At 26.9% G+C, this 116,121-nt stretch overlaps 16 protein-coding genes across 21 annotated transcripts; 9 read left to right on the forward strand and 7 right to left on the reverse strand.

Annotated features, from left to right (window-relative positions):
• The first annotated feature begins 201 nt into the window (after window positions 1-201).
• On the forward strand, window positions 202-3,433 carry LOC112689232 (ATP synthase lipid-binding protein, mitochondrial). Of its 2 annotated transcripts, none has more exons than XM_025562826.1 (5): window positions 202-309; window positions 746-838; window positions 1,646-1,768; window positions 1,842-1,947; window positions 3,018-3,433. In XM_025562826.1, exons 2-5 carry the CDS (start codon window positions 794-796, stop codon window positions 3,179-3,181), a joined length of 438 nt encoding a protein of 145 aa, XP_025418611.1. In that variant the 5' UTR covers window positions 202-309; window positions 746-793; the 3' UTR covers window positions 3,182-3,433. The 2 variants fall into 2 exon arrangements, with proteins under 2 accessions (XP_025418611.1, XP_025418612.1); XM_025562827.1 differs by lacking the exon at window positions 3,018-3,433 and adding an exon at window positions 2,154-2,332.
• A 1,982-nt stretch (window positions 3,434-5,415) lies between these two features.
• On the reverse strand, window positions 5,416-9,768 carry LOC112689233 (bifunctional purine biosynthesis protein PURH). Its single transcript, XM_025562828.1, has 9 exons — window positions 9,438-9,768; window positions 7,947-8,153; window positions 7,079-7,537; window positions 6,809-6,969; window positions 6,591-6,749; window positions 6,315-6,533; window positions 6,073-6,239; window positions 5,736-6,000; window positions 5,416-5,672 (listed from the first exon to the last, which is right to left on the reverse strand). Exons 1-9 carry the CDS (start codon window positions 9,457-9,459, stop codon window positions 5,553-5,555), a joined length of 1,779 nt encoding a protein of 592 aa, XP_025418613.1. The 5' UTR covers window positions 9,460-9,768; the 3' UTR covers window positions 5,416-5,552.
• A 176-nt stretch (window positions 9,769-9,944) lies between these two features.
• LOC112689234 (putative methyltransferase C9orf114) lies at window positions 9,945-11,877 on the forward strand. The gene is made up of 3 exons (XM_025562829.1): window positions 9,945-10,522; window positions 10,585-10,817; window positions 11,226-11,877. The coding sequence occupies exons 1-3, from the start codon at window positions 10,046-10,048 to the stop codon at window positions 11,776-11,778; spliced, it is 1,263 nt and encodes a 420-aa protein (XP_025418614.1). The 5' UTR covers window positions 9,945-10,045; the 3' UTR covers window positions 11,779-11,877.
• A 2,281-nt stretch (window positions 11,878-14,158) lies between these two features.
• On the forward strand, window positions 14,159-15,190 carry LOC112689226 (succinate dehydrogenase assembly factor 2, mitochondrial-like). Its single transcript, XM_025562819.1, has 2 exons — window positions 14,159-14,393; window positions 14,467-15,190. The coding sequence occupies exons 1-2, from the start codon at window positions 14,352-14,354 to the stop codon at window positions 14,815-14,817; spliced, it is 393 nt and encodes a 130-aa protein (XP_025418604.1). The 5' UTR covers window positions 14,159-14,351; the 3' UTR covers window positions 14,818-15,190.
• A 3,000-nt stretch (window positions 15,191-18,190) lies between these two features.
• On the forward strand, window positions 18,191-18,867 carry LOC112689228 (NADH dehydrogenase [ubiquinone] 1 beta subcomplex subunit 4). Its single transcript, XM_025562820.1, has 3 exons — window positions 18,191-18,397; window positions 18,458-18,601; window positions 18,686-18,867. Exons 1-3 carry the CDS (start codon window positions 18,254-18,256, stop codon window positions 18,752-18,754), a joined length of 357 nt encoding a protein of 118 aa, XP_025418605.1. The 5' UTR covers window positions 18,191-18,253; the 3' UTR covers window positions 18,755-18,867.
• A 1,816-nt stretch (window positions 18,868-20,683) lies between these two features.
• LOC112689223 (transcription initiation factor TFIID subunit 6) lies at window positions 20,684-24,857 on the forward strand. Its single transcript, XM_025562817.1, has 11 exons — window positions 20,684-20,986; window positions 21,198-21,284; window positions 22,110-22,263; window positions 22,324-22,474; window positions 22,531-22,666; window positions 23,583-23,762; window positions 23,866-24,100; window positions 24,180-24,322; window positions 24,389-24,554; window positions 24,618-24,724; window positions 24,786-24,857. The coding sequence occupies exons 1-11, from the start codon at window positions 20,837-20,839 to the stop codon at window positions 24,855-24,857; spliced, it is 1,581 nt and encodes a 526-aa protein (XP_025418602.1). The 5' UTR covers window positions 20,684-20,836.
• Window positions 24,858-26,290: 1,433 nt separating this feature from the next.
• Window positions 26,291-27,275, reverse strand: LOC112689160 (protein seele). Its single transcript, XM_025562714.1, has one exon. The coding sequence runs from the start codon at window positions 26,899-26,901 to the stop codon at window positions 26,353-26,355; it is 549 nt and encodes a 182-aa protein (XP_025418499.1). The 5' UTR covers window positions 26,902-27,275; the 3' UTR covers window positions 26,291-26,352.
• Window positions 27,276-28,887: 1,612 nt separating this feature from the next.
• LOC112689153 (syntaxin-5) lies at window positions 28,888-31,532 on the reverse strand. Of its 2 annotated transcripts, XM_025562700.1 has the most exons (6): window positions 31,405-31,532; window positions 30,954-31,278; window positions 30,184-30,440; window positions 29,526-29,732; window positions 29,269-29,390; window positions 29,004-29,163 (listed from the first exon to the last, which is right to left on the reverse strand). In XM_025562700.1, the coding sequence occupies exons 2-6, from the start codon at window positions 31,252-31,254 to the stop codon at window positions 29,004-29,006; spliced, it is 1,047 nt and encodes a 348-aa protein (XP_025418485.1). In that variant the 5' UTR covers window positions 31,255-31,278; window positions 31,405-31,532. The 2 variants fall into 2 exon arrangements, with proteins under 2 accessions (XP_025418486.1, XP_025418485.1); XM_025562701.1 differs by lacking the exon at window positions 31,405-31,532 and having other exon boundaries at window positions 28,888-29,163; window positions 30,954-31,254.
• A 5,034-nt stretch (window positions 31,533-36,566) lies between these two features.
• On the forward strand, window positions 36,567-41,883 carry LOC112689085 (putative E3 ubiquitin-protein ligase UBR7). Its single transcript, XM_025562597.1, has 11 exons — window positions 36,567-36,954; window positions 37,020-37,153; window positions 37,514-37,571; window positions 39,117-39,266; window positions 39,327-39,429; window positions 40,134-40,180; window positions 40,865-40,901; window positions 40,958-40,998; window positions 41,130-41,267; window positions 41,329-41,500; window positions 41,573-41,883. The coding sequence occupies exons 1-11, from the start codon at window positions 36,805-36,807 to the stop codon at window positions 41,728-41,730; spliced, it is 1,188 nt and encodes a 395-aa protein (XP_025418382.1). The 5' UTR covers window positions 36,567-36,804; the 3' UTR covers window positions 41,731-41,883.
• LOC112689084 (translocation protein SEC63 homolog) lies at window positions 40,183-50,486 on the reverse strand. The gene is made up of 16 exons (XM_025562596.1): window positions 50,116-50,486; window positions 49,936-50,038; window positions 49,668-49,782; window positions 49,504-49,609; window positions 49,221-49,351; window positions 48,255-48,347; window positions 48,025-48,186; window positions 47,682-47,913; window positions 47,463-47,608; window positions 47,242-47,389; window positions 46,783-47,177; window positions 46,056-46,244; window positions 44,126-44,254; window positions 43,860-44,063; window positions 43,242-43,447; window positions 40,183-40,272 (listed from the first exon to the last, which is right to left on the reverse strand). Exons 1-15 carry the CDS (start codon window positions 50,237-50,239, stop codon window positions 43,307-43,309), a joined length of 2,418 nt encoding a protein of 805 aa, XP_025418381.1. The 5' UTR covers window positions 50,240-50,486; the 3' UTR covers window positions 40,183-40,272; window positions 43,242-43,306.
• Window positions 50,487-50,801: 315 nt separating this feature from the next.
• LOC112689086 (akirin) lies at window positions 50,802-54,151 on the forward strand. Its single transcript, XM_025562598.1, has 4 exons — window positions 50,802-51,207; window positions 52,761-52,930; window positions 53,433-53,595; window positions 53,984-54,151. The coding sequence occupies exons 1-4, from the start codon at window positions 51,030-51,032 to the stop codon at window positions 53,992-53,994; spliced, it is 522 nt and encodes a 173-aa protein (XP_025418383.1). The 5' UTR covers window positions 50,802-51,029; the 3' UTR covers window positions 53,995-54,151.
• A 2,372-nt stretch (window positions 54,152-56,523) lies between these two features.
• LOC112689146 (peptide deformylase, mitochondrial-like) lies at window positions 56,524-58,406 on the forward strand. Its single transcript, XM_025562690.1, has 5 exons — window positions 56,524-57,041; window positions 57,417-57,583; window positions 57,674-57,841; window positions 57,904-58,024; window positions 58,088-58,406. The coding sequence occupies exons 2-5, from the start codon at window positions 57,422-57,424 to the stop codon at window positions 58,276-58,278; spliced, it is 642 nt and encodes a 213-aa protein (XP_025418475.1). The 5' UTR covers window positions 56,524-57,041; window positions 57,417-57,421; the 3' UTR covers window positions 58,279-58,406.
• A 1,525-nt stretch (window positions 58,407-59,931) lies between these two features.
• LOC112689186 (arrestin domain-containing protein 17) lies at window positions 59,932-67,297 on the reverse strand. Of its 2 annotated transcripts, none has more exons than XM_025562761.1 (6): window positions 66,780-67,297; window positions 62,269-62,385; window positions 61,373-61,593; window positions 61,123-61,308; window positions 60,811-60,996; window positions 59,932-60,180 (listed from the first exon to the last, which is right to left on the reverse strand). In XM_025562761.1, exons 1-6 carry the CDS (start codon window positions 66,898-66,900, stop codon window positions 60,007-60,009), a joined length of 1,005 nt encoding a protein of 334 aa, XP_025418546.1. In that variant the 5' UTR covers window positions 66,901-67,297; the 3' UTR covers window positions 59,932-60,006. The 2 variants fall into 2 exon arrangements, with proteins under 2 accessions (XP_025418546.1, XP_025418547.1); XM_025562762.1 differs by having other exon boundaries at window positions 60,007-60,180; window positions 61,376-61,593; window positions 66,780-66,900.
• Window positions 67,298-73,256: 5,959 nt separating this feature from the next.
• Window positions 73,257-77,962, reverse strand: LOC112689150 (alpha/beta hydrolase domain-containing protein 17B). Its single transcript, XM_025562696.1, has 3 exons — window positions 76,891-77,962; window positions 73,702-73,834; window positions 73,257-73,617 (listed from the first exon to the last, which is right to left on the reverse strand). Exons 1-3 carry the CDS (start codon window positions 77,538-77,540, stop codon window positions 73,534-73,536), a joined length of 867 nt encoding a protein of 288 aa, XP_025418481.1. The 5' UTR covers window positions 77,541-77,962; the 3' UTR covers window positions 73,257-73,533.
• A 431-nt stretch (window positions 77,963-78,393) lies between these two features.
• LOC112689149 (major facilitator superfamily domain-containing protein 12-like) lies at window positions 78,394-105,498 on the forward strand. 2 transcript variants are annotated; one of them, XM_025562694.1, is made up of 10 exons: window positions 78,394-78,542; window positions 101,309-101,587; window positions 103,130-103,340; window positions 103,421-103,535; window positions 104,128-104,352; window positions 104,423-104,560; window positions 104,632-104,743; window positions 104,813-104,963; window positions 105,032-105,150; window positions 105,279-105,498. In XM_025562694.1, exons 2-10 carry the CDS (start codon window positions 101,323-101,325, stop codon window positions 105,383-105,385), a joined length of 1,443 nt encoding a protein of 480 aa, XP_025418479.1. In that variant the 5' UTR covers window positions 78,394-78,542; window positions 101,309-101,322; the 3' UTR covers window positions 105,386-105,498. The 2 variants fall into 2 exon arrangements, with proteins under 2 accessions (XP_025418479.1, XP_025418478.1); XM_025562693.1 differs by lacking the exon at window positions 78,394-78,542 and adding an exon at window positions 89,216-89,574.
• A 2,742-nt stretch (window positions 105,499-108,240) lies between these two features.
• LOC112689154 (52 kDa repressor of the inhibitor of the protein kinase-like) lies at window positions 108,241-109,547 on the reverse strand. 2 transcript variants are annotated; one of them, XM_025562702.1, is made up of 5 exons: window positions 109,054-109,547; window positions 108,824-108,970; window positions 108,662-108,759; window positions 108,513-108,593; window positions 108,241-108,464 (listed from the first exon to the last, which is right to left on the reverse strand). In XM_025562702.1, the coding sequence occupies exons 1-5, from the start codon at window positions 109,149-109,151 to the stop codon at window positions 108,430-108,432; spliced, it is 459 nt and encodes a 152-aa protein (XP_025418487.1). In that variant the 5' UTR covers window positions 109,152-109,547; the 3' UTR covers window positions 108,241-108,429. The 2 variants fall into 2 exon arrangements, with proteins under 2 accessions (XP_025418487.1, XP_025418488.1); XM_025562703.1 differs by having other exon boundaries at window positions 108,241-108,449; window positions 109,054-109,546.
• Window positions 109,548-116,121: the final 6,574 nt, after the last annotated feature.

The raw sequence follows: 116,121 nt of genomic DNA on the forward strand, positions 1-116,121 counted from the left end.
TAAATGTAATCGAAAATATTTGAAAACGAAATGGTTTTGGAGGGATTATTGGCACTAGCCGGCCGGCCTGTCACCACGGTTACTCGGTAACCACTGTCATCAGCTGTTTGCTCGCTGATGGAATTTTGACCAGTGCGGTGGCAACGTTGCCGCGCTCATATGCACTGACGGTTCCTATTGGTTGGTGAGTGAGCGGCACTCCGGGCCGCCGCAACGCCGCACAACCCGGTCGGTCATAGTCGTGTCCGTCTTGTCTCGTTTGTCTGTCATTCTTTCTCACCGTCGCTTGTCTGTACGGCTTCACATTCGGTAAGTACAACATCGGAATTAAAACTTTAATTGTTTATTTTTTATCTTCAACTCCCGTTGTTAACATTCCGAATATATTTAGGTACTTTTCCCTTTTAGCATACGCACAACCACACGATGCTTGTTCATCGGTCTGCAGAAATTTCTCCCGATAAATTCTACGTTTCACTCCTCCACGTCCGCCATCTTGTAACTTTCGGGTCACGCCTAAAACGTCAAATTTTTTTCCGTGTTTTGTTACCACTCAGTTTTACATGGGTGAAATTTCTTACCGCTTTTTTTGTTCTCCAGAACTTAACGCTCCATTTCACACTCAAACTACCCCCTCGTGTTTGCCCTTGCCAAAGGTTAAAAATCGGTCAGCACGAGGTTAATCGATTTTTTTCTTCGTTTTTTTTTGTACGATGTTCATCGTCAATTATTTTTTTGTTTTCAGTTTTCAACACTCCAGTTAGCCCACAACAAATTAACAACCACATAAATCATGTATTCCTTAGCCAAAGCCGTCGCCCCAGCTGTACGCTCCGCCGTAAGTATATTATATCATATCTTGTGTGTAGTAGTTACGAGTAATTGAATACTAGAGCGGCTCATGTATTTGGAAAAAGATTATTTGTGCCAAATTTGTATTCGTTTCGGAGTGTGAATTACATCCGCGTCTATTAAAAGTTTTTTATTGAGGTTAAAGAGCATTGGTGGCCAATGAAGGTGAACACAAGGTTGCTGGTTTTTCAAAAAGTGTAGGCTGATTGATCTAACTTCCAAATAACAGCATATATTTATATACAGAGATATTCCGTTTTTTAACTTAATATGGTTCTTAATTTTATTCTGATTTAAAAAATAAATAGTTAAATATTATAAATAAATATAATTTAAAATTTATTTGTTGTATTAGTTTTTAAATTAAATAAGTTTAAATTTCAAATAAGTGAAGTGGTGTTGTGTTTCTATGTATTCAATCTGAGAAATTGTATAGATTACTCAAGAATTTATCAGATGAAGTATTTTAATAATTTATCAAAAAGAGGAATACTTATTATTAACATGCTAAGTGTATTATATTTAATTCTTTACTGTAACTATTCCTTTTTAGAATTTTAATGTTATGTTAAAAATTAATTTATACATTACTGCATTTTTTATACTAATTTTACATAGTTGTGATTAAAATATATTTTTAAAAAATCTTTTATCAAGATAAATATTTTAATACTTGTGTATTAAATCTGAAATTTTTGTATATAATAAATAGTACTCTTTTTTAATTGCATTTTCTTGAGAGATTTTGAATCAAATTAACACATTTCTAAATATTTTTTAAATGTATTTACAGATCCTCTCCAACTCCAGAGCTTATGTCAGGCCTATTAGCAGCATTGTTTCAAATGGACCAAACACCCAATTGCAACATCAAAACCAACAAACTCCCAGTGCCATTGTTTCCAATGGAAGCTTGGTATACTTACTTCATACATATAGCCATTCGAACTATTAATATTTATGTTTATATTTAATATGTAATAAATCAGGTGAACGCTGTCAGGGGATTCCAAACCTCTGCTGTATCCAGAGATATTGATTCTGCTGCCAAATTTATTGGTGCTGGTGCAGCCACTGTAGGAATTGCTGGATCAGGTATTTAAAGCTAAATTAAATTTGAAGTATGAGAATGTGATGATATAAATGCCTTTTTGTGCTTTTTATACTATATTTGTTTTTTGCTTGCTTGTTTTTATATTCAAGGTATAAACATTTTTTAAAAATAATAATTGTAATTGAAGTTTTTTTTTTTTATTATTTTTGTATTTTGTGTATGCTTGTTTGCTTTTTTCACTCTATAGGTGCTGGAATTGGAATGGTTTTTGGTTGCTTATTGTTAGCTTATGCACGAAATCCATCATTAAAACAACAGCTTTTTTCCTATGCAATTTTAGGATTTGCTCTTGCAGAAGCAATGGGCCTCATGTGTATTATGGTTGCATTTATGTTGTTATTTGGGTTTTAATGGGGAAATTAATATTTTTCATTGTTAAGTTTAAAAGGTTGATCATTGATCTACTATAAATTTTACTTTGAAAATTTATTTAGTATTTACAGTCAAGAGACAAATGCAACCAGTTATTATAAATCTCAAGTTTAAAAATCTTTTAAAAATTTTAAGTAATTTTTATAATTCCTAATTTTACTGAAATTAATCTATTGTATTAATTTTATTTATTTGAATATAATTAAATTTGCATTCATACTCTGAAATATTTTTACTTATTTTTGATTATATGGATAAAATATATGAATGCGTTGCTAATTGGTTTTAGTGCATTTTATTGTTAATAGATTAGCTTTCATAATTTAATTGCTATGCAAATAACTAGCTTTAGCATGGTGTTTGAATTTTGGAAGGTTATTTTTTTGGAAGAATTTTTTTCAAATGAAGCATGCTGAAAATGTAAGTTAAAACAAATTTTTTTTAATTAATTGCTTTATTGGCAAATTATTAAATATTTTATGAACTTATTTCGTTTTTGTTCTTTACTACTCAAAATCCATTAATATTTAGTTTTTTATTGTCTATCAATACTGAATTACCAAATATTCTGTTAAATTTTGCTTGGTTGCTTGATGTAAACTATTAAATTTATATTTTTAATGGAGTTTATTTTATACAAATTCTATTTACATTTTGATTTTATTATTTTTTTTTCCAGGAGCTGGAATTGGAACAGTATTTGGTTCCCTGATTATTGGTTATGCACGTAACCCATCACTCAAACAACAGCTTTTCTCTTATGCCATTTTGGGATTTGCTTTGTCTGAAGCTATGGGTCTCTTCTGTCTTATGATGGCTTTCTTATTGTTGTTTGCTTTCTAAGTCGTCTCACGATGTCTTTCGTCATTCATTAACCAAAAATAAAAACATCCCAAAATATTAAACCAACTTGGAATTTTTAATTCTATTCAAAATTGGCACGACCGGAAGAATTACGAAAGACTGTTGTCTGTGAAATACATCTTGATAGGGAATTTACCTGTTATAAAATAGATAATAACTATAAGACAGCACTTAGGTGTTTATGTAAAACTGCCTCATATTGTAGACGTATTAAACGCCTAGGTCGGAACACTGTTTTTTTTTTTTTTTTTTGGTTTTTCCTATTTTGTATATTTCACAGATATATAAATAGAATAAATACTTATTGTAGAATCCATTTATTTATTCCTTTTTTATTATGCAATTTTTAGAATCTGTTGGTAAATTTGTCTCAATTTAATGTTTTTTGCTGTTATCAGTTATGGCTTCAGTACCAATGTTACATGTTTTCTATAAAACGTAATAAATGAAGATATTTAAAAAAAAAATAAGACTTATCCTTTTCATAAATTATATAATGACTAGTTAAATATAATTTTTTAACTTGCATATATTGTTATTGTCCCTCTACAAATTATTTAAAGTTAGAATAATTATTTCATTATAATATACTTCAATAAAACTAAATATTATCAAGTATAAATCTTCAAAATTCTGTTGTGGAAATTACCTTGAACTATTAAGGCAAATATTGGGTTTCTTTTATCCAGTTAGGAATTTGATATTCATAAATATTTCATCTATGTGTATTGAAACATCAACCCTTAAGGATCCAGTTATTTTAACTTGAAAAACATTTTTCTCCTTGTTATTCATATTGATTGGAATTAAATTGTAAAAAATTAAAGATGATTATGAGCATCTAGGCTGTAAATAAAAGTGTATTGGGCATAAAATGGAATGTACATTATGATGTCCCATTAGTATTGATAAAATATTTCTAAGATTACCATAAAAAAATATGGTTTAACTATCTCACTAAAATTAATAAAATATGTCGTTTATTTAATTCAAATATGTAATCATCGTTAGAGATCAACTCATTAGGTCATAAACCTCTGGCTATGATAAATGCTTAAATATACTCAACTACTTAAAATTTAATTATTTATAAATCAAAAAATTTTTGAATAAATTTGTACTAAGTAGTAAAGTATCTAAAAAAAAAAAAAAAAAAAACAATTGTAAATGTTACTATTAAAATAAATGCTGTGATAGAAGCAATTAAAAATGTGAGAAATTAAAAAATAATTTGTCATATAGAATAATATGTTACAGATTGTTGATGTTTCGCTTAATGCATCTAGTTAGTAATAAAGATGTGCTAATTTAATATTCTCATGTAGTATGATTCATGTTATGTATACAAAATTATAATATGAAATGTACAAAATATAATTTATGGTCATTGAATTGTTATGACTTTGTTTAGGTATAATTGTATCTAAAAAAAATATGTTATACTTAAAAGTTTCCATGTTTTTGTTACAACCGGTGTTGAAGGAAATTACATCTATAATAACCAAGGTTATAATAAAAAAAATTACATTAAATATTCTTTTCATACATATTATGCTATATTGAATGCAATTCTAAGTCTCCGAGTTGTTTTCAAAAGAGGTTTAGAGTTAGCCAATTCTATAGACAATTTCATTAAATTAAATTTAAATAAAAGCATGGTGTTTATTGATCATAACCAAGTAATTCGATATTAATTTATATATATATATATATAAATGTTTAATATAATGATAATCAGTAATTTCAAAACTGAAGTAAAAATATTTTCATTATAAATTTACTGTTATCATTGATAAAGTAGTCCCACTAATTCTTAATGCAATTAATTCCGAACTAAAATGGCCTTTTTAAATTTAATGTGATGCTTAGCATATTTTCAATATTCTGAAGGAACTGAATCCAATTAGGCATTTTTTTTTTTTTGAATAACAGTTTTGAGCACAAGTTTTTCCTTCAAGTCTTATCTATTGTAAAACCCCATATTTTTTAAATAACTTTAAAAGGTAAGAATATTAAACTAAATGTCATAGAATCAATGTAAAAACATTATAACCGTAGCATATTAATTACTCTTATATTTTTATAATTTGAAATTATTTAATTTATTAATATTAGTTCTCATCATTGTTAATAGTAAGAAAAAGCTATAGAGAATATTAAGGGAAAGTTCTTTTTTGTGTAGTAATTCTGTTTGTATGGATAAAACATTAAAATATGCTAGAAACAGTCCAATGTATTTAAACTACTCAGTATTAATCACATATGCAACCAATGAACATATAGTTTAATTAAAATTACATTGTTTAATTTTTAGTAAAAAATTTAAAATTTAAAGAAACTTGTCACCAATTCAATGATGGAATAATCTTAAATTAGTGTGGGCCAATATAATATTTTGTTCATTGCAGTAGTCTATCACTTCTTGATCATTTGTTGAGCCAGATGGACAAGCAATAAACTCAACTCCACTCTAAAAAATACATTAATATTTAGTTACATAAACATATTTTTTTTATATAATTGTGTTACTTACCTGAACAGCTCTTTCAATATTATCACTAAATGGGAAAAATGCATCAGATGATAAAGCGACACCTTTCAATTTTTTAGACCAGGAACGTCTTTCTTCTGAAGTTAATTCAGCAGGAACTACTTCAAACATACTTTCCCATCTCGCACGAGACAGGCCAATACCAATAGTGTTACCAATATAATCATCAATGGCATTTGATATTTGAGCTCTTTTAATAGATTTTTTAAATTGCATACCTAAGACCAATGGATGTTGTCTGAGCCACCTATAAAATAACCAAGCAAATAAATCAATATTATTTTTTAATTAATTAATGAAATAGAATAAATGTACTCACCAATTATCAGCTTTATCACCAGCTAATCTAGTGCAGTGAATTCTAGATTGTTGTCCAGCTCCAATTCCAATGGCTTGCCCTTTATAAGCATAACATACTGAATTACTCTGTGTGTATTTTAATGTTACTGTAGCAAGAATTAAATCACGGATAGCTGCTTCAGTTATCTACATCAAAATATATTTATTTGTATTTAATTAATAGTTGAATAAATTATATTTTATTAATATAAGGTAGCTTACGTCTTGTCTTTTCGTTACAACATTATTAAAAAGATTCTCATTGATTTTTGCATCATTACGTTTTTGTTCTAGTGTCATTCCAAACAAAACTTTACGCTCAACAGATTTAGGTGAGTAGGCTGGATCTATTTGTAAAACACAATAATTTCCAGTTTTCTTTTTCTTTAGCAAATTTAAAGCTTCATCACTATATCCAGGAGCAATTATACCATCAGAGACCTTAATATTATTTAAAATTAATTGAGTATAAAATTATAATTAAATAAAATAACTTACTTCTCTAGAAATTATTTTAGCTGTAACTAAATCACAAGGGTGTGATAAAGCAATGAAATCTCCATATGAAGACATACGATCAGCACCTCTAGCACGAGCATATGCTGATCCAAGTGGAGTCATTATTTCAAGTAGATCACTAACCATACATAATTGTGCCTAAAATCCATCATTCATTAATCTTACAGAATAGTTAAAGACTATTTCAATAGTTTTACTTCAATCTTATTTAATGGTATGCCTAAAGCTACTCCTGCTGGACTGACATGTTTAAATGAAGTAGCAGCTGGAAGACCAGTAACTTCTTTGAGTTCCTTAACTAGTTGCCAACTATTAAAAGCATCACATAAATTAATGTATCCCGGTGAACCATTAATTACTACAAAAATCAATTAAATATTAATTATAATTTTTTTATAAACAGTTATAGTAAATTATAATAGATAAAAATGTATAAAGAATAATTTTCTAATAAACAATTTACAAACCTTTAAGTGGTAATTTTGTTTCCGTTATAAAAAGCTGTGCTGGAGATTGATGAGGATTCATCCCATATCTTAAACTCATTTGGCTTTCTCCACAGGCAAATTTCTTCCGGAAATAATCTGATATGCAATCATCATATATGGCAGTATGTGTAAATGCTTTTAAAGCTAATTTTTTACGTGTTTCTAAAAGTGTATCTTTGGTCAATGATATTTCTTTAGCTATTTCCAAATAATCAGCAGGATCACAAAGAACAGTAACACGTTCATGATTTTTTGCAGCAGCCCGCAAAAGTGTTACACCTCCAATATCAATATTTTCAACAGCATCTTCAATTTTAGTATCTGATAGAGTAACAACTTTTTCAAATGGATATAGGTTACATACTACTATCTTTATAAAACTGAAATTATTTTTCTTCAAATCATTTTGGTCAGCTGGTGTTAAACGAGCCAGTATTCCTAAAATTAAAGTATATTTTAGTATATTAAATTACATTAACAATACATTTTTTTAAAATATCTAAAAATATTCCATAAAAACAAAAAAAAATAAATAAAATAATTTCATATTCAAATTATCATAAATTTAAATGAAGTATTTTTTTTCCATATTTTCATAATTTAGGTACCTACATTATTTTACTTAAGTTAGATATTAAAACTTTATTTTATAATATAAATATAATAAATATTTTATATTAATTATAATTATATTTACCTTTATAATTAATTATAAATTAATATTTTTTTATTTAAAAAAATTAATTATTAATAATTAGTAATAATTAATAATCATCTATATTTTAAAATTATCATGAATTAAAAAAATACAATCATATAAGATTTTATAATTAACATGTATAATTACCTCCATGAATGGCAGGATGTAAAGTTTTTACTCGTCCTCCAAGTATTTCTGGTGCACCAGTGAATTCAGAAACACTTGTAACTTGTAATTTTCCGTCATTCTCAATAAAAGATGCAGTTCCACCACTTGCTAACAATTTGAAACCAGCATCTACCAAACTTTTTGCCAAATCCAACAATCCTGTTTTATCTGATACACTGATGAGAGCTGAAAAAAAAGCATTTTATACTGTAAGATTAAGAGGATATTCTTAAATAGTTATCAGTCAAGTTAAAAAGTTCTAATTTTAAGGATAATAATAAAAACTTTTTTTATTATATATTTAAGAATCACTTACTTATTTTTATAAATAGGACCTTTATAAAATGTATTAGGTATATGTTACTTTAATTTTAAGACTTATACTGTATTATAACCAATATTTATTATTTATACATATATTTTTAAAATGGTAAGTAAATTTGAATGCCCTAAAAATGGTTTTTATTCATTAAAAATATAAATGTTGTACACGTTCTATTTGATAAAGTGAGGGACATTCGAATATCATTTACAAAATTTGAATGTGTACATACGTTTACTAATCCAGCGGTTCCTAAACTTTTACAATCACGGAACCCTTAAAAAATAGTTTGTATTTCGCAGAACCATTTCAGTTCAATTCTAATTTTTCTAAAAAAATGTTTGTAATGATTACTCTTTATTAAAATTAGTTTAAAACACAATTTTTTTAAAATGATATAAAATAATACTTTTTCCAAATATAATATAAAATAAGTTTCTCAATAATCACATATGTCTGGTAGAACCCTGAAAACTGTCCCACGGAACCTTAGGGTTTGGGAAACTTTGAGAAATGTTGCACTAACCACATTCTTTCTAAACACTGCTTCCTAATAATCTCCATGCCATATTATGCTTAACTGGCCAAAGGATCTCCTCAACTTTAAAAAAAAATTAAAATTAATTTAATAAAAAAAAAGTCAAGAATTGTAAGCAATGTTATATTTGGTCACACCCTTTAATCAAACCGTCCAGCCTTGTAATCAATTACCTTTAATAATTATCATATAAATGAATACAGATTAAATTTATTAAAATATTTTTGTTTAACCTTAATAAGAAAAAATTTATTCTCAAAAAAAAAAAAATTTCTGTCACATTATTTTTTAAAGAATTTAAAATTATATTAAACGTATAGTTAAAAAAATAGAGTTTATCGTCCTATAAAACTGCAATAAAATATTTCTACTGGATTAGACAAGTACTTATCCAATGTATAATTGAGTCATAAATAGTAAAACATATAAATAATAATCTCTAACAACTTATATTTAAGATTAATGTCAACCTCTGTTATAAGAAATTTTAAATTACATTCCTGGTTCATTCTATTAATTCAGGTAAAGGGATTATGCAATTATAATCCAAGTAATAAATTAATATCTGAAATGTTGACTTATACAAATATATAATAAAAATAAAAATTACCCAAGTTATCAGTAAACGCCATTGTGAGAAAAATATATTATAAAATAATGGATAATCGAGATTATTGGATTAATCAAGAATTAAATAATACATTAAGTTGAAATAGTGAAAATATGTTAAAACCACGTGTTGAATCACTAAAATAAAAAATTGACCATTGGAAGAATTATATTATCAGCAAAAAAAATACAATTCAACAACTAGTCCGAAGATTACATCTCCATTTAATCTGTAGTTTAACCCTAAACAATTGATAACCTTAAGAAAAAAATTACTGAAATAATTGTTTTCAATACTACAGTTAATTTGGGAATGTATTTTATGAGGATGATCTTTTGGCTGGTCGATTACGAAACCGCTATTTTAAAATAATAATAATAGTTTTATGGTATTAATTTTATATCAACGATTTGAAACTTCATGAACCAAGATTTTAACAACACTGTTTTGTGATAACATCACAGAATAGATTAGTGTAATGTGATAGCATCATGTTTATTGTTTATATACCGTATTATCAATTATCATAACTTCAACAATACACGTGACAATTGCAATAACTTAATTGTATCTATATTATTTTTAAAAATTCTGTTTGTAGTCCAACCATGGCATTGTTTGAAGACGAAAATCATGTTACTTTTAATGAAAAAGATAAAAAACGTAAAAACATTGAAGCTGTAGAAAAAGTTGAAAAAAAAAAAAAAAAAAAGAATACATTCGAAAACAAAGAAGAAGCAAACGAGGTGATTGAAACGATTAAAAAGAAAACAAAAAAACAAGAAGAAATAAAAAAAGAACCACAATCTGTTGAATTATTAATGGAGAAAGTAAAGAAAAAGAAGAAAAATAAAAATCAAGTTACAGAGGTGGTTAATGCTAACACTGATGAGCCTATAGAAAATAACAGTTTCAATTCCATTGAAGGTACAAAAAGTAAACCAAAATCGACAAAAGTAGCAGTTCTGCCTACTGTAACTATAGCAGTGCCAGGATCCATTTTAGATAATGCTCAGTCTCCAGAATTCAGAACTTACTTAGCTGGTCAAATAGCAAGAGCTGCTTGCATCTACAAAATAGATGAGGTTTGTTTTGTTGAATTCTTAATAAAATACAAAAATATTTCTTTTAATTGCTTTTTCATTAGATTGTAGTATTTGATGATGTTGGTGAGCAGACAAATGTAATGATAGCCAACAAAAAAACTGAAGGAGGTTCTAAGACATGTAAACAATTAGCAATAATTTTACAATACTTGGAATGCCCACAATACTTGAGGAGGATATTATTTCCAATGCATAACTTTTTAAAATACACAGGAGTGTTAAATCCACTTGATGCACCTCATCATTTTAGACAAGAAGACAATGTTCCATTTAGGTGAATTAGTTGCTATATATGGTTTTTAATTATAATTTTATCATTAAAAAAACCTTTAAATTTATAAAGCTTTATAATTTGTTGACATAACTGCACATAAATTATTAGATAAAAATAGTTGCAATTGCTATAAAATAAAATGTTTGAATTATGGATTTACATGTTTAATAATTAAAATTCAATTAATTTTTTTTTTTTTTTTTTAATTTACCTTTTTTCGCAGATTACATAAATTCAATCAATTATTGTGACTTTAAAATTGAGAAATTGGCTCTTAGTTTTATTTTTAATATTTATTTTAAAATATTTAATACTATTAATGCTAAAATATCAAATTATTTGCCAAGTATAAAATAATAAAAATACATTATTATAATTATTTAATTTGAATGATATTTTCATTTGTAGAGAAGGTGTTGTATCAACACTTCCACCAAAAAAAGGGAAAGGCTGTAATGTTGATGTTGGTCTTCGAAAACATGTCTTAGTTGACAAATGTATCCAGCCATTTGTACGAGTTACTGTCAAGCTTATTCCTAACTCAAGCGATTCTAAACGACAAAAAGGTATTGTTGTTGCTCCGAGTACTCCTAAAAATGAACTGGGAATTTACTGGGGTTACACTGTTAGAAATGCTGAATCAATCAATGAAGTATTTACTAAATGTCCCTATCCTGGTGGTTATGATTTAAAAATCGGAACATCTGATAAAGGAGTTGATGTAGATCAAGCCGATCAGAAACAACTTGAAATTTTCAAACACGCATTAATATGTTTTGGAGGGGTTCATGGACTTGAAGCTGCATTAGAAGCTGATCAAAATATTAATGAAGAAAACCCATCAACATTATTTGATGTTTATTTAAACACTTGTCCAAATCAAGGTTCAAGAACTATTAGAACCGAAGAAGCTATTTTTATCACGTTAGCTGAATTGCGTTCAAAAATGAAACTGAAGTAGATAAAGTGATTTAATAATAATTTCATTAAATTGTTTATATATTCAATAAATGTAATGTTTTTTGAAATTTTGAATAATGATATATTGTTATGGATGTTATGTTTCTTAAATTAATGTTGTTGTTCATATTAAAACTATAGACTCGTAAGTATTTAATTTAGTAATGCTTTTATGCTGTTGGTATTTTTGCATAATGAGAAATAGTAATTAGTAGTATAACTCTTATGATAAATTATTGAAAAAGTAAGTTATATTTTCTACAATTTAATTTTACTATAGTAGAGTCTTTTTTTACAGTTAAACCAATCATGGTATCTTTGCTGAAAAATAATGTATTGTTCAGTTCAATATACAATATATTCAGTTATGTATTAATTGTATATAAATAGATTATATATATATATATATATATATATATATATATACATATATCTTTCATGTTTATCTACTTTAGAATTAATATATTTTGCTATTTTAGCAGGATTGTAAAATGTACCAACTTGAATTAGATTTCTAATAATTCTTGTTATATTATACCCAACAGTCTTCTTCTTATCGTGGCCAGTGCTGGACTTGATAAATACTAATTGCATTAAATTATAAATGACATTAAGATATAAAATATAAAAGTGCTAAGTATTTTGCTTCAGCCAGTAGGTGGCTATTATTATAGCGTTTTCATTGTCAATCGCCAAATCGTCAGTTGTGCATCCTGACCGGGCAAGGGCACATTTTAGTAGGTGTTCATCGGATTGCCTCTCGCCACATTCACAAATGTCAAGTCCTTCTTGGTATCCCCATTTCACCATGTTGACTATTGTCTTAGCTATTTCGGCTCTTAGCCTATTCATTGTATAATAATATAAACTAAGTTTTGAGTATAAAAAAATTACCTTTATTATTAAAGATGATAGACAATTCATTTAATGACAGATATTGTTCATATATATACAATATTTTTAATAAAATGCGTGGTATACTTACGATTGAATTACAATACTAAAGTTATGAAATGTATTTTACATTAATTAACCTTATGGACTTTTAGTATTGGGCCACCTAGGAGAGGTAGCAGGGTTGTGGTTTATAGAAAACATTGAAATGTACTTGGTAATCATCTTGATGCTTAGAAAACAATTTGCTTCCTAATATAATCTCATCGAAAGATTCGCGGACGTTTCGTCCCCGTCAAAAAAGAAGAGTCCACGGACGTTTCGTCCCTCTTCATTATTAAGATAGGACATTTGGCCCCCGGGAATTATAGAGATTTTAATTATACAAAATTATTTATATTAGATCACTTATTTTTCTTTTTAAAAAATATTAAATATCATTATCATTACTACATTTAAATTTAATACAATGTTGTTTTATTTTATCTTAGTATTGATTTTTTTTTGGCAAATTAATAATTTCATTATTTTCGTGGTCAACTCCATTATTCACTGACGTACACAATTACACTGACAATCTAGTACTACGTAGTGTACTCTGTGCAGTATACTATTATAGTATCCAGAGCAGGTATAAAATATTATTTAGTCTCTACCACATTTATTTACATCAATAATTTACGTAAATAACCGTAGTCTTTACAATACAAATTGAAAAAGTTAACATTGCTTGACAAATAATAGTCGAGCAATATCATTTGTCGATAAGAAGACCTTCGATTAAGATAAATATATCTATCGATAATGTCATAAAGGTAAAATGGTGTTCGTAAAATTGTTAACTTGTTAGTTTACTCACCTATATTATTATTTTTATTAGATAATTAATTTAGAACGTAATAACCTAACCTAACGAGTGGCTAAACTTTCTGTAGGTAGGTATAAATAAATCTATATAAATCCCGGGGGCCAAATTCAGGGGCGGATCTGGGGGGGTCAGGGGTCAGCTGAACCACAGTTAATATGTGTTGACAAAATTGGACTCTTGGAAATTTTTTTTTCTTTTTAGACCTTGATTTGGACTCTTGGACAGTTGGCCCATCGGAGTTACTTGAAAAATGAATGTCATTTATATTTAAAATTTTTCAATTCATAATTTATATTTTAAATTATATCGTTTTAGTAGAAAGTTAAGTAAATCATATTTGCGCTGATAAAATAAGTTTATATTTATTAATTGTAAATAAGTTATTATCGGTGGTATTATTACTAATTCTAAAATTTAATATAAATATACTTATACATTTTTATGAGCATTTTTTTTTTTTTTTGCAAGGTATTAATTTTTAATTCAGTTTCATCCCTAATAAATGGCCTCTTGAAATGGCATGACCTACAATTCCCCGATTCTGGATCCGCCCCTCGCCAAATGTCCTATCTTAATAATAGACGAGGACGAAACGTCTGTGGACTCGTTTTTTTGATGTTGACGAAACGGCAGGAGCGAAACGTTTATGTCATGCTTATGTTATGGTGTGATAAGTGATTACTTATATTTTATTATCAGATAAAAACAAACTTAATCAAATTTAGTAATTTCACAATAACTCGTAATACAATTTCATATTCTGATCAATAAACCTTAAAGTTCAATATTTCACCAAACTGAGAGAGATCGACATGCTGAACCAAACCGTTTATTTTTGTAGAAACTCTATAATGGTTTGTATATAGTTGACCGTTTGTAATAATTAACAAAAACAAAATAACACTTATGTTTTCTCAATTATTTCAGAGAAATACACATTTACTTATTTCCAAAACTCGCAATTATGCTCAAGTCAGTAATACTAAAAATGTTCCAGATTCTAATATAAATTTAATGAGAAACCGTCTGATATATCAATCTAGGAAAAGAGGCACATTAGAAAATTGTATAATATTTACTACATTTGCCGATAGGTATTTGAAGACATTTGATCAAGCTCAATTACAAAAATATGATGCACTGATCAATAGCAGGTTCGATGAATGGGAGTTATATGCTTGGGCTATTGGATCTAAACCTGCACCACAAGAATTTGACAATGAAATAATGAGTCTTTTGAAAAACCACATTAATAGAAATTATAGTAATAAAAAATAATATATAATTTATAATATTATGTTAAATTATGTTAATTATGTAAACTAGTATTAAATCTGTTGTGTGGTCATAACAGTATATTTTAAGGCATCCCTAAACTATATAAATCATAATTATATTTTATTAAAGTATTAGATATGTTCAGATGCAAATACAAGGGGATACTATGGGGGCTGAAGTCCCCCTTAGATAATAGATAGAACCATATCAGACATAAGAGATACTTTGTTCAAATTGACATGCACAACAAATTATGGCACTAATTCACTTTACTAGCTCTCCCCTTTTTTAATTTCTAGATCCTCCCTGGGCTTGTACATTAGTTATATTGTTTTGTTTATGAATTAATTAAATGTTTATACATATATATTAATTAGTTTTCGATCTATTAAAGTTAAATTTTATAAAGGTTAAGCACTTTAAGTATCAGGATTACACTGTACAATAATAATTTTGCTGATATTTTCAAATTTGAAAGACCTACGACAATCTAACAAGAAGTATTTGTAGACTGAAAATAACACAATTAATGATAATGATTGATAATTTATAATAATATCGACAATTTTTAATATTATGCTTATAATTTATATAAAATATAAAATATATGCTCCTGTATCTAGAAATAATCGATATATACTCAAATATGCAAATATATGCAAAATAAGTTTGCATATTTACAATCAAGGTTTCATGAATCAAATTTATATCATATTAGGGTATAATTTTGGTTGCGCGAAAAAAAATATGCCAAGTTATAAACATCCGAGCTCTATTCATAACTATTAAAATAAAACAAAATATGATATAATATTCAATATTATTCAAGAAAAGAATAATATACTTAATATATATATATATATATATATATATATACATTGAGTAGAAAAAGTTTCTGTACAACTATAATTAATTTATGACATAACTCAATTTATACAAATTTTTTCCATCTCAATACTTTTTTTATCTGTTATTCATATTATCCACTGAGACTTATGCTATTATTTTCCTAAAATATAAATTTACAGGTAAATAATAAATAAATTAATGTGTATGCTTCATTTTTCTAAAAACAAAATGTTGTTGTTTCTGAATACATATTTGTTAAAAATATACAGTGCTTCAACTTTTAAAAACTGTCATTACCTATATGTTATTGAAAAAATCTAACATTAGTGTATGGAAACTTTTTGATCCACCGTATATATGTATATATATTTATATATTTTTGACAAAAATGTGTTAGTAAAATTGTTAATAGGTGGAATTTATTAATTAGTGAATTCTAATGTCTTATTATGGTACCCAATAAACACTATTTTAATCACTGTTTTTTCTCTTGATTATTTTGAAAGCTATTTAACTAATAAAAGTTAAAATCTTAAGCAGATTAAATGTAAGTTATAAATTGATACATATAAAAATATATATATATATATATATATATATAATAAGCATATATAGTGTAAGGCTGAACAATTGGACCATAATGCATATATATATTATCAATAACAATTTATTTTCAAAAGAAAATAATGAGTTACATTCAAAGTCCTATCAAATTTCTTACTGCATATTAGAAATATTGAACAAATTGTATTCAAATAAATCTGATTTATATTCTTATTAAGATTTTTTCCAATGAGTAGTTATGCTAGTTTTGAAAAATTTCTAGATTACGAGAAATCCTAAATTGTGTCAATTTTTTAGGAGGGCTTAGTCATATTTTGGGTGAAAAAAATGATGGTGAAATTAGAATTTGGCTCAAGAACTTAGTTTTTCAGTAATAGTTAGTTAAAGTTTATAACTTTATACTAAAATTCTTAAATACTCGTTATGTATCTTCAAAAATGTTTAAAAGTGTTGCTCAAGGGTAGCAGTATCTATTATTTACCCACGTAATCAAGTCCGACCCCCGCACAAGCAGAATAAAATGTGCATTTTTTTTTTTTTTTTTGAACGATAATTTTGTATTTGGTTAGATGGTTATCTCTTATCGTAATGAAAATTGTTTGCATTTTTTTTCGAAAAATCGGAAATTTAATTTTAAAAATTATAGGACTTCGCTCATTACGCCTGCCAGCTTCACTCACAAGCTCGAGTGCCACTGCGTTTAGGGCTTATTTGTGTTGTAGCCACGGGGGGAGGGGTGAAACTTATTTTTCTTTATTACAAACTTTAAAATAATTTACAGTTACCTATAGCTCATGTTCCTGTTATAATGATAACATATTATAATGATAGACGAGAAATTTATATTCTTAATTATTTATACATTACATTTTTAAATAAATCAATGTACTATATTCAAAAAAAATACGAGCAATGGGGAGGCGATTGCTCCCTTCATCTCCCTCAAATACGCCCTAGACTGCGTGGAGTTTTTTGGTGGGGATGATGGGGTTTCGCCCCAAGAGGAATTATAGTCTAAACCTAACCTAGTTTTTGTACAAACCTCGATATTGTTGTAAATGGGATTATGCTCTGTATAGTGGCGTATTTACGGAGGGGAGGGGAGTCCAGGGGTACTGGACCCCCCCACAGAGCCTCCAAAAAATAAAAATAAACTAAAATTCTTACATATTTGCAGAATTGGCTATATTAAACATTCGCAGGGAAGTTGAAATTACTGTTGATGAAGTATTAGAGGAGTTGGCCAAAAAATCGAAACAACTGAAATTTATTTTATAACAACACTTTATAATATATAATGCAGTTGCATACCCTGCATACCCCCTGGACATGTTTGTAGCATTTATATAACCTTATTATAAAATAATTATTATACCGATTACAAAAAAAAGTGGAAAAAAAAATGCAAAAAGTATTTTTCCTTGCTACGGTATACGGTAATTCGTATCATCATCATCATCACTGGGTTTTATAACTATTAGAGTTTTTGCTGCCAACACTATATCCCTCCATTTCTCTAGATCTTGTATAATTTCCTTCCATTCTTTTACTCCCACAGTTTTCAGGTCCTCTTCTATTATGTCAAACCACTGTAATCTTTGATAACTCGTGTCCCTCTATTAAATGGTGGTCCCATTTGCACCTTGACAACATTGAAAATAATTTTAGAAAAAAGATTATTTAATCAAAACTATCAGATTTCAATAAATTTCAATTGTAATTTCCTAACTAATCGTTTGCGCCAATTTTCGTTTGCATCATAGTTTTCAGCGTTAAAAAATACATAAGTTGGCATTAGACAAAATCTGAAATTTTAGGTGCCCCGTAAAAAAGAAACATACCCATAGTTTTATAAGAAGATGACAACAAGGTTCTTACACCTGTTCAAATATGTTTTTACTTATTCGATAGATTGTGTTGGTCACGCTGTTTTAAAGGTGATATTGATAAAAAATGAGAAGACTTGAAGATAGATGATTAAAAGAATAAAAATTTATTTTAACTTTATTATTCGTAATTTAAAATGGCTTCCGCATCTCCTTTTAAAACAATTACTGATCCCGAAATAATTAAGAAAAAAAATGCATTACGAAAGGCTGTATCTGAAGAATATATAAAGAATTGTTCAAATCCATATCGAAACGTAAAAATGGAAGGTGGCACTCTGGTATGTAAACAGAAAGCTATGCAATTTATTGAATGTCTAAAATTTTAAGTATTTTTATAGTTTGATGTTGGTGTTCAAAGATACATGTCACTAAAAAGTACACAGTATGAATTTTTCAAGCCAACTCCTAAGACATCATTGCTCGGTATTCTGTTACTCGTGGTGCCTTACTGCACTTTGACATATGTCATTAAAAAAGAACGTGTATGTTTATTACAAGTGCCAGATATTAAATATCTGTTTAATATTCTAAATACTTCTAATACAAATTTAATATATTTTTTTTAGGATCGCCGTGAAAATTTAATTCGTACTGGACAAGTAGCTTATAGAGATAGAGGATTTAAATTTGCATAACTTTATATTATAAAAGTTTTTAGAATTTTTTGGTTCAATCACCATTATAACCATAATTGTCTAGGTTACTTATGTTAGAAATGCTGATTGAGTTTAATTTTCAACTATTGTATACATTTGCTTACTTATCAAATTATTTTAAATTATATTAATTTGTTAAAAATGTATTTGAAATATACAGATTTAATATCAAAAGATAGTGTTATTTGAAAAAATGTGGTTAATTTATGTTATTACAAATTGATCAATATTTAATTAATAATATTTGTGTATAATATTCATTATTAAATGTTGATGATACAGAGTGTGATCTACTGATATTTTACTTGTAATTTAAGAAAATACCATATTTAAATATGAATAGAAACATATTGTTATAACATTGAAATATTGCAATAGTTTATTACATATATAAGTTTTTTATTGATTCAAATTAAATTTAGCCTTTATTTATTATAGAATATAAAGAAAAGAGGAAATTAATAGTAATTAGTATATATAAAAGTAATATAGGTAAGTTTATCATGTATGTCATAGAAAAAACTAATATGATATTCAATCTGTTGTCTAGAAATTAATTTACATGTATAAACCTTAAAAAGTAATTTAAAATGGTTTAATGTTTTATGTTTTAAAAAATGTATAACACTTACATATTTATTACATTATAAATTTTTAATTAATTTGAAATTCTATACAAAAAAATTTATCAGAAACTAGTTTAATTTTAGTAAACAAATAGAAAAATATTCTACTTTAAAAATTATATAACTATTTCAATAATTTTATAGAAATTAAAATCATTTAGCTCAGGAAAAAAAAAAAAATGAAAATAATTTAACTGTGCTCAAAAGAACTTAGATTTACGTAAGATAAATATTTTATTTAAAAGAATTATAAAGAAAAATATTTACATTGGAAAAATATATGAATAAATGTGCAAACATCTAAAAGACTTATACATGGTCAGTTTTAAACATGATTATAGATTATATCCATATTTTATAGATTGTATCTGTAACCGTGGTTGGGCCCCTTAATTAATAATTATTAAATTATTTTCATAGACCAAGGGTTGCCATATGTCCGAGAAAATTGGGATTGTCACCAGTTTTGGACTTCGTGTACCGAAAAATATTTTCGTGATATCCATATGTTCCGGCTTAGACGTTTAGAGAAAATTTAGTATTGTTTAATTACTAATTTCGAGCATTTTATCTCAAAATAAATTTTTAATCATAATCGATTAACAATGTATAATAAATATATAATTTGTAATTCATGCATAAATATACAATATATTTTATTTTTAAATATTATATAGCCAGCCATTAATGGTACTCTTTAGTGGCGTATACCTAACTTTTATAAGGGTGGGTATCATTTGCAATCAAATCGTTTTTTTTATTTTATCATTATATATATTTTTTTTTTACGTTTCTAACGTTCTCACATAGAAAATTATTTTATAACATTTAAACAAAAACCTTGGGGGGATCTGACCACCTCCTAACCATGTATACGCCACTAGTCCTCTCAATATATTAAAAGTTAATAAAAACATTACTCAATATTGTTTGTTTTGTCCCTGTTTCGCCTTATAAATTTATGGCAACCCTACATAGACCTATAAATCTATAGATTTATCTATATTATCTCTATTATCTATCGACCTTGGATATCTAGCATCCTCTATAGCGTTTATGTATACGTATAACATGGACCTATAAACTATATTGTATTAATATATTCAATATAAACTTAAATAACTTAGTAAATAGGTTTATGGCATATAACAATGGATAATAGAAGAATTCTATATAATAACAAATCTGTATAATATTGATGTGTTATTCTGTGGTATTTAATAAAATGGTGGTTAATACCAGATCTACCAGATACTATATACCTATCTTACCTACAGTGATTTGATATATACTAACAAAACTATACATCCGACTAAATAATTTGTTAATGGTTGGGTATTTTAAGCATTTAGGTTTTATTTATTGTGTTTGATTTCGTTTAATTCATCAATTTCCAGTTCTTGTTAATTTATTTATTTCACTCGTTAACACCAGTATGGGAGAAATTGAAATAAACTATGGCTCAACAATACCCACTGAATCATTAAAGGTGATCGCCGAAAGTGTTGGTATTGGCAATTTGTCTGATGATGCGGCCAAAGAAATATCTGATTCTGCTACTTATCGCCTAAAATTAGTATTACAAGTAAATAATAATAGTATTTTATAATTGTATTTAAATTTATTATTTCTTGTATGGTGGTGTATTTAAATGTATTTGTCTTAATGTTATGTATTAAGTATATTGTTGTATTTGTATTAAAACCTGTGTATCATTTTGTATTCATACCATATCACTGTATTATAATTGTATTACATAATATTAATATTATTGAAAATACTGACATTATTTTTAGGAGAGCAAAAAGTTTATGGTGCATTCCAATAGATGTAAATTATTACCTTCAGATATTGATAATGCTTTAAAAGTATTTGGCATTGAAGTAAGTATCATTAGTAAAATGAATATTTATTTTTATGATCAGTATAATAAATATCAGATTTTGTGTTATTTTATTGAAAACTGTTGACTTTCGATTACATACTGATAATAATAAAAAATAACAAAAGCTGATTTTTATTATACTGGTCATTAAAACAAAAGCATTCAATATTTTTGAAAATGAAAATCGGCCAAGATATTTTATTTTTATGGTTTAAAAATATAATTTGCTGGCACTCTATGGTAACTTGTATATATTCTAAATGAGGTAGTGATGATAAATAACTTATTAGTTAAAAATTAAAAAAAATGTTGAATTTACCGAATAATTATTCAGTATTGGTTGATGCTTTAATTAGTGTTACTAACAATAGTCACTATTATTTATATCATAATATATAGATGAAAATAAAATGCATTCCAGTAGTTTTAGTACATCTTTTGTTTCATGCATCACCCAATGTTCATATTAGCACCCTAGATTCATTACATTACTAAATTATCTTTTTATATATATATAATGTTGATGATAGTTTAAAATATAGCATTAACTATGAACATAGCAAATAATTTTATATTGCAAAATAGAAATAATTTTTATGTTTTGTTAATAAAATATAATTTTTTTCAAAATTTATGAAATATATTCTGAACTTTTTCTTTAATATTTTAAGGAAAACAATAATGTAAAACAAGTAAAAATAAAATATAAATTAATTTTTAGCGAGAAAAAAATATTATACTTGGTTGAATTACATTGTGTATTATGATTTGTTGTATATAATTATAGTATATTTAGATAAAATTTAACTATTTTATTTTTTAGCCTATATATGGGTTCCATTCAAAAGATCATATACCATTTAGATATGCATCTGGTGGTGGACGAGAATTGCATTTCATTGATGACAAAGATATTGATCTTATTGAATTTGTAAATGCTCCTTTAGCTAAACTACCTTTAGAAATTAGTATTCGATGTTCGTACTAAATCTTTTTGCAAGGTGTTGAAAAAGTATTAATTTTTATTATATTATTAGGCCACTGGCTCGCTATTGATGGTGTCCAGCCAACTGTACCAGAAAATCCTCCATCAGTATCTAAAGATATGCAAAAACTTGAATGTGTGGATCCTTTAGGCAAATTAAAAAAACCTATAGATAAAGAAGTTTCAGGCCGACCATCTACAGGGTAAAATTCTATAACAAGTTAAAAAAATGTCTTGTAAACATATTTATTTTAATCAGGAAAGCACAAAAATTACGCAATGTTGAAACTGTCCATGTTAAACAATTAGCAACACATGAGTTATCGGTTGAGCAGCAATTATATTATAAAGAAATTACAGAAGCTTGTGTTGGATCTGATGAAGCTAGACGTGCAGTAAGTATTTTAATCCTTCTAAATTGATTGAGAAAATAATAATAACTTTTACTATTATAAAATAAACGCTTTAACCTGCATTCTGTTTGAAATTCTTAAGTTATTCAGTTAAGTATGGTAATGTACAATCAAATACAATTTTCAATTGTTTCAAAAAAGCTAAATTTTACTTTAATGAAGAGCATTGTGGTGGTGATATATGATTAAAAAACAATGTCAATGATAGTGGATATGATTGGCAAATTGTAACAGATGACTTAATATGAATCAACATATTGCATTTTAATCGTATGCTACAATAATTTTGTAGTCAGTGGACTCTTAACTGATAATGAAGTCATGGGTATAAATATATCAAATAGTGATTCCTGAAGAGCCTGAAAGAACTTTAAATATGATTATGGCAAACCAAGTAATGTCATCATTACAAACTATTAAGCAATTGTTGAATCTGTTGAAGTCGTGGATACTATACTCGAAACTATAGGAAAATTAGAATATTTTGTTATAACATTAATCTACATTTAATTATCATAAAATTTTATTATTTAAAAAAAATAAAATTATTAATTATATTTCAAAGTGATTTTTTTATTCCCCTTTTACTTCAAGTTATCATTACTTGACTGTATAACTAAATAAAGTGTTTTACAAAATTTTCTAACTGCAGTACTCTTTTTGAAATAAGATTTTGTCATGGTACCTACATCAAATCAGGATGTATTGCTTACTTTGGGATTTGTTTATCTAATAAATTTAAACTGATTTTGATTTGTAAGTATTATGATTTTTCGGGGTCCTCTTTATTGTAAATTGTTACACCATCTTATCTAATTTACTACTCTCTTATATTTTAATGTCGATTTCTTCATGTGGATAGATAGTAAATGTTGAAATACATTTTTGATTTTTATAGGAAGCTCTACAAAGTTTAGCATCCGACCCAGGTCTTCATGAAATGTTACCTCGCATGTGTACTTTTATTGCTGAAGGAGTTAAAGTAAATGTCGTTCAAAATAATTTAGCACTACTCATTTATTTAATGAGAATGGTCAAAGCATTATTAGACAACCCAGCACTCTATTTAGAAAAATATGTAAGTTTTATGATATATATTATTTATGTACTGATAATTATTAAAATATTATGTATTTATAAATGTTATTAAACAATATATTAATTATAAATTTATAATTTAGCTACATGAAATTATTCCTTCTGTTGTTACTTGTGTTGTAAGTAAACAATTATGTATGAGACCAGAAATTGACAATCACTGGGCCTTAAGAGACTTTGCATCTCGCCTCATGGCACAAATTTGTAAAATGTTCAATACTCCAACAAACAATGTACAAACACGTATTACTAGAGTATTCACTAATGCTACTAATTCAGACAAAACTGCTCTTCCATCTGTGTATGGCGCTTTAGAAGGTAATTAAAAATAAATAATTAATTGTGATTTAAAATGAACAATGTATGTATATGTATGTAATAACTTATAATGTTTAAGGACTTGCCGAGTTAGGAACAGAAACAATAAAAGTCTTTGTCATTCCAAGAGTACGCATGATATCTGATAGGCTGGACTCACCAGAAGTAACACAAAACAATGTTGATAGAATATCTGGAAATCAAATAAAACATTTACTTTGTGTAATTTTTTTAACTTAACCTTTTTATTTTTACTTACAATTGTTTAATCAATTTTTTATATTTTAGAAAATATTAACTCCAGTGTTGAAAATAACACACCAGCCTCCAGACAATATAGAAGAATACAAAAAAGAATTTGGGTCTGTTGGTGTACAATTGCATGCTGCTGTATGTAAAGCTCGTGTGATAGTTACTTCTCAAAATTCAAACAACCAAACTACTACACAAACTAGTAAATTTTGGCCTGATAAAATAAATCGTATTCCTATTTAATTTTTAATTTGATTTTATGAAGGTACACAATCTAGAACAGCTGTTGGTCGGCCAATTTCCGCTACACCAGGTAACTCAGGAGCTCCACAAAAATATGTTCTTATGTCTCAGCGACCTATTGTTTCTCAAGTAAATTTTATTTAATTTATGTAATATTAATATTTTACTAAATATTTTTTTCTTTTTTTAGACTCCACCAAATAAAACTGTTTATATTTCTCAGCAAAATATTAAAACTGAATTTCAAGATCCTAGTAATTAATATTATACTGAATATATATAAAATATAAGTTAATTTAACAATTATCAACTTCATATTACTTGTATTTTTATTTTTATTTTAATTATTGTAAAGTTGTATGATGATTTAATTCTAAAAGCATCATTAATTGATCGTTTATTGGTGAGAAAATTAGAATTTGTAAATTCTTCAATTTCATTTTATTTTATTTTTAATTACAATTTTGGGGGGAGGAATGCTCCAAAAGTATCATATAATATAAGTATTTTTTATATACTTTTCTAAGTTGAATAATTTACAAAAATATTGAAAATTGGTAAATTTTTTATTTTCAAATATTAATTAGATATTTAAGAATAAATCTAATAAGTTAACAACCAATAAGTTAGTAGTTATTTGTAAATAATTTTTCGACTATTAAATATTTTTATTTTTATAAATTAATAATATTAATATCGATGTTCTATAATTTTATAAAATTATTTAAAATTTAAATTATTTAATATTAATTTTAAATTACAACTATTAGTTGTGTACATTTTGTAATGTTGTAGCATATATATATATATATTACTTGTCATTACCTTACACTGTAGGGAATATTATATTTATGTATAAAAATTAAAGTAATTTATTATAACATTCAATCTATATAATTATTAGATAAGTAATTTATTTATTTTGTTTTATTAACAAATGGATATTATATTATATTACTTTTACAACCTTAACAATCAGATGTTTTTATTTCAACTGTACAAATGTTTACAATATTGATTATTCAAATTGTTAAAGATCTCAAAACAATGATACATAATCTTCTTGCTCAAAAAATATCTATTCATTGTCAATCAATCTATATACATAACATTGGATGAATTTTAGTAATTTATGAAGTAAAATATTTATTAACAAAATAGTTTTTCATCGTCTATGAAATTAAATCAAAATAGTGTTTAGGATAGTTATAATGGATCCAATCAAAAATTGTTTTATGAATAACAAGACGTCTCTTCTGAGATGCAAAATTTATAAATAAAACATCTTATTGTTGATAAAAAAGTAACAATCAATTATTTATTTATTTACGTTTATCTATAATAAAAACTGATTCTAGAAAAATTATAACGATAAATTAAGTATTAATTTAAAAATAAATAAATAAAATAAAATTTACTTTAGTTATAAACCTGTTATCTTTATACAGTTACACTGAGGATAACCAATTCATTTTTTTTAAAATGGGTATACTTACTATGGTTATTTAAATGTGTTAAAATTTAATTAACTTTAAAAATAAGGTACATTATTTCCTTATAGTCCTTATAGTCTTACAGAATAATTAATATACCACTACCCTTTAAATATAACCAATGTATTCAATTTTATAAGCGAATAAATAATATAGTATTTTTTATCTTAAAGAAAAAGGTAGGATAGGAATCTTACAAAAATGATTCACAATATAAAATTTTAATAACATTTAAGAACATATTAATATAGAAAATGTATTGAACTACAATTCTTCTTTATTCTTTTTGTTTGGGCATAATTGTGATACTTCAGTACAAATGGAATGAACAACATTATCGTCGTCAGACTTCATTATACTTATAAGATCATCTTCGATATCACTGACAATTTCCTCACAATAGTACTGTAAACTTTTGTTTAAGTCTGAATCTTGCACAACATCTACTTCATTCATCAATGGATTCATTGTGCCTTCCAAGACTAATGGTATAACTGTCAGTGAACCATTATTCTTGAAAGTAGCACGTACATAATCATTCATCTTTTCACACACAGATTCCATTACCTCGGTTAAGTATATTTGTGAACGACCCAATGGGACAGTACGTTTCTGTTGATCGCCATTGACATCCAAACGAAAATTGTCCACTTGCACAACGCGGGAAAGATCCACAGAACTAACATTTCGTTGAATTTCCTCGACTAGACGACAACACACCTGACATTTGAGAAGCGAAGAGTCAATGGCAATACTCGGCACCAACAGTATGAAAAACAAATAAATATAAGGGAAAGTAATTTTTACAAACATTTCTTTTAAAATATCTATTGATTTTTTTTACAGATTAACAAATGTATTAATAACGGTGACCAATGCTTAAAAATAAAAAATAACGAACATAGAGAATCAGATAGTATACGGTAAATTACTCGATCGCACAAAATTATTTCGTTATTAAATAATATTATCAACTGGGCTATTGGCGAGTGTGTATACCCACAATCGACCGAATTAATGCGATAAAGTCAACACTAATGTATATTATCTAATATCAACTACACGGTGTTCATCAAAATTTCAAGTTTTCCACCTCCCAAACTTACTACTAACAAAGGTGAAGAAACTATGAAACTATATTTGTTATCGTGATGGAAAGTTGAATTGAAATTTCTAACAAGGATACAACTGTACGAGCATTATCTCAGTCTGTGACCCCACTTTGTGCATTGCACAATTACAGCTTATCACCAGAGTTGATAAAAAATCCTTATATACAGATGTCCCATAAATCCCGTATCATCCTTATTATCTCCACGGGAAATCAATATATATAAACCCAGTTTTTTTTACAATACTTAGTATGGAAATTCTGAATGGCATAAGATTCAATTTTTTTTTTTAAAAAAATTCAAAAATTAAAAAAAAAATTTTTTATGCATATAAAAAATTTCAATTTTTAAGATGACTAACCATTTTTTTAAGCATATTTTTTAAAACCGTTCAAAAAAAATAAATAAATATTAAAATTGAATAAAAATAGACGAAGTTAGAGCAATTATTTTGTCTTTTCTGTATTCTCTCTTCACTTGTGCTTATTTTAAACCTTACTTTACAGGTTGTACAATTCTCTTGATTAAAAAAAAAAAAAATTAATGCAAGTTTTGTTTTTGAATAATTATAATAACAGTTGTTACCTACCTAACAAAACACGAATTGCTCGATTTAATCAATCTCGATTGGAACGCTGATTTTTTATGACTATCTGTAAATATCTAATTATTAGTGGAGCTTTTAGGAAATATTAAAATTAATATAATGTCTTTAAACTTGATTGTTAATAGAAAGAAAAAAAATTTATTACAAAAAAACGAAAATAATGCATTACATTTTTTTTATAAATGTTCGAAGTGACCTCCATTATTTGTAACACAAAGCTGAAGTTTTTGGACTCAAGCATTTTTAAATAAATTCCTAATTTTTAAATAGCATTTCTAAATTGAGTTTAAAAAAAGGCACAGTGGAAAAAAGTTTGGGAACCGCTGCTCTACTGTTCTATTTAAATTTTTTTCTGTACCTACCACAGCTATATTTTTTCACCGGAACGTGGGGGACGTCATTTTCACCCTAACTAATGTCCAAAATAACTTTTATTAAAATGTGGATTTTAATTTACGTTAATTTTATAACAAATGATTTATAATATCAAAACTAATTTTTGATATTCGTTTATTAACACGTTGAACTCCGCTAGTATTATCACTTATCACTGCCCAACCTATGTTAGTCGAAATTACATTAGGTCAACTAAAGTGACTATGCAGCAGCTAGCTAATGCAACATGCAGTACGGGTCGATCTGACAAATCGCACTTAGCAACATACAAAATATATAATTGGTTGAAAATTGATTCGAATAAAGTATAAGAAATTACGTTTTCTGCATAATACATTTTAAGAAAAATTATCCTTCCTCCGAATGAAGGACTATATACATTCCTGTAAAGTTCTCATTATAAAGTAGAAGTAATTATTATATTACCTATTTATTTGAGACCAAACACCTTAGTATCCAATATTGTACTTAGGAAACATGTATAACGAAGTAGATTCTTCCCAGATTTAAAATTAAGATTCTAAATACATCTATAATGCACCATAAATTAAGATTGTATGTTATTTATAGGGTATAATAATTATACGATTTTAAAAATTATATACATACATACATTTAAAGAATTTATTAAAAATTTAAAATACTTTTAAAGATTAAAGCAATACAATAAAAAAAATTAACAAATTTATAATAAGAAATTTAAATATAGTATTTATTTATTTGACAGATAACTGTATAATTGGATAACAATGAAATTATTCATAATTTGTTGTCTAAATGTAAACCAATGGATATGTGAGTTAAGAAAGAAATACAACAAAAAAAATAAAAAAAAATATTAAAATACCAAATATTTTTATCATTAACCAACGATTTGAAGTCACAGATTGGAAGTAGCGTAAAATTTGGCTGTGAGCTGCTTCAATACTTAATTCAGCATCTTGAACATTGGTATCAATTCTGATAATAAAAATTTGCAAAATGTTTTAAGTAAAATTGTACAAACACTTTATAATATATTATGATACTAAATATTTATTTGTACAATTTAATAATATTTCATACCTCTCAACCATTTCTTCTTGTTCTTTGACCATATGCGCCAGTTGTTGAAATATTCCACCTAATTCTACAATAGTTGATTCAATATTTTGCATGGTTTCCGCTCTACTATATAAATATTGATCCTAAGAAAAACATGTAATAAATATTAATTATCAGCGTTTGAGATAAATACAAAAATACAGGTTACTATTGTATATTATTATTGCTTTGAAATCTAAACTCAACTATATACATATAAATTATTAAAATGTTCATACCGTATTATCATAAACTGCCATTGCTTGTGTTTGTTGAGTTACTTGTAAACGATCTTGATTGTCATTATTATCCATATTAATTGCACATTGATTACTTGACATTAAAATAGAATTGTGTCTAGGTACTAATGCTGATGAATCAGATAATGTAACCAAATTATTGTCTGGAGAAAATTGATCTCTTCTCGATTTTGCATGTTTTAAGTTCTAAATAAAATAATTAATTATATATAATATTTATTTTTAAAAAAATAGAGTAAATAAACTAAATATTACCTTTAACATTTAAATAAGGAAAATTAATCTAACCTTAAAACTTAATATTAAATAAATTATTTTATAGTGGATTACACATATAACTATACTGTGCATTTTCAATAATTTATTTATTTTGTATTTAATTGTATATATAATAATATGGCAACATAAAATTATGCACAAATTATGTGAATAATACAATATTTGTAATCTTTTTTTTATTGATAAATAATCCACAAGATTCAAATGTTTTGAATTCATATTTTTTCTACGGGGCTTGTTATTTAGATATAAAAAGTACTTCAAACTATTTTCTATTTCCACTACGAACAGGTATATAATGGTCATTTCTTAACAAAAATAATGTATAGGAGAAAATTCAAATTTATTAAAAACTTACCTTAGTCCTTATTTCAAGAACTTGTTTAAATTCATTTGATATATTAGCTAACTTTGATTGTAATGATAATACAACAGTCGATTCATGTGACAATAAATGTTTCCGTCCAACATTATTCTGAGTAGCTTTTTGTAATTTTGCAACTTCTTGTAATTTTGCGATTTGTTGGTTTAAACTATTCAAATCTTCTTTGATTATGTAAGTTAATTCTTGAATTTCTTGTGGTTTATCATTAAATAATGATTTACGTTTTGCAACTAAAAATTAAATTTATTCAAATACAATTTTATAATATATATTCAATATTGTTTATTTAATGATAATTTAAAATGTACAAATGAAAAATTATTAAATCATTTTACAAATTTTACTTTTGTTATCAATGCAGATTTAATACAATGACTTTCAAATAAATATTCAAAATTGCAAGTAAATAAATATGATTATAAAAAAATTTAAATTAATTAATTAGCAATATTATATTATAACAAAGCATACTTATTATATTATAATTTATCAAACTAGAAAATAAAAAATGATATTTTCATTTAAAAAAAAATCAGACTTTAGAGAACATTACTTTAGAGTATAAAAAAAAATAAAATTTAAATACAGTACGAATAGAATAATATATGTAAACAATTAAATACATTTAAAATAAGATAGTCTATAGTTAAAAAATTTAGAATTAAAATTAATACATTCAAACACAAATATTTTCAAATAAAATAAGTATAATAATAAGTGTATAAGAATATTTCTCAACTTACGTAATGTCAATTTCTCTAATTTAGCATAAGTGTTACTAATATTATAGCCAACACTTTTGGCTACCATCATAAATTCTCCATAGCTTTGGAGAGCTTTGACTTTTTTTACATCTCTATCTTGAACAGCTTTTGCAATTTGTCGGCCTTGCAAAGATCTGACTGCACTGTTAAATTCGGCAGTACGATCTCGTGGCATTATTTTATTAATCTTTCTTTCAACCGTTGATTCTTGAGTTAAATAACTAGAAGAATAAGAAGCTTGGTCTGAATCAGAATTTCCTCTTCTTCTTCGAGTAGTCATTTAAGTATAAAATAATAAAATATCCTGTAGAAAAAAATAACACATATTATAGCAGGTAATATGTTAAACACAAAGATCACTTAACTATAAAAATGCACTTTCTATTTGTTATCATACCAAATAAATGATTTTCGTAATTTTTATTTTTACCTGTAAGCGAATTTCATTCAAACAACTATCCGTATAAATTTGATACACGATGGGTAAAATAAATATTTGTGACAATTAAATAAATAATTTCAACACTAATACCGAGATAAAATATAGATACTATTAGTCAAAATTAATTGATATTTCTTGCTATTTTAATTGTTATTATTATTATTGTAATTGTGAAAATCTTATCAGAAACACGTATTTTTTTAACCGTGGTTAAAGTGTAGGTCATATGGTATGTCACAGGTTACTGATTACATATGAATGACTATTAGCAGGAAAACATTTTATGAATATAGTTAAATTCATGAGGTTATGGCCCATGACACTATAATCCCAACAAAAACACTTTGTCGAACTCCGTGTAAAAAATTGCTAAGTGTGATATCATGAATAAATGCTAAGTAAATTAAATTTTCAATAAATTTATTCTATCTCAATCATTTATTTAATTTGCGAGAATTAATTTTCTTTATAAATTAATATTTAAGACTTTTTATAAAACAAATTTAGTAACATTTGTCATGGAAATTTGTTAAATAGTCCAGTTATAAACAGACATGTTTATTTGTCGAAATAAATAAATTCTCGCCAAGGTTGTATTTGAAAGTACAAATATTCATTAGTATTTACTATATTTATTATCTGCGTATGATCTGTAATAGTATTACAGGCACTGCAATTAACGCCTTCTATTAACACTTCTCTCAATAAATAATCTAACGTTGTATTAAAAGTTACCGTTTCATTTTCATTAGGTACGTTAAGCTGAATAATATAGTTTTGAGTTATTTGTATTCTCTTATTATGGCACGCAGAACAAACTAATTCTATCTGTAATTTATGAGATAACGCATTTTTTAGTGGATCGTAAATGTTTATAAAAGCACTAATAAATTCAGCATACACATTGTATTTGTGGTTTTTTTCTAAATTATTTCTCCTTTTTCTTAATTTCTGTTTATATGTTTTAGAAATAGCAAATAACAAATTATAATATAATTATAATTATGTTATAAATAGTACGGCCTACTACAATTACAACAAATAAAACGTGGTTTTTCTATTATATACTGGCGCGGCGTCCAGGGGCGTATTTAGACTTACTTCTAGAGGGGAGGTGACTCAAATTTTTCCTTTAATTCAGGCTCAAAATTTACAAGTAAAATTTTTGGTAATATTTATACCAGGTGAATCCTTACAATTTTTTTTTTTTTTTTTTAATCTTATGCCAGATCCACTTTGAATGGTCTTTTGTGTAATTCTTTTTTAACACCTCTCCGTGTTTTGAAAGTTTCGCTTGTGTTTTATCTAATTTTTCACTAAGTATGGACTGGGTCTTCAATCAAAATAATATAGGTATATTATTTATCGTTATGGGACATATAAACGTTATAAGCAATTGAGCATTTAACGCTATAAATAATTTAAACGTTATTCAATTTAAGCGTTTAAACGTTATAAAAATTTAAACGTTTAAAAAATTTTCCGTTTACCATTATGGTCAATTAAAACGTTAAGAAAAATTTAACGTTTTGTGTTATTTAAATTGGTGTAAAATTTGAAAAGTTTTCAAATGTAGTAATACTATAAAATAAATCATAATTTTTGGTTCTTAGTAAAATACCCATTACTTATATTAAATTTGTCTTGGTCTAAAAATTCTCGGGGAAGGCGATTTCCCCCATCGCTCCCCTCAAATACGCCACTGGCAAATAAACACATCTACATCGAATGTCACCAGAAACATGAATATCGATAACAGAAATAACGAATACGATAAGCGAAGATGCCAGCAACGGCGGGAACCGCAAGTCGCAACCGCTACCCAGTGTACGACCACGACGAAAACGTATACGGAATAGAGGGGGTAATACGGTCTTGTGCGCTGCTACGTGAAACGTAATAACTAAAAACGGTTGAGCACAATATCTTTTTGCTTCAAAAATACTTGACTTTCTTGTTAATATATTCGTTATTATTCAACCAATTTTTTCGAAAATGACAAAGGTATAATCTACAAATCATGTCCGATTTATTGATACCACAAAAAGACCAATCTGTTCATTCATTAGGTCAGTAGCCCTGGCTATAGAAAACGAGCAAATTTACACACATTCAATGGGCAAACTCTGGCTCGTGTAATATACTACGGTAGTGACCACTTCGCTTTTTTTTTTTTTACTTAGCTTCGCGCCACTACTGTCGCGCTGGATAATAATGATGACTAGGATATCAAATATTTATTTTTTTTAAATTTGAATTTAAAATTAATTACAGAGTTTTAAACACAGATATGTAATAACATGTTATTATATATCTGTGGTTTTAAAGTTTATTTCAGTATGTTTTCCTGTCAAGTTTGCAAGGCAACGGTTTTTTTCTTTTTATTTTTTTATTAAAATATGATCCATTACTTCTATTACCATTGGACGTTACCAGGCCCGTATTTAAAAATTTGGTGCTCCCAGGCATATAATTTAAGCCCCGCCAAAAAAAAAATAAATAATAATAATATAATACTTATTATTTTGTCTATAATCGAGATTCTTTAATATTAAAATATAATTATAAATGAAAATCGTTTAATACTTTTTTTAATTAACAAATTTAACATAATAAAACATACAATTTCCTTTTTTTTTGTTTTATTTTTTATTCATTAGGTATATAATTTTTAAAATTAATTTTGATAAAATATTTTGCCGCCCCTGAGACGACGCTCCCGGACATGTGCCTACCCTCCCCTAAATACGGGCCTGGACATTAGATTGTAAGCCTAGTAGCTTAATGTACAAATAATATGGGAATAATAAAAATTTAAATACATAAGTTCATAAATTCATAAAAAAGATAAATGATAAATATAATATGGTGGATTTGTATATTTGTGGGTTTTCATCGAAGTGTTTTTTTTTTTTTTTTTTTTGATGAAAGGTTAGTGACAAGGTTGGTTACAAGAGGTCGATGAGGGGTGTTTCTGTTAGAAATTTACTAAGCTTGACGATATTATCTGGTTCAGAACTTACATTACAACCAGGTGATAGGACATCTGCAGTTTAACTCTCTCCGTATTACATACGCTACATTCAGTTAGTATATGCTTGACGGTAAGAGGGACCCCACAGCATATGCAAGTTGGGGGGTCCTCTTTCTTCATTAAATGTACATGTGTAAAACGTGTTGTGACCTATTCTAAAACGGATAAGAGCTAACTCATATTTTCTTGGAGTGTTGCTGGGGAAGGTCCAGGGTAGTATTGATCTTCTAATTTCATTAAGTTTCGTGATCATTTTATTCCATTGTGCTTCCCATTGGTTAAGTGTGCCCTTTACAATGACATTTTTTATGTCACTGTATAAGAAGAGGTAGAAGGAGAGAATATTAGTAGATATATGAGCTTGTTTTGCGACCTTGTCGCATGTTCATTATCATAGATGTTACAGTGACTGGGAATACAAGAGTATGACATATTTTTGCTTAATAACTGTTCTCTATAGTGAGCGTTATGACTTTTCCTGACAATATCGGTAGGGTTGTGAACATTTTATAGACTAGTAAGAGTAGATAATGAATCACTATAAATCGTGATATTGTTATAGTTGATTTCTGGAATCATATATTCAATGGATTTAAGAATGGCAAGAGCTTCGGCTATATATTTGGAGTATTTGTTCGAAAGTCTCCGTTGAATTTGATTGTTATCGTTTTTTTTTTCTATTTCGGGTTTCACCAAGTATTTAAGAAATATACACAAGGACATAAAAAAAGCTAAATTTCTTAAACGTAACTTGTATACATCTCACCATTGTAGTGATAGGCGTAACTTGGAAATTTATTGGGAGGGGGGCAAATATGTAGGTATATACATATCTAACGAAAAGTGGATCCGCGGCTAAACGTCACTTTACTACCTACTTATTATTTTATAAAATTATTCATTTTCTAACATTATTTTAGATAATCGAAAATTGAAAATTAAGATTTAAAAAAAAAATTGTACTTATAGTAATAGCTATAACCAGCTGCTTTGTATTAAACAAGTTATGTTAAATATCAGAGGGGGCTCTGCCCCTCCTGGTTTTCTCTAGGGGCAGTGAACCTCCTTGCCTCGTCAGTTTACGCCTATGATTGTAGTGAATATTTTGATTTAAAAAAAGACATTGATTCAGCATGCCCAAAGCCATTTGATAAAAAATGTACAGCATTAGTCATTGTGTTCGTTATGTTCAAAGTAATTTTCGTCTACATTAATAGGTCATTTACAGAGTATACATAATTCAAATATTGAGTGGAATGTTGTGTGTTTCAGTTGTGTGCGTAGTTTTTTGTTACTTTTTGTTCGCTTCGATCTGATTCGGTTTCTCAATTTCGTTTTTCACTGATAAACGGGTGCCTACATTAAAACTAATAAAGAAAACTAATATTCAAGTACCTACGCTATGAAAATTTAAGTCATAAAATTCTACTGTACATTTTTTCTAATATATACATTATGAACTAAAATTCTAAGAAATGGAATCTGTAAAAATTAAAATATTTAATATACGTACATAGAAAAAGATGATTAACATTGTATTCGTTGCGATGTACCGCCAACAAATACTATTTAAATTTAAATGTTTTTTATTTATAACAATTTATTTGAATAACATAAATAAATAAATAATGATCGATGAAATACGAAGATCTGTTGTAGATTTAGTGGTTTTTATTCAAGCTCGTAATGGTCCACCAGGCAACCGGAAGTTTTCTCAATGCTCCTTATGAGTGTACACTCTTGTATTATATAGTTAAGTCACACAATATTTATAAAATAAATTATATTACAATTCTGAGTAAAGTTAGCTAGTTTAAAACGTTGTGGAGACAACCGTGTTGGAAACCGTCAGTTAAGTCTACCATCAGCTAAACGCAATTGTAAAACCGTATTTTTTGTCGATCAAATCGCATGGAATGTTTTGCAACAGCTTTTCTTTTATATTATTAATTATTTATAAATTTACATTGTTGTAATTCAAAAACCCAACAAGACGTCCTTACCATACCTACGATTTACTTACCAGTCATGGCACAAATATAGTATATATTTATGCCATGATAATCTCCCCCTCCCCATCAGTGAACAGTTTATCTTTGTTAGCATTCGGCGGTAACGACTTATGAGCGCGGAGCAAACTGTAACGTTAACCTAACGATTAGTGATTGTGGAATAGGTGACCTGAGCATAAGAAAATTCGTCTGATTGTTCAGCGGTGCTCGATTAGTTGGTATATGTTGAATGTCATTAACAAGTTTACTTTTTAACTAGTGAATTAGCTAATATTTCAACCTCTTTTTCTTTTGAAACAATCTTCATAACGATATTTTAAATTTGTCAATCCAATCGAAATCATGTCAGAATCCGAAGGTAATTCATTCAATGAAAACGAAGATGATCATGTTGTAGGATTAGTGGAATACATTAACGGTCAAAACGCTGAAATAGAACAAGCCAATTTGATACTCGAGGCATCTGAAGGCGACAGTTGTACTTATTCAATGGTTCGTAAAAGAACATCCTATTCGTTGATGAATTGTGTATATATTTTAATTATGTTGTGTTCTAGGGTTATATGAAACGACAAGCATTATATGCTTGTTTGACTTGTACAGAAAAGGACAAAGAACCAGGTGCAATTTGTTTGCCTTGCATGTACCAATGTCATGATAACCATGATTTGGTCGAATTATGGACAAAAAGGTAAATTCAAATACAAATTCTATTAAGGTGTTGGAATCATTTATTTTTAAATCATTAATATTTTTATCCTTGGTTCAATTTGCAGTAGATTATTTTAGTATATTTTTAATCAAAGAAAAGTAATTTAAATTTCAAATAACTAAAATATATGTACCTATAAAATATACTATTGAGTATATCGGGAATTTTAATTATTACTTTTTAATTTAAAATATCAATGTTAAATATTACCAATAATTTACTAATATTTTGATCATTCAAAAATATTTTCGATATTTTTTTAAAAATTTGTTTATTATGTTTATTATTTTAAGGTAAAAATATGAATTTACTAATTAGTTTTAATTTAATCACTTTTAGAAATTATCGTTGCGACTGTGGAAATGATAAGTTTACATCTCAATGTCAACTAGAACCAGTAAGCAAATAATTTGGTACATGATATATAATAAATATAATTAAGATAAACTTGTTCGAAAATTGATCTGTAAGTGTAGTGAGATATATACTAAAGATAAGCTTAATTGAGTAAAAATAATCGAGGTACTTGATTGATGAAAATAAGATATCTCGATTTTTGAAATAATAATAATAATATGTTATAGAATGATTTTTACTCTAACTATAATAACTTCAGTACTTGTCATTCGACTTAGACGAGTTGGTATCTTATTTAAACATTATTTTTAAAATCTAAAGTACACAATTCTGATCAATGTAAATAATTCATTGAATAATATTATTAATAAATTTTTAATTTATTATTTCTTATTTAGAATATTTTAATTAGCAAATTAATTTATAAAAATCTTATTCTTCTCCTTTTGTCTTTCCCACAACTATTTGGGGTAAGCCGCCCTTGTCCTAAAAATCTAAATTACATAATGTCTTTAAATAGTAACATAATTTTTTTTTTAATAATTAAAATTGTTAAATTTATTAATAACTATTAATAAATATGTGTAGAATAATTTTAATATTGATTCTTATTATGTTAATAATTTATCAATCTTAAGTTAAAATAAAGAAAAACAAAATAAAATGTAATTATGATTTATGGACAATTTTATTTAATTTTATTATTTCATGTAACAATTTATAACTTATATTATTCGGTGTCATTACATTAATAAAAATGTTGCATGATTAATTCAAGTAATGACTTGATTATGAAAATATATTGATTACTATTAAAGTAATATCCTATACTATATCAACCGAAAATTTTGAGTGCTATCTTGGTTATAAGAATATATAAATTACTAATAACTTGTTTATGTTCACCACTAATAAATACCTCGAATTTGAAAGTGTTTTATTTTATGTTAGTTAATAAAAATGTGCTTATTCCATACATAGGTAACAAATAGTTGCATAACATAAATGTTGATAGGTATTGCCAGTTGTTTATTTTTTTCTCTTAATAAGTTACATTATTAAAAATTATCACTTATTGTTATAGTATACTAATTTACATCATGCTGACCAATTTAAAACAAAAAATTTAATATTTAAAAAATCAAAACATATCTTAGTGTGAAACAATATGTCAATAATAATAAAAAACTGGTAGTAACCTTTCATAATTTGTTATAATTTTATATTGTTCTATGGAATATGTTTCTTTTTTAATCTAAACAATATAATATATTGTATATTATGTAGAGCATTTTATTTTTTGCAACTTTAGAAACATTAATAAATACTTATGAAGTAGCAGCATGTGGCAACTGTAAAGATTTCCATGTGTTTCTGCTCTTCTAGTGTGGATCAAATTTAATATTTCTTAGTAATTAATAGAAAGTTTCATTATGTTGATGATAATAATAATAATATTGTTTCGTGTTATGTATAGATTTAAGTTATTATTTAAATTATCTTTAAATTTATTGGATTTTTATTAATTTAATCTTCAATAAATTATTCGAGAACAAATATATAAATTGATATTTATTTTTTCTAGGTTAAACTTGAAACAAATGATCTAAATATTTACAACCAAAATTTTAAAGGTTTATACTGCATTTGTCAACGCCCTTATCCTGATCCTGATTCTGAAAATACTGATGAGATGATACAATGTATTGTTTGTGAGGATTGGTTCCATAGCAAGGTACTTACATTTTAAATTAAGATACTTAATTTAAATAATTTATATTCTAATATTTTTTAGCATTTGGGCACTAAAGATATGAACCCAGATGATTATTCTGAAATGATATGTTCTGATTGTACGTCCAAATTAAGTTTTTTACCAGCCTATAAACATTTGATAGGTAAGGTATTATTTATTTTTCATACTACAAAGAAATTGCTTTTTTAGTTTAAGGATTAACAAGTTATTTTTAATGTAGACTGAATAGTTTTAAAACATTGAATTAAAGATAATTTACATTAAAATTTGTATTTGATGAAAAAATGTATAAAACATTTTTATTCAACTTTATTAAACTACTTTTCATTAGATTCTTAATTTAATTATTAATAATTAAATATTAAAATCAATAAAATTTACTGTACAGTAACTATTAATAACAAAATGTATTCTAAAACATTTTATTGCTTTATTAGAACTCTATCTTATTTAAAAATATGATTGACTTATATTGATAAATAATGAGCAATATGTTTAAGATGTCTAAACATTAGTTGAATTTCTTCTTTCAGTTCTAACCCTGTATGTAAAAACAATATAAATTAGGTTTTTATTGACCATATATCAAAAGTATATGCTGCTATTATTATTCAAATTAAAAATAATGAAGTTAATGATTATTATAATAAGTAATTGATAAATAATTGATTTTTAGACTAACGATCTTAGTACTAGATAAATTAGTAATAACACTTAATTTATTTATTTATTTCAGTACCAAAATTCATATAATATATAAAATAAGCAACTGTTTATGCAATTCACAACATCCTTAATAACTTAATATTTACATTTTAAGAAATAATTAATTATATTATTTTGCAGTTACTGATGATCCAATAGAGAATATTGAAAAAGGTGATGAGACTGAGGTAATTGTTTTATATATATATTTTATAAAATAAGGTTATTATCTGTTGATCTGACATAGTTCATATCTGAGCATTGACATAATACTTGACACCTAGAAAACAATTATACAACATTTATATAAATATTTAATTGTATTACATCTATAATTTGTACCAATTTCATACCAAAAAGAAATTTAAAATTTTCTAAAAAATGGATATTATATGATGTACAAATTATATGTTCATTTTTTTTTAATGAACTTTATTGGTAAAGTAATCAGATTACAAGCATAGTATATTTACAAAAACTTTTTTTTTTGTCATATAAAAAAGTATACTTATTGACTTAAATAATTAATTGTACTATTTTATAGTTTTTATCTAGTCTCAAAATAAAATAACACACACATATATATATTTATATAATTATATATATATAATTTTGTTTATTTCATTAAGAAATAAATCTGTAATTGTTTTTGATCCATACTCTATATTAATATATTCTAGAATAGAATCAAGTAGTTCTTATTATTAAGCAATTTATTACAAAAATCCTTAATGAGTTAAGAATAGGTATATTTTGAGTTTTTGAATCCTAAAAATGAATATGGAAATTGGTCATTTAGAATTATTTATTAATTCTTATTGGCATTTGAAAGTTATTTTAATTCAATTAATATGTAAATATGTTTGACATAGGATGTTGATATAGTGGATACAAAAAAGGATATAAAAGGTAAATTAAATTGACCATGTAATAATGTTTTTATTAATAATAATATTTATTTTTAGAGGATAAAGACAAATTGAAAAATGTTGAATCAAATAAAATGGTATGTTTCAATAAAAAAAAATAATTTATATATATAATTATTATTAAATTAATTTGAAGCTTTATACTTTAACTATTTTTTTTCTTTTTCTTCACCTTTTTCATAACTATTTAAGGTTAACTTTTTTTTAGATATCTAACAATGTTGCTAGCACATCAAAAGGTCAAACGTGTAAGTTAATAAATGCCAAAGACTTAAAAAAAATTACCGGTAGTTCCTTTTGGGTTGAAGGTTGGCGACAAGAACTTTGTACATGTTCTGCTTGTAATGTATGATACTGATAACTACATTTTATCGTACCATAATTTATTTTTGATATTTTGGATATAGAAATTATATGAAGCAGAAGGTGTTGCATTTATAACTGATCAACAAGATACATTGCAAGCATATGAAAATAAAAGCCGCGAGAGAATGACAGCTAAAGAAAAACAAAGTGAAGAAGGTCTTTCCAAAGCCTTATCATCAATGGATAGAGTTGCAGCCGTGGAATTGGCTCATCGTTAGTATTAGTTATAACTTAAATAATGTATTGTATTAGTTATCTACTATAAGATTCTATTTCACTTTTTAGAGTACAATCAGTTTAAAGAAGATCTGGGAGAATGGCTTGGAAGCTTTAAAGGAGATAAAGTAGTAAAAGTAGAAGATGTCCAAGAATTCTTTTCTGGTATGCAAGCAAGAAAGCGTGCTAGAACAGATGATGGAATTCCACCAAGTTTTTGTCGTTAGGATCAATAAATACTTAAATTTAAATTTAAATTATAATTTTAGATTCAGTCATCAATAAGACATTATTTTAAGGTAAACAGGATAATAATTATTTCTTTTATATTGTTTTTTTTTTTTAAAAATTAAATTTAAACTTACATTTTCTATTATATACTCATATTTCCTATTCATTATAATAATATGTATTTTATGTTTTGCTTTAATAAATACTATGGTTATGGTTTTGACTATTTATTAATTAATGAAAATTAATTTAACTATTTATTTTAATCTAAAAAGAAGAGTATAGTTATTGTTTAATTAAGTAGATAAATGACAGCACTCTTGAATTTAATTTAATTTTAATTTTAAAGTGATATTAACATGTAATTTAAGTACAGTTCAATTAAATATGAATTCATAATTAGTAAGACAACATTAAAGGAAGAAAAACATGAGCGTTGAATTGGAGGCCTCATAAAATAGTTGTTTTTTAAAAAAAAAAAAATTGTGACTTAATACAATCATCAATACCTAAGACAAACACAATATTAAAATACTCTTAATCAGGCCACCATATACTTGTGAAATCTTAATTTTATTTTATTATGACCTAAATATTTACTATTTCATATGTACCATCTTTAGTTGTGTGTTGATATTTCATACCAATTGGTTCTAACAACACATTTTCAGTTATTAACATAATATTTTATTGTATATATATTCAGTTTCACTATTCTTGGTAAAAAAATCAACTTTGAAGATGTAACTAGGAAATAATTTATATTGTTAAAGATATGGATATAGTCTCATAAAAGAAATTTTTTTTTTTATTAATCCATGAACTCAAAAAAAAAAAAAAAAAACATATGATGTAAAGATATATAATATTATTAGTTATTAAAATATGGTGGTTCCAATTATACTATATATCTGTAAAATTTAAGTAAATATAATGTTACATAATTAATTATAACATCAATTTACTTACAAAAATAATGTGTTACAATTTTTATTTTCAAATAATGGTTTTATTACACCTGTATATAATATTTGATACTTATAGGAAATTGAATAGCAAATTCCTTAAACATAAATTACAATTACAATTAATAATTATAAGCTAACAATCTTGTGGGAAAGAAAGAAAAATTGATTTTTAAAACAAAAGAAGAGTTAAATGTAACTATTGGTTTTTACTTTAAATTAAATAAATGTAATTAAGACATAATAAATGAATATTGTAAACATATGAAAATTATTTTTTATATAAATATAATAATATAGGTTGAAAAATGCAGACAAAATACTAAATATATTAAAAAATTTTATACTTATCACTGATTTAAACAAAATATAATTTTTCAGTCAATAAAAAAGCGATTCATTGCTAAAATTTAATTTAACATTTAATGTGTTATGAATAATAAAATAACATTGCATAAATACCAATTACACTTATTTGTATATTAATGCATAATTATGTAAAACCTATAATCAATATTACCATAAAATATAAATTTACTTACTTTAAATTCTACTTATTGTTTTGAACTTCTTTATTGGTCAGGTCTCCTAAAGCTTGTATTTTTTTTTAATCCTCAACATCATCATCAGTTGTGAATTCAGATATATCACTTTGTTTGTCTTCTTCTTGTTTGTAATCTTCCTCATCAGATCCCATATCCCATTGAGGATGTTCTGTTAAAGGTTCTGGTGCTTCTTTTACATCCAACTGAAAAATTATTATATTTATATGGAAATGTACATAGGTTTTTATTTTTTTGGAAGTAAATAAAAATAAACTAAATGATTCAATAAATAATTTACTCTTATAGGTAAAAAGTATTTCAACAAAGTTAAACAAAACATTTAACTAAAATGTTATAAAAATAAAGGAGACCTTAAATTATTTCATCACTAAACATCTCAAACTTCATTTTAAGCTTTTTTTTTTTAAAAAAAATTTCATTTAAAAATAAATTGTTAAATATATAAGAATAGAAAATAAGGAAATATCAGATTTATTCATAATTAAACAAGCATTAAGCATTATAGGAACATTTTATTGATTTTTTTATTAAGAACTACTCAATATCATGTAATTAATACTTCTTAAAGTCTAGATTATTATTTATGACACTCACTTTGATATCATGCATTTGATCAAAGCCAAAGTATGAATCAGACCTCAGACAAACAGCAAATACATAAACTCCTGGCCATCTAGGAGCAGTAAATTTTAATTGAATTTCTTCTTCGTCAACTAATTCTGTCACATGATATGGAACAGTCAATAAAGTACGACTTTTTCTATCACTTAAATAAACCCACCAATATTCATGTTTTTCCTATAAATATATTATAAGTAACACATATAATAAGAAAAATTTAAATTATTTTATTTTAATACTTCAGGAAAGTAAGGACAATGAACCAAATGTGATTGTTTAGTTCTTCCCTCAAGTACTCGATCTTTTTTATTAGCTCCAGATTGAAATTTATCCCAATCATCATCATCATCATCATTATTTGCTGAAACCTAGAATTTAAATTTTTTAATTTATCATGCAGTTTATTTTAAACCTGTAGAGAATTTCACTAATAATACTTTTTTTTAAATATTTGACTTTATTTTGAAGAATTACAATCTATACATTTAGTACAATAAGTAATATAAATAATGTATAGACCAGAGTTTTCAATCTTTGTATTATTGGGACACACTATTAAAATATTTCATACTTTGTGACACAGAGTTATAAAAATAGGAATCATAGGTAATAAATATTTAAAATTAATTGATAATGTAAATTTAAAAATAACAAAGAAAAATATAACATAACAGTATTTTAATGAGAAATTTGTGTTTGATATTTCTTACATAATGTATCAATTTGTGGTAAAATCTTTGACAAGGCTACTCTTAACTCTTCTTTGACATTAATTAATCTTTCTCTTTTTTTTTGTTTTTAATTTCGTTCAACGCAGAAAAAGTTATCTCGCACAAATATGATGTTGAAAATGGTAATAATACGGAAAGTACCAATTTTTTAAAACTCTGATATTCTTTTTTTGAGTAAATCCAAAATTCGCCTAGCCCAAGCTCATTAAATTTAATTTGAACAGTGCGATCGTTTATTAAATCTGCAAGTTCTTCTTTTCCTTTTAATAAAATATGTGAGGTTTCTAAACTAGTATTAAATGGATTCCTCACCCAATCAAACATTTTAAAATTCCAGCGATGAAAAGTTATCAATTAATAAGATTTTTTTTTTTGAGCTATCAATTGGGCAATAAAAAAAACTAGCTTCTTGTGCCTAATCTAAAATGTTCACTGATTTCACAAATTGATTTGATTGTAGTTTTTTAGAATCTCAAAGCCAACTTTTATTAATTAGAGTTACGATAATGATAAAATTGATTTAATGTCAATAGCTGATGATCTATTTTTATTCATCAAAGAAATTATATCTAATATCTTTTAATTTTTGTAATCAGTGTCAATAATGTTTGTACATTTTGTGTCATTAAATATTAGTACTTCACGCGACACATTTGACTTACCCGGCAACACACCGGTTGAGAAACACTGTTATAGACAATTGACAGGTTTTATACACATGAGGAGGAAACAATTTCAAACAAATCTATAAAAAACTTGTCTTACTAGGATATAATAATTGATAATTATAACAATTCATATTTTTAATTTGGATTTTTAAATTTTTATCTTGGTAATATATCATTGAAAAATAAAAATTACTATGGAAGAAACTCAAGAATCTGAGCAATATACATGAACATTTAATAATTTTTTGTTTTAAAAACTAACGGATATTATATTAATAAATTACATTTCTTTACGTAAGAAATATGTATATATACAACCATATAAATTTTGTATAAAAAATGATCACCTATATACAATTTAATGATATCTGGTTTATTATGATTTATCTAGATAAAGAATGAGCTATATAAAAATGTTCACAATGGTTGCCAATTAAATATGGAACATAATATTTCATGTTTGTTTATTTATATTGAATAACATGTAGGTAAATAATTGTCAAAACTTAATTTATACTATGACCATGATAATTCATTCAAAAGAAAAAATAAATTTTAATAAGATGTTTTATGTTATGATAGTTTCATAAATGTTCTAACGCATTCATTGAGGTATAAATGTTATGTTACAATTTATAATTGTAACTATAATAATTTCTAAGTAAAAAAAAAAAAAAATTAAAGATATTATTTAAACAAATAACAATAAATTATTTAAATGTTAATAAATTATCTATGGTACTCAATACCTAAATTTATAATATAAATACCTTTTTTTTATTATCTGTTGTTTCTTCAGCATCTGATTTATCTGACTCATCAGGAGAAGCATCACTAGAACTATCGTTATCAGAATCTGAATCATCTTCAGATGATAAACTACCATCTTTTTCTTCTTTGAGTAGTTCTTTCTCTTTACTTTTATCATCTTCGTTTTCTTTGGTATCAGGCTCTTCCAGCTTATGAAAAAATAAAATATAAAATAATGACTTTATATAGTGAGGAGTTGTTGATGTGAAATTTTTTTAATCAAAAAAACTAAAAAAAAAAGTATGTTATAAAATATAAATATGTCTTTAACTTTATACTTGACTAATTAAATTTTAATATTAAAATTTACTGATTAACGATAGGCATGAATAATTCAAATAAAAAGAAAATAGAAGATTAATAAATAGAGATAATTCAAGAATGGATATAAAGGGGAAATATAAGTGTTGAATAATACAATTTACCCTAAACAGACAATAATATTATAATTAGGGCCCAGATTTAAATGCACTTAAAACCATACAAAAAAAAACGTCAAAATATGCAAAAAAATGCAAAATTAAATTTATAGTTTTGAAGCCCTCGTTACATAAAACGAATTATGTTCTTAGAGAACATTGTGCATGATCAACCAAAAAAATATGCACTTTGCATTGAAATCTAGGCCCTAATTATATTATAATCACCACTGTTAAATGTAATAGCAATTTATAAATTAATACATACTTTGGCTTTTTCTAATTTTTCTTTCTTTTTGATTTTTTTCTTGGCTGATGCAGATAAAGTAGTTTTTGGTTTTTTGATATTTCCACTCTTTTTACCTTTACCTGATTGACGCTTTTGTTGCCAAATACCTTTGGTTATTTTTTTTTCTTTTTCATTATTTTTTCCTTCTTTATTTTCAGAATCAACATTATTTTCTACTACATTCCCATTTGATATAGGTTTATCTTGTTTTTCTATTTTATCTGTTTCTTTAGTGGTATTTTTTTCTAATTCAATATGTTTATCTGCATATGATTCATCTCCAAACAATACTTTCATATCTCTTCTCTTCAATTGTACAGTTACAGTTACAATAGCTCCAGCAGTATAAACTGTAGTAGCTTCATCATCAATAACTAAAAATAGTGTTTAAATATTTATATTAAATTCTAATAAACATATAAATTATTTTCAACATACCTTCACAACGAACTTTAAAATCTAAATAGGGCATTCTACCTAATACTTTAACTAAATCTTCATACTGACTATCAGACAAAAATTTTAAAGTACTTCGTCTTTCATCATTTTTCAACTGAGCAAGATGCTGAATACTTCTAACACGTTTCTATAATATATACACACACAAATAAATATAAAAAAACAACAGTACAATTAAGTATGTAATATTCTATATTAACCTTTTTATTATCAAAATGTTTCAGATGATCATCTGTTATGTATGGTAGCTGCATAAAAGGACTTTTATACTCCCATAATGCTTGAACTATCATGGGACAAAGCTTCATACAGTTTTCTATTGTTTCAATATTAAGTAAACGAGGCACTGACAAAAAAATAAAACATTTTTAATCTACAAACTATTATATATGTACTTCCATATTATTTATTAAACAAACCTCTTTGAGCGTATGCTAACAAAATTAATTGAGAAACAACACCAACCATTTCTTGTATTAAATATGGACATTTTTTCACGATATACATACGATCTAAATCTAATGTATCTGCTTTCAGTGTTAAACGAGATAAATGTGCATGTATTAAAGCTCTAGCTTTTATAGAATAATTATAAGACAAAGGTGGTTCTTTTTGTGCTTTTTCTGCAAAATTGTAAAGTTGCTTAATAAGCTAAAAAAGATAAATTGTAATTATCATTTAAAATGTAGAAAATACATATAGTTCAATAAATAAATATTAAATTAATTAAGAGGAATATAAATTCTAATTTGATATTTTTACCTGGGGCATTTCATATTCATCTGAAGATCTTTCAACAATTTCACTATTGTATTTTTTTTCAAACTCCAATGAGGCACTTAAAATCATTATTACTCGTTTAAGTGGTATTGAATTTGATTTATGTAAAAAATAATAATACATACGAGATGTCTCTAACAAAACCTGTGAAGAGAAAATATTTTAAATAAAATAATAATGAATATTTATATTATAAGTGCTGAATTTCATACTTTATCTCCAGAATATCTGATAGATTTATACCACCACATACCAACTGTTGTAGGAAGAGCAATCATAAATACTAAAGCATAAAGACCCAAGACCTAAAATAAAATATTAATATATATTAATAATGATAATTTGAATTTAATTTATTTCAAACTAATTTAAATTAGATTTTATAATTTATATTAGGTATAATTTTGTATTAAATAATGTTAAGGCATACTATGATATTTGCTGAATAGATTTATCAGAATAAAAATTTATCCTCATTCTTGACTTAAGTAATAAATATAACATTTAATTAAAAACATTTGTATCTCGTAAAATTAAAATTAAATAAAAATAATTTTTTTGGTTAGATATTTAGTTTTAAACTACAGTAAGAAAAAAAACATAGGAAAAATATATTGTAAAATAGGTTGGGCCGAACATTTGTAGTTGATGGACCAATTTACACTTTCATAAAACCTGCAGTCAATAATTGCTGCCTAATAATGATAATAATGGTTTCCAAAATCTCCTACCACAAGAAATCAGTTTTGCTGTAGCTGCACGATACCTATACAAAAGGCCGTAACTGGGTGGTCCAGGGGTCCGGACCCACCCGAAATTTTCAAAAGTAGAAACATTTTAGTGGTGAATATAGTTTATTAACTATAAATTGTATTAAATAATAATGTTAGACCCCCCACTCGAAATTTTTTCCAGTTATGGCCTTATTTATACAAATACATAATGAGCTGAATTTAATCATAGTTTTGGATATTACTTGTTGCACATATAATTACGTTTTACAGTAAAAAACATAGAAAGTATAAAATCATTAAAAAATTTTGTTATTATATTATTATGACTTTTTTTCGTATAAAATTCTATAAAAAAAAAACTTCAAGGGCCATCCTGTTGTAGAACACACAGTATAGCAAGAAAACTTTTTTGATATCAACAATTATAAAATAAACATATTTTACCCAAACTGAATTTTCTTTTTCTACAATCCATGATGGTAAAGCAATTCCAAAACTCATTGCACCAGGTCCATCAGGATTTCCATATTTTTCCCAGTTTCTTCTTGATTCATCATCAGTTAATGCTTGATAAGCTGAAATTGTTTTTTTTTTATTAAAAGTTACTTATTGAACTGTACATAATTATTAAGAACTACTGAATTCTTATTTTTGTGTAACCTCTTAGATTTGAATTAAGAATCATATATATTGGATATTAAACTAATAAAGTATAAAGGAATGTTACCTTTTGTAAGTTTCATGAATTTTTTTTCATCTCCAGTTTCCTTGTCTGGATGATAAATTAATGATAATTTACGATATGCTTTTTTAATTACTTTTTCATTTGCTCCCTAACAAATTTTAAATGATTTAGAAAAAAGTAAAATAAATTATATTAGCTATACTTACAATTGCAACATTAAGAATATCATATGGATCAAAACTTGCACTTTCATAATCAAACTGAGACACTTTATAAGCAAGGAAAGCTAATAATACCCATCCAGCAATAATGACGCCTTTTCTGAAATAGACATAACATTATTTCATATAATAGTAAATTATTATATTTATAATCTAATTATTAACTAAATAAATACTAAAATGTGGAAATGTGTAATACTATAAATACTAAAACATTCAATCTGTAACTTAATATTAAACTAAATATACTCACATTAATGTCCTTTTCATTAATTCCCATGGTTTTGTAGATTGCAGAATAAGTTTTTTTTTTCGACAACCCGGACAATAACATTCTGAGGCTAATGCTTTTGGATCTAAAGTTTAAAAAATATATAAGAATAGATTTTTGACTAGCCAATAAAAGTTACAAAAAGAAAATATTAATTCATACCCTCTTTTTGTTTTCTGGGCCACCAGTAATAAGTGCCAGGAATTAATAAGAGAGCTAAAAATGACAATATAAAATAAAAAAATGTAGCTCCACTTTCGTCGTATTGAAACTTTTGGCCGGCCATTATTTCGAGTTAATAAAATTATAAAAATATTTACTTTATGAACATGACTCAGTTAATTTACATACTTTTAAATATTTAAAAAAAAAAATAATATTCCATAGTACGACAAGGAATGACCGATACCGCTATATTTCTTAACACGTCACATAAACTCTTCTGCGATAAAATAAATAACCATCCATCAGGTGTAAAGGTGGTATGCATTGATGCTACAATGCCGCCGATGGTGACGTCCTATGTCTCCAAATGGCTTGTTCTTATCTTGAATGATTCTTCTTATCAACGAGCATACAAAATGGAAAGAAGAAAATTGATAGCATGTCGTTAAAAATCCTTAGAACACAATCTAGTGAATGTTGTTCTTCCATGAGATATTGCATCTTCTATTGCATTTATGGCTTCAATGCACCTAGATGATCGCGCCGTAAGCTAATCGTCAGCCGGATAAGAGGATCATTGTTTACAACGCATTACGTTGTATAACGATCCACGATGCAATGATTGCTGTTGGTCACACTGTTCTTTACGTAGTTATTTAAATGGATATTCGTGCAGTTTCGACCGTCATTTCTGTTTTCGTTTTCGTGGCTCGCCGTCCGGTCCTATCTGTGACGTGCGTTCTCTGTTTCTGTGATTCAAGAGAAGCCATTTTGTTGTTACGAAAACCACTCAGTGTTTGAACTAAAAGCTTTGTTTTTTTTTTTTTTTAATACTTCTAATACCAATTTAATACCATTTTACCATCAATTGATCTAGTTTTTATACTATTATTTGTACATCAACGCGGAATATGGCTTGCGCTACGTTAAAACGGTCACTGGATTTCGAACCCCCTATGTGCAGACCAACGAAAAGACAAAGGTGCACGCCTATGAGCATATCGCCTTCTAGCTCTCCACCAAACAGCTCCAGATCTGAATATGTTTCACCCCATTTTGGTGGTGATGTAGTGCCAAAAATCACAGCAGGTAAATCGAATAGTCGTTTACCATAATATTTTACGTAAATTGGACTAATATGTTTACATAGTGTTTAATAATTAAAAGTCCTACCGACATTGACAGATACTTGCTTGGAACTGCTCGATGTCAATTGATCGATTTTAGTTACACATTAACTTGTGAATCAATAAACTGGTAGTTATTTTACTTGCCAACAAATGTATTGGCCAGTATCATATTTCAATAGGAATAAGTGTAGTATGTTAAATGTGTTGGTGGGTATACTGTTGTATAATAATGGTTTTTAGTAACTGGTTATTATCTCGGCACTTAAAATTGTTTTAATCTGATCTTGAATAGATACAATTAAGTTTATTTGGGAATGCATATTAGTATCAAATTTATGCAGTCACTAATTTTGATAGATTCCAAGTAAAATTTATCCTTTTTTTGATTTTACCACTTGCCGATTATTAGTTATTGTGATCACTGTTCATGATGTTTAAATTTGATTGATACATAAATACCATTACATTTTACTATGATCATTGTATTCTAACTAATTCTATCAATGTTTAGTTTTTCTAATAAACATAATAGTTGGTTCAAAACATAGTAATTTAAATTTAAATGCTTACTAATTTATATAATATCAATCGATAAAAGTTTTATGATTATGACCTAATTGGTTTCACTTAAATTTAATTTATTAAAATGAACCCTATTCATTTGTTTATCTGGAATATTTTGTATTATTACATTTGTTTTAAACTTAATTCTTTTAAATTTAACAATATGAAATATAATTTTAAGTTCTTAATGTAATTGCAGTATTTGATATGATATAAATGTTATTTTTATATTTTGAATATGTTTGTTATTAATATTTTCAGGAATGTATGTTAGAATAATAATTTTTTTTTTATAATTTTAATGTTATAGTATAAGAGTATTGCAGATTTAAGTTTATTATTAAATGATGACATTTAATCTAACCTAAACAATTGTTTAATATATCTAAGTGAAGAATTATGTTACATTTCATATGCTATTGTTATTTATGGGGTTAAGTAATCATTTAAAACAATTTCATAATTTATTATCATTACTGTAATTGTATAAAAAAATTTTATTGGTAGAGCTGCCGTAATATTATTGATTGCAAGTTACAGCTAATCTTAAGAACGACAGTTTTACCTATAGTATAGTAAAGTTTAGTAATATAATAAATTTATATTGGATACTTAAATTTACATAATATTTTATACATTTAGTAGTTATTTTCAAAATAGTGTTTAGGCCAAAACTTTATTTCATATATACTATTTAACTGGAAGTTACATTATATATATATATTATAAATTATATAATAAATGATTTATATAAGTTCATACTTATTGTGACTTAGTACTTATATATGTTATTTGTTAGTATTCATTATTAAAAATTATAGTAGTTTCTAAACTTCAAAAATTATAAATGTATATTATTTTCATTATTAAATATTTAAATACATATATGAATTAGGTAATTTAACTTAAATTGTTTGATACATTTTTTTGTTTATTTTTTTTTATTAGAAATGTTGTCTGCTAGTTTAACTGAAGAAGTTCAAAGGATGCGTCGCAAACGTCAGCTTAATATGGAATTATCTGAAAATCGTAATTTGGATGACAGTTCTTCAGACAGTTCATCTGAGAACACATTTCCATCCTCAGCCAAAGATAAACCGCTCTTCACTTTTCGTCAAGTAAATATATTAATCTAATAATACATATATATAATTAATATATAATAATTAATTTGTAGTTTATTTAATTGAATCATCAACCAATCATTATGAGTTTGTACTATTATAATGGTTTCTAGTTAATATTTATTCACTAAAATTAAATTGTATTTATAAAATATCCTTTAATAGTGAATGTAATCTACCTGATTCTTTTTTAATTTTAGATAATCATATTCAACTTAAATGTAATATTATTATAATAATCAAAATGAATATATTATTTTTCCTTTATAAGATATGACTTGTTTAAACTTGTTTTAAACAGAAATAATATTTAATCTTATTTAGGTATCTTATATTTTAGGTATATTTATTAAATTGGTTCGGTGTAATTGTTTCTATTATAATAATCTTTAGTAGCTTCTTTTAATTCAAATTAAATATTTTTTTTATTAAATGCTAAAATTATTATTTTTCAGAAAATTATTTTACAGTTAAAACAGAATAATTTTATTTTTAGGTAGGAATGATTTGTGAACGTATGTTAAATGAACGCGAAAGTCAATTACGTGAAGAATATGATAAGATCTTAAACATGAAATTATCTGAACAGTATGAAGCTTTTGTTAAGTTTTCGAATGATCAGTTGCACAGACGTTTTGAAGCAGCCGAGGATCCAAGCTGTAAGTTAAAGATATAATTATTGATTATAATTTATAAACTTTTTTTGAAAATATCTTTTGATGTTTAAATTAGTGCTGTATATTGTCTTTGTTCTAGCCATTTTACTTATTAAAATTTATTATCTATACTGTTAAAAATCTTATTGGTATACATTTTATTTAATTCTATTTGATTTTCTTCTATATTGCCAGTTAAAAATTTAAAGTCTAATTAAAATATATTTTACTTCATATACTATTAATTTTTCCTTTTCAGATATTTTTAAAACCTTTTTAAAATTCCTTTTGTGTTTAGCTTTAATTATTTTAGTATGTTTATTGAATGTTTTAATATTTATAGAAGATAGTGTAGTGTTTTATTTAATAATTTGTTTTTTTATAATTTTAGATCTGTCTTAACTCTTCAGCAATTACAAGCGATGGTTTTGAATTTACAACAAAATTTTAGACGCACTTAATAGATAAAATAATTATTCAGCCTTAAGTCAACAATCGACTGACTAACAATGTTTTTTATGTATTATACATTTTTGTAAACTCAATATTATTAAATTAATTTAAAATATATGAATTTCATGATAATAGTAAAAGAGTAATAATTAATTTAAGTAATCATTAAGCTAAGATTGTTTTGTTTTGTTTTATTAATTTTTATATTGCGTAACTGAAAAATGTTGGATATTGGCTCAAAATCATATTAAAAACTGGCTTAAAACATTTTCTTACTTTCATTGTTACAAATTCTTAAATTTGTGACATATTTCAGTTTAATTATTATTTTAAAATGATTTATTTATGTGAACAAATATTTATTTTTTTTTCAAATTCAAATTAAATTTCATTTAGTGGCTTAACACTACTTATTATTAGAGCTTATCATTCTGGTTAATATGACTGAATTTGATGACATATATAATTCAAAAGTCACCAAATTTTATAAGAATGAACATTTTGGTTACGCCACTTCCAAAATACTAATGTATAAGTTAATTTAAAGCGAGTTGTATGAGCAAGAAAAATGGAACAGTTCACTTTACACTGTAGCTTGTTCATTCAAATGGATCTCGCACTTATTTCTTATAATATGATAATGATAATAATTATTAAAACATAAATAAAGATATATATATATATATATAGATTTTTTTTTTTTTTGTAACTGATAAGTAAAAATTATTTTTTCTATTAGGTAAACATGTAAAGTATTTTATCGGGAAAAATACTTGTATTGTTTAGTTTATAATACAAATTGATAATAAAAAAAAATTTAAATTTACTAATTAGTTATATTTTTATGATATAATGAACTCCTTCTTTCTTAAATTATTATATGATTAATACTTTTTTCCATTTCAGTTCCAAGATTTCCTTATTCTTCAGAAGTAAGGTCTGGTCTATGAATATTTAAAGTACTTAACTATAGTGAGATAAAAAGGTCCTTATAGGTAATTTAAATTTATTGTTCACCAACAATTTTATCATGATGAATTATGATAGTAAAGTTCTTCACTTTTAATAAATGTGTTATACATTTCAGATATAATGGAAATATGTATATATATATATTAGCCATATATATTATATATGGCTAATTTATTATTTATGTGTATATTTATAAATCAATAATATTGTAGTGCTATAAATTTTATAGTATAAATATTTGGACACAAAATATTAGTGTGGAATTACCATTTATTTTTTAGATTAATATAAATTGAATTTGTAACTTTTTAGGTAATATTGTATTGTATTAAAGTTAATATCTTCAAATATTTTTTCCATTATTTTCACTAGATTTCCTCACTCTTATTATCCAGTTTTCAGTGATTATTACTAATAAAATTGTTGGAAGTACTGGCCATCCACTGATAATAATTTAAGCATAAAATCATCTACCCTTTCAACACTAAATTACCATTTAATGAGGTATACAATAATTTTAAGATTTAGTATGTTAGGGTTAGTATGTACCATTTCAATTTTATTTAATTTGAAATGTTATAACTAAGAAACGGATTTATGTGAAATAAAAAAACAGAAATATGTACACATATATGTAAGTATAATTTATAAAATATGTGCTAAAAACATCCAAATATGAGGGGAAAAAAAATGATTATTATTATTAAAATGATTTGTTGCATTGAATTATTACAATATCTTTTAAATTATGAAATGTTAAATGTCGCCTATTAGGTATCAAAATACTTTTAAAATTGCTAAATTATCGTTTCACATCAACCAATGTATTAAAAGCAAATTTCAAGTGCATACTATCAGAAGGCCATAATTCCAAATTTTTAAAAGGACGTCTTCCACTCATTGTGTTATTGATTGTTTTAAAATCAATATATCCTGGAATTTTTGTCTGTAACAGCATGAATTTTCTTTTTTACAACATCTATTGGTCTGTTTACGTGTTTTAATCGCTGATTCAACAATTTGCATACTATCATTTGGGGACATATTTTTTATTAATAATTTTGTTAAATTATTTTTAATTAAAATTAAATTATTTTCAATGTCTCATTTTGCATAATATTTTGAGCTTTTCCAATAACGATAGAAGTTTCTGTAACTAATTTTGAAATAATTGTATTTTCATACGAAGAATGATGAAATGATAAAAATATTTATAAATTAATGAAATATGTAACTATGCCAAAATATGTAAAATTATGTAAAATAAAAGTATCATCATTTTAATAGGAGTGATTTATATCAAAAATTTCTTATCGAATCTTAAATATCTCGTTTTAATAAAAATATGCATTTACATACAAATCCGTTCCCTAGTTATAACTAGAGCTTGGCAGTTTATGCATTTTCTTTTTCGAACTTTTTAGATGATGATCTTTTGATCACAAATGTGATTCATTAGTATGTGAATTCAAATAACTTATTTTTATTTTGCATTTTTGGTGTTTATTACTTTTTTTAAGTCATTTTTAGCCCATTTTCCCATATTATTAGTCATTGTTACGGATTTCACACTAATTCACTTCTTATCGTTTCTTGTTGACCTTTATGCTTAAACTTAAGACTTGTCCGATTTTATCTCACTAATTACATTCGTCGCTGTAATGAATACTATACCTACATTTTATTAATTTATCAATTTTGACTTATAACATAATTTTAAAAAAATCTATTATATTCCGCAATAATGGTACATTTTTTTGAATTTGAGTGTTATTATTTGAGCGACAAATTGTCATAATATTCTGGTGCCATCATGCCATCAGTATTTTTCTTATCATTAAGGAATTTTGAGATTCTATATCATTGACATTTATGTGAACATAAGCCGCCATTCGAACTAGTTTTTCACCAAATTAAAACCAACTATAGTTATAGTTATTTTTCAAAATTATTTGTATTCATTTAGTTTGGAAGTTCTGAAATTCATCGTGTACTTTGTTCGTGGTCGAGTTTTTGCTGTAGAGGTAAGAAAAAATATTCTTGTTCAAAACAGTTTATCTCAATTAAAACCAATAATTTTAACGTGAATGAAGACCAACTTAAATTACCTATAAACTAATATTAAGACGAATGTATCATTATCAAAATATCTTAAACTAAAGATTAATAATAACAATTGTAATTTATAATTAGTACGTAATCAAACTTGTAAAAGCATATAATATTCTGAAACATTTTAATTCTAATAAACAAAAAAATTAAATAAACGTGAATTCAGTAGCGGTATTACGTGAGCAACGTATAGTGCGAATGTATGCCATTTATTCCTTCTTGTATCGACATCCGATTGTAACTATGATAAAACCATGATTGGCTGTCAAATTAATATTATATTTCAGTTGTAATGGCTTGGCGATTTTTAAAACGGACTATCAATCGAATGTTCCTTACAAAAAATCCCATACCTCCATATAAGAATCATGTGGTTCAAATTGGCGATCCAATATTACGAAATAAATCATCACCTATTCCAGTTGACGTCATAAAATCTGAAGAAGTACAAAATGTAAGAATTTTGGGTAAGCATTTTTTGATTAAAATTTTGTTTTGATATTTGGTTCCTTGTATTGAATTGAATACAATTTCTTTTGTTTAGGTTATTCATTTAATGAGATCACGGATACAAATGTCAAATCTTATTGGCTTATCTGCACCACAAATTGGTGTACCATTTCAAATATTCGTTGTTCATTTTCCTCATCCTTCCAAGTTTTTCAGTAAAGAAGAAATAGCTAAGAAAGAAATGGAATATATTGAAAATCAGGTAAGCAAAAATTAATATTATGCTTATAAAATAGTATAGTTATTAGTGATTTGATACTGTAGGTTTGGATAAATCCTAAACTAACAGTAACTGACCATACATGTATTACGTTTAGTGAGGCTTGTGCAAGTTTTAAGGGTTACTCTGCTGAAGTTCCTAGATTCAAACGAGTGCTTTTAACAGGTAATATGAAATTATACTGGTTAAAGTTTAATTTTTATGTTTAATTGTTTAAATTTGATTTAGGAGTAAACGAAAATGGAGAAAAAAAAACGTTGGATGCCAAAGGATGGACATCTCGAATAATACAGCATGAAATGGATCATTTGAATGGAATAATGTTCAGTGACCGAATGATTCCTAGTAGTCTCTGTTGTACAGGATGGCATTCTATAAATAAATTTCAAGGGCTTGTAGAACTTAGGTATGACAACTGAGTACATGCCAGATTATTTGACATTTGTCTCTTTGTATGATAAAAAATACCATAACTGTTTGATTATAGATTTTCTGTATAATGTTACTTGTATCTTAAAAAATAAATTTTATTTTTAAGAAGATGATATTCACGTGTTAATTTTCAAAATCAATTTTTCCTTCTTTGAAATGATTAATTGTCCGAACACAACAAAATTAATTAAAAATTATTTTATTATACAATACTACCTTTAATTAATATATTTGTTTCATAAATATAATTATTGCAGTGCTTTAAACTGTCATCACTAATAATCATTGAGCTAGGATATACTCTTTAGGTTAATATGATGTTGATTCCTTGAAAATTTCAACATTAAATTTGTCAAAACAGACAAACCTAGCAAAGGTATTTAGTAAAGGTCTTAATTAAAAATATGATTTAATAGTATGAAACATTGTGGAATTTTAGGTCACCTATTAATGCTATAAACAATTCTGGTTTTACCTCTATATCAGTCATCACACATTCAACTGTGGTGAGATACCTTACTGCCGATACACAATGGCGGCTGCTGTTGTACATTAGTGGTTTACACTGCGATATGAGAGTAGCAATGTTATAGGTCCTTCAACTCAATATTATATTGTTCAGTTGTTTTTTTTTTTTTTTTTTAAATGATATTTTGTTTAAATATATTTAACATAATTTGTTTACTAACTAAACACTAAGTATATATTTTATTTAATACCTTTCCAATCCAACAAGGATGTTAGAGAAGTACAAACATATTTATCAACAATATTAAATCAACCTGTGAACACGGCCCTGGTTGAGCCACTTTAGTAGTCAACCCCCAGCAACAATTGTTAATTATCATCAGTCATCCAACCTTTTTTATTATTAATATAATATTATGAATATACCCATTCTATATGGTAAAGCCTGTGAGTTCTTTCATTGAAACAAGACAGCTTAACTAACAGGTCATCGGCTAAATATTTCCTTTAGCCCAGTGGCACAAAATTGTTTGCAACATCTAACATTTTCTCATAGACCACTAACATTTTATCGCGGACCACTGGTTGATGATTGCTGCTTTAGCTGATGGGTGTGGAGAAAGTCCTTATAAAAGACCAAAACATCACAAGTAGGTATTTTTAGTTCATTATTATAAAAACGTGATCTATGTATATTTGAATAAAAAGTGTGTATCTATAAATTTATTATTCAAATACATGAGTTTTAGTGTTATTCATATAAATTAAAACGCTAGACTACAAGAATATACATATTCATATGAATAATTTATATTATACTGTAATAGAATCAAATGTTTATTTAAAGTGGAAGCATGTGCATGTGAAATTGAGAGATCTATTACTTAGAATGTTCGTTATCTAGACATTAAAACATTTAAATTTAGCTGTTTTTTATTGATATAAGACAACCAAATTTTATTATTAAAAACACAGGTCTTACAGTGTGAAAAAACAAAATATATTTTATTTGTTAGGTATTAACGCATTAATTTACAATATTTTTTAACTTCATTACTGTTGTGATATCAACTTTCTAAGATAAAAAAAGTTTGTTTTAAAATAATTGAAGTAATGTATGTATAGATATTTATTTAAAAATATACATGCATTAAATATTAATTATTATAATATATATATATATATATATATAAATAAAATTGGTTAGTCTACTATAATAAATATAGATTTATAAACGATTAATTCAATCATTTAAAAGTCTTTTCTTCCAACCAGGGTCTTAGTATTGGCAATGTTGATGGATAGTGAGTACCGAGTTTTCCATCAAATGATCCATTTTCTGTTCTAAATGGGTAAGTACCCATCATAATAGGAAGTTGTAATTTAACATCCTTTTCCATGTTATTTGGTGATATAATGAACTGAAAATAAATAAATCAAAATAATTATTTCTAATATAATAAATTGAAAAAATTAACTGTACTGAATTTAGACATTATCAAAATAAATGTATAATATAGATATAAAAGTATTTTGGGTAAACAACAGATCAACGAGTAATCAGAATTATTTTATTATAAGTAGAGTTTTTTTCTCCATAATTTATTTTTGCTTTTTAATGATAATATCTATAATTTTCAACATATGTGATATATGGTACCTAGTTAGTTAATTATTGAATACTACTATTATGTAGATATTATCCTCATAAGTACAGTGGTACAAACCATTATATTTTAACTTAATTAAGAAATGTTAAACGAACAGTTGCAAATAGTCACTACTAAACCAAAATAAACAATACCCTTACTATAAGTTTCATAGATATCACTGATCAACTATGAATTACCCATCAGACAACATTTATACACCCATTTCCAAAAAATTTAGGGGAAACTAATCAACCAAACGTGACTGTGGATCACTGTAGATATTTAGTTATGAATACTCATTAACATTGACATTATTGTAAATGGGTACGTAACTTATACTTTCACTGATTGTATAAAAAAAAAAATCGCAACCTTGAATAAATAATTGTTTAGACTTACGTAAATATCATATTGGATGTTTATTAGATGACACCCACGAAGGTTAGTAGGTGGCAACGGTGGGACGTAGAGCTGTTCGTTGTGCCATTGGTCCATCTCATTGGGCCTGATCTTGTCTCTTTTCAACGAAGCCAACTCCCTGGTTTCGGATTGAATTATCTTGCTCTTGGCGAAATACTGGATGGTCTGAACGCAACAGATTAATGTACAATCGTTATGCAGTCGGAACGGAAAAAATACACAAAACACCCGAACCCCAAAATTCGAACGCCTTCGTTGCTACTTCATATGTCGTTTGGGACGATTTCTTACCTCGGTCAGCGTGGCCCTGGTCGATTTAATAGTCACTTTGCTGTTGTTGATGATCGTCGCCGTGATCTCGATTGTTTCGCCGGGCACGTAAGCTCCCTTGTCCAGACATACCTGACACTCGACCATACCGGAGCCCAGGCACATGGCTCTCGACAGCTTGTGATCGATATCACAGCGAAATGGTTCCTGTAACGCAACATACGCGATGTTAATGCAAATCGTGTCCGGACCAAAACAAAAAGCGTTTTACTACAGTTAAGACGGACGGCTCCATGTTGAGATCGATCGGATTCATGACGATGAACACCTGTTGGTTCTTGTGCGTGAGCGAGTTGGGCTCCCGTAGCGCTGCCTTGCAGTAGTACTGCACCCAGCCGGACTTTCCTAGGAACGTGGACGGCAATCCCGGTGGTAGGCCGAGCTTGAACGGAAAACTGTGGATCCCCGGCGACAACGTGACCGGGGGTTGTCCTGCACAAACATACCGTACAATAATGAAATCGTTAGAAAATATTGTACTTCACGGCTGTATAATATATTGGGAAAGGCTGACTAATCTTACTCGGTCTTGTAACACTTCGAGTAAAGTTAACTCAGGAAAATGTAAATTAAATAAATTGAAGTTTTAAAGTTAAAGATTACTTCATTCTTAATTAACTTGTAAAAGTTACAAATCTAAAATAAGTCGCTTATTTTTTCTTATTTTTTTTTAATTTAATAACTTATAATATTAATTTATAGAGAGAGCTACATATCTTGATATTGTGTTCGTTAATTTTATTCCTATTGAAATCCAGAATAGAACATTCAACACTCCCACAATTGTAATTCCCATTATTTGTATTGAAAAAAACAATGTTTACAATATATATATATATATTTATATATATGTATTAGTATTTTTAATTATAGGAATTTAAATTTAAAAAAAATAACTTAACATGTTTGTAAAATGAATTAATCATGACATGGAAAATAATTTAATTAGTTTAGTTCGACATTTAAATGTTACTTTAGTAAAAAAAAACTTGTTTGTTACTTGGTTAAAAGTTGTTTGAATTTTTAACTTATCTGTATATTTTTAACTCGTAAATATACTGTCTAGATTAATGGTACACACATTATAATATTATATATTGTACAGACCTGGTTCTCCGAGCAGTCTCATCCGAAAATCTATATAGTTTTCCTTGTCGTAAACCCTCTCGCGCCGTTTACTTTTCAGTCGCACTACGCCTTCACCGATCACGTGAAAATGTAAACCTAGAACCATCCAAAGAAAATAATCATTACATTACATGATTCTACGTTCTGATATTCAAAATTAATATCCAATAATGAAAGATTTATAGCTTTTAAAAGTTAAAAATCACAACTATTGCAATATAATATACTTATATTTAAATTATTTATCTCGTGATCAAAACTTCAACAGCAAATATTAATACAATAACATCACTGTTATAATACGTAACTGTAATACTAAAATAATTTGATCAATGAGCATAAACATACAAAATAAGACATTTTCATCGAAAAAAAAATCGCAATCTTTGTTTACTTTGAATAATAGTAAATCAAAATTATGATTTCAAACTATATCTTATATGTTTTTAACGTATAATTAATTGGTGCGATAAATTATAATTGGAAAAAAATAATAATACTGTAGGTACATAGCACATAGAACCAGTAAAAAAATCAAAATGTATCAAAACTTGTGAAATAATGATATTATTAACTTCGGATCTTTATTAACTTTGTGTCAATATAGAAGTTTTACCATGGTAAATTTATTGAACTGTATGCTTGTCTATATAAATAATATTAACTATAAAAATGTTTTGTATTAAACTCATAGAATTAATTAATCTTATATACGTTAAACCTAATATCAGTATTTAACATAGTTAAAAATATCAAATCAGTTGTTAATAATTACAAAAATTATACCCCCTAACATTTTACGTCCGGGGATGAATCACCGTCTTCCGTCCTCTAGTTCCGTCCCTACAACTATATCTGAAAGTATCTTTTAATTTCAGTCACATCCAATAAGTTTTATAACGGTGCAACACGATTACGCAATTTTTCCTTTTTTTACCCGACTAATTAATAAAAACCTCAAGCCTCGCTACTGATGATTATTGAAATGAGCATAGAAATTAGTTCAAGTATTTGATTCCATATACTTTTTAAACAATTTTACTGTATTTCTAGACTAATTTTGACACTTTCTACAAAAAGCAATGAATAGTGTGATTTAATAATATTACGAGAATACCGAAATAGATCAATACGGGATATTATTATGAGCGATGGCTGTTTTTTTAATTATTTTCTGGGAGGGGTCATTTTATATTATCTTATATATGAGTATTATAAAACGCTGTAATTTCAAGGAAAATATAAATACCTAAATAAGTACTACTGTAACAAACATTCAAACATACGGACATACACGTGTGACCTGGTGGGTCCAGAACTTCTAGACCCCCCCTGTAAAACTACCATTGATTACGAGTACCTACCTATGTCAATAATTGCCAGTCAAAGTTTGTAGTCCAACTGTAAACCATATAATTTTACTTATGGATTCAATTGTGTTGATTTAGAAGACTTATTTTCAGAGTCTACTCGACCTTCATTATAAGTATACCTTTAGGAGATTTTATTATTTCTTTTTATTGTAATTATTTTTTTAAAATTACGAATAAAAATAAATAATATTAAATAATAATAAAAATTATTGTCATTTTTGAAACGGACATATCAATATAAATTAGTTATTTTGTGGTTAAAGTAATTAAACATATACAAGGTTAGATTATAGAGCTAAAAATAATATTGTCATACAATAATTAAAAATATTAATAATACCATAGGGATTAAAGTATTTGCATTATATATCGGGTGATTTGTGGTCATCAAATTACGAAGGTCGAAGGAAAGGCAGACGACAAAGTAAGTACGAATGTAAGTACGATTTCTATAACCACACCTTATTATTTGAGTTCAGAGTTACACAATAAATACATTTAACGGAATAAAATGGTAAAACACAAATGTGAGATTTAATGAAAAATACTTATGCACACACACACTCACATATTTGTGTACCAATTATACACGGAATATTTGGAAATATTTAAATTTATTTGATTCTTTCATAAAATATTGTACACGACAAGGTATTGGTAGATATATTAATATAAGCCATTAAACGTATTTATACATCATCAGGGTTTGATTAAATCATATTTTTATTATTTCAAGCCAACCGTTATTTTCCATGGGTGCAAAACAAATCAATAGCACGGATTAGTAAAAATTGGAAGTGAGGCGTGGATACATAAAAGAGGACATATATGGGAGCAATGTTCACCAAAGACTTCGCTAAAATTTGATTTTCTTACGTTTTTGTAACTTTTGTTCTTTTGCTAATTCCTAATAATTTTTGTTTTTTGTTGAATACAAATTATTTGTGAAAAATATTGTATTTAATTTTCAAGCTTTGAATATTCATATTAAAAGTTGTACATATTTTACTCCACAACGATGATGAAGATTTTTGTGATTTTTAATGGATTTTCTCAACATTCAAATGGTTTTATAAAAAGTTACAATTTTTAGTATTCGATTTTTTCTACACGAGTAAGAAAATTGTACAAGGATCTTTAAATAAAAAAATGGTTAAACATTTTTTTATCGAACCAAAGTAACATTTTAAATTGAAATTTATAAACAGTACAAATAATTATATTTTTTATCTTCTCTGAAGTTTATTGAATACTATTATTTAGTGAGGTGTCATAATTCATATTTAATATAATTAGCAACACAAGATTGTTAAAATAAATGTTTTAATGTGCGAGTGATATACTCCTTTTAGTCAGAGATCGGTAACCTTTTCAAAGAAAAGATAAATTTTTATCTTTAAAATAACTTGATATATAAAAAGCCGCACTAACTTTAACATTCCCTTTTTTAGTAGTACATACGATTTTTATAAATAAACAAAAAAAATCTCGACGCTGAAGCCAGTGCTGTAACCAGAGGTTGGCGAAATTGGTGATAGTCAAGAGCATAGCAAAGTAAAGGGCACATTTAAGTTAAATTAAAATTGTTTTATTTGTAATAAAAAAGCACCAAAATAAAATTTGCAACAGAGGGTAGTTACGGCACTGAATAAGATATGTCCTAGTAAACCGTAGGTTGCCTATCCTATAGAGACTCTCTTTCATCTCTTCTCTTATCCGAGTCAAAACATTGTTATTAACCAGCTGATTATCTATATTGATAGCTTCATTCTTAATTATAAACTTGTATTCAAGTCTGCTAGAAGTAATATTATGAAGACATGGCTCATTGCTAGTCAAATTATTATGATTCTAGATAAATACGAGTATTATTACTATGACAGAAGGTGTATTGTGTATTATTGAAGCCTGCGGCCGATGGTCAAAGTACAGAATGTAATTATGTTTTTAAATTAAAATATTGTGATCAAAGAATCGTATTTAAAGAAAATTGAATGTTTACATTTAAAATTATGCAGGAAATTAGGTTACAAATTTAATACTAATTTCTGTAATATTATGCACGTTAGACGTTAAAAGTTTGAAACTCCGAGAAAATAAATTACAAGTTACGGTGCTATTATGCATGTAATACTTCATGATGTGCAAATTCCAGAACGTTTTCACCGCCAATGGTAAAAGCATGAGAATTAGAAAACGCAGAGCATTGACGTCTCTTCGATCCATAGAAAAATGTACATGTATCATGTACCAACAAACGTAGCATACGTGTGATTTCAATTCCGGTCACACGGAGCAAGAAAATATCGTGTTTATTGAGTGTATATTGTAACAGTCGTAAATACTGATGTCTCACCAACAAGACACGCGGCTCATCCGAATCTCCACGAATGTACACAATGCGATATATTAAGGCGTGTCCACACTACGCCGACATATGCCATCTTGACGTATTGCCACTTGGATTTCTTTGATTCGGACCGACACTTGTCGAGATCAGCCTGGCAAGCCAGTTGGCAAAACGTTGCCAAATGGCACGTGCCAATAAAAAGCCCACATCACTTTTGGTAATGCCATTTGGCAAAGCCACATGGCATGGTGCGGACGCGCCTTTATACATTCTCGTACGGCACCGGCGGAAACAAAGACGCACGTCTTCACGTTGCCGAGTCGTGTGCACGGCTAGTTATTTATTTTATTTTTCACGCCTACTCTCCGGCCACGACCGAGCAGTACACGGACGGCAACTGCGGTAGAGGTACACTTTCACTCGATTACAACATAATTACATTGCAGCAACGCCTATGGTTATGTTATTCTATACCTATATTTACATTTATTCATTTGTTTGTTTTTCAACGATTCGAAAACGCGTTGCGTTTACGGCGGTGCGACGTTTAACACGTGCACAACAGCTAGGTACGTGTGTAAATATCGTTTTTGAAACCGACAACTTGTTGCGGGAACGGGCCGAACACCCGTAAAAACGTTTCCCGTACAGACCCGGGCGAGTAGACGATGTTGCGCGGACGGCAGTAATAATAATACGAACGCGGTTCTGAACGTCTAGGTTCGAGAATAATACGGATGCACCATTGTGGCGTGACATTTATTTACCCAAGGCTTGCGTGTCGTCCTTGAGCTCCACCAGCACTCTGCCGCTCAAGAACTGTCCGGGAAAATACAACAGGTTGGTGTTGTCGAAGAGTATGACGAATTTCTCGAGTTTTCTGGACATCTCCTCGGGGGGACGGGGACGTGACGGGAAATCCGATACGGTGTCTGCTGCTGCGGCACGGCTCGTTACGTTGTGTCGCCGGCGAGAAGAAGGACGGATGACCTACAGCGCCGCCCGAGTCTCGGCGACAGCGTGTCGCACTACTACACGACGGATACGTGTTGGTTTTATAAAAACTTGTCTGGTAACGATTGCTAATCGCGAAGAACGGACGTCGAACCGTCCGGGACGAAACGATTGGTGCGCACGCCACACCGCACCCTCACGACGACTACCGGTGACGATCGCACGTCGTCCTCGGAGCACCGAAACACGTTCACTGTCCGGCGCGCGCACGGTGTGCGAGGAGCAACTGCCGTCCGCCTCGATGGAACGGTAGGCGAGGACGACGTGCCCACCTTGCATCGCGCTCGGCTGGGCCGCGCGTTCGTGCGCTGTCGACAACCGGTCCGATCAACGCACCTGACGGTATACGACCAGCAAACGTCCGCAATATCCACACCTGATGTAATGACGACAATCGTACGACTTCGGCAACAGCAACAATATTGGCTGGGATTTCGATGCGCTTTGCATTGTTTTTCCAAATATTACTGTGCGGTGCTCGTCCTGTCGCAAATTTGTTTTATGTACTTTTGAATGATAATAAAAAAGTCATTTTACATTTTTTGGATTTTATTTTTTTAGGTCCTTTTCTTAAGTTTTTAGCGCGTACTCGAGTTTTCTGAGCATTTTTTGAGTTTTTGGAAACGAAATAGGAATCTGTACATTTATTTTAAGATTTTTTACACCAACTTGGTTTTTATATAAATATAACATCTTTTTTTATAATCTTTTTTTTTTTTTTTTTTTTTTTTTTTTTTTTTTTTTTTTGATTTCAGTAGTAATAATAATCTTCTATCTTTGGGTCACGACAATAATGCCGCAGTAAGAAAATTCAACGTGTACGTGTGCTGTAGGGTACTTGTCGATAAACCAGTTTAACGCCCACGACTCACGCCAAGGCAATAAAAACCAATGGTTGATTCCATTTAAAGCAACAACTACGTGGTGGTGTTTGGCTGTAGAGGATGTGGACGTATGTGGTCGGGAGGGTCACCGTATATAAGTATACATTGTTCGATACAATGGGGCATGCATGGGCGCAACTGTGTGGCCTGCGGGTGTATGTATATCCGATGAACACTGTCAAATCTACAGGAGCCAGAAACGAATAACCATGACGTTGCTCAAGAAACAGAAAAATACATGTAATATATGTAATATATGTACTGCATTATAATAAAAGTTGTATTATACAACGATTGTATGATAGTAACAGAAAAATAATAATAGAAGTGCGTAGCATTATCATGTACCTACTCGTGTAATATAATATGTACAGTTCATTTACTGTAGTTTATTGTAGTGGGATGATTTGTCCTTACAATTACTAATAAAATGCTCTTTATCATGTTGAGTTTTTAACTTCGAATAAAAACGAAGTACTTATAGATTTTTTTAGGAACTACCACAGAAATAAAAAGTATTAAAATGTATGATTTATATTAATTAATTAAAAATTATTGGTGAGATAAATCGATGATTTATTATACATAATATTTTCACATAGAATTTTCATAAGTTTGTAAATTTTATATTAATATCTCTAAATTAGGAAAGTAAATATAAAATATTATAATGATATACATCTTTTCAAGTCACATAGTTTAAACTATTTATGTTACCTAATTAAATAACTGAACTTTCAGTTTTTTTTTTCGAAGATTCCTTATTTTCTACATCTCTGTGAGTATTAAATACATTAAATTTACCAATAATGGTTCAGATTCTTTTAATTGCTTTAATCCTACACTCCCAAATATTTATCAAGAGATTAAAGTATTAAAATAATTTAATTTGTATAAAAAAAAACGTTAAAGCATCGAAGTTTAAGAAAGAGTACTGAACAGGAAATATTCTATGGTACCTAATGTACATGTCATTTTTTAAACAAAGATTCGATATCAAATGAAATTAATGTACCTAAATATTAAAATATGTAACACCAATTAAGTCTGAAAGGACAATACTTCTGTCTTCTTCTTCTCCTTCACCTTTTTCCCAACTATTTGAGGTCGGTTACCCTTGTCCTAAGCCTCCACACGTCTTGATTTTCTACATACCAACGGCCTTTATATTATTTTTAATCATATTTAACCATCTCTTTTTTGGTCTTCCTCTCCCTCTCTTCCTTTAAACATTCATTTTTATAACCACTCTTACTTCTTTTATTCTTTTGTTTCCTCTCGCCTCATCACATGACCATCCCAAACCATCTCAGTATATTTGCTCTCATCTTGTCCACTATCGACACTACACTAATACAACCTTTCACATACTCGTTCTTTATTCTATCTTTTCTTGTCACTCCGCTCATCCATCTAAGGCTTTTTATTTACGCTCATACTCTGTTCTATTTTTCTGTCAACCGGCTAACACTCCGAACTATATAGTATAGTTATCTCATTACACTCTTGTAAAATTTACCTTTCAGCTTCATTAGAATTCCCTTGTCATATATGCCCGAAACTTTTCTCTATTTCAATCAACATCACTCAATTTTATGTTTTACATCCATGCTAAAATCCCCGTCCTTTTGTACAAATGATACTAAATACCTTTTAAAGTTCTCGATTTCACCTATCACATCACCGTTTATTGTCATTGGTCTCCTGCATCACTTCAACTTTTTGGTATCTTCTTCCGAAATCATATTCTATATCAGCGGTTCCCAAACTTTTTTATCCGCAGTGCCTTTTTTTGGACTCAATTTAGCCACGGTGCCCTGCTGTGAATACCATGAAAGACAGGACAAAAAAAAATTACCCATTGATAACTAATTTTATTAATTTTATTAAAATTTAACTTAATTATACATTAATGAATTTTTAAACTTAAAAAATAAATAAATAAAAAATATTGTTATTACTATAATAATTATTATATAAAAATATTATAAGGTTAAAATGAGAATGTCCGAATATACAATAACATATATTTCATTATTTACTATAAAGTTTTTACGAAAACAATAAGGAAAAAAAAATTCTATAGATTTTAAACTATTTTTTATGAACCATAGACCGCGGCGCCCTTAGAAAGTGCTCGAGGTGTCCCTAGGGCACCGCGGCGCACAGTTTGGGAACCGCTGCTCTATATATTCGGTTTTATTTCTGCAACCAACTACCTTTTCTTCAAGGGCTAACCTTCATTAATCCAAACTATTATTATATTATATTATAATAAACGCCAAACGGCTTTTACAAAATTAACAGACAAGAAGTACATAGATAACAGATAAAAACATATAACAACATATAAGATGCATAACGTATAGGTACTAACTTTAATATTAGAGAGAGGAAAAAGAAATATTATTAACTTCTTCCAGATTTTCTCCTACCAAAACTATATCATTAGCAAACATCATATACTTACCATGGTATTTCGTTCTGTATCACTATTGAAACTTCTTCCGTTACCACAGAGAATAAACAAGAGCTTAGAGGCGACCTCTGATGTATATCAATTTCTACGTTAAAATATTCTGTTATTCCACACAAATTCTTAACACTAGTCCTCGAGCCTTCATATATATCCTAAATCAAATTTATATATATAGTTGGGATTTATTTTCTCATTTAAAAGGATAAAAATGTTGTGTAATATAAGAAATGAACATTTATTAATTAGTTTTAAAAAATTAATAAATAAGTAATGCTTGTAAATGAATAAATAAATAAACAATCAATAGTTTATATATGAAAATAAATCAATAAAAGCTTAGGCTTATTATATTTGTAAAGTTCAGCTAGTTTCAAATTGAAAATTCACCGTCAGGTACATACAAAGTCAATAAAATAAGCATACAAATAAAAATCAAATAAGTCATATCATAATTTTATTGACTTTGTATATACCTGCCAATTCTTAATATAAAACCGGTCGTACTTTACAAATATCATAATACTCCTCATTAAGCTTTTAATCATTTATTTCTATATATTAACTATTTATTTATTTATTTATATTTTAACAAATTGTAAACACAAAGAATAAACGTGTGGTCCAATTTAGTGAATTTTTGTAAAAATGCATCTCTGTGCAATAATAATCTAAATGTCATTTAAATGAATTTACTCCAAGCTAAGTGAAATTTATCTATAAGTATTGATTTGGAAAATTTGTGAAATTATTTGTACATCAATAGATTAAAAAACTAAAAACTAAATCAATGAAATTTATAAGAATTCATTATTAAAAAATTACCACTAATAATATAAATCATTAATTGATAAATACTTAAGTATCATTGAAATAATCAATTATCTTTAAAACTTCATTTTTAAAATAAATAAAGTATTAAGAGTATAAATATATTATGTAAACTGATTTTCAAGTTTATCATAAATAAAACTACATAAATTATAGTTTTAAAATGCTAATTTATTAAATTTATAAACTGAAGATACACAATTGATTAATAAACTTAGATATAATTTAGATATAATACATAATTTTATAGATGGTAAATGAATTAAAATAATTCAAATATTCTAGTTATCCAAAAGATATATCATTGAAATTCAACAATTAATTATATTTAAAATAGTAAAACCAAAATAAAATGTAACTAAGCATTTACGTACTTATAATATTTATTATGGAATTACTGAATCTAAACCTAGAAAATTTAAAGGACTGATAATTATAATTTTAACAGTCAATCAGTTCATTCTATAATTTAAACTATTAATAATGTTAATGATAATGAATTTCCACAATAGGGCAAATAAGTAATAATCTTAAAGTAATCCTTAAAATGACCCTGTATATATAACAAAGCATTATAAAATAAAATGTTACCAAACAATAGAAATAAAATACACATTACAAGAAAACGTATATTTTTTAGCAGTTATTTAGAGAGTATTTTAGAGAATTCATTTTTCAATTGAAATTAAAACTAATTTTTTTAGTATAAAACTTTGGCTCAGTGGAAATTCATAAAATATCACAGATCATAAAAATATAATCAAGGACTCAATTGCAACATTTCAATATTATACTTATATATTAAGCATGTATAAATAATATTATATATTATTTTTATAAAACAGAAAATAAAATTGGATAGCTAATGAAGACAATTACAGTTAATTTAAATTTGTAACTAATCCATACTCAATAATTATGTTGCCTTTAAAAATTAAGGTAATAAATAAACAAATTAAATAAATAAAAAAAAATGAAATAAACAAAATATATAAAATTATGATATGCTCAGTCCACCAAAAATAAATATATTATTTATGTATATTCAGTTTTAAATTGATTTATGTTATTTTTAAATATTATATATTCTATAATATATGATTAAGAAAATTCAACAAAAAAAGTTATATTATTACTATGATCTGGTCCATATAAACAATAATATTTATAAATATATTTCATTAAATGTAAAGAATTAAATAAAATTAGATTAGGTATCAATCAAAAATGGACAACTGTATAAGTTATATGAGAAATAGTGTTTAATTTCATACAAATTACACTGAAAATAAGGTACATGAAATATATTATAAGGCCACAAAAACATTAAAAGTAAATGTTATGCTTTTATCAATATTGTATTAAATGTTTTATAGTATATAACATGTTTAAATTCAAAAGACATCATATAAAACAATGTGCACGTAAAAAATATTTGTTTTGTTCAACTTAATGTATACATTTAAATTTAAATAATTAAAAAAAAGAGACACTCAATATAACCATATAAAAATGTAAATAGTATAATCAAGTCAAGTCTAGTATTTTACTAGTAAAAAACTGAAAATTAGTCATCTGCATAATGTATTGACACATAGTAATAGTACAATATTATAAATATAACGTAACAGTAGAGCACCAATATTTAACTAAAATTGGATTGGTTGTTAATCAATTAAATAAGTATTTTTTAATGAGAAAATAAGGTTTTTAACCTTCTTTGGAAATAAGGTTCAAATTTAATATTCATAAACTAAAAACTATTAATTCGGTTAAAAGGTACTCTACTGTATTTAAATAATATAAATTCATAAATATAAACCTAATAAAATATAACCTATAATAAATAATAATAATAATAATAAACATAAAATAATTTAAAAATTTGGTTAAAAAAAAAAAAAAAAAAAAAACACTGATACAATTTTTATATATTATAAAACACAAGAATTATATAATTTATTAATATATTATGCACATAATATATAAATATATTAATTAAATAATATATAAATATTTATAAATTATTTAAACTTCAAAATACTTGTTTAGGAATAATGTTATAGTCATGTCTTAAAAATAACAATTAAGCAAATGATTTAAAAAATGTATTGTACATGAATTTTAATAGATGATAAAATAGTATGAACAATTAATATTTAATATGATAAATATAATACAACATATTACACAAACATGTAATATTGAAAAAATAATAAAAAATTACCAAAGTAATTTTTCAGTCGCTGAGCCATTAGTTTGCATACTGGGCGATTGTCCATTCGATGTATCTGTATCTTTTTTTTCAATTAAATGTCAGTTGAGCAGCTCTGTGGTAACAAATTGTTTAAGTCTTTCCAAATAGACATTATGCAATTCTACATCATTATGACCAGCGCCCTGAAATACATAATATTTATGATAACCATAAACAACCAATGAAATTAGTCATAGGCAAGTAAAATAGTCTAAAATATAATATACCTCAACCCAAAGTGGTGGAACAGCTCTAGGACATTTTTCATAAATAGCTACACCATGTGAAAAATCAATCACTTCATCGTGTGTACCATGTATAACAAGTACTGGAGAGTTAACTTCTGATACTTTATCAATACTGAAAAAATAAAACACATTTAAACATTTTTTGTAAATTTATTAAATTCAGATATATTAAGAAAAATGCATGATATTTTAGTTTAAGAAATTTATTTATTATACAGATAATAAGGGTGAGTCTAGAATATAAAAATCATCAGAAATTAAGCTTTTAGTAACTCTATCTATACATAAAACTTATCTAATGACCAGTAGCCATAGTGGGTTACAATTTTAAATTGTTTATTAGCTATATTTATTTTCAGCTAATTTATTAGGACAATAAATTACGTATATATATATATATATATTTATATATATAATTCATGTAACCATAAATCTCAAAAAAACTGTAAGATCTATACAGATATTATTAAATAATTAAAAAAATAAATAATTTGTTACCTTTTAAATTACCTTGAATTCATTTAAAGTTAATATACTATTATTTGTATTCAGTTTTGATGCTTACATTATTATTATGTTCTACTTATAAATTTTAGTATTTAATAACAAAACACAACAATGGGATTTGAGATTGAACCCAGTTAGAAAATTTATACAAAAAGGAAAATATTGTGCAATTTATTAAAAGTATAAGAATGTAATGTACTGGACATGCGTGGCGAGCAGACGGATGCCTAATAAAAGAAGTAAATACTTGGACGTTGACGGGGAGGAGACCAAGGAGAACACCACAAAGAAGATTGATAGACAGAAATGATAGAGAGAAATGGGAGAAGGTAGTTTTGGTGGTAAAGATCCTCAATGGATTGTAAAGCTAGGAAAATTATTATTATTACTAATAAATTTCATAAGTTCATTATTATTATTTTTATTATTTGATGTAAATTGGTTCTAATTCTAAAGAAAATTTAATTCAGTTTTATGATGGGCACATATCATAAAGAATTATTATTAATTACCAATATGTATACTATACATTGTATAATTATCTTCTAAAATACAAATTTTACTATAAAAAAAAAAAATTACCTTTGTATTTTAGTTATTATAAAAGGTTAATTTTATTTACTATTATATAGCATTAATGAATAAGAGTTTAGATATTTTTGAATCTCTGTAGAACAAACCACACAGTTGATAAAATAAAAGTTATTTAAAATATTTGATATTTAGAATATTTTATAAAAATAACTTTTAGATAATATTTTGAATACTATAATTGTGCAGCAGTTTTAAATTTGTAGATAAATTTAAAAATTTAAAAATAACTCTTGATTACTATAAATTATTAATAGCTTAGAATGTAATATTACTTTTAATAAATATTGAAGATAACAAAATATTAACAAAAAGGTTAAAATATAGTTGAAATGTATTATTTATAAATTGATCATTGAAATTTAATAGATATGTAATGATATTAGGTAATATACAATAAGTATGAATACAATTAAAATAAAAACAAATCAATTTATACATCATTTTGATTTACTATTTGGTAATATCATTAATTAAGATTAAAAAAATATTTCTATTACTAAATAGATCATTAATTCCAGCCCATTTTACAAATGTATTAACATGGCTAAACAAATGTAATTTATTAAATTATTTATTATTGTTAGAAAATAAAATATAATTATACGATTGTTTTAGTATATATAATCAAACAATAAGCTATGAAATTACATTACTCTACTACATAAACAAGCAAACCAATTGTCCACATACTTCACTTGTTTACACAAAATATCCATTTCATATAAATTATTATAACCCTATGTAATGAAATGAAAAATAAAATTTAAATAGGCATAACTATAAATTGTTATAAAACATATAACAATAAAATTATAAAACAGGGTGTGGCTATGTACTTATTCATTTTTAAATATATAGAATTATAAAAAGAATATATTTATACGATATGTATACATGTATATTCATTTTGTACTTATATCACCAGCAGTATAATAATAACAATGTATTATACATGAATGTTAAAACATTATTATAATGATTAAATACTCATAAACTAAATTCTTATGTAATTAAGTTAACTGAGAAGTTTTGCCTCTATGCCTCCCTTATGCCAATTTATTTAATTTAAAAACATTTCCATATTAAACAGTATATTACAATACATAACTCTCAACTTTTTGTATTATAAATTAACTTTCCGATTAGTTCATATAAACTTATTTAGTACCTACTGTTCCAGTTTTTATTTCATTTAGTATATCTCTTTCTATGCTTATAAGTGATAAATTGGGAAAACAATTTTGGCCTAAATTAAGACATTTTTTTTTTCTTATATCTGAAAAAGACTTATAACATGTTACAGAAGCAATAATTATTTTAATGGTCATTATAATAAGTTTATATAGATTTATATAGATTTTTTAAGATCCTAATTTTTGTCTTTGTACTGCATAGTCATGAAACAACACAGTTAAATATGTGATAAAAATATGATACCATAGACGTTTACAAATAATATATTAATATATCTCGTAGGTGAAATAAATGAAAATATTATATTGAACTGTATTGTAATTTTGTAAATATAACTTATAAATTTATAAAAAAAACAATAAAATTATTTAAATTAATATTAAAAATTATTACATGGTTAGTACTCGTGAATTAATATATAAATAATTAAAAGTTCAGCGTGAAATATTATTATATCTATAAAGTATCCTAACCAGTTTCAAATCAAAAATTGATATTACCTGATAGTCAGGTATCAAAAAAGCCACTACAATCGAAACTGTATTTAACGTTTATTTTTATACTTATTAAATTAACTTTGTAATTAATGTATATGTATATAATATTGTATGAATAAATCTGGGAATGGTAATTTAAATGTTGGGAATAAAAATACTTCTCTCATCCCTTAAGGGTAGCGCTCAAGCATGTACTCTATTAATTCATATGAATACAAAATGCAAGTAGTTTAGATCTCAGTGAACACACATGACCAAGTAATTTTGTAAAAAAATTAAATCCAGAAATACCTATGACTTATGGTATATTGACATATTAACTAATATTTTAAATATAGAATTGGTCAGATAAATAAAAATATTAAACCATATTTACCTGGTAAACACATCAAAGAACCATTTCCTCTTGGATCTAGGAAATGCTACCTTGATTCCAGATGTTAATGGTGAATGAAGAACTACAGCTCCCACTTCATATCTAGATGCTAAATCAACAGTAGGTACTGTGCCAATACTTTGTCCGTATAGTATAATGTTTTCAGGACTTATGCCATAGCTAGTCCTTAATGTTTGCCAAGCAGCGTCTATATCTGCATACAGATTTCTTTCGCTTGGCTTACCATTACTGGTACCGTAACCAGAATAATCATAGCTGAAAATGTTACAGTTTATCCTCATGCCTAGACCCAAGTAAAAACTGCTCATTTGGCCTAAGTCCACGGCGTTTCCATGTGAGAATAGTATGGTGTAGCGAGCATTGGGACAACACCGAACGAATATACAAGCTATGCGATTTCCACGAGACGTCCGGGCGTAGAATCCCTCGATATTCTGCACGTCACTGTCAGTGTACTGCCATTCGGCTTTGTCGTTGAATTTGATGTGATATTTACTCTCCCCGCTCTCAACGGGAGTGAAATCGTACGTGGTCGGCGGTGGTAGGAACGCGAGTTTGGCAGCGATACGGGACGGTAAGGGTGGACAACAGAACAAGTACATCAATTCGCTGAACGACATTCCGTTCATTGCAAACACATCGGGTGGTCAAATAAACGGAGAACAAAGAAAATGGCTAGACGGACGACTAAGGAACTGTTAAGTACGAAATAGGAGTGTGAAGAAGAAAAAGTTGGGCAAAACGCGAGTTAAGTGAACCTATTACTCACGCCAACACTCTTGGGCACACAAAACAATTCAAAATATCAAGCAAAAATCGTGAGCACCGTGACACCGTCGAGCAGGTAAGCCGGATGAACGCGGTGTTGATACGCACTAATCGACGCGAACGATGTTATCGTAGCCGTGGTGGCGCTACCTACGCAGCCCAAACCGTCGTAACCGCCGGAAAACGATCGCGGCACCGTTGGGTAACCAGTTCACATTCTTTACTCTATGGTTCACCGCCACTGCGGCGGAGCACTCGTGACGTCACAGCACCCGTGGAAGAAGCGCCGTCCGTCGTTTCGTCCATGACGTCCGGGTACCGTGGCACCATGGACACTACACCCGGACGTCGGACATCACGTCCCGAATTAACAATGCTATCAAAAAATACACTGCGCGTTGGGGGCTTCAAAGATAAGCAGTGTTTGCCAAGCTGCCTCCGTCGTATTTGTTGCCGATAACGTTGTTATTGAATACTATATCACCGTTGATCGTCTACGAACCGTGCCCCGCCATGTATCCGTTACAGGATACCGTTTAATTCTTCACGAGACTTAAGGTCTCAGAGGAGATTGTGTTGGGTGTGTTGGGAACGAGAGGAGCGACAAAAATATTAAACTATCGTTAGCAAATATTATCATCGCCATCCATTATTATGAAAACCCCTGACCACCGTTATCTTCGGGTTCCTTATCACTTAATAACAATACAAGTGTCATGGCAATGTTGTTGGTTCGTCTTTTCCGTTCGTTGGTAAACAACGATTTTTAAACTTGTCGTTACGCACATACACTTTTCCCCGTCGAAATATATATTATTGAATTTTCGGTCACACACATTTCCTTTGCGATTACACACGAACAGGTAAATTCTTTTCGACGGTCTTATCATTTAAAATGACTAACACCCATAATAGTTTGTAATTATGTAACTAATCATCGTACTAATAATGTCCATCAGGGGGTTCGTCAGTATGTGATGAGTATTGTTTCGGTCAAGTGAAATAAAATACATAAAGGTTTAAAAACACGAAGGGGGTGCCATCATAGTTATAGCTGCTCTGGTTTATGGAAAACTTATGGGTTTTACTGTTACTATGATTATCCTTGTTGATGAAAAATTTAATTTTAAAATTGCACATTTACTTGAACATATGTTAAAGGCTCACTATGCATGTTGATTACAAAATCAGCCTTGGATTCAGCTGTTTTTCTCGATACAAAGCGATTTGTCTCTACTGTTTAAGAAACTTTTCGTTTACGTCTTTGACATTATTTTTTTTTTTCGGTAAATTATAATTCGAAAAAAACAAATATTACCGACATTTATTTTTATTTTATTTTTGTTATTACTGTAATATTATGGTAATGTGTTTAATTGTAATAATATTATTACTTGTATGTACTGTATTATTGAGTATAAAAAAATAACGCGCACATAAATTACAAAGTTCGTATGGTTGCCCTTTAACGTTTTGCTTCTCACAGGCAAGATACTGTTAAGGTGATAACAGACGTAGAGGGGATACACTAGATTAAACTTTTACGTTGCTATATTTAAAAATATACCTAAAAGTAACATTTGGCATTCCATTCGAAATCGATTCCTGAACAAAGAAATTACTGAGGACTACAATTTAAATCACGTACTAAAGATATTTATGAGAGAACTGCTCTAGATATTTTTTATCTTTTAATTAAATTTTCAAGTCTAATTACCTTGAAAACTTTGAATTTAATCTAATGAAAACAACAAGACAACTTTATAATGTTGATTTTAATTGTTCTGTTAAATTCACAGTAATTCAAAATTTATATTTAACATTATATATTAGATATAATTTTATCGAAAGGTATTCGAAATGTTAATATTCATATAAAAATACTTGGATATTTTTATTTTTGCATTATATTATAGATAATACAAGATGTTTATATGATTGTATTTATAGGTACAATTTAATTTGAAAATTAAAAACCAAAAACTATGGTGTGAAAAAAATTGATATAAGTTAAATATGTCTCAAAAAGTATAAAATGGCGTATAAAAGTTAATAATAATAAAAATTAAATATGCCTTAAAAACAAAATATACTCAAAATATATATTTATATTTAAAATAAAATTTCAAAACTAGTTTTGTTAAAACATGAAACATATTTGTTTCGTACTCTGCTATTTTTGTGACTGTGCAAAACAAATATGCAAATGCTACAAGTCCTCTGCCTTAGTCTTGACGAATAAATGTTAAAGATGCATTTACAGATTGTCACCCTTGGGAAACATTCCATCTATTGATAAATCGATTTCGTGATTTGTGGTTGATAAAAGAATTAATATATTTCATCAATCAATTTTTTTCTTAATTTAGCAGCCTGAATGATATAGATCGTTCGATCGACATGGCTGCAGAGTTTTCTTTATTAAATGTATTTACTAATTGCTTAATTTTCACCGACGGATCAGTTTCGGCAATATTCGCTGATTATTTTTTTTATATTCCTAGCGTTTCATGGAGTTTTTCAATAATGTTCTCTTATCTGCCACTTCTTTCATAACCGAATGCCTTGTTATAATAGACGCTCTTTACTCTATTAAGCTATCTAATCATAACTTTGTTATTCTTTTCGATTCTCAAGCTTGTCTCGTGGCTTTAAATTCTTCTCATTTTCAATCAGCTACTCCTTATCTCGTCCTTCTAATTGACATAAACTTGCTCATGCTTGCCAGTGATAGCTTTTAATATTATTTTTTTATGGATCCCTTGTCATACCGGTATCCTAGGAAACGAAATCACAGACCTTCTTGCTATCTCATGCGCCAATTTTATTCCTTTGCCTATTAAAATTCCATATTCTGACTTTTCACCAGCTCTTAAAGCCTTTGCATCAAATGCTCAGAATTAGAAATTGATTAACCTACCCTTAACATTTGCCGCATCTTTTCGTTTAGATTGTCTTTCCGTTTTATCTTTTCTCTGATTTCACAATATTCCTATAACGCGAAAAATCATAGTTTCCTATTCTCGTCTTTGACTTTGCTACAATTGCCTCCCGACTCACTCCTTTTATTTATCCTTGAATGATTCTTCTTATTGCACTCGTAATGGGGATCTTATTTTATGCAACGTTTCTCATCTCTTATGAATATGTTTTTCATATCTTTATCCTTCTTCCTGTTGTATATTATTTTAATTGTTGAGACAAATTGTATTGTATTTTAATATTAGTTTCTTAAAAAATAAAAAATTACTTATCAATAATAGAAATTATTTTTTAAATGTTATTAATTTCTATAATTTTACTTTTACTCTTAAATAAATATTTTTGATTTGTATGAAGAAATTATATTGATTACCTAATAATTTTGAAAGAAAAAACTATGAATATTAAAAGTTATATAATACAATTATTTTTTGAATTAAAAATATTTACTTTTAAACTACCTAAAAAAATAAAAATATTCCCTCGAAAACATTTTCCAAATTAAACATTTTACCTGTCATTACAGTTGATAGTCTTAAGAGTAGTGAATACCTATATATATTTTACTTAAGTGTAACTTACATTTTATTACATAAATAATTTTTAATTCAATTTTATATATTTTTTGAACATTTTCCATCGTTATATTATGTTTGTATTTGTTATTTAAATATTTTTGATTATATAATATAAGGTAAATATTATATCCATACATTTATGTTTTTATTTATTTTTTTATTTGGACGAGCAAAAGCCCAATAAAAATAATATAAATATGGTCAATGTAGCGTACAATTTTCTAAATGATTACTATACACTAATATACACTATACACTAAATCTAAAATTAGATTATACATTTTTAAATATACATTAACACTAAGGGAAATTGAGTTATTACAATGTAAATATATACAAATATGATCAATATTGAGATACGTCTTTCAGGTTTTAGTTTATATCTTGTACATATTATCTCATTAAATTATTTAATAGTATTTTATCTAGTATAAAAAAAATGTGTAAATCGTTATATATGCATTTTTAAGTAAAGAAATAAGTAGGTAATAAATATTAATATTAATGTTTACCCTGTCTTTACCGTCTTTTTTTTCTGATGGTTTAAAATATAATTTACCCTACTTATAGTTTTAATTCGTCAGCGAATTGTTATTATTTAGATACAAAAACTGTAATTATACTTTATACTGTATATTGATTTTTATTTTTAAATAACTTTTAAATTGGTGTGCTGGAGAAAAAAAATGTAATAAAATAATATGTAGTTTTTTAAAACGTATTTTATTACTACTGCAATTTATAGTGGCTGGTTAGCTGTTTAAAAATAAAATAAAATACTTTTAAGTAAAATATTATATTTAAATTATAAATGAGAGGTGTTTATTAATTTTAACTTATAATATAACTTATATAATTTATTTTATAATCATCGATTATATTTTCATAATAATAAAAAATAATTATTTACTTATTTACTAAAAACAATTTTGAGATTAGCTTTATGTTAGCTCCTTGAAAGATTTAAATTTTAAAATTTTTTTATTCGAAAATGATTAGCCATCAATACCATTGTATAAAAAAATTAAAAGAATGAGTTGCAAAAAAAAGTATTTTATACATATAAATATGTACATATAGAAGAATAACCGTTATTAATTTCATTTAATTTATGAGTTATGACGTACTTTTATAAATATTTAAACTTTTTATCGGTTGAATAATTTCAATAAAGTGTTCAGAATTTCTGAGTAATATTTTTATAAACTTGTAAGTTGACACCAATGGCATTATTGTTTACTTTAACACTGTATTTTATTCAAAATTAATATTTTAAACTTAAGATAATAATACATACTATAAATAGCACAAACGTTATTAAAGATTTAGTATATTATATTTACAAAATGTTATGAAATCTTATTTTTACGTTCTCAGGCTTATTAGTAATAATTAATTATTCTTTTTCAATCATAATATTATAAATATTTATTGAGTTTGTATTCGTAAACTTTTTCTCTATTATTATAATAACTGTTTAATAACCTGCATTTATATTTGTCATGTTATAATGGTAACTTAATTATAATTAACAATAGCATATTGTACATATTATATGTTATTAGTTGAACCTACGAAATATTTTAAAACCATTTAAAAAAAAAATCTTATCTTTATGTCACTGTTTAATATTATATCTTGTACACTTACATAACATATTTTAAGAACATAGTGAAACCAATGTAAAAAACTTTAATTGTTATGAAATTCTTTACAAATTTTTCAATTTTACCCAAAACTTTCAAGAAATTGTATGTTTTAAATTCAATGAATATGAAGTACCATCACTAAATTCCGTTTCTAGTCAAAAAATACTTCAATAAACTCTTAGAGTAGGTACCTAATTTTACTAAAATGTGATCACATAAAAATACAATTTATCATTAGGCGAGTGGAGACAAAAGCAGTAAGAGTGGTTATGAAAATCAATGGTTTAGGGAAAATAGGAAGAGGAAGACCAAAATAGAGATAGTTGGATGGATTGAGAATGATATGAGTGCTGTTGGTGTGTGCGTAAATGTAGAAAATCGATACGAGTGAAGGTATAGAACAAAAGTGGACAACCCCAAATAGTTGAGAAAAAGGCAAAATAGAAGAAGATTATTTTATTACAATATATTTTTGTTTTCCTGAGAGTCTTCAACAAATTAATTAGTGACCCTAAAATTGAATTTATTTTTTATTGAACAATAAAAAGCGAGTTCTGACCAATTATATGTAACACCTATGTTAAAACTAATGAAATAGTATACTTCGAATACATCTGGGAAGGGTTAAAATTATGTGAGTCTCTATCAATAGCTTGGAGTTTTTTTCTACAATATACCTACTAAGTATAGTTTTTATATTTTGTTATAGTTTGTTTATGTTCTAACTTATACATCAACTATGTCATAATATATGGGTATATAAGCATTAACTATCTAAAGTCAAATAATTTAGTTCACATCAGTAAAAAATTCATTAGGTCTTTTAGGTTTTAGATAAATTATGAAATTCATTAATTCGCTGGATCTTGTTATAATCATTATTTAAATACATTTCTTTAAATTTTAAGAACTTAGATAAATTGAAAATATATGTGTGTGGTGCAATGGTAGTCATAGGAAATTACTTGCGTCACTCTGTAGTCAGTATATTGTGCGTGTGAACATTCTTCAGATTAATTTTTAACGACTCAACCTCGTCGGTATAGTTTTATGATCCACAGTTTTATTTAGTGAGCTTTTTCATCTATTTTTGTATCACACTACGTAAATTGACAATTATTAAAGATTTATTCAGAAATATACAAAATTTTATCGGTATTTCTTGACATACTGGACGAGTATATCAGGGAAAGCAAATAAGATTAGGCTGATTAAAGATAAGCTAGTGAAACTTGTGATGATTTAGCACGTATTAAATTTATTTTTGATAAATCAACTAGAATGTGAGGTATTCTCGTAAAATATTTTTTAAGTCAATAATGTGCAATTATTACTTTTAGACAATGAATTAGACCACTTTGTAACAATTCAGATCACCCTAGTATAGAGTAAATAAGAAATAGGTTTTTATTTTAAGTTATTAATCATAATTTAACTTTGCACTGAGAGAAAATCTTGTATATATGCCGGTTTTAACGAAATTTGTATAATTACATAATTTAATTTTTTAATTACTATTATAATAATTTCAAATATTAAATAATATAGAAATATTGTGAAATTAACAACCCCTGGTTTCTTTTAAATGCTAACAATTATGATTAACAGTTCATATTCTTCATTTTTATAATTTAATACAATTATATTATTATAATATTTATTAATTTATATTAACCTCTACTTTTATTAATATTTATAACACTACAAGACATTTTTATGTGTAAGGTGGGAAATGCAAAGCGGTTTTTTACAACGACAAAGTTAATTTCATTTTTGATTTTCCATTGCTTTTTAATTTAAATATCATTATTTTTTTCATCTATTTCGTATACTAATTAATAATTTCATTAATATTTTATTTATTAAATTAAGTCAAACTACTCTAGAAAGAAAAGATTGTTTCAAACAAAAACATTAATGTAATTATATTCGTTTTTTCACAGTTCATTGTTTTATTTAAGCCACAATTTTTTTTCCTATCAGAAACTGTTCTGTGTCACTTTTAGTTTTCATCCCATTATTACTTTACACTTAAAGTATTACTTATAAGGAGGATATTTTAGTGGAATTCAGTAAGTAATAAATAATAACGAGTAAATAGTAAAAAATATAAATTCCTTTCTATTTTTAATTCATTTTCTCATTATTTGCTTATAAAATCGGGATTAAGATTTTTATTCGTTTAGGACACTATGCATTTTTTTTTATTCTATTGTGTTTTATGTAAGTAAATTTAAAAAGCGTTTCAGAACTATGCGATTTACATACCAATAGTTGCGTTTTTTTCTTCATATTTTAACATTTTTGAGTTATGAGAACATAGGTTAAGTATCTAAATATTTTTACGTTATATTTTGTCTTTTTATCTAAACTTATTTTCGTAATATTTATCGATACGTTAAGGAAAGTTAAGAATGTTTTTTCATAATTATGTTATTAATTGATATTATGTAATTTTTCAAGAACTTCATTTTTTCGTAATTATCCTTTTATTTTTATATTATAAAATAATCAAAATCACAGCCTTGCTTGTCAATATTATACCTTTTCGTATGAAAATATCGGTCTTACACTATAGTATTCTATTTAAATGAATGTTATAAAAAAAATTATTTTTAGAACTATGTTAGTATTATCATTAATTATAAGTTCTTATGTAGTCTGTTGTAAGCTTATTACCTAGTAGTAGTAGTTTATGTAATAATAAACAACCTAACATAATTTTATATTATTTTACAGCAAAATAGCACCCATGAAAGTTTATAGAACAAATAATTTTGTTTTTTACATATCGAACTTTTCAAATTTATTACAAGTGTTTTTATAAATTTTAATTTTTTTTATAGGACCAATATAATATACTTGTTCTAATTAAATGTATTATTCTAGTGTCAGAATTGATTGATTGATATGTGATAATCTATTAATTGTTATTTGATATAATTGGTGTTATTAATCAGTAATTTATCAATTGTTTTATGTTTGCTCTATTACAGTTTTCCATATTTTAATGACGCATTTATTGTATTGAAGAGTGTTTACTAATATATTTATTGATTTGCTATATAATCTTATATAATTGAGACAGACTAGAGTCATTTTCTATATGTTTTGTTTAGAAAAATTATAAAACTCAATTCATTTTTTATGTTAATACAGTATAGTTTAGGACGCAAGTTAATAATTTATAACAAGTTAACAAGTTATAATTAAAATATTAAAATATTTCTTTTGATTCTTATTGATATGTTTATCTTAACCTAGGTATGATAAATATAATCAATTAAATTTTAATAATGTATTAAAAAAAGAGATTATTGAGGGGATTTTGAGTTATACAAGGCATATTCGAAAAGTAAGAACCATTCGCTGATATTTTAAAATTGACAAGTCGTAACACGCTTAAACGTACAGTAAATTATTACTTAATGCTTTTAATTTTTATTATTACAAGCGTTATATTATACTACAGAAATTATTTATAATTATAAAAGAGAAGAGAATAGATTGACAAAGAATTAAAATAAGGAATTCAACAGTATTGATAAAGGATACAGTTCTTTGTTCTTCGCCTTTCACCCTTGTCTTAAACCTCCACTAGTCCACTAGTCACGATTTTTTATATCCCATACGCACACACCAACGGCCGTCATATCATTTTCATATCATTTTTTGAACTTTTTCTTTCAACATTAATTTTCATAAAAATTCTTACTACAATTGTTTCCTCTCGTCTCATCACATTCCCAAACCATCTCAGACTATTTTCTGTCATCTTGTCCGCTATAGACGCTACATCAATACTACCTTTCACATATTCGTTCCTTATGCTATATATTCTATATTATTTTTCTTATTTTAATATTTTTTTATTTTATGACAAATGATACACTTGTATAGATAAAAACGTAGGTATAACTATAGAGGGATCAAATATTGGTGTGTAATTAAAAGTATGGAGTAATCCCCTGAACAATAATGAAGAACACATTCTTAAAAATGTATATATAAACATAATATGTACTTATTTTATTATATACGAATAATAAATACTTGAATGCAATTTGTTTCTTACATGTATATATATAATTTAATTTTAATTAATTTTCACTACTCGAAGCTAATTTGTAAATAGTAATATAAGTTTGTTTATATTATACAGAAACGTTTGATAGTTTGTTCATCATAATTAATTATTATTTAAATTTTAAATTTAAAATATATAGATAAGAATATATGGAAATATGTATTCATGTAGCTTACGGTTTTAATTATTTAATTATTTTTGTCGTAAATAATAAAATATATAAGTTTTCCAATGGGACTATTTAAATATTCATTAATATCTCTGTAAGTTCTCGATTAAAGTTGGTATTATATGTATCTATATATACCTACATTGAAAAATATATTATATTTATACTGTTTTAATAATTTAAGGAGTTATTTATATAATTTTTATAACGAATAAAACATAGACAATAATCTACTTGGTTAAAACTTGAAAAAACAGTTGACTAATGTTACTTGACCATCATATGTAATTAATACGTACAATGCATAAACATATAATTTAAAAATTGAAAAAAATTAAAATAATTTAGCTCGTTATAAATAGATTATATAATTATACATAGGCACAATTATACAATTCATGATGTCTTGAATTCAAGAAGCTCATAATAAATAATTGATGAATTAGTATACAAAATATCAGATTGTTAATTTTTAAAGCATTAAAAAATATATCTTTTATTCTTATAAATTGATTTGCACTTTGAAATTTTATTATTTTTGTTAATTTTATATTCTGAGTGAAACAAGAACTCAATTGTTTTTACCATGATGTTTTCTTTTTTGTGCCTGTGACAACTAGAAGTTTTGCTTTGATCTCATCAAATAGGATGTAAAATGTAGGAAATGAGTTCTAGTTGATATTATAAGATGGTAATTTTACGAATTTATCAATATTTTTCTTAACAATTGCGAAAAAGTAAAAGTATAAAAAAAAAATGGCAAAATTTACTGTACATCGGTTTTGAACAAAATCACTTTTTTGTTTTCATTATAATTAGAAAAAAAATAATCGTAGAGGTTTGAAATTTTTACTGAATGCTTATATGACCGTTCGCTATATTTGGCTTAAATTTCAAAAGATTTTTTCGAGTTATTTATAAATAGTGCAAAATTACTTTGTTACTAATTATTGTAAAAAAATTGTATAAGGTATTAATGATGTTCAATTTAAAAGAAACAATAAAAATCCAATCAATTTTTGTAGTTAATAATTCATAAAATTTACATTTTTTTTTATTTAAGGTTTAAAAATTGGATGTAAAATTTGTTAAAATATTTTCTTTGTACCAAAAACGAAAACAAGTTGCAAACATTTTTTTGACATAATCAGATACGTTTATTCTATTAAGCGATATTAATTATTTTGTTGTTATTCTATAAATATTAATCATATGACTCGAAACAATAAATAATACGTCCATAAAGTGACATCTCAATTTCTGCTTTAGTATTATTTTGAGTAGATTGTAATGTTTTGATTAATTTATGCAGTCCTACGATAGTAGTAGGACCTACCATGATAAATCTACCTACGTACGGGCTACATAAATAAAAATATTCGATAAAGTAATCGAAAATCTAATGATTAACTTTACTTTAACCTAAAAACCCATTCGACCACAAAACATTTCGACCATCCTAATAAAATATTTGACCATTTGTCTTTCGATTAAAAGATGATTTGATCACATGATATTTCAATCATATTTCATCCATCACTAAACCATCGACCAAATGCCTTGTACCGCTATTTCATAATAAAAACAAAATGCATGTGTATCGAAATTAAATCTACATTTTATAAATGTCTCACAATGGTGTGGTAAAAGAAATAAAAATTTTAAATTATTAAAATAATTAATTAAGAAACGAAATGTGATCTTCAACTTTGATAAATGTATTGTATACAGTCTTAATTTTGTTAACTTGTAGGTATATATATATATATATATGTCATTATAAAATGTGCTATACGAGAAAAACCATTCGTTGTCGATATCAGCTTTTAATTAATTATACTTAAAATCAAAACAATTCAATTGTAATCTGTAATAATAAATAAATTAAAATTAGAGCAAGGACATATTTTGTGTATAAAAAATACTACTACTAAATAATAAAACTAATGTGTTAAAATAAACATTGAAAACTTGACAATTTATTTTTCCAATGCACTTAATACACTGATAAAGTGCACCGATATTATAATTCGTAATCATTTCTGGGGAGTTCATTACAGCAGTACCTATATATGAGATAAGTGGTCGCCAAATGTCTGCGATCGCTGGTTCGTTGGTACTGAGTTTACTCGTTTAACTCACGTTGATGAATAGTAATTCCGCTGTATCCGTTCATTATTTTAGTCCGGCGTTACTCTAGTCTTGCACGCGAGACGTACCTATACTATTGTTAAACGCAGATATAGGGCCGCATGCGTTTTAATAGTACATACAATATTTTTTTTAGTTGATTTTTTTTTTTCTATTTTTATTCCATAAATTAATATATATTAAATAAATAATTAAAAATGTCTACAAGTAATAACCAAACGGATCAGAAAAAAGAGGATGACCAAAAACGCATAGCCATGCAACTTAACGGAGTATCAGGTACATTAATTATAAATTTGAATTCGTTATTTCTTTACATTATAATGGGCCACGAGTTTTATTTGTATTATTGACGAAAACATTAGAAAAATATGGTGATGATAGTTATACGATATAAAATTATTTATGTTTTATAATATATTATTAGTTTATACTAACAATCTGATTATGACCGATCAATAGTTTATCAAATACAACTATAACTCGGCTTTGTAGTAAATACATTAGTGCTATAATTTTAATGTATATACATTAATTTTATCACATATTAAATTAAATGTAGTGAATTTGTTGTATTATAGTTTTATCTTTTGTACAGATTAAAAAAAAATGATTTTCTTTCTTTTTAATGAAGTAATAATATGCTTATTTGAATTTATTTCTTAGGTGTGTATAATTTATTGAATGGTTTTGAATAATACTTTTTATATGTTAACCGCAATAATCATAATTTTACAATATTGAAATAACTATAAGATTTTCTATTCTCAAAATAACATTTTATACGATTTCTAGCAACGTTATAGTATTATATATATATATATATATATATTATTTTAATATCTTGTTTTATATTGTTTAAAATACCACTAAAAACTACTATATTGCTCATAAAGTACCATGAATGTTGTACTCTTATTACCTAAACGTATGTATTGTTGACTGATCTTTTTTTTTTATGTTTTTCTGGTTTCTCGTATATATTAGATAAAATACCACCAGTATTGCTCAAAACAACATACAACAGTTTAATTAATTTTTTTATATCATATAACTCGTTGTTTAAAAAAGTTTAAATAAAAATCATTCATCTATCACATTAGTATTGTTGACAAAACTATTATTACATGCTGTCAATCGTGGGACGTTCAGTTTATAACGAAAACCATATAATATTGCTAACGAAAATCATTTTACCAAGTTTTAATAATATACTTCTGTCATCAATCCATGAAACAAATACATAATTAAGAAAAAAATATGGACATATGTAAAAAATTGCACGTGTAAACGATCCTCTATGCAAATAAGCTTTTTACTCGTTTTATAATATGTTAATCGACAGACAAGTGTTAATAATAACACATATTGTAGGTAGTGTATCTACGTCACACAAAAGCATATAATCTAAAAAAAATATGATCATCATTTTGAGTTATAAAGTAACGTTGCAAGTGTACTAAATGATATGGAACAATGTCCACTATATAAAAAAATTATCAACGCGTAAAAGTATAAGAAATTGCACTTTAGTAGTTATGTTTTTCTTATAAATTTAATAAACAGATTAAAAAAACAATAACCAATTATTAAAATTATTAAAAAAGGCTTCTTCATATTTTTTTCCAAATTTTTTCACTGACATTCATTGTGTATATTTCATATTATTGAATTATTGTCTAGCTATAAAAATCAATAAATATAATTTAGAAGGATGGCGTAATCATTCATATTAATATAAAGACAAATTTTTATTAAACATGAATATGATTAATCGTTTCTTATATTAATATTAATATAACGCGATATTATGTAAATCTATTTGTACGTAATTTAATTTAAATCGTTTAAGATGCAAAAGAGACAGACTCATAGTACAAACGATCGTCTTCTCGGATCAGAAACGTTCAATGTCGCATGCTTACAGTCTACTTATGTTAACTGCAGAACAAAGGTCTTACTACGACACCATAAGTTGTTGTTGGTTTCACCAACAGATGTATACAATGCATATATTATTCATGTAGAAAATGATTTGTATAGTGTATGTTTTAATTATTTCAATATTTACTTATAAATACTGAAAAATACTTAAATATAAATAAAGTGATTATGATAATGTTGGTATAATTTAATATACTTATCAATCGTTATGTTAAATTTTCACTTATTCAGAAAATAATTATATTTATAATGAATCTCTTTACCGTTATCGATTGATTTTGTAAATAAGTAAATTTGTATATTTATTTTATTTTTATTTTAGCTTATTTTATAATATAACGTATGGCACATACAAACGTGAGAGTGATAATAAAAGATAACATAATTTAAAATATAATAGTGATATAAGAGTGATATTGAAAATATGATTGTTTAAAATAAATTAAATATATTTTCAAAGCTATTTATTTATAATTTATTGTGTAATCTAAATTTATATAGACTTATTATTTAAACACACATATTTAATTATTGAAGATATTTAAACAAGTGAAAATATACGTGCCGCTGCGAAGAAAAAATGAAAAGAAGTTTTAATGCTTAAAAATGTTTTATAGAAAACGCGTTTATCACGATGTTAATATATGTATTAATATACGCACAATATTATAGTACTGAACGGTTTACTAAAGACTAAAAGTTAAATAAATTATTATATTGACTTTAAACTGCGTTGTAAGCCAAAATGTTTTCAATACATTATGCATAATTATTAATTATTAATTACATATCGAATCAAAATTAGTATGTCTATTATAGGTTTAATTATTGTTTTATCATACATAATAAGAAATTGTATTAACATTGTATTAACCGTATTTTTATGTATGTTTAATATGTGTAACAAATAAATTGAGGGATTCGCAATTTTTTTAATGAATCACAGTGGTCATATGAAACATCTAAAAAGTTTGGAAACCTTTAATGTACTGTGGGGATCACATATAATCCATAATGACACGTAACGTCTTTTTTAACTAAATTAATGACTAAAATTTAATATTAATTTAATTTAATTAATATCTAATTTACCATCGTATATACTCATAAAAGTTATTGGTTATTATTATCTTTAAGCGTTATACATTATAATACGATATAAATACTATGCCTTACACTGACTTAGGGCTTCCAAATTTTTTTGCACGAAACACGCTGTATATATAACAAAGGAAATGACCTATTTGCCTGTATTATGTCTGTTGCGTATTGTTTACACTAACTAATGATATATATATAAATATATCGTGATCGGTCAGTTGGTTTTACACTCATATTTGTTGCAGTACATGTGAAGCCACTTAAGATTCAATACTCCCCCGATTTTATTGTTTACACATTTCCCTCCGTATACGATTATGTAACAATATGAACACATTAAATCTTATTACTATGGTAGCCCTTGTACAACTGAAGTTCTTGAAAAAAGAACCGCAACAAACAACAATTATCCATGCAAAGGAAAATATTATCTTAAATAACTTATTTGATAACGTGTTCTGTATTTGACTTCTACAAACGGCTTTTAACGTACTAAACGCTACTACTATGTTATTATAATCATTATAGATTAAAGTGTATTGGACAGGTACTAGTTTATGATATAATTATTGAACGTCATAAAATATAGGTGCATCAAAGTTCATGAAAATGATATTAATTTTTTTTTTTTTTTGTAATTATTACACCACGATGATAACTTTACTAATAATCAAACGAAACAAAACATTATTCATGTTATTAGTGTTTACTTTTGTTTTAATTTGATAGTGGTTTATCACGGAGATATAATGTTAAATTTCGAAAAGAGAGATATTGTATCTTTACTGTGATATAATTTACACATGTTGATGCCGCATCTGATATCTGCTTTACTCGATAGTTTTACAATATTAATTTGAATTTAAATCAATAAATTAAATTCAATAATTTATGATTATTTCATAACAACATGTAGCACGACGACAATACACAGCTGCATTTTTATTATATTATACATTGGGTGCATAGTTAATTTTTTCAAATATCTATCTTACATTATGCAGTGAGTCGTCTTTAAATAGTTTATTAAATAATCCTATAACAGTATGTGTACAATCCCACATCCATTACTTTACACAATGTGTATGTCTTCGACATTAATCTAAGGCTAACATACGTAATATAATATGGTAACATACGTATAATTGGTACGATACTGACACGACACACGCGAGCATATTATTCATAATACAAACGTATTTTAATTTTCTAACAATTCCAGGAAAATTAAACAAACACCAGTGATGTATATTATGGCATACTGACACATATAACATTAAACATAGTTCTCCCTGGTGTCTTACGACGTTTACACTAGTTTAAACTAGTTTACACTAGTAATACACACAAATCACGTTCACTTATTTTTCGAACATTTATCCACACAGAATAATATTGTGTTTAAAACAGTATATTATTAATGATTTTTACGCTTGAGCTGAAAACAATATTTAACAATACGTAGTAACGCGTTATTTTAACATAATTCTTTGGTTTAAAATTTAACCTAATCAAATGACAACGATGATGAGTATGTGAAAGTTAGCATTGGTAGTATACGAAACGAGAGGAAATACAAGCAGTAAGAGTGGTTATGAAAATGAACGTTGCAGGGATAAGAGGAAAAAAAGACCAAAAAAGAGATGGTTGGATACGATTGAAAATTATATGAGGGTTGTTGGTGTGTACGTAGGGCATGTAAAAAATCGAAACAAGTGGAAATTTAGAACAAAGGTGGCCGACCCCAAATACTTGTGAGAAAGGCGAAGGAGAAGAAGGATGAAAATGATAATGATTCGCAGCTATGACTCTACCATGGGAAATATTTAATGTAGTTTTGAACTAAGAAAATTAATGTTCTTCCACTACGTTCTGTTAAATATTGATATGTAGTGGATTTAGCAAATCAGTAGCGGGGTGAACTTTTTTTACTCCATGGAGCTATTTTAAAGTCCGGTTGGTTTTGTTAACATACTACAAAAATTAAATAAATAGTTCATGTATTAAATTTTTGTTATTAAATATTTGTTTTGTATAAATAAATGTACTAATAAATTACAAACATTGAACGCGTTCGCTTATAATTATATAAGTACTCGTGGCGTGATTGAGTTAAAATACTAACAAATTTTACGATATAATATTTTTGGATTAATGTAACGTATATTTATGAATTGAATATTATGAATCTGCTTACTACCGAACAGTTATTATTATTATTATTATTATATTTATCGTGTACGTTAAATAAGATATCTAATTTTCATGAAAATTGATCGCTTTGCAATAATAGGTTTTTGTAATGTGAAATTAGTATAAAACGTATGAATATCGATTGGTATAATAAAATATCTTGTTATCGGAAATACTCATGGTCGGTATGTATATGAAGTAAGCCTAACAAATCACGTCATTGGTGTTATCGGCATAATCACACAATTTTACTTACCATTAATTATAACTATAATTGTTTAGTACATAATCACAATATATATGTATATGATATTCCTATACAGATGTATTTATTTTATAACTATATAAATTTTTACACCATTTTTTTCGTATACTGCAGCGCTATATTACTTACAACAACTATTAAGGAAAATATTTTCACATATAATTATTATTATTATTATTATAATTATAATTTTTATTGATAAATCAATTAATATTTTAGTGTAGCTAATATATTTTTAACCTTATCAAGTCATTAAGTAACATCAGTAATCTGATATCAGCATTACTTAATTTTTTGATTTTCGGTAATACCATTTTGATTCATATACCAAATATATCAAATAAAAATAAAAATATATTATTTCAATGACCAAGTGGTCGTGTAGTGTGTTCGATATCACTTCGCAGAGTTTACATGTTTAAGGTTATCTTATGTTTTGTTCATCTCTTGTAATGGTTTTACTTCGTATTTATTTTTTTATTTTCTGTAGTATAGTATACAAAATATATTGCAGAAAAATTACGGAAATCGATTTATTTTATATGAACCCTATTATGAATGTTCTTTTCGCTAGCATCAATAAATGTATAAGTACCATCGTAAACTTCTCTGGGTATTTCAAATTTAGCTTGACCTAAAAAAGGGAATTCGTAATAATTATGTTGTCTGTTGAATTGTGTGAATTTTAATTTTTTAAGTTTCGAGTATTTATTTTTCTCTCGGTGAGATATTTGATGTATTTTCTTTAGAAAAAAAAATTACTGCGAAAAATAAACAAAATTTGCCAATATTGTTTAAAAGGCTGCAATTTTCAATCGAAGTTTAATTTGCCCTCACGATAATTAAGTCCCTGGGTCAAACATTTTCTATGATCGGCATTGACTTGAGAAAGAAGTATTTTTCCATAGGTAGTCATATATTGGCTTATTTGAGTTGAGACTCCAGAAAACCATTAGATTTTGCTATTAGACAAAAGCACAACATCATACATAGTATACTGAAAAGTCTTAAACAATTTATAGACATGCCCAATGTATACTTAAGTAGCCAAAGATCCTAAACACATTAAAAACACACAAGATAAATGCATCACAAGTAAAAATGTTTGAGGCCCGGCTAAGTGAACACGTGTCAGCATAATAAACATTTCAACAATTTAATTTTCTAATTATTTATTTATAATAGTAATAATTACAAATACCTATGATCTATATATATATATGTGTGTATGTGTATGTGTGTGTGTGTGTGTGTGTGTGTGTGTATTATTTGTATAATATAAAAAGGACTCTGATAATTGTATGTTTTAAGTACCTATTATTAAATGCTTGGATTCATAACCAAAAAAACTAAATGAGCTTTTAAAAGTATATAACAGTTAATGTATACTCAACCGTATAATGATGTCTTCTTGATGCTTCGGATATCATAGCAGATATACTTCACTGAGTGTTATAAGAATTTTCCTCTGAAGAATTGCGTTCTTCGTTTTATATTTGCCCTGAAGACATTTCACACCATACCAGAAATATACTACCTGCATACAGTAATACTCATCGGTATAACTGTCACTTGCGTCTGATATTCTGAACTTAAATTTAAATCTCTTCGGCTTCTTATATTCTGTAAAGTTTTTATTATATACACAAATTCCAAAATAAATAAATAACTATTCTTGTTATAACATTCATAAAGTAATTATTAAAAACTATGTGTAAGATTTAATAATGAAAAAGACTATTTTTCAGTATAAAATATTATATCATTGTTCATTGAGTACAATAATATCCAATGTTATATGAAAAAATATTATTTAATATAATGTATATAATATCTTCTCAATATATCTCGCATGATTTTTAATGAAATAATAATTTTCTAATAATAGGTTTATATTGAATTTTACTTTCATAAAATTATTATTATTATACTTTTATTTGACTGTATAGTAATTTAGATTCTAAAGAAAGCATGAATATTAGTTATATAATATAATATTATTAACTTTGAGGTTTTTTCTACTATTAAATTTTCAGTTAGCAGCTCTACACCACAAATATTAAGCAACATTTATAATTTTATTGAAAATTTAAAGTAGTATACTTTAATTTATATCATATATACATACTGTTTTCATAATTTTCTCAGTATTATTTTCCTAAATATTAATTATATACTGAAAACAAATTGGTAAAAATTGTTACACAATAATTTATAATTCTTTTGGTAAAATAGGTGATTTTATGTACTTTGTGGTTTAAAAATTAATTTATTAGAAGAATTTTTCAGAACTGAAAATTTGATGAGAATTTTCTAAATGTTTTTAAATTTATGTATTAATATCGGTTAATAAAGCATACAGAACTTACTCTCTAACCTAGTTTTTTGTTTTTATTTCTCTAAAATTTTTTCAAAAGTATTGCAAGGGCGTCATTTTAGTTTTTTTAATGGTGTGCAAACAATTTAAAAGGCCATTTTTTTCCCACCACTCTTTAATCCACAATCTACAGACCAATTGTAAAAAAACCGTTTCTTGTATTTTCACTTTAGAATTTTTTTATCCAAAATATATTTATTGCACATAGACCTTATAATATTTACTTGTATTATCTACCACAGATAAAATCTCCACCGTGGAGAGAACCATTTACCATTTTAGTAATAATATTATTCATTTGAGATGAATAAAAATGGCATATTAAGATGTTTTATTGTTTCAAAAATTAAATATTTAAAGCGGAAGGCCAAGGCTATAGTATCAATTAACTATACATTTCTAGGCCAGTTTTAGATAAAAATTTGCCATGGTTTGCGGGTGCAATCCCCTCCTCTCAAATGACGCCCTGAAACATTGATCTCAATTAATATAACTCTACGACAGATTCATCATAGTATTCTAAGCAATATTATTATTATGTATAGATTAATCAATATAATTATCTTTAGGTACCATTTTGGCTACTCAATTACTCAATATTTTTTCATTAAATGTACTTATATAGATTAGAAATAATTAAATACTATTGTTTAAGTAAGAGTTACACCTATTATCTGTTTCAAGAAGTATATTAATTGTTTTTACTGCTTTGATCTACTATATAATAAACATTAGTGTTTAAAACAATTATCTCTGCAGTGCATGATTTATCAGTTAAACCTTTTTTTTTTATTAAAAAGTGTACGTATGCACTTTTTTCAATAAACTTAAGTACTATAAAAAATATTTTTGTCGATTCATGAATTTAAACTGTTAAATCATGATAATGTTATTTGAATTCATCTCGCAACAATCAATAATATTCGTACAATGATATATATACATAAACCAGGTAATCCGTTTTATACTGATTTATAAAATAAAATGATCTAAATCATAAAAGAAATAATTAAATAAAACATTTTTCGCCATTAACTAACTACAATATTATTTTGTAATACGGTTATAGATTTTTTTTTCTATATTTCAAGAACTCGAAAATTTCTTAGGAAAGTTTTTGTTTTCAATTAATTCATTTGTACCAAAAGAAACTTTTAATAATGCTTCATACAATATTAAAATATTAAATGTTGAAGAACAATTTTAAACAACAAATTGTTTTTTTTTTGGCAAATTTTTCAGACAATGAACTGCCCTTCGTTAATAATTTGAGATTCTAGTCGAAATAAAGAATATATTTATTTTTATTATTTTATAAAGATTTTCTTCGTATGTTTATATAATTATATAAATATTAAGTGAATATTTTAATTAGTTAGACAATTCTTTTTAAATATTTCATGCAGTTGATACCTTTTCATTAATTGTAAATTGAATCCTTGAATCATAATTTATCAATTTTACATCGGTTTTCGAAAAACTTTTATAAAAAAAGTATTTATTTAATTATTTATCCAAACTTAAATACGAGTAATTTCTAGGTTAACCAAAAAATGAGCTTTTAATTTTCCAATTATGATAATGATGTTCAGCCATAATATTTAAATATCAATTATTTCAGTCTTTTTCTAATAAAAACGATTGATAACAACATTAGGTCTTTGTTGAGTTTTATAATAAAATTAAAAATATTTTGTTTTTTTGGGATTAGTATTAATAAATTAAAAAATTGATAGCTAAAACCTATTTATGCTATCATGTTACTGGCCGGCTTCACTCTGTTTTTTGTGTTGTATGTAATATCGCAGATATAGAACATTTTGTTTGAACGTATATATTCATTGTCTACAGTGATAAACTTTGACCATTGCTCTTCGATAAAACCTTAATCGTTTAATAGTTTTTATAATTATAAATAGTTTCAAATATTTTGGTTAATTATGGTTTTTTCTTATTATTAAGCAATTTGCAGTTTTACACTAATCTCTCGTTCTTGTAATACAATACCACTTGACATATAATAAATATTTCTTAATATAATTGAAATTCTTCAACAAAATTGTATGCTTAGTTTTCGATGTATGTTATTTGATTTAATTCTATACGAAATTTCATAAATTGATGTTTTGCCGTATATCTTAATCTGCAGCAACTAAAATTAAATCAGAATAAAAATAATTTAAATACCTATACTAAACATTTTATTTTATGTGTTCAAATAATGAGTATGATAACCTTTTCGCCGAAATACGATTACCAATTTGTATTTTTTTTCCCATTTTGTATTGGAACAATTTTTTAGATGCATATGAATACATAACAGGAATATTGGTTGTTAGTGATTATCAAATTATAAATCTATAATTTATCATCGCCATCGTAGAATAATTATGCAGATGTATAATACCAACACAACTATGGTCGATTGTTTGCGACATTACTAACCTTTGATCTTCCCCGGTAACCCATATTCATCCATATAGTCATTTTTCTAAATTATTAATGTCTATTTTATAATAATATATATTCAAATTCTTATAGTTTACGGAGGGCCATCGGTTCATGTTGAATACGAGTTATATTTAAAATAAATACCTAATATAAATTATTTTACGGTTAATTATTTATTTTAATATATCTGTACTTATGTTATTTACAAAGTTAATTCATAAATGGAATAATAAATCGATGCGGTTTTACTTTTGTTTAATTTTTTTTATAAAAATAAATTATACTTTTTATACTTCTGGTATAAATATAAATATAGAAATCTAGTATAGAATCTGGTTGTATTAAATAAAGATAATTAAATAGAAAGTTTGTACATTTTTCGAGTCTTAAAGTAAACTATTATTTAATGTATGGAGAGTTTCCAGGGATTACAATTATCGAGATATCGTCGTATAGTAACAAAAGCCTCCTGCACAACGTGAAGTCCCATAAGGATTTATTAATAATAGGTTTATTTCCTGTGTTAATAAATCTAATCAAACTTAGTTTTCCTTAACTCACATAAAGATTGCATTCATTAGTTTAAAAAAATAACTTTTAATTGTACAAATTTCATAATTTTCAATATTTTTTTAAATTACAAAAAAAGAGTGTTACGAGTATTTAATATAATTTGTTAATTATTTATTGTTTGGTAATTAATGTTGACTAACGTATACTGAAGATCGAAGTAAGTTTAATGACTCGCAGACAGTCGGTAATAACACAAGAATAATATGATTTCAGGTTAAAAACACATTCTTGTGTTATTACCGACTGTCCGCGAGTTCTCAAACTTACTTCGATATTTAGTATACGTTAGTCAATATTGTCCTATCGAATTGTATTATTTTTGACGAATTCAAAAACGAATATTTACAATAATTTCCGAACAGCAGTATCGATAACGACGTGATTTGTTCCACTTATCGTCAACAAATGTGCATTTAATATGTAACGAATAAATTAAAAAAAATCAAATATAATAATAAATATATAAAATCACAATAATGGTTTACTGCGTCCACGGTGACCTATTCTCGGTACCGTGTGGTATACAAGCACACCCACAGAAGCAGTATAGATATATAATATACAGAGGTAGAACTAGGAATTTTTACACCCAGGGAATATGATAAAATTACGCCCTACATAGACCAATAATCAAATACTTTTCTCGAGAATTTTTTTCTAACAATTAATATAAAATCATACTTATTGAGTTTTAGTCTAATATCGGTATTTAACAAATTTAAAAATATCAAATTAGTTGTTAATAAATTACAAAAATTACACCCTCTAAAATTTTACGCCTGGGAGATGAATTCTCGTCTTACACTTCCTAGTTCCGCCCTTGATAATATATGACGGATCTACGGATGTACGTGGTTACACTTACGGTATTGTATACCGTACACGGTTTGTAGATCCGACAATCACGAGTTTAAAGTTTTGCTCTCTCGCTAAAACCTATTTTAGAATATTATATACGAATATTATATAATATATATATATATATATATAAATACCATTGACGCATATTTTCATGCGCTTCGTTGAGAAAAGGTTTCTGCTTGTTGAAGTCAACATTAATTATCGTCATGACATTGTGTTTGCTAATGTTTGGTACGTCCGGTTCACAGGTGATGAAGGCAAAATGTCAGACTCTCTCAAATGGTTCGCGTTCATGTCGTACGGCGTGGGGCATGTACTCAACGATTTGGTTGCCTCCATGTGGTTCACATACGCCCTGGTGTTCTATCACTACGTCATGCAATTGTCGAGCATCAACGCCGGGGCCGTGGTTCTGGTCGGTCAGCTGACGGACGCGGTCGCCACTGCCGCTATTGGCGTGCTGTCCGATAACGTCAACGTCTATTGCACCGATCGATACGGCCGCCGAAAGACCTGGCACTTGTTTGGTAAGCAAATCGCTAGACGTGGGCGGGCTAAGGTGTTGCCTACAAATTTACCGTGCGACCAACCATCCTGCACTCCGAACCAGTGGCGTGCAGACCGCTATTTTTCCATGTGGGGTGAATTTTAATTTTCTGACACCAACCACCCCCTGCTAGTAGTATACGTTTTATTAAGGGATTTTTATGTTCGAAATACTTGGTCCATCGATGGTGAATACATGATGCCCACGGCCGTTTTATCGGAGTTGGTTTAATGAGATAATTAGCGTGACACACATAGGCGCAATTGGAGTAAAAAATTTGGGGGGCTTCAGCCTCCTAGAAACTTTTTTTTCACCTTTCGCCCTCTATAAAAAATGTGTTTATTGGAAGGCAAGTAAAACTTAAAAATAAAAATAAATTTAATATTTTCAGTAGTAATCACATATTTTTTTTTATTTATCAATATAATAATATAAAGTTCTCCGTGGTTTTTGGAGGGGGACTTTGAATGTTTTGAGGGGGCTTAGCCCCTCCATCTCCCTCCTAATTGCGACTATAGTGACACATACTTACCCAAAAACACCGGCCGCCTAATTTTCCAGCGAGTTAGTCCTATTCGTGATATGTTTGTATGCGACGCCTCTATTTCAGCATTTGTTGGAAAATTATAAACTTTCCACGTGTGAATGATTAAAATTAGTGAACGTATCTCACACGAGTAATTCTTTTTATGTATAATAATATTTACTTTTCTACTATGGGTATAATACTATATAAAAATAATTTTGAACATTTACCGTTTCCGTTAATCCTCTAATCTTCAACACTTTGAAAACTATTTAATAAATATAATATTTTTAAGCCCGCAAAAATATGTACCAATGTAACATGGTGTAAACGCATTCAATATCACGCTTTACTTGCACGTACAGTGGCGTAGCCAGGATTTTGTAAGGAAGGGTGTAAGTGTAAATTAAACTTGGTTTTTTTTTAGTTTTCGTTAGATTTGTTGCTCAATTGAATTATTCAAGAACAAAGTTCAATTGTGATCTTGTGAATATACAATATTATAATTATATGTTATTAACATCACAATATAAAAATTATTTTTTTTTATTTGTTTATAGAATTATACATAAATCCATATAATATTATGAACATAATTATAATATTAACCATGTATCTACAACAAATATATTTTTATTTTTATAGCTAATTAATTCGAAACATCTTCGGGCTGTAATATTATAAATATACAATAATATAAATAATACATTTATTATATTTAGAAAGACAATGGGGGGTTTAAACAACCAACCCCCCTGTCTTAACCACTGTGCACGTACGAGTACATCGTAAACGTTAAGCGTTCTAAAAAAAATTTAATTAAAGTCTCCGTAAAATGTGATTAGGTCCGAGCGTATTTGCTCTTAACTCTCATTGCTTAACTAGAGTTCCACCTATGTATGCACCAGTGGTTTTCCAATATTCTTTCCTATCTGTTGTGCGCAAACAACACATTCTTACGAGTACGTTTTTTTTTTCATCATTCCCGTTGTGCAGGCAGTGTTTTGGTGTTCATCAGTCTGCCGTTTGCGTTCTCGCCGCCAATATTGCCACAGGTCGAGAGCTCAGAGTTGAACACTGCCCTCTACTACTGTTTCTTCATCGTTTTCTTTCAGATCGGATGGGCTTCCATAGAAAACTCACACATGGCACTAGCCTCGGACCTGACACCGATCAGGGACGAACGAACGGCCTTGCTATCTGTGAGGTATGACATTTTAATTTTTTTGCACATCCTTTACGAAATACTTATATGATTTTTTTTACGAAATATGACGATGCACACAGATATAGCTTTACCGTTTTTTCAAACATCCTGGTGTATGTGGTCACGTGGATCGTACTCAGGAGCAACAACGCGAACAAAACACAGTTCGGTCCTTCGGAACGAAAAGAATTCCAAGTAAGTATCGTATTCGACGTCCCCGCTACCTAACTTTTATAAATATTCATTACACTAATGAAGAACTCATACTATACCATATTAAAAACTATATATACCTAGCCTTTACTTTTTATCAATAAGAAATTTCTTCATCGTACAGCTTTTTAAGTATTTGTAAAAATAAACTATACAATAAATACTTACACAAAGCTTTAACAAAATATAATACATATTATATCCTTAAAACACTAATTTTTAACTATAATTACCTACGAGTTAGTAATTTCCAACCCGTACTTAACTATATTAATTCGTCCTGTTGCAAATCGCACAAGTGTAAGTACACAGATATAAATTATTGTTACAATATAAAATAATCTTATGACAAGAGTCCTATGAATTCCGTTTGTGTTCATAAAATATTCCATTTTGGTTAAAATTGTATTTATATTTTTCAAGCAATTTTCCGACTTAACTTTAATTTAACTATATATATATATATATATATACACAATCTGTCAACTTTGGTTTTCATGACATAAATATATATTGCTACAAGTGGTTTTAAAAATAAATACCAAACAATAATTAATTACTATCTATTTTGTAGATAGTTATATTGGTGATTATGATTGTTGGAGCTATGACTACTATAATATTCCACATTGGTGTACGTGAACCCCTGGCTAATAACCGTATGAATCGAGAACTTCTGATGACCGAAACTGAAGCTGAACGTGCTGCCAATAGTTTTTGGTCCATGTTCAAACGTTTTTCTCTTTACCAAACGGCTGTTGTATATATGTGTTCTCGAATTACAGTCAATATGACTTTGGTAAATATAGCACTGTAAATCTATCATTGCAATAAAATTATTTATATTTCATTCATTATTTTTCCTGTAGGTATTTTTGCCAATGTATTTGCAAGACTATTTAAAACTGACTGCAGAAAAACTAGCATTGTTACCATTGATAATGTTCCTTAGCAGTTTTGGTATGTCGTTCCTCAATAAGTTCATGAATATGAAACTTGGTAGAAAGGTATATCAATATATTTTTTTGTAACAACATTTTTTGACCAATCATTAATTTAACATTAACATTATGTACAGATTACATACTCCTTCGGTGTATTGTTGTCTTTGGGTTCAGCGATGTGGGTTTACTTTGGCAATAGTTCTACATTTGCTAATTATCAAATTTATGCAGTTACTGTAATAATAGGTAAATATTTTTATGTTAAATAAGAGTTCACATTAATATTAATACATTTTTGTATTTTAATCATTTCAGGTATTGCTTGTTCAGTCATATTAGTTACAAGTCAAGCATTAACTACAGATTTTATTGGTGATAAAACCCATCGTGGTGCTTTCACATTTGGATTGATGAGCTTCACTGATAAAGTATGTAATGGAGCTGTAGTTATGGCAGTGCAGTCTTTGTAAGTCTCATCAATAATAACTTTTTTCTTCATCTAATCCCATTAATATTAATTATAACATTGAATAGGCATTGTGAAACTTGCCCAACTTACTATCGCGATATCATGGTTTACAATTGGACGATTCCATCATGTTTGGCATTTATTGCTGCTATTAGTTTGCCATATGGTGGACGCCCTAATACAAGTAAGTTATTTTCAATTTTGATTTTTAGTTAAGGTGTTTCACCAAAACTAATAATTATAATTCAAAATTTAAATGTGGTCAACATACGATTAACAGGTATTTACATAATTGTTTTTATTGTTGCTTAGCTGTTGTTGATATTCCACAAACACAACCGAGTAATACTTTGGATCAATCGAAAAAAAATCAAATAGAAAAAGGACTTGAAGCTCTACCTAATACAGTAGGTTCATGACCAAATAATTAATCTAGTCATTACAACAATGATTGACAATGTATGGTATCTGTTTAGTTTTTATAAATTATATCATTGAATTACAGTAAACAAGTAACTATGTATTTTTAATTATTAATTTTTATAAATTGTAATTTATGTATAGTAATATTGTTTTACTTGGAAATAATTAAAAGGACTCATATGCACAATTATTAGTTAATATAACACATAAAGTTAAAACTGTATTCATTTTTACTTTTAGTCTAGTTTCAATTATATATACTACTATATTAACAATTGATCAGTGAAATTTTATTTAGTTTTAATAATAGTTTAATGTTATATAATTTTAATCAAACATTTAATATTTTATTTATGCATTAACAAGTTGAATCAATTTTTGTTAAATAAACATTATATTTTTCATATTTAATTTTTGATAATTGAATTACAATAAAAATGTAATTTAGATGATTTTCAAAATACTTGTAATATAAATTGTACTAAAATTATACTTTTCTATTAAGATTATATTTTAAAAAAGGTTAAGATATATATTTTGTATACTTGTTTGTATGTTAAGAAGTAAAAATAGAATTTACTTCAAATGTAATTTTGTATATAATGCAAATAAATTTTTAAAGAAATAACCCTTGTTAAATGAAAAGTTGTCATTGCTTTTAATTATGCATAAATTATTTTTAAATTAAAGTTTGTTATTTAGCAGTATTTTTTTTTTTTTTTTTAATTAAAAGTAAAACTTATTGTACCATACAATTTTTAAAAATTAGTGAATACCAATGTTTCCATCCAAAGATAATACATTACCATTACTATTAATATATATATATATAAATAGATAAATATTATTAAGTTGTATTCAAAGAACATTTATTTGTTATTTACAATATAGTATATTGAAAAATGTGATGAATTAAATTTGTAATTATATTTTTTTATGCATGATAGTTAACTAAACTATTATTATGTTTCTTTCATCTTATACTAATAAATAACAAGGATAAGCTTACTTAACAAGTACACTGATTTCCTAATTTTTAAACAAAATGTATGATTAAAAATAAATACATCTAATAATTATTTTAATATATTAGATAGTTATTACTTGCCTAAAGATATCATTTTCTCCCAAACAATGACATTATAATGAAAAATATTATGTAAAAATTGCTTGGTAAGTACTAACTATAGGAAGAAATATTTTTATTTTTTAAACGATAACTTGAAAACAACTAAATTTGTTAACATAGCAACAAAACTACAATGGGAAAGTTCAACTGATAAGTACTACAGAATTTTAAAATGTTTCAATAATTCTATTATTGCATATTTCATGAACCGATGTATTTTATGATATTTATAGTAATATATAAAATAGCGTATATAAAAAATTGGATATGAACAATGATTACTGTTTAAATATTTTATTATTCTTTATACCCAATATATTTCTTAAATGTAAAAATGAACTATTTTTAACATAAAAAAAAAAAAAAAACAGAAGAATTAATTAATCAAATTTTTATACTTAATTTTGATTCATTAATTTATCCAGAAAAAGCCCATAGTAATTAAAGTTCATAATATTTTTCTATCACTATACTCATCTAAAAAACAAAATTTTTTATAAAATAAATCAATAATACACTGCATACCATTCAAATTTAAAAAAATTAATATTTAACTTTCTAGTTTAATAAATTATACTACCAGTTAAATCCAGGCACCGATATAAAATTTATTGTAAATTAAAAATATTCCCTCCAAAAGGAAAAAATTAAATTGAGGACTTGCATAATATTGTAAAAAAAGGCAGCATTGTTTTTAGGCAAGTGTGTACATATAACAATTGAAATAACTCAATTAATTAATAACTTAAAAAAATATTTAATTGAAGATGTTTATGAGTACAATAATTCTCATATTCATACAATTTATCAAATGTCTATATTGACAATAATATTTAAGTAACATTATAATCACTTAAATTATTTATTTTCAAGGAGTTTTCTATTTAAGTATATAGATTCCTAAAACCAATATACAATTTGATGATCCCCTTGTAGAGATTACAATTAATGGAGCCAATTTTATGTTTAACAATATTCTTTGAAAATATAATTAAATATGTTTGTTTAAACTAAAATGTAATAATAATCATAAACAAAGAGTTGCACAAGTAAGCATATAAACTCAAAACAAATAATTTTAGTATTCATTACTGTTAAAGTATAGTAAAAAGTTCAGAACTAACAATTTTATTACAGTAAACCACATTCAATTATAATATAAGCTTAACACAACTTAGCACAACAAACATTCTTGAAGCTTTAGTGACAATAACACATTTTTTTAAATTAAAATTATTAAATTGTTACAAATATAACCATAACCCTAAATGTATTTATTTGTTAAATGAATGAAATAGTGTAAACTTTCAATCTTAACAAAAATTACTCGCACAACTCTTAAGAATAGCCATTTTTGTCTTTTAATTAAAATCTAAGATTATTTACAAATAACTTTCATAGCAATGCGCCGCGCCATTAATAATAAAATGTGTTCGTGGTGCTAGTCTTGGTCGAAGCTATTTTTACAAAACATTTATGGTTTATTTTACAAAAAAATGATGTTAAAATAAATGAAAAAATTCAAATAACAAACGCACACATTTTTGTATAAAAAAAAAATATATATATATATATATTTTTTAAAACCTGCTTAGAGAATTAATATTCAAGTAAATTTATATAAATTTTAATTAAAAAAAGAAAAAGTATTTATGTTATAGATTTGAATTTATTAAAAATGATTAACTAAACAACTAAATTGTAAAAAATAACGACCAAGGCTTCAATTTCAAAAGAGCAAATGTAATTTATTAGTATGCTAAAAAAAAAAAACGTAACCACTTAATAAGCAATAAAGTCTGCACTTCATTTCAGTAAAACAATACAATTAAACGTATAATCTATTTATCTGGACTGCTTATTTGAGAACTGGAGTTTTGCAAGGGCTTTACCCTGCCCTTCGCCGGTCGTTTACTTACCCTGGTCAGGTACTAGAAAATACACAACTATTGATTAATTAGGACATATTGTGAATGTTTATCGTTAAAACTTACCTGAGCCAGATAAATCAAAATTGGGAGTACCGCGTGGACTCCAACCCGTGTTATTAGCAACTGCCTCATCCTCCTCAGTGACTAAAAAATGAATCAACAAAACCAGTTAATATCTAGTAACATTTTACTTAATAGATCTGTATAATTACTCATTTCACTCCAGGTGGCTATGTTCGAATGTGTTGTTTTTGGACTAATCAACTGACCCCCAGGCTGTCCCGTTGGAATGGAACCTTTGTGTAATACCCTTATAACATATTCGCATAAATAGTAAAAAGAAATTATGTAACAATTATGCATTGCAAACTCATTTTTTTTTCGACGTCCACAAAACGTAATCTTCTCTTTTAAAGTGTTCTGAACATATCCTAAAGCTTTTGGATACTTGGCTGGAACCATGGTTCTTAAATTTTTGGATGACTTTGTCGTTCTGGCACAACTCAACCCACTGTTTACACCTGCAAGACAAAGCAAATACACATAATAAAATGATAAGCCAACGGTAATGTTAGGGAGCAACACTACAGCGACCGATACTCACAGGCTCTCGTTGGTAGGGAACTTGTGAAACGAGAGGTTCTGTGTGCTCCGGCTAGAGTTTGTACATTTGTTGAAACAACAGTTCATATGCGAAGGCATATTTGTAAAAGTGTGTGTGTTTTTGTACGTATTTGTATGTGTGTATGCGTGTGTGTGTGTGTGTGTGTGTGTGTGTGTGTGTGTGTGTAGCGTGTACACACGGCGTTCGGTGGGCGCACGGCTGCTGCTGCTGTTCGTAAGATGACGGCGGTGCGAACGTACTCGTCGGATACACGCGCGCGTGCACACACTCGTGAGCGTGCACTTCGCGTAACTTGAACGGAACAATGGGCTGTGGGGAAAAAAAAACACTACGATATTGAATAAATTTTTTAAAATTAAAACGTTGTTCCACACTGATAACGGGGCACGGTGATAACGAGTTGTATTGGCGGCATCGTCCGCCAGGCAGTGCACTATTTTCTCGGGCTTATTTTTTTCCAGTCCGTATGTGCGCGCGGGGACAATACACGATGTATTATTATATACATGTTCGTGCGCGTACGTGTGTGCGCCGCCGCCGCCGTACGTGCGCGTGTAAACACAAACGCTCGTAAGTACAGAGTGATCGTAATTTCACGGGTCTGTTTTTTTTTTTTTTTTTTTTTTGTCTCGTAAATAAAACGCGAAATAGAAAACGAATGCACGACTACCGGCCACACGAGACAGCGTAATCGAAAAAATTAAAAAAAAATAATTTTTTCCGTAATTTTCATCAAGCCGCTGTAACGTCAAGTACAGCTCACTCTGTATATGTCGGCACGTCGTCCTTCTGCTGCCACGGCCGCCGCCGTCGTGACGGGCGGCCATTGTACAACTATAGGACGCGCGCGCGCGCGTCGTACGCTTGTGTTGGTCGTGTAATGTAATGTGCCAGTGCATAAAGTCCAACGTCTCAGGTTCACACACACGCGCGTCCGCGTTTATCACTTGCAACGTGCCACCGTCGCCATGAGGCCCTGTTGCTGTACGTGCGTGTAAACCGCTGGCTATACCGACGGTGTGGTAACAGTGGTTAAACGGTCAAATGCCCCTTCATCCGTGTAACAATATAATAATGTTGATGATGATAATAATAATAATAACAATATATCATACGTGTATATATATTTTTTTTAATGTACGCAAGGAACGAAACGTGAAAATTACCGTTTTTACCGGCGGCACGACTGCGGCTGATAGTCTGCTGCTCATGGTACGCTACCGATCGTCACTCGACGACGACCTTTCGTTCTTTTTTTTCTTATATTTATCGGATCTCGTTTTCTCTATTTTTTCCGTATCAGATCTATTAGATCTCATTCATTCCCGACGAAGCGAGCGTGCGTTTACGTTTAATTAAAACCCGTACAAGTATATCTTTAAGTCGTATAAAATTATATTTATATACCTATAGAACCATGTCATTTTGGCCGGTATTGTTGAGTACAGACGCACCATATTTAATCTTTTTACGAGTTATACGTACGCGCGGTGACATTCGTCGTAGTGATTTATCCGAATAATTGAGAGCTTATTAACTGCATGCATTTTCGGTTAACGCTGAAAACAAAAATATAATGAAATAATGCACGCCAAACATTGCTCGGTGGTAATTTGTTTTGAATTTTATTTTGTTAAGAATGAATTTATCGCGAAACCTCTTTTTAAGGAGCACTACCGATTATACAAGGTTCCGTAAGCCTTCGTTTTAGTATGTATACCTAGATACCCCAGATGATAATTTTCTTAATTTGATCTATCTTTACCAAACACATTCCCCTGGCCGTTTGAGAAATAAGCACGTGTGCGACACGAAAAAAAATTGTTCGAAAATAGGCCTAAGTATGTAATACGCGATATGAGCCTGTGTTGTATTAGACAGTAAATGCATTGTTCTCTTATATCGGTCGTACTCAACATGTCGTTTTACTTGAGAACGAATATACTACCGTTATTCACGTGGTCTTGCATCTTGTGTTAAAATAAGGTAATATAATAATACTACAGTTGACTGCTCGTACGTGTGTTACACGTGTTTTTTATATTTGGATACATTTATTACGATCGTACAATACATTGTAAATCTTATTGGATGACAAATGTTTAGTGTGTTCCGCTAAGAAATATCTATCTCAATGTACTACTTTATATATATTTGTCGTGTCAAGGACGAATAACAATCTCTTTTTTTTCTCCTAAAAACAGTTCTGGGATTTGTTTTCCCTTTGTTCGAGTTCATCTCGGACCAATCGTTGGGCAAACGTCACGCATCGACGAAATCGCTCATAGAAGTAACGAATGTCATTATTGTATTAATTTTATACAGCATACAAAAAAATCAGAATTAATAATATTATACATTACATATATTAATTTGTAGGTACTATTATTATATTACTATTATAATATTACTTAAATCTATTAGGATACTAGCATGTCCAACAAAAATTTTTGAATTTTACGAAGTACACTTTTAGTACAAATTACGCTCGTCCTATATTTTTTAAACCTCTCTAGCCTTTCAGATTATCTTGACCAAAATAATTGATAATTTATCCAAAAAATCCTATATAAATAATCTAATGGATATGCAATTACATTCTAGAAAAAATAATGAATTTTAAATATATTCTTATTGTTATAGATATCTTTAAAAAGTATGAATAAAATATATAAAAGTATATAAAAACAATCATTGGAACCTACGCAGACGATACTGCACTTTTATCTACAGTTGTTGATCATAACACTGCAAGTCTTCAACTACAAATACACACTGATACTCTTTCTCAATGATTCGCGAAATAGAAAATTAAAATCAACGAATGGAAGTTTTCCTTCATCACATTTGCACTCAGGCCCCATAACTGTCCTCCTGTAACAATAAATAACACTATTATCCCTTTCTCTAATGAAGTGAAATATCTTCGCTTAAAATTGACAAACGTCTAACATGGTCATCTCATCTCAAAGACAAACGTAAAAAGCTATACTCACTACTTCACCTACGAAGGCCACTTCTCCGCTCAAACCTAGTATTACTCTATAAACTCAATATAAATATAACTCTTATACAATCACTCTGGGTATACATGGTAGTAATTTGGGGTTCTGCTAAAAATTCATAGAAGAGAACCATCCAAGCCTTCCAGAATATCTACTGTTATATAATTATTGGAGTACCCTAGTATATTTCCAACAATGCATTAAACTCTGATCTAAAAATCTGCTCTGTCAACGAAACTGCCATAATATACCACAAACGCTTCCACACAAAGCTACAATCCAACCCCAACCAGCTTATCAGGGATCTTGCCATACCAGCACTACCCGAAAATCCAACCAACGACTCAAACGGAACTGGTGCCGTGACTAAAAAATTGTATAAATTGTAAATCGTAAATGTAAATGTATAACCACTAGGTGTCTCTAATGTGAGATTTCCTATCATGTCATCCTTAGTCTCTATTTTTTTTTTTTTTTACCGTAATTATTACTTATTGTACACCTGTATAGATTGTAATATTCTAAAATAAAGTGATATTTTTATTAAAAAAAAAAAAAAAGCTATATTAGCTATGCCTAACCTAACCCTAATATTTCCATTTTACGATCAACGTATTTTAAAAATTTAGCGCGGACCAGATAAAAAAATACGCAGTTCGGATGTGGCCCGCCAGTTGACCATCTCTGGCATGAGGCATAAATGTTAGAGATAATTATTTAATTTTTCAAGAGATCGATTTTAAAGTTTTACTGTCATGACGGCCCAAATAATAAACAAACAAAACGACCAATATCAGTAATTATAAGAAAAAAAAATGGTTATAGAAATATTTATACTGGTCCTTTTTTTAAAAAATATAAAGGGCGCTAAATCTTGTAGCGGTTTATTAAAATACATCATTCGTATAGTAAAAAAAAAATCATTATTTTATAATTAAAAGAAATTATGTAATGTTTACTTAATTGTCCAATCAATGGTGATTCATATAAATAATCATTGTACGTTTTCGTTAAAATTTGATGGACATCCATTGAAATGTTTTCAAAGTAAAAGAAGTAAAAAAAAAAATAATCTAAATAACTAAAAGTAAGAAAATATGTTTTCTAAAAATTGTCTGAAAATTCAAATAGATCAAGGTGCTATTACAAATGTTTAGTGCCTATAGCCGTGATAAAGTTAAATCCCTGCCTCCGGTTGTGTACCATCGCGTAGTAGGTATCTATAGTTCTCACCGTGTAACATCGCGTGGTATTACCACAATAGTATCAACTTGTAAATATTAATTTAATAAAACGACGGTGGTCCCTAACCTATACAGGACCGATGCGGGCCAGATGAAATTCTTGGGAGGAGGTAATTGGAGTCACCGCCGCCGACTATACACTGTGCGCGTTCAGTATAATAATTGTATTTGGCGTCGTCGTTGTATACACCGACGTACAGCGTCCCTCGGGCGCCGCTCTAGCTGGCGCCAAAATGTCCTGGCGCCTAGACACCAACCTCCACGACCACTATATACGTGCACACTGCACAAGACGGTAACACACGCGTGCGCGCGCAAGCCGTATGTAAGACAAGTGGCGGCTCTACCGATTTTTATATTTTCCCCTTGAACATACGTATACTATCCCGCGAATCGATATTATGAATTATGCCATAACAATAAACACATATTGATTGACCATTGCTACTTCAGTTGATCATAATAATGATCAAATGATTTTTGTTCATCGCGAAAATTCATTATACTAATGAGCAAAAAAATAAAAAAAATATGCATAATATTGAAACTGGAGCAAGATTGGTTTGTATAATAGTACACTTGATATTATTGTAAGCATATCTCTGAAAAACGCACACACGTAACCATTGATTACAAATAATATATTATTGTAATCGATGGTGTTACCAAAAAACGTGTTATATTACACAATACATTATCATTGACAGATGCGGATCGTATAAAAATGGGATGAAATGGAATAAGTATAAATGGTTCTTTTTAAGCCTGTTCACGCTTTTACGGATAAAGGCTACAAAGCCATAAACCGTAAAGGTAGATCAAATACTTTACAATATTATATGAAATATTTAAATTTGTTTTGAAACATTTATTCATTTGTTTTTATACTTTTATAGTATTACGGTTCGATATTATTGTTTGCTTTAGGTCATTCTTAATTATCCTAAGAAACATTACAGTTTTAAAAAAAAATGTTTGTAAGAAAGTTTCATTTTTGGGAGTCGTCTATACCTATTTTTTTTTAACGTTAGCGATATCACCCTACAGTGGATGGTGAAGAGGTTCTGAGGGATGATGAATTTGTTTTCGGTGATCAAGTCTTTGGCGGTATGGTGATGTTAAGCATAATATATATTATATTAACTAACTGGAAAAATATAAAGACTTAAGTACAGATATAGTGTTGAGCTTTGTGCCATGACTTCTCTGTTATTGTTTTCAAACAATATGGAAGTTTTATTAATTTATCTATAAAATAAACGGGAGGTAATAAAATATAAATACTTATCAGTGAGGTCGACATGCGTTTGATTATCTATAATTGTTTTCAAACTTATTGTGTTTATTTTATTCTTACGATTTTTTTCTTTTTTTGCTGTTTTTGTGTTTTATTATGTTTTTAGTATAGTCTTAGATTTGTTCCGACCTCGTTGAACTCAACGTAAAAAAAATTGAATCTTAAGCACCAAGTACAACTGATCAATATAATTTATTATTATTAATTTCAATTATACATTTATTGTTTAAAATATATCTACTGTATAAGTATATTTTATATTTAATTTTCAGTTAAACACTTTTCGAGCAATTAATTTCTTTTTTTTTTTTTTATAAAATATTTTGCTTCTAAAAGGGGTGGCAGCTTAACACGTCGATTTGGTATTGTACCTTATAAAACTTACACAAAAAATATTTAAATACCAGGAAAGCGAAGGATTTTATTATATTTTTATAATTTGAACGTCCAATATTATAAAGAACTGAATTCTTTTGTACCTCTTGAATAAGAATTTCGTCTTTGGATGTAGAAACAAATCCAAGTTGAACATTTATAACGATCGTTGTGAAATGTCGCGGCGACTTGTTGCGCAGTACTTCTGCCGGATCAGTAGTTTCGTCGGTCGCAATGACCCAAAGTTCAATTGTCATGTGTTGCAAACCAGTCCATATGATTTTCGTGTAAGCAGTTATTAACATGTCACGCTTTGGAAACCGTACACGATTGTAGCTGAGCTATGCTATCGATGAGTTAGCAATATTCACGACGCATGGAGGGTTCATAACAATTTGATGAATGAATAATTCAATAAAAATAGCAACAGTCCTTGCAGGACCATCTTTAATATTTATTCCGTAATTATAACATACTTCGTGATTACGAAAATTAATTCACCCACCCCACCTATTCTTTGCTTAAATCTACCTGCCCTCACACCCGTCCATATCTCCACCCTGAACCTGAACAACTACACAGCAACCACGGGAATCCCTCTACCCATCACATCCAAGAGCTACTCTATTCTGGTTACCCAATAAACTTAAGCTTTGACCTATGGACCTGCACAACAAACTCTAGTTTTTTAAATATCTATTTGGCCGTTGGTTCACAAGGCTGACACAAACAAAAACAATACTAATATATATTGACAATTTTCTTTTCTTTAGACATTTATTAAGGAGTATTATTGTAAATTATAGTTTGAACAAACATTTTAAGTAGTTCAGTATTTTTTTAAATGAATACTTTATAAATTGCCAGACATAAGATGTTTGATAGTAATTCAATGATAAAATATAATATTAATCAGAGTAAAATTTGATAGTTGAATAAAGAGAAAACATATGTAATTGTGTTGCGATAAACATTATTTGACAAAAATGTAGGATAAATTGATTCTTCTGATAAACAGAAATAAATTCAAAATAAAGTAAAATGTAAGGGATATATTCTAAATCCTAATTTATTAATAAAAGTGAACATGTAAAAAATGGTGATGATCTAAAATTTTTTAGCACTT

Source organism: Sipha flava, unplaced genomic scaffold (assembly GCF_003268045.1).
Source record: "Sipha flava isolate LNK unplaced genomic scaffold, YSA_version1 42_pilon_pilon, whole genome shotgun sequence".
Lineage (NCBI taxonomy): Eukaryota > Metazoa > Arthropoda > Insecta > Hemiptera > Aphididae > Sipha > Sipha flava.

What these genes read in the sequence shown, in the direction of transcription:
- LOC112689232 (XM_025562826.1), top strand. Translation starts at nt 794, where the DNA reads ATGTATTCCTTAGCCAAAGCCGTCGCCCCAGCTGTACGCTCCGCC. An exon ending in TTGTTTCCAATGGAAGCTTG is followed by an intron (nt 1,769 to 1,841) that starts GTATACTTACTT and finishes GTAATAAATCAG; the next exon opens with GTGAACGCTGTCAGGGGATT. An exon ending in TGTAGGAATTGCTGGATCAG is followed by an intron (nt 1,948 to 3,017) that starts GTATTTAAAGCT and finishes TTTTTTTTCCAG; the next exon opens with GAGCTGGAATTGGAACAGTA.
- LOC112689233 (XM_025562828.1), bottom strand. Translation starts at nt 9,459, where the DNA reads ATGGCGTTTACTGATAACTTGG. An exon ending in GGCGTTTACTGATAACTTGG is followed by an intron (nt 8,154 to 9,437) that starts GTAATTTTTATT and finishes CTTTTTTTTCAG; the next exon opens with CTCTCATCAGTGTATCAGAT. An exon ending in ACATCCTGCCATTCATGGAG is followed by an intron (nt 7,538 to 7,946) that starts GTAATTATACAT and finishes CTTTAATTTTAG; the next exon opens with GAATACTGGCTCGTTTAACA.
- LOC112689234 (XM_025562829.1), top strand. Translation starts at nt 10,046, where the DNA reads ATGGCATTGTTTGAAGACGAAAATCATGTTACTTTTAATGAAAAAGAT. An exon ending in GCATCTACAAAATAGATGAG is followed by an intron (nt 10,523 to 10,584) that starts GTTTGTTTTGTT and finishes CTTTTTCATTAG; the next exon opens with ATTGTAGTATTTGATGATGT. An exon ending in GAAGACAATGTTCCATTTAG is followed by an intron (nt 10,818 to 11,225) that starts GTGAATTAGTTG and finishes TTTCATTTGTAG; the next exon opens with AGAAGGTGTTGTATCAACAC.
- LOC112689226 (XM_025562819.1), top strand. Translation starts at nt 14,352, where the DNA reads ATGCTGAACCAAACCGTTTATTTTTGTAGAAACTCTATAATG. An exon ending in TTTGTAGAAACTCTATAATG is followed by an intron (nt 14,394 to 14,466) that starts GTTTGTATATAG and finishes CAATTATTTCAG; the next exon opens with AGAAATACACATTTACTTAT.
- LOC112689228 (XM_025562820.1), top strand. Translation starts at nt 18,254, where the DNA reads ATGGCTTCCGCATCTCCTTTTAAAACAATTACTGATCCCGAAATAATT. An exon ending in AAATGGAAGGTGGCACTCTG is followed by an intron (nt 18,398 to 18,457) that starts GTATGTAAACAG and finishes GTATTTTTATAG; the next exon opens with TTTGATGTTGGTGTTCAAAG. An exon ending in ATGTCATTAAAAAAGAACGT is followed by an intron (nt 18,602 to 18,685) that starts GTATGTTTATTA and finishes TATTTTTTTTAG; the next exon opens with GATCGCCGTGAAAATTTAAT.
- LOC112689223 (XM_025562817.1), top strand. Translation starts at nt 20,837, where the DNA reads ATGGGAGAAATTGAAATAAACTATGGCTCAACAATACCCACTGAATCA. An exon ending in GCCTAAAATTAGTATTACAA is followed by an intron (nt 20,987 to 21,197) that starts GTAAATAATAAT and finishes CATTATTTTTAG; the next exon opens with GAGAGCAAAAAGTTTATGGT. An exon ending in CTGATGAAGCTAGACGTGCA is followed by an intron (nt 22,667 to 23,582) that starts GTAAGTATTTTA and finishes TGATTTTTATAG; the next exon opens with GAAGCTCTACAAAGTTTAGC.
- LOC112689160 (XM_025562714.1), bottom strand. Translation starts at nt 26,901, where the DNA reads ATGTTTGTAAAAATTACTTTCCCTTATATTTATTTGTTTTTCATACTG.
- LOC112689153 (XM_025562701.1), bottom strand. Translation starts at nt 31,254, where the DNA reads ATGACTACTCGAAGAAGAAGAGGAAATTCTGATTCAGACCAAGCTTCT. An exon ending in TTCTTGAAATAAGGACTAAG is followed by an intron (nt 29,733 to 30,183) that starts GTAAGTTTTTAA and finishes TATTTTATTTAG; the next exon opens with AACTTAAAACATGCAAAATC. An exon ending in TGGCAGTTTATGATAATACG is followed by an intron (nt 29,391 to 29,525) that starts GTATGAACATTT and finishes TGTTTTTCTTAG; the next exon opens with GATCAATATTTATATAGTAG.
- LOC112689085 (XM_025562597.1), top strand. Translation starts at nt 36,805, where the DNA reads ATGTCAGAATCCGAAGGTAATTCATTCAATGAAAACGAAGATGATCAT. An exon ending in CTCAATGTCAACTAGAACCA is followed by an intron (nt 37,572 to 39,116) that starts GTAAGCAAATAA and finishes TATTTTTTCTAG; the next exon opens with GTTAAACTTGAAACAAATGA. An exon ending in AGGATTGGTTCCATAGCAAG is followed by an intron (nt 39,267 to 39,326) that starts GTACTTACATTT and finishes AATATTTTTTAG; the next exon opens with CATTTGGGCACTAAAGATAT.
- LOC112689084 (XM_025562596.1), bottom strand. Translation starts at nt 50,239, where the DNA reads ATGGCCGGCCAAAAGTTTCAATACGACGAAAGTGGAGCTACATTTTTT. An exon ending in AAAAAGAAAATTCAGTTTGG is followed by an intron (nt 48,348 to 49,220) that starts GTAAAATATGTT and finishes ATTTTATTTTAG; the next exon opens with GTCTTGGGTCTTTATGCTTT. An exon ending in TTTTAAAGTTCGTTGTGAAG is followed by an intron (nt 47,178 to 47,241) that starts GTATGTTGAAAA and finishes CACTATTTTTAG; the next exon opens with TTATTGATGATGAAGCTACT.
- LOC112689086 (XM_025562598.1), top strand. Translation starts at nt 51,030, where the DNA reads ATGGCTTGCGCTACGTTAAAACGGTCACTGGATTTCGAACCCCCTATG. An exon ending in AGTGCCAAAAATCACAGCAG is followed by an intron (nt 51,208 to 52,760) that starts GTAAATCGAATA and finishes TTTTTTTATTAG; the next exon opens with AAATGTTGTCTGCTAGTTTA. An exon ending in CGCTCTTCACTTTTCGTCAA is followed by an intron (nt 52,931 to 53,432) that starts GTAAATATATTA and finishes TTTTATTTTTAG; the next exon opens with GTAGGAATGATTTGTGAACG.
- LOC112689146 (XM_025562690.1), top strand. Translation starts at nt 57,422, where the DNA reads ATGGCTTGGCGATTTTTAAAACGGACTATCAATCGAATGTTCCTTACA. An exon ending in AATCTGAAGAAGTACAAAAT is followed by an intron (nt 57,584 to 57,673) that starts GTAAGAATTTTG and finishes TCTTTTGTTTAG; the next exon opens with GTTATTCATTTAATGAGATC. An exon ending in TGGAATATATTGAAAATCAG is followed by an intron (nt 57,842 to 57,903) that starts GTAAGCAAAAAT and finishes TTGATACTGTAG; the next exon opens with GTTTGGATAAATCCTAAACT.
- LOC112689186 (XM_025562761.1), bottom strand. Translation starts at nt 66,900, where the DNA reads ATGTCCAGAAAACTCGAGAAATTCGTCATACTCTTCGACAACACCAAC. An exon ending in GGACGACACGCAAGCCTTGG is followed by an intron (nt 62,386 to 66,779) that starts GTAAATAAATGT and finishes GGATGGTTCTAG; the next exon opens with GTTTACATTTTCACGTGATC. An exon ending in AGCCGTCCGTCTTAACTGTA is followed by an intron (nt 61,309 to 61,372) that starts GTAAAACGCTTT and finishes GTTGCGTTACAG; the next exon opens with GAACCATTTCGCTGTGATAT.
- LOC112689150 (XM_025562696.1), bottom strand. Translation starts at nt 77,540, where the DNA reads ATGAACGGAATGTCGTTCAGCGAATTGATGTACTTGTTCTGTTGTCCA. An exon ending in TTCTTTGATGTGTTTACCAG is followed by an intron (nt 73,835 to 76,890) that starts GTAAATATGGTT and finishes TTATTTTTTCAG; the next exon opens with TATTGATAAAGTATCAGAAG. An exon ending in TTCCACCACTTTGGGTTGAG is followed by an intron (nt 73,618 to 73,701) that starts GTATATTATATT and finishes TATGTATTTCAG; the next exon opens with GGCGCTGGTCATAATGATGT.
- LOC112689149 (XM_025562693.1), top strand. Translation starts at nt 89,493, where the DNA reads ATGTCTACAAGTAATAACCAAACGGATCAGAAAAAAGAGGATGACCAA. An exon ending in ACGGCCTTGCTATCTGTGAG is followed by an intron (nt 103,341 to 103,420) that starts GTATGACATTTT and finishes CGATGCACACAG; the next exon opens with ATATAGCTTTACCGTTTTTT. An exon ending in ATATGAAACTTGGTAGAAAG is followed by an intron (nt 104,561 to 104,631) that starts GTATATCAATAT and finishes CATTATGTACAG; the next exon opens with ATTACATACTCCTTCGGTGT.
- LOC112689154 (XM_025562702.1), bottom strand. Translation starts at nt 109,151, where the DNA reads ATGCCTTCGCATATGAACTGTTGTTTCAACAAATGTACAAACTCTAGC. An exon ending in TTCCCTACCAACGAGAGCCT is followed by an intron (nt 108,971 to 109,053) that starts GTGAGTATCGGT and finishes TTTGTCTTGCAG; the next exon opens with GTGTAAACAGTGGGTTGAGT. An exon ending in TTTTGATTTATCTGGCTCAG is followed by an intron (nt 108,465 to 108,512) that starts GTAAGTTTTAAC and finishes ATTAATCAATAG; the next exon opens with TTGTGTATTTTCTAGTACCT.